General features: G+C 35.0%; 3 protein-coding genes and 2 pseudogenes across 13 annotated transcripts; 1 reads left to right on the top strand and 4 right to left on the bottom strand.

Annotated features, from left to right (window-relative positions):
• Positions 1-1300: 1300 nt before the first annotated feature.
• Positions 1301-6778, bottom strand: LOC145624086 (putative beta-glucosidase 5). Its single transcript, XM_081677045.1, has 13 exons — positions 6561-6778; positions 6355-6418; positions 4343-4398; positions 4133-4208; positions 3969-4040; positions 3770-3857; positions 3430-3685; positions 3044-3159; positions 2412-2626; positions 2266-2297; positions 2081-2174; positions 1909-1999; positions 1301-1726 (listed from the first exon to the last, which is right to left on the bottom strand). Exons 1-13 carry the CDS (start codon positions 6711-6713, stop codon positions 1465-1467), a joined length of 1575 nt encoding a protein of 524 aa, XP_081533171.1. The 5' UTR covers positions 6714-6778; the 3' UTR covers positions 1301-1464.
• Positions 6779-12705: 5927 nt separating this feature from the next.
• LOC145625268 (beta-glucosidase 11-like) lies at positions 12706-15727 on the bottom strand (annotated as a pseudogene). Its single transcript, XR_014110491.1, has 11 exons — positions 15686-15727; positions 15471-15546; positions 15307-15378; positions 15104-15191; positions 14764-15019; positions 14378-14493; positions 13750-13964; positions 13608-13639; positions 13423-13516; positions 13256-13346; positions 12706-12975 (listed from the first exon to the last, which is right to left on the bottom strand). The product of XR_014110491.1 is annotated as a beta-glucosidase 11-like (transcript).
• A 17249-nt stretch (positions 15728-32976) lies between these two features.
• Positions 32977-38409, top strand: LOC145615262 (protein TILLER ANGLE CONTROL 1-like). The gene is made up of 5 exons (XM_081670329.1): positions 32977-33084; positions 33298-33358; positions 33737-34395; positions 35629-35782; positions 38120-38409. Exons 1-5 carry the CDS (start codon positions 33079-33081, stop codon positions 38131-38133), a joined length of 894 nt encoding a protein of 297 aa, XP_081526455.1. The 5' UTR covers positions 32977-33078; the 3' UTR covers positions 38134-38409.
• Positions 38410-48792: 10383 nt separating this feature from the next.
• On the bottom strand, positions 48793-75749 carry LOC145624084 (beta-glucosidase 11-like). Of its 10 annotated transcripts, XM_081677042.1 has the most exons (17): positions 75458-75748; positions 75173-75239; positions 68607-68659; positions 68484-68507; positions 67219-67553; positions 53511-53574; positions 52020-52075; positions 51803-51878; positions 51639-51710; positions 51440-51527; positions 50996-51251; positions 50732-50847; positions 50414-50628; positions 50216-50250; positions 50040-50133; positions 49838-49928; positions 48793-49486 (listed from the first exon to the last, which is right to left on the bottom strand). In XM_081677042.1, the coding sequence occupies exons 8-17, from the start codon at positions 51861-51863 to the stop codon at positions 49222-49224; spliced, it is 1293 nt and encodes a 430-aa protein (XP_081533168.1). In that variant the 5' UTR covers positions 51864-51878; positions 52020-52075; positions 53511-53574; positions 67219-67553; positions 68484-68507; positions 68607-68659; positions 75173-75239; positions 75458-75748; the 3' UTR covers positions 48793-49221. The 10 variants fall into 10 exon arrangements, with proteins under 10 accessions (XP_081533168.1, XP_081533162.1, XP_081533169.1 ...); XM_081677036.1 differs by lacking the exon at positions 52020-52075 and having other exon boundaries at positions 75458-75749; XM_081677043.1 differs by lacking the exon at positions 67219-67553.
• A 5698-nt stretch (positions 75750-81447) lies between these two features.
• On the bottom strand, positions 81448-112354 carry LOC145625267 (uncharacterized; annotated as a pseudogene).
• Between the last annotated feature and the right edge of the window lie 31825 nt (positions 112355-144179).

The following is a 144179-nucleotide window of genomic DNA, read 5'->3' as shown; positions in this document are numbered from 1 at the left end:
CAAAAACCCACCCCCAGGCAACAGCAACCCAAACCAAATTTAACCCAGAAAACATAGAGAAAAGGGAGTGAAGGGAGTGGCGGTGGTGGTGGTGGAGTATGCCGGAGTTTGAGAGTGGAAAGTAAGTGCAACCTAGCTTGAGAGAGGAGTGTATGAACGCGGGAGGTTGAACCTCAAAATTTTGGCCAAAAATTTTGACTCAAGTGGATGATATAATGTCCCGCTTTTTTTTTAATGAAGCGGTTTGAAACGCTTCCCATTTGATTTATGGAAGCGGTTCAACCCAAACCGCTTGCCATTACACATCTCATAAAATTTTTTTGGGTGGGTTTTTATAAGCGGATTTTAAAAACCGCTTACCATTAGGGGCTTCCCATTTAGTTTTTTCTACTAGTGCGGGATGGAGGGCGTCGGCGCTGCAAGATAGCTTCTGGGAGGTTGGCGCTCGGGAGAGTTTCTTGGTGGTAGTCGGTGCTGTAGGATAAGGGAGTTCGGCAGCTGGGCCGGCGGGAACTGCGGCGGGAGGGTGGTTTTGGCTAGTGGGGCTTTTTGAAATAATTAATTAATTTTTTCTATTTATTTCAAATAAAAAAATTAAACTTTTGTTAATTTTTATTTTTTTTACCAATCATAGGCCGACATGTGTCAGGGCGACTTGTTATAACAGGTTAGTTGACCGGTTGGGACCATTGGGAGCGGATTGGCTATGATTATTTAAAAATAATCCAAAGGTGGGATTATTTCGGGCAATTTTTCCTTTTAATTTTTTTAGTTGTAATTAAAATTTTAATTACTTGAATGTATGCATAATTCTAGCCAAAACTAACTCTACAATCTATATATTCTATAAACATATTATATTGCATTGTAATTATTATTATTATTATTAAAGCTTTTGTTTTATTGTAAATTGATGTGATTTTAATATTTTCAAGTTAGTGATAGCTTTTTAGGTAGATTTTTCTGTGATTTTGTCTAATTTGTCAACATTCAGACCCTTATTCCTATATTTATTTTTTCCATCATTTTTGGTTAGGTAGCATCAATACTATTGTTAACCCTTGATGTTGGGCTCTGCAATCATATTTTGTATCTCAATTATTGTCTACTTTAGCAACTGGAGGAAGGGAGCTTCATCATTTGATCAATGTTAATGATGTTACTTTTTGAGTAGTTTATGTTCACAACTAATTTATGTTACTAGACATCCAAGTCTGTTAGCTGTATCCTGTTGTTAATTTGTTATTAGGAATAAGTTTAGTTTTTTCTATCATATCTTGTTTCTTAGGCAGAATAGATATGTTTCAAACATTATAATATACATTGAATAGACTATGTTTCAAACATCAGTATATACTGAAATAATGTATTGGTTTCCTTGATGTGTATCTATGTGCACATGTTAATGAGATAGAAATACATACTAACCAAACATAGGCTATTTATTTATTTATTACAAGAACCTCAACTGGAAAACTTTTCATCATTAGGAGCAGTTCCAATAATGGTGAGCTTATTTTCTGCTTGGCTTTCCTCGTCATCTATGGTAACATTTTCTCCTCTCAGATATCCCGCGTACCATTTCTGAGACAACTTAGGATATCTGGACCGGTTTGGGTCATCGTAATCAACATAGTACAGACCAAAGCCTTTTTCATAGGTAAATAACAGCTCAAACAAGTCCAAAAATGACCAGACAAAGTAGGCTTTAGTATTCGATCCATTTCTGTAAAAAAGACACAAATATTGATCATTGATAACGTTTTGGTTCTCCTTCATTGAAAATATAGAGGATTCATAGGCAGATGAATATCTTCAACACCTTTTGCAAGGACACCTGCTTTTTATATGAAGCAGGATATATCTCAGACAATTGTAACAGTTTAAACTAACTAGTATCAAGTTTACCTCACTGCATCAAGCACAGCGCCGATAAGAATTTGCAAATACTCTCTCCTGGATGGGTCATTTACTGATACATTATGGTATGTCAGTTGACCTATGGCAATAAAAAAAATAATTAGAATGTAGATAAAAATTAGCGCGTAATCTCTATTAAGAGAAGACAAGAAGAAACAACCATTCTCATGAATATACATAGGAGGATTGTCATATACATTCTTGAAGTACTCCAATCCTCCTTTTAGACCCCATGGTACTGTAGGATATTTATCCTAAGACGCGAAGAAAGAAGAGTATAAATTAGAGGAAGAAAAACACAGAATGTAAAAGCAACTGTTGTAAGGCCTGCAACTAAGTCCTCACCACTTTACGTAAATCAGAACTCAGATTATAATCTGCAAAAATAGAAAGAGTATTAGCCTTCCTCACCAGAAAAAGCCGATATTTTGTATGCAGTATAGGTTTTTCATCAAATAATTGGTAGATATGAAATTAAAAATAAGACATACATATCCATTCTGCTGCTATATCAGCGATGTAATCTCTAGGTTCCGGCTTAAGTTTTGTATGTTTGCTTGAAATTACACAGTAGAAATTCACCCCAATAAAGTCGAATGATCCTTTAACCAATTCTGAGTGGTTTTTGGTGAAAGCAGGAAGTCTGTTTCCAGCATTTTTCTTCACTATTTCTGGATAATCTCCATATGTCAGAGGATCCATGAAACTGATAAGCCGAAACAAAACACAAAATAACTCTTCTTGGTGAGCCCCACATAGAACAATGAGAAGAATTGGAATAAGGTTAAAAAAAAAAAAAAAAAAAAGAAGAATTATCTGCGAATTGAAATAGGTATTTCTCTGATTAAATTGATTTTCACTATAAATACTGTTTTTGCTGTTGATGTTACTGATAAAAACTGATTTTTTTTCTTATCACTATAAATACTAATCAATCAATCAACCAAAGCCTTAATCCCATAAGTGGGGTCGGTTACATGATCCAAAAGTGATTATTACTATAGAAACTAAGTTCTACTGAATATGAAGTATTATTTTCACAAGTTGAGAGAACAAACATGGCTTGGCCTAAGCTTTAAGTGTGAACTTAACAATATATCACAAGGTAACATATAAAACTTACAGGCCAATAAAGAAATCATATGATCTCAGTGCCGCCAATGCATCTTCTGTTGTATTACTTGCCGGAATATAATGAAACAGATACAAACTGAACCCAAGTAACCCGTGTTGTTTGGCCTGCACTCAAGGTTTAAAAGAACAATTAAAGCATCTGGTCATTATGTGTGCAAAATAACCACAACTACAAAAATTCTGAAAGCGAATCAGAAATGTACGATTGTCAAATGTCAATATAGGTATATATGTAGGCTAAGCCTGACATAAAATTGTTAACATAGCATGATGTTCTAATGCACAGAAAAACATTAAACTTTCAGACCAAACTCACAAGTGTACATCATACCAAAATACCACAAAAATTGTGTACATTTGAAACCATATGCTTACCTTATACTTCTCCTTGTAGAGCCTAGCAGTTGAAGCATGAGCAAGCAGAATATTATGAGCAACAATATAGGGTTCTGTTGAAGAGTTTCCTTTCATGCAATAACTTCTGATAGTGGGAGAACACCTACCAGGAGGCGAATCCCCAGTATCATAACCACCCAAGACAAATATATTTGCCTCATTGATGGTAGTCCAATATTGAACCCTATCACCAAATTCTCTAAAGCAAACATCAGCATATGCTGTGAAGTCTTCACTGTTTGGGCAGTCAGCAGCATCAATGTCAGAAGCTTCACAACAGAATATGTCGGAGCAAAGATAAGGAAAAGAGAGTACATACACAATACGCTGATCTATGAACCCTCCATATTCATCCTCGAGTGCCAGTGGTGTATCCAAGTGCAGCAATGTAACATGTGGTTGGATTCCTACAATGCAATATTTGTAACAATAACTATGATTAGCAAATTAAATTAAGTTACTTTATTCTTAATTTCTCTTTGCAACTTCAAATGCTGTCGAAAAGATGAGACTTTTACCATGGCTGACAAGTTCATTGATGAGGTTATTGTAATATTCCACACCCTTGGGGTTAACAGGTCCTCTGCCATCTGGAAGAAAAACAAGAAATCAACTTGAAACTTTTTTTAAGCTTCAATAACATTCATAATTTCTGATTACTCATCAGCTGTGATTACTATACCAGGTATTAGTCTTGACCATGAAATGGAGAAACGATAGGCATCTAATCCTGTTTCCACCATCAGTTGAACATCCTCCTGAGTATTTCACATAGGTAAGATAAGGTTATGTATCATTTACTATGTTTTTAGAAAAATAAAAAAAAAAACTTTAGCCATTTATTTCAGTATCTCAACCCAGAGAAAAACTGGGTGATAAAATTTTCCATTACCTTGTATTTGTGATACTGATTAGCTGCTACATCTGCAGTTGCATCCCCAAATCTACCTGATTTGTACGCAATAACATGAGATAACGACAATCTAGGAATGCTGGAATAATTATGCTAGTTCGTAAAGATACATATTACTTGACAAGGTAAAGCCATATTGTATATATATCTAACACAGGATCTTCAGCAAAAATGATGAAGTATTAAAGTATCAATCTTAATAGTAACTTTACCAAAAGGTTTATTGACATAAACTTAATCCCCAGAGGTGGACAAAATCATTCGATTTAATTTCATAGATTTGAAAATATATAGATTGAAATGTGGGCCGAATTTGTTTAATGTATGTATAAAGCTGTGACATGTTTAGAACACTGTCTTAGAAGCAAAATTCTCCCCGACTATGGTGCAATCGTAGATGGTGTTGCCCCCCAAGATTTAACACAGCTATCTCTCTTAATGTTCACTAAAAAAGAGAGGTTGGGAATTCACAATATGCTCAGAACTAATTTAGAGGAAAACTGGAAGAATAGAGGAAGAAGAAGAAATTGATTTTTTGTGTATTTCAAAAGCCACGAAAAGGGAGAAAAATCAGCGATAGCTACAAAATCGAGTCAAACGTTACAGGCTATTGTTCAGTTACGACTTGGCCCAAAAAGGTAGGCACACCGCACCGCGCACGTGCCACGAACCGGCCGGACGGCGGCGCGTGGGGATGCCCCTTTCTAGCCCACAACAATAGGGAAAGGCGGAAAGCACTTCAAACATCAAAGTATAAACACACATATTTAAACCAAGTACAACCTTCCTTATCCCACCAATGTGGGACAAAGAGTTTTCCTCCAAAATAAAGAACTTCCTTAGCATTATTTCCAACAGTATGGTTTGTCACGTTTCCTAAAATAGATTGTTATATACATATATATGACATAACATGTTATGACTTAGGCTCCGTTTGATACAATTAAATTTAACTGAAATTATACATTTTTTTTTAGAGAATTTGCCTGAAATTACATTATCTAAAATTATACGATCTAAATTAATATTTTTAAATAAGATGAAACAAACATACCCTTAACTAATGAGATGCAATAAGAGAAATAATAATATAATAACTCTTACATATTCTCCCAAAAAAAAAAAAGTTTTATTTTATGGGTTTTCCTACTTTTGCACCAAAAAAAAAAATATATTCTCTACAGGTATGTTCCGATTTACTGAAAACAACTGAATAATCTGAATTAAACTGATTAGGGCTGAAATGAACTGAACTCAACTGAATAGTGCTGAAATGAATTATTTATAAGAGAAGGCAATTAGGAACTAAATAGAGCTGAAATGAATCAGTTCAGTTAAGTTGTTTGTAATAAATCGGAGTAGCCCTTAAAAAAAAAAAAAAAAAAAAAAAAAAAAAAAAAAAAAAAAAAAATCAAGGGTCTATTACGTATAGCATAATTTCAGTTCAGCTCCAATCAATTTAGTTCAGCTCTATTCAATTCAGTTTAGTTCCTAATTTCCTACTCTCATAAACAATTCATTTCAGCTCTATTCAGTTCAGTTCACCTTAGCTTCAATTAGTTCAGTTTAGTTCGGACTTAATAAGTTCCAATCAGTTCAGTTCAGTTGTTTTTAGTAAATCGGAACAGGCCCTAACTCTTATAAAATGGTACGGAGTATTCAAGTAAAATCATGCCAATATCTTAATTATGTGATATATTAATGGAAAATTTGGTTTTAATAACTCTAAATTTGTGTCATTTATTTTAAATAATTTCAACTTTTGATTATTTAACTATTTTCTTCCTATTATGAGTGGACTATTGTACCATAAATTCCAGTGCAACGGTAGGTGATATTTCTCATCAATTTAATTATACGGAACTCTCTGGTTACATAAAACAACACATGAGACAAAATTTATGAATTATGACTATCAAAGTACGGCCGTAAAAATTGGAAAAAAAAAAAAAAAAAAAGAAAAGTTAATAATTGAGATTAATAGAAAATACCAGAATGAGCAAAAGTATCAAAGATACTAGCTTTCCTTCCATCTTCAAATGCTGCTCCTTCCACCTTCATATATTTCATTCAACCCAAAAAAAAAATTTAATCATAGAGTCTAAATTAAAATTCTCCCGATCATAAGAAAATTAAAAAGGAAATTGAGAATTACTAAAAAGAATATTGAAAAAAAAAAGGGGGGTAAGAGCGAAACCTGGTAAGAAGATGTGCCAGCGCCAAAGATGAAATGAGGTGGGAAGTCATAGCGGTTATACACTTTTGCAGCAACACCAACTGATTTTCCCGCTATATTTATGAGAAAATAACTGATTAAAAGGAGAGAAAAATATAAGCTTATCCTCTTCATTTTTCAGCTTCCTCTTATTTCTAATCTTTAATTATCAACTCTTTTTTCATCTTGAAATAAGTTTGAGAAAGTTAGCAGTAGTTATGACCTTTATATAGTCAATATTCCACGTGGAAATATTTGTTTTTAAAATTACTTAATTTTTTTGTACTTTTTTTTTTTTTTTTTTTTTTTGGACCAAATTTTTTTGTACTTTATAATCACTTACATTTAAGGAAAATGATTAGAGTTGGTAGTGGATTAATATGTCAACACAAATTCAGACTAAAGCCAACATTTATTACTCGGTAAGTTAATATTAGGGGTGTCCATAATTCGGATAATAACCGAAATCCAATCCAATCCAAATCGAATTATCAATTTAGATCGGATCCGAATTTTAAATCAGATCGGATTGGATTGAGATTTTTTGGAAACTCGGATTTTCGGATTGGATCGGATTGACCCTAATTGGATCCAATCCAAACCGAAAACCGAATTGTAAAATTAAGCTTGTATAAATATGGATTTCAGTATATTTTGAAGTTTAACTCAAATACTTAATACTACATAAAATAAATTAGAGAGACTTTGTATTAATTAATTAATGACTTGACATTGAACTATTTATTTTAATCATGATTTTGAAGACTTTTATTTATAGTAAAGCTTTATTTTTATAATTGTATTAGGCGCTAAAAAAATAATGTATTATAATTCGGATTTTCGGATCGGATCCAAATAACCGAATTTTAATTCGGATTGGATCGGATTGGATCAAGAGAGAAATTCGGATCGGATCGGATTGGAAAATTGAAAACCGAATTATATTTCGGATTGGATCGGATTTGGACTAAATCCAAACTGAAAACCGAACGAACACCCCTAGTTAATATAACCTTTATTTGTATTTGTTAGTCTCATATGGAGTACTCTCTCCGTCCCTAAATTACATTCCTATTTCTAACATTTATTCCTCACATAATAGAGGAAAACAGGAATATAATTTAGGGACGGAGAGAGTACTATTTTGGGTGTTTTTTTAAAAAAATAAAATAAAAAATTCATATTGAATGTATTTCATTTTTAACTTAGTTTTTTTATTTTGTATTATACATATAAAACTTTGATTGGTTAAATTAATTGATTGTATCTAATTAAAAAAAAAAAAAAATCGCACCCTTGAATTATGCAGCTATGGTTGATGTTTTCCAAAAAAAAAAAAATCAAAAAATTTTAAAAAAAGCAAAAGTAATTATGAACTGTTTTTGTACTTTAATGTTAGATTCCAACTATTGTTCTTTTTTTTTTTTTTTCTTTTATAATTTTATGTGATTTATTCCATATGAGACTATCATATGGAAAACGAAGAGAGAAATATACATTAGTTAATGTTACCCTACAAGTATTAAAGATTATCCTTATTTACTGCAAAAGTTACCATTTTCCTTAATTACATAAATCTATTAACTAATACTAAAACAAAACTTTGCTGACATCATGCTTTTCCCAAATTGTACACATATCACTTTGACATAATTTTTTTCCCGCCAATTTGCTTTGATGATGTCATTATTTTTTACATTTTTTTTTTACTTTTGGTTTTTTTTTATTTATAAATTATCTAATATAGTTTTACCTTTCATATGTTTTATCCTTTGTCAACTTTTTTTTTTTTTTGTTTTTTTTTTAAAGTATGTTAATAATCAATGTTCAAAAGTGTTCATTGTGGGTTTTTTTTTTTTTTTTTTATATAAAATAATATGCTACAGTGTACACAAAAAATTAACGAAGTAGAAAATTTTCTTTCTCCCCATTATAAACAAATGTCATAATATGTTTGTTAAAAATCGTGCATCGCACGGGAACTAAACTAGTAAATATATATATTTACTAGATTTTCCCTAGCATTTTAGAAAATTGGTGATTTTATAACAATTGTTATATACTTTGAGTAATGTGTAAAACCTTAATCATGAACTAAAAGTCATTTTTGCAAATAATTACAATTAAATACCATATACTTATTCATAAAGCATTAGGACTAAAAAAGTGAATTGCTATTTACCACAATAAGATTACTCAAACTATAATATTAAATGACCTCCATGCCCCTTTTAATTTTGAAAGTTACATACTCACCATCCAACCACCACTAACTTTGACCCACTACACTAACCTTGACCCTCCAAACTATGACTCCACCTTGACCATCAACTCCACCACATGTACTCCCACTAACCCTTACCATCCACCATGACGGGTCCACCTTGACAACTAGCTTGACCGCCAACATTGTAGGTTCACGACAATTAACCACCATCGTACTTTTTGACTGTTAAAATGAGTCGACGCCGGTCGGCGTTCATATCGAAGGCATTAGGTGGGGATGACGAACCTTCGACACCGTCGAGTCAAGTCGAACCTTTTTATTTCATTTTCCGATGTACATGGTCGCATGTAATATGCAATTGTACCATGGTACAATCGCATATTACATGCGGATGTGTACCGTTTAAATTTCTTAAATAACTTTTTTTTTAGGGAATCTTAAATATTTTTTAATAATAATTAAAAATAACAAAATACATTTAATTAGTAAATTTACGATTTATTTTTTTTTTATTTTTTTTTCACCTGAATTTAAGTTAATGCTCATAGTTAAATTTAATTTTAATTATATTTGAGGAAAAAAAATAATTTTAATTTTTAATATATCATGTAATAGTTTATAAGTAATAAAAAAAAAAGGGGGGGGGGGGAATTTGTTAAAAATAGTATAAACTTTAAACGGTCTGCCAAAAATAAGTCAATCTTTTCATAATTCTAAATGATACAAACTTTGGGGAGGTGTTCGCTTTAAATAAGTTTTAACATGTTGGTGACTTGTTTAACAGGTTATATGCACACATGTCATCATTTAATTGGTTCAAATTTTTATTCATCTTTTTTATTTTATATAATGTTTTTAATATTAAAAGGATTAATTAATTATTATTATAAACAAAACACTCATTATTTTGTGTAAAACAAAAAAAAAAAAAAAAAAAAAAAAAAAAAAAAAAAAAACCATTCCATCAAAAAAAATGAAAAAACCTTTTATAAAAAATAAAAAAAGCCACTCACCACCACATCCAGCCACAACCTCCTCCCCACCGTCGTTGTCTAACCCCCACCTTCACCGTCGTCTTTTCCCCCTTCCCCAAAAAACCTCCTATCCCTCTACGCAACCACCATAGAAACCCCTTCCCCACTCCCATAAACCGCGAATCACTCATTCCCCCACCCTAAAACCCTAGCGGCTAGGGTTTTTGATGGTGGGGGAGGATTGTTTGGGGCTATTCAAGAGTAAGATAAGGGAGGTTTTTTCATGGGAGAGTGGTGTGGTGGTGCCCGAATCATCGGCCTATGCTGGCGATGGTGACTGGGTTTTGGCCTGATGTGTTGGCTTGCTGTCTGGCGTGACTAGACTTGTTGTCTGGCTGCGTCGGCCGGTGCTGCAGTGGCTGCTTAGCTGGGCTTCTGGCCGTGGCGGCAAACTGCAGACGTGGCTGGAGTAGCCCAGTCACTTACCCTGGTTTTTTTTTATTAAGTACTTACCTTACCCTGTGTTTTTTTTTTCAAATAGGAGTTAATTAATATTTTTCTTTTTAACACAACATTAATTCATTATTTAGTTAGAATTTAATTGATCTTTTCTAAAAAAAATAAAAATAAAGACTTTATATAATATTTAATTAAGAGTCAAATGAGAAATTAACCATGCTTAAAATTCTGATTAGAAGTAAATTATATGTTAAATGATTTTTAATTAGTCTTGAATACAACACAATAATCATCAGCACATATTCAATAATACAACACAATAATCATCAACACGACAACAAATATTCCAAATTAATTATTGAATTAATTATTGAGAACATACGATTTATTTTAATTAGGGTCTGTTCACATTTACTGAACTGAACTGAACTGGACTAAATTGATTAGAGCCGAACTAAACTGAACTGAACTATGCTGAAATGAATATTTTATGAGAGAGGAAAATTAAGAGTTGAACTGAACTGAACTGCTGAACTGAACTGAACTGATTGGAGCTAAACTGAACTGAACTGAACTGAGCTGAACTGAGCTGAAATTAATTAAATGTGAACAGGCCCTTAGTCTTCCTTGCATAGTTTTGTGCATAAAATCACACTATTACTACTTTGGTGTATAAAATACACTTATAAACATTCCTGGACTCAATTTCAACTTAAGTGAATGAGTAATAATTAAATAAACTGACTTCTTTGAATCAACTCCAACAATATATGGGTGAAAATAAAATCATTAATTGGGCTCAATAAATATAATCTTAGCTCATTTTAACATAAATAAACCTCATCCTGGCTCAATTGGGCCAATTAAAAGCGAATTACCCCTTTAAATTTGGAAATGAAATATGAATTATTATGTACAAACGGGCAAAAATTTGGATAATTTTTATCAATTTTTCCTTAATATTTTCAAGTTAGTAATAGTTTTTATTTTATTTTATTTTTTGTGATTTTGTCTGATATGTCATTAACTTGTATTCTTGCCATTCATTATGACTTGTGGATTATTAACAAACTAGTTTAGTCATTACCTTGTATTTACCTTGTTACTCAAGATGTTGGATCAAATCCCATTTACATTATTTGTTCTTTTGGTAGCATCGATCTTTCAATGTTGTATGTTTTGTATCTCAACATTGTCTACTTTAGCAACAAGAGCAAGGGAGCTTCATCCTTTGAGTTTTTGAGTAGTAACAAATCATGTTACTATACATTAATATCCTTTTTTGTTAGGAAAGTCTGTTGCTTGTTAGTTGTAACATGTTATTAGGAATAAGTTTAGTTTTTCTATCATATCTTGTTTATTAGTTACAATAGATTATGTTTCCAACATTAATATATACTTATATATTGTAAGTTTGATGTGTATCTATGTCCAAATGGTAGGTATTAGAGAGATTGTATTTTCATTATTTTCTTATTGAGAAAAGAAAATAACATTTCACAACCCTTTACATTGCTAGCTACTCTGAAAATGCATGGTTTAATTTTAGCTAGTCTAAATTTATTCAAATAATTTTGTACAAGCACATCAAATTAGTAGAATGAAAGAGGTTTATTCTCCTTTTATTAATCTTTAAGTGACCATACTTAAACATTTGAAGGAATTTCTAAGCCTACACAACAATTAAATTCAATCTCAACAACTAAACCAACCACCTTTTTTCCTTACTCTTTAATCTTTTTTATATGAAAGTTTTTGTACAACAACTACGTCACTTTCGCGAGTCAACCCTTTCACAAAATCTAAATATAACATCTACAAATTGCTTATCCCACTTCCTACCTTTCACTAGGTGACACCATGTCCAAGAAATTTAAAAATATGAAATTCATGCTATGAAAACATCATGAACAATTTTCCTTAATATTGTTAAAATAGAAATAAATTCTCATTATGCTTCGTTTTAAAAACAAATTCCCAAAGTAGTGTCCATGTAGGATTAGTTTTTGGTTCAACTTAAAACCGCTAACGGTATCAGCGGTTTTGCAATTTTTTTAAAATAAAGTCAAAGAGACCTGTTTTATTGAAAGACGGTCTCTTTGAACTTATAAGTGTAATTGTCAATTGCTGTAGAACCAAGGACGCAAAGAGACCTGTCTTATTGAAAGACGGTCTCTTTGAAATAATCTTAGACTCTTAGTCTTGTGAATTAACCAAGGATGTAAAGAGACCTGTTATTGTTAGAGGCGGTCTCTTTTTTAAAACCGCTAATGATCGACTTTTAAAGTACAATCGCTATTACCATTAGCGGTTTTAAGTTGAACCAAAAGCAAAAAAACGATCCTACGTGGACACTATGTAGGGAATTTATTTTTAAATCAATGTATTATGGGAATTGATTTTATTTCAACAATATTATGGGAAATCGTTCCATTTTTATTTTAATCCTTGATTGATTGATTGAACCTCAACTAGAAAACTTTTCACCCATAATATTAGGAGCAGCTCCAAGAATGGTGAGCTTATTTGCTGCTTGGCTCCCTTCATCATCTATGGTAACGTTTTTTCGCCTCTCAGATATCCCGCGTACCATTCCTGAGACAACTTAGGATATCTGGATCGATTTGGGTCATCGAAATCAACATAGAACAGACCAAAGCCTTTTTTATAGGAATATAACAACTCAAACAAGTCCAAGAATGACCAGATAAAGTAGGCTTTTGTATTCGATCCATTTCTGCAAAATGACACGAATATTGATCATTGATAATGTTTTGCATCATCGAAAATATAAAGAATTCATAGACAGATGAATATGTTTTATTTTGCAATTAAGGACACCTGCTTGTTATATGAAGCAGGATATTTCTCAGACAAATGTACTTATGTACGTAACAGTTTGAACTGCTACCTCCATTTCAAATTAATTGCAACAAAGAGGTATTATTTGTGAAACATAAAATATTCTTTTGTTTCAATTGATATGAAACGGTGGTAGTGACTAGAATCAAGTTTACCTCACTGCATCAAGCACAGCGCCGACAAGAATTTGCAAATACTCTATCCTGGATGGATCATTTACTGATGCATTATGGTCAGTCATTTGACCTATGGCAATAAAAATAAAAATTAGAATTATATAAAAATTAGCGCGTAAATCTTCAGAATGAGAAGCAGAAACAACCATTCTCATGAATATATATCGGAGGATTGTCATATACGTTCTTGAAGTACTCCAATCCTCCTTTTAGACCCCATGGTAGAGTAGGATATTTATCCTAAGACACGAAGGAAGAAAAGCATAAATAAGAGAAATAAAAACACAGAATGTAACAGCAACTGTTGTAAGGGCTGCAACTAAATCCTCACCACATTATGTATATCAGAGCTCTGATTATAAACTGCAAAAATAGAAAGAGTATTAGCCTTGCTCGCCAAAAAAGCCAATGTTTTATGTGCAGTATAAGTTTTTCATCATTTGATAGATATATGAGATTAAAATAAGACATACGAATCCATTCTGCTGCAATATCAGCAATGTAATCTCTAGGTTCCGGCTTAAGGTTTGTATGTTTGCTCGAAATTACATTGTAGAAATTCACCCCAATAAAGTCGAATGATCCTTTAACCAATTCTGACTGGTTTTTGGTGAAAGCAGGAAGTCTGTTTCCAGCATTTTTCTTCACTATTTCTGGATAATCTCCATATGTCAGAGGATCCATGTACCTGATAGGCCGAAACAAAACACAAAATAACTCTTCTTGGTGAGCCCGACATAGAACAATGAGAAGAATTGGAAAACAAGGTTAAAAAAAAAAAAAAATTATTTGCGAATTGAAATAGGTATTTCTCTGATTAAATTGATCTTCACTATAACTACTGTTTTTGCAGCTGATGTAACTGATAAAAACTGATTTTTTTTTTTTTCTTATCACTGTAGAAACTAATCAATCAATCAACCAAAGCCTTAATCCCATAAGTGGGGTCGGATACATGAACCAAAAGTGATTATTACTATAGAAACTAAGTTCTACTGAATATGAAGTATTATTTTCACAAGTTGAGAGAACGAACATGGCTTTGCCTAAGATTTAAGTGTGAACTTAACAATATATCACAAGGTAACATATAAAACTTACAGGCCAATAAAGAAATCATATGATCTCAGTGCCGCCAATGCATCTTCTGTTGTATTACTTGCAGGAATATAATGAAACAGATACAAACTGAACCCAAGTAACCCGTGTTGTTTGGCCTGCACTCAAGGTTTAAAAGAACAATTAAAGCATCTGGTCATTATGTGTGCAAAATAACCACAACTACAAAAATTCTGAAAGCGAATCAGAAATGTACGATTGTCAAATGTCAATATAGGTATATATGTAGGCTAAGCCTGACATAAAATTGTTAACATAGCATGATGTTCTAATGCACAGAAAAACATTAAACTTTCAGACCAAACTCACAAGTGTACATCATACCAAAATACCATAAAAATTGTGTACATTTGAAACCATATGCTTACCTTATACTTCTCCTTGTAGAGCCTAGCAGTTGAAGCATGAGCAAGCAGAATATTATGAGCAACAATATAGGGTTCTGTTGAAGAGTTTCCTTTCATGCAATAACTTCTGATAGTGGGAGAACACCTACCAGGAGGCGAATCCCCAGTATCATAACCACCCAAGACAAATATATTTGCCTCATTGATGGTAGTCCAATATTGAACCCTATCACCAAATTCTCTAAAGCAAACATCAGCATATGCTGTGAAGTCTTCACTGTTTGGGCAGTCAGCAGCATCAATGTCAGAAGCTTCACAACAGAATATGTCGGAGCAAAGATAAGGAAAAGAGAGTACATACACAATATGCTGATCTATGAACCCTCCATATTCATCCTCGAGTGCCAGTGGTGTATCCAAGTGCAGCAATGTAACATGTGGTTGGATTCCTACAATGCAATATTTGAAACAATAACTATGACAAGTAAATTAGATGAATGAAGTCACTTTCTTCATAATTTCTCTTTGCAACTCTAAATGCTGTCGAAAAGATAAGACTTTTACCATGGCTGACAAGTTCATTGATGAGGTTATTGTAATATTCCACACCCTTGGGGTTAACAGGTCCTCTGCCATCTGGAAGAAAAACAAGAAATTAACTTGAAACTTTATTTAAGCTTCAATAACATTCATAATTTCTGATTACTCAACAGCTGTGATTACTATACCAGGTATTAGTCTTGACCAGGAAATGGAGAAACGATAGGCATCTAATCCTGTTTCCACCATCAGTTGAACATCCTCCTGAGTAATTCACATAGGTAAGATAGGTTTATGTATCATATATTATGTTAATTTAACAAGGGGAAAAAAAAAACTTTTAGCCTTTAATTTCAATATTTCAATACAGAGAAAAACTATGGGGTGATAAGATTTTCATTACCTTGTACTTGTGATATTGATCAGCTGCTATATCTCCATTTCCATCCCCAAATCTACCTAATTTGCACGCAATAACATGAGATAACGACCAGTGGCGGATCCAGGATTTTTCGGGTGCTAGGTCACCACCGACTACTAATCAATAATTAATGCAAGAATATTAAAAAAAAAAAAGCTAATATTTAAAAAAAAAAAATACATTCCAAAAGTAATAAATATCCATATTACAACCAAATAAAGGAAATTACAATTGCTCTCTACGAGTTTTCATGTTTTGATATCGATCTATAATATCATTCATGTCAACATTCAAAAACATATTTCGCTCTATATAAGTAACCAAGCAATCATTCAACATTTGATCTCCCACGCTATTACTTGAGGTTGGCAAGGCTTTCTTTGAAGGTATGTCCTCACTAAATCTCTATCATCAGGATGAAAATCACTCATTTTTCTCCTTTGTCCCGGGTCTTGTGGAAGATTAGCAATATCATCTTCACTTAATTTTCCATTATCAACCCGAACTCTAGGACTTGAAGTAACTTCAGGAATAAATTCTTCATCTTCATTGAGAGTAAAGTTATGTGATGGAGAAGAATGTTGTTCACTTTCTTGATGTGGAGAAAGATTTTGAAGAGGTGGAGGAAGAGGATTTTGTGGTGGAGGAGGTGGAGGAAAAGGATTTTGTGGTGGAGGAGGTGGAGGAAAAGGATTTTGTGGTGAAGGAGGTGGATCTTGTAAAGGAGGAGGAGGACTTTGTGGAGGAGGGGGATTTTTCGGACCAAAGAAACTTGTGATATCACACATTTTTTTCCTTTTCATTCTGAAAATTAAGTTACATTAACAATTAGATTAAGAAAACCACAAATGCTTCAATTACAATCCACATATGCAATTATCTAAACTAATCAATTCCAAAAAAAAAAAAAAAAAAATTTAAAAAAAAACACGGGCAGGGTCTCCTGGAAGGGGGGAAAAGAATCTAGGAAGGGTCCGCCACTGATAACGACAATCTAGGAATGCTAGAAAAATTATGCTAGTTCGTAAAAATACATATTACTTGAAGAGTTAAAACCATATTGTACATATATCTAACACAGGATCTTCAGCTCAATTGATAAAGTATTACAGTATTAAGTATCAATCTTATTATTAACTTAATCCCCGGAGATGGATAATATCATTCAAACTAACTTCACATATTTGAACATATGTTTTTTGGTGTAGGCCTGTAGGGCGAGCTGCAGAGGGCAAATGATGTTCTTGGCTACCACCTCAAACACTAACAAACGTTGTTAAGCTAGCCAACATCCACGAACTCATCGGTGTATAATATAGAAGCCCAATTTAAGTTTTACATGTGATTTTTGAAGATTATACCATTGGCATGGAATAATTTTGTCTAATACTCATATTTCGATATCTGTACTAAATACTTTATAATAGGAATCTATGATTTACTTCAATACTTCTTTCCAGTGCACATCTTTCTCTTTATTTCAAAACTCAAGAAACAAACATAAGATTGTCCTTCAATTGGGGTTAAAAGTCCCATACCCACCCCAAACTCCCACATACCAAACACCCCTCGAGTGATTAGCTATAGCTTGTTTATATCAAAATTACTCGTAGAATTCGAGCATTAAAAAATAGGAGCTAATTTGGATAAAATTTACTTGTGTCATACATAGTACATATTTTTGAAGGATATGTGGTTTGTCACGATTCTTAAAATAGATTGTTATTTGCATAGATTTGACATAGGAGTAATTTATATTTACTCCTAAAAATTTGGTTTTAATAATTCCAAATTTGAATCATTTATATATTTACTTTAAATGGAAATGAGCAAAAGTATCAAAGATACTAGCTTTCCTTCCATCTTCAAATGCTGCCCCTTCCACCTTCACATATTTTATTCAACCAAAAATTGAAATTAAATTATAGAATCTAAATTAAAATACCTCCAATAATAAGAAAATTAAAAAGGAATTTGAGAATTACTATAAATGAAAAAAAAAATTAAAAAAAAAAAAAGAAAAAAGAGGGGTAAATGAGAAACCTGGTAAGATGATGTGCCAGAACCAAAGATGAAATAAGGAGGGAAGGTATAGCGGTTATAGACTTTGGCGGCAACGCTAACTGATTTTCCCGCTATATTTATGAGAAAATAACAGATTATGAGGAGAGAGAAATATAAGCTTATCTTCTTCATTTTCCCAGCTTCCTCTCACTTCTAATTTGTTATTACGAAATGTATTTTCGTCTGGTAAATACAAGTAGGGGTGAATGTAATTCGGATTAAAACCGAACCGAACCGAAAACCAAAAACCAAACCGAATTAGTAATTTGGTTTGGATTTTTTTTAAATTCGGATTGGATCGGATTGGAAAAATTAAAGAATATGGATTACGGATTGGATTCGGTTTGGGGTTTAAAAAAACCGAAAACCGAATTTCAACCCAATACTTGTAGCCCATTTTCTTTTTCAAATTATCCAACCACTTTCCCTTTTCATATATAAACTTTTAAAAAAAAAACTAATTCTCAATTCTCCTTTTCTCTATATTTTACTATCTCACAAAGAATGTAGTTAACAAAAAATGATTGTAGGAATTTTCTAGGTGAAGTTCGAGTTTCGGGTTTGAATGTTGCAAAAGAAGGGAACAAATTTCGGTTTGGATTGGATTCTAATTTGAAAAACCGAATTAATTCGGTTTGGATTGGATTGGATCGAATCTTAATTCGGTTTGGATTAGGATTGAGATTTCCGAAACCGAATTAATTCGGATTGGATTCGATTTTGGCTATAATCCAAACCGCAAACCGAACTTTCACCCCTAAATACAAGTTAATCTCTGAGATTCACAAAATTTGTTTATCATATGGCAATTTTGTAAATAAATCAACAACTTTTTCCACAAAAGTGGGTCCTACAATGATGATATAAAGTTGTTGATTTATTTACCAAAATGTCATGTGATAAACAAATTTTGTTTATCCCAGAGATTAACTAAGGCTTACTCTTTTTCGTCTACAATAAATGTTTTATGACCCTTTCTAGTCAATGTTTTTAAAATTACTTACAGTTTTTTTTTGTACTCTTTCTGTCCTTAAAAGAACGACCATTTTCGATTGATTTCACGGGTATTAAGAAAGTTAAATAAAAAGAAGTAAAAGTATAATGAAAAGATCGATAAATTTACATAGGGTTTGTAAAAAAGTAGAGCGAGAAGGAGCATTAACACTTTCTCTATATTTTTAATTGTACCATTTGTCATTTTTACGCTTACCAATGCAAATTTTTGCCTATTAATACCTTTGATTATAATTAAGTAAAAGTTATAAAAGTTTGATATTTGAAATATAGATGATAAGAATACATATAGCTACTAGTCTATTTTTTACACATGTGATAATATTGTGAAGTAAAAATAACAAGTCTATTTTATTTCTCCAACCAACGAGAAAGTACACTTTAAAACTTGTTATATACTCCCTTCGTCCCTTATTGATAGTCTCTTATGGATATTTTTCACGGGAATTAATAAACATAAATAAGAAGTATTAAAGTATATTGGAAAGATAAATTTACATTGGGTATGCAAAAAAATAGAGAGAAAAAGTAATAAAAAGTACATGGAAAAGAAAATTTTACATTAGAAAGCTAAATTTACGCAAATATTGTTGCAAAATGGAGATAATTTTATGTAAAATTCATATTAATGGTACTTGAAAAAAAGTAAATGGAACTATCATTTTGGGACTTAAATTTGGCAATAAGGGAATATCAATAAGGGACGAAGGGGGATTATATGTTAAATTGTTGCAAATAATATGAAATGAAGGTAGTATATTTCTATAATATAAGGGGGGAGGGGGAGTAAAAAGTTTGTGTCCAACTTTTGAGCTACCTAAGTCCTAAATTGCACTAAAAGTTACCCAAAAGAATAAATGAAATTTTACATATTAATGTGAGTTTTCAAATTCTAAATAACTATTCCATATTTCCATTAATAAGAAAGCAAAAAAAAAATATAAAATAAAATAAAATAAAATAAAAATAAAAATAAATACGCCGAGCAATAAATATTTAAAATTATTACATTATAGTTTTTATTTTTATTTTTATTTTTATTTTGTCTTAAATTTGATTTTTTTAAAATCATATGTTATTGTTAAATCGATCATCACTAAATATTCTATCTTTTTCATTCATATACCACAATTTATAAAAACATTTAAAATATAATTTAGATTGTGTATTAGAAAAGCACAATATTCAATATTCAATTTTTTTTTATTTTTAAAAGACATTATATAATTTTTTATGGCTTATTATTTCAAGAAGTTTTAGTAATTTTATTTATTAATAATATATCTAGCATTTATAACATTAATAAAGAGTTTATGAAAAAAATGATTAAATTTATATGTGACGATAATTTTCATATTACTAAATTTATACATAGATCATTTCAATTTGAAAATTTCAACTAATCATTTGTGATTAAAAGCATATAAGAGGCACCTATGGGCAATTCATGTAATCGTTCTACAAGCTTAAATATGAATTTCTTAATGGTAGTTGGTAAATACATACATATTAAAATTAAGTACATATGGCATGTGTTTCGGGTCTTTTTTGGATCTCCTGGGATACTGGTCACGCTCTGCTGGCGATGCGTTGGTCCCACCTACAAAACCACGAATATTCCGTTCAACGGAATATTCGCCTCCGACGATCAAGTCAGTGATCAGAACGGAAAAGGCTAGAGAGAGAAAGTAGAGAGAAGTTGAAGCTTATTTAATGCTCTGTGTTTTTTATTGTCTGAAAAAAAACATCCCCCCCCCCATCATAAATGATTGGGGTATTTATAGGGGTGGGACTCGTGCCCCTCTCTAGGGTTTATACCCTAGATTTGCGTGATGTGATTGGCTGCGCAATCAGCGAATGCCACGTGCCCCTCTAGAGGCGCCGTTTTGCGGCTTTCAGCGTCATCTCTCGGGATTTGGGCCTGACGTTGTTAGGGCTTTTTGGCGTGCTGATTATTAGAAGGATCACTTTGCCTAGACACATGGCATCCTCCCGTGGTGACACGTGTCATCCTATGAATGGGCCACGTGTCACTATGGGATTGGCCTGAGACCTTAAGAACTCTGGATTGCGTGGCATCTTCCCGTGGTGACACGTGTCACCCCATAATTGGGCCACGTGTCACTATGGGATTGGTCCACGTATACGGGGTATTTTTACCCCCAACATTTGCCCCTTAGAGGGGATGGCTCGTACGCTTATAGGCCGGCTCCTCTGACCTTTAATAGCCTTGGCGCGTACAGATGTATTAGAGTTTTGTCAACTTTCTGTCCACCTGACATTTTTAGGGCGAACGCCAGTCTATTCAAGCGGCGCGGACGAAACTGGGCCGTCGATTTTTGCGACCGTCTTGCCATTTCGGAAAGAGCCTTAGTTCTGCCAGCTTTCCCTTGGACGAGCCGTTTATTAGGTTGTCCTTTCCGTCTAGTTTAACGGAGTTACTCCTTGTCCTTCTAAATTCTAGGTCACTTTTTTCAAATTGTAACCGTTTAGCTAAGTTGGGCGGGAAAGTTGAATTTACTATCTTACCCCCACAAATTTTTCCTATATATACAAGGGGTTTGACTTCATTTTGGCACTTTGGAACTTTACATTTTCTAGAGAGAAGTCAGAGCTTCTAGAGAGAGAAAGTGTTTTTCCCTTTGAATCTTCAAGTGCTCCGCCGTGCGTTTGAGTTTTCCGGTGACATTGGTTGAGTTTTCCGATCAATCTTCAAGTTTTTCCAAGTTTTCAACACGTACAGAGGTAGGCCGCCTGTTTTTCTTTTCCTTGTCTTTTTATTTCTTTGTTTATTTAAAAGCTGGCTCAACACTCGGCTTCGTCCGTTTCTCCTCATGAGGCCGGCCGTTCGCCTGGGACTGAGGAGTCTAGAGTGGACGGAGACGAGTTGTCTCCTTCATGGAGTGGGTCCATTTCTAGTGTGTACCAACTCATATCCACCCATTCTTCTCTGTCCCTGCAGTCGAACATGGTACGGACGATGCAAACGCACGACCGTCACGCGGCCAGAAATCCAGACGGAAGTCTGGTAAACCCTAGGCCGCCTTATGACCCAAACAGAGTTAACGCTGAGACCCCTTCTACCACTCCTACGACCGCTTCCACGGGCACTCACTGCTCGGCCGTGGAGGTAACTTCCTCATTTGAGGAGCGTCAAAGAACTCAAGGCGCTCCTTTAGTGGGGGGAACGTCCGGGCAAACTCCGGAGTTGAGGTTCCCCCAATATGCCAGCTCGGTCATGGATGGGGCCGAGTTGCTACTCTGTGAGGGGCCTCCTTCCTCTTCTCGAGCAGACGCTTGTGCGTCCGTCCCCACTCCTTCAGAATTCTATCTCCGATATGGCGGGTCGGACAGACCAAGAACGGGGATTTCTCTTAACGAACCGTCCGACCTGCCCCCTCGCAGAGCCCCTCCTACTGGGATTCAGGCGGCCGGTGCCAAAGATAAGGGCAAACGGCCACTTGAAGACGCAATCTCCCTCCGGGGCGGCCATAGTTCTAGGAGCCGCAGCTCGGCGGAGGCAGCTCACCTCGATAGAGTGCTGTCCTCCGAGTTTGGGAGCGCTCCTCAACGAGAGGAGGGCGAAGCTGAAAATGCGGCCGAGGGTGGAGCGGCGGCCGCAGAGGACGAAGAGGAGGAGGTTGCCAACATTGACAACTTCAAGGATCTGTACGCCTGCATGGTGGGTAGCACGACCTTGGGGTACCTGAACCACAACTTTGAGGAATACAAGGCATTCCTCCTCCTTGGGGAAGGATTTGAGATCCAACCTCCAAGTAAGTCCAGTGCTTTGGCCGCCTGGGAAGAAGAGAGGCCGCGCCAAAGATCCTTCTGCGTCTACAGGGCGGCCTTAGACGTTGGACTGCGCTTCCCACTCCATCCTTTCGTCCGCACGATCTTGGACGAGTATGATATTGCTCTCTTCCAGCTGATGCCGAACAGCTGGTTGAACATTTTTGGGTACCTGGTGACGTGCATCTGCAAAGGCTTCGAGCCAGACTTTGCAATTTTCTGTGAGATGCACTCACTGACTAGGCTGGACGCGGATACGGACGGCTGGATCATCTTGAGCACCATTAGGGATTACATGGTGGTGATGGACCGCGTCTCCAAGTGGCGTGACTGGAAGCACCGATTCTACCGCATCAAAACTAAGGACGTCGAATTTAACTTGCGGATGAATCGGTTCAATGCTGAGCCAATTCAACTTGGACGTGGGGATCTCAAGCCCGATAAGCCACCCGTCCACCCCAGCCAGGAACACCAGCTTGAATATTTCAAAGTCAAGCGGGTGAAAAGGAACGGCAAAACCGAGCGCGTTCCAAGCAACTGGGTTCCTTTATCCAGCTGGCTGCGGGATCCCACCTTCATGTCCGCCTATGGTCTATACAGGAACCTGCCCCAAGGTGGACGCACGGACACATATTCTTACACTTACACATATTATTTGAACTTGAAAAACTTTCTAACTCTTTTTCTTCCTCTTTCAGCTGAGGCGTACGAGATGCTGGACAAGGAGCAAAAAGGGGAGGTCAACATGTCCAAGATTGACCTGGCTCGGTACAAGGCTCGCTAGAGACTGTACGAGCAAACTAAAGGAGTAAGTAGGCTCGCCATCTAGCTTTCTTCCTTACGTCCGTGTATGCATTTCGGAAGAGATCTTCTTCCTAACTAGGCTCGGCCTATTATATTATCTTGCTTTCTTTTTCTAACTTTTGTTTCTACAGCTGGCCACTCCAACCCCCAGATCCAAACGGAAGCAGTCGTCTTCTGCGTCCAAGACGGATCAGGACGGCAAGGCCTCCAAGCAAAGGAAGACGGTCGCATCCAAGACCACTTCCACTTCTGCGGCCAAGACAACGTCGCGGACTGTCTCAAGACAGTCCAAAGGAGAACAACCCCGGCTGAGCGATAGCGGGGCCTCCAAGTCCATAGATCCGGCCGCCATGCCGGATCATGTTAGGTCCGAGAAATCGGAAGATAGGGGTAAGTCGACCCAGGCAAAACCGACCGGGCCAGAAGTGACTCCGCCCGTCCAAAGAGTCAATGAATCTGATTGGCTTGATGCCAATCAGTCGGCCGGCGATCAGCCCGGCCGGACGGGGGAGGAGAGTAATGAGCCTGCGCCGCCCCCGTCATTCACTTTCAACCTCCCAACTCCTCCAAGCTTCTCTAACGGTCAGCTCCAATAACTTTGGATCTCTCTTTTTTTTTTTTTTTTTGGCTTACGTTTAACTCTTTGCGTCCGCCTACAGACATTGTAGAGGAGCTACAAATGAAGCTGCCCGGCCAGTCCCTTACTGGAGCGGACAGGAAGGCGATGCGGGAGGCCATGGCCCGGGCCGTCCCTGCTGAGCAGCGAGATAAGCTGCGGGGAATTCATGAGGGCTTCCTCGGCCCTATGATCAATTGCAGCGCTGAGGTAAATTTTTCCCTCAAATACACTTAGCCAATTTTTCGCTCATTTTGCTAACACATTTACCCTGTACGCAGCTCTTCCTGCGGCTGAATGCCTTCCTGGAATGGAAGGACAAGGAGAACGAGCGGCTGAAGCACGCCTGGGCCCAGATTCAGAAGACCCAGGATGCCGTGACTGGGGAGGTGGCCGTCCAGCGCCGCTATTTTGAGACCCAAATCAACGCGCTGTCCGACAAGGCTGCGCGGCAGACGGAGGATTTGGTGAAGCTGGGAGAGGCCCTAAAGCAAGAGTCCTTGGCCAGGGAGGCCATGAGACAAGAGAGGGACCAAGCCTTGCTGGACGGCGAACGCTGGAGGGCAGGGTTTGAGGCCTCTAAAAAGCTTTAGAGTGATGTGGCCTTGGCCCAAAAACACTTGAAGGAGACCTTGGACGAGTCGGATACTCTGAGGGCCGAGGTGGAGACCTTGAAGAAGTCCGTTGAGGACTTGACTCTCCAGCTGAAGACACCTCGGGCCCCTAGCGCAGACGAGGTCGTCCGCATTGAGCAGAACGCTGAGGATAGGCTGAAGAGTTTCTTCTTTGAAGCGTTCGAGCTCATGGTGGAGGATGGGGAGGCCGCCTATTTTCAAGAGCGCTTCACCAAGCGCCTCAACTTCGTCTGCCTCAGGGAAGAGGCTAAGAAGGCTGGCCAGCCTTCTCCTGAGCTGGACGCCACACCAACAACCTCAGAGGATGAGGAAAATCAAGTGGCGGACGGCAATGATGGTGAAGCGGAGAGCAAAGAGGTGCCAGCTCAAGACGCCTCTCCTGCAGCTCTTCAGGATCCCATCCCAGTCCTTGATTCAGCTTCTGCCCCGGCCGCCCCCTGACTTTCAGCTTTCTCTGCTTTTAAGCTATATTTATGTATAGTTTTCTTGACTTTTCCAACCGCCTTTTTGAGCGGTTTTTATGTAAGATATTTTACCGCCTTTTGAGCGGCCCTTTTATTAATTTGAGTTTGATGATTCTTCTTCACACTTTGCATAGTTCATACTTAACGAGTTTTTTCCATTTTTATATGCGTACTTTTCTGGTTTTTATATCCTCGTACAATTGGGGGGTATGCCCCTTTATTCGGCGTTCGCCTAGTCCATACTTTGGGTGATTTGATTGGCTTGGTAGAATTTATACCTTAGGTGGTATGACTTTTACCAAGTTAATCAAATCATAATAATGATTGCCCTTGGACTAGGTGGTACGCCGAATCAACACATAAATTGGCCGTTCGATTGGCTTTATTTGAGTTTGCCCGTTGAAACTATCGCTCGGACGCACTCAGGAAATTCCAAGTGTGATCTCAACTTAAAATTTTCATGCTCGGCTAGGCTGGAATGCCTTGGTATGCCCTTGCCCCACTATGTGGGTTTCACAGGGTACCTTACCCCTATCGTCTGCATTAATTTAGGGCGGACGCATTCATGTGAATTTTGGGATCAAGCTGCCCATTCTTATTTTACTTAATTTATTTTTGTTCTGCGACCGTGTTGCTATGTTGCAAGCAACCTACTTGCAAATTTCACGCGGCCTATCCGTATAAGTTATGACTGTACAAATAAGCATTAATAAAATGGAAAAATAATTATAACAATGTTTGACTTTTTCATTATTTTGTCAAAATTACATTGTCGTGGCCGTACGGCTTACATTGCTCGGTCGACAGACCTAGCTGTATACACAGCTTTTTGGCTAAGTAATTAAACATAATATTTCTTCAAATTGTCGGTGTTCCATGTGCGCGGGATGGGTTGGTCGTTCATGGCTTCAAGACGGTAAGTCCCATCTCTGACCTCTTCCCTGACTCGATAAGGCCCTTCCCAATTTGGGGTCAGCTTGCCATCCTCATTTGCTCGCCCCACCGCTTCCATCTTCCTTAGGACCAAATCTCCCAATTTTATCGGCCGCTTTGACACTCGGCGATTATATGCCCTGGTCATCCGAAGACGATAGATTTCGTGTCTAAGCGCCGCATTGCCCCTAGCTTCAGGAAGGAAGTCTAGGGCGGTCTTCATGGCTTCCCAATTGGCCGCTTCATCATATAGCATCACCCTAAGAGTGGGCTCGTACATTTCAATTGGAAGGACCGCCTCAGCACCATAGACTAGGAAGAAGGGAGTTTCTCCTGTGGAACTTTTGGCCGTGGTTCGTATGGACCACAGCACATTAATCAATTCGTCAGCCCACAAGCCACCTGCTTTTTCTAGCTTGCGCTTAATTCCATTGGAGATCAATTTGTTGTACGCCTCTACCTGGCCATTGGCTTGTGGGCGGCCGACCGAAGCAAAGCAATGAGCTGTGCCTTGGTCTTCCAACCATTTTTTTAGTTGAGGCGTTTCGAACTGAGGTCCGTTGTCAAACACCATAGACTGAGGAACGCCAAAGTGTGTAATGATACTCTTCCATATGAAAGCTGTAACATCTGTCCACTTGATGCCTCGGACGGCCTCGGCCTCTACCCATTTTGTGAAGTAGTCTACTGCTACAAACACATACCGCCTCTGGCCGGACGCTGGTGTGTATGGTCCTAAGATGTCCATCCCCCATTTGGCAAAGGGGAGCGGACTACTGATGGCCGAAAGGCTGTTGGCGGGTCGGTGAATTAATGTTGCGAACCTCTGGCACTTGTCACACTTCTTCACCATTTCCATTGCGTCTGACTTTAATCTCAGCCAGTAGTAACCCAGGCGGGCAGCCTTTTCAGCCAAAGCTCGTCCTCCAATGTGAGAACCACACTACCCCTGGTGAATATCATCCAAGACATCATACCCTCTCTCAGGAGTAATACATTTCAGGTATGGCTTTACAAATGCCTTTTTGAACAACTCCCCTTGCTTAACTTCAAACCAAGCCGCTCTCTTTTTCATCAACCAACTCTCTTTAGGATCGGCCGGGAGTAATCCGTCCTTGAGGTAAGATATGATCCCGTCCATCCAAGTGGAGCTTCTATCAATTGCATGCACTGGCTCAACATCAATGCTCCTCTTCTCTTTTACTTCCCAAAACACTAACCTGGGAGTATCACATGATGCTGAGGATGCTAACTTAGAGAAGGCGTCCGCCTGATGATTGGACGAACGTGGGACCTGCTGTAGGGTAAAATGATCTAGGCTTTCTGCCTCCTCTTTTACAATCTTCAAGTATTTTACCATGGCCGGCTCCCTCGCCTCAAAGTCTCCATTCACCTGGCCGACTACAAGTAGGGAGTCCGAGCACACGTCAATTTTTGTCGCTCCTGCCGCCTTACACATTCTGAGGCCGGCCAAGAGGGCTTCGTACTTAGCCTCGTTATTAGAGGCTTGAAACTGGAATCTCAGGGCGTACTCAAACTTATCTCCTTCAGGTGACTGGCATATAACACCTGCACCGCAACCAGTGGCTGTCGCACTGCCATCCACGAATACTTTCCAGATTTGATCTCCGGCCGTCTGAAGATCCGACCGAGTCATTTCAGCTAAAAAATCAGCAAAGGCTTTCCCCTTGATTGCTTTTCTTGGCTCAAATGTAATATCCAAACCTCTCATTTCCAAGGCCCATTTGAGCATACGGCCGCTTGCCTCTAGCGTTGTAAATGGTTTCTTCAAGGGTTGGTCTGTGTAGACCACAATTGAATGTGCCAAGAAATATGGTCGCAGCTTTTTTGATGTCATGTACAATGCCAAGCCAAATTTTTCAATGGGGGGATACCTTAGCTCAGCGTTATGTAGGACGTGGCTAGCAAAGTAGACAGGGATCTGGCGGCCGTCCCGCTCAGCAAGTAGGACGGCACTTAAGGAGTGCTCTGAGATAGCAAGATAGATGAACAACTTCTCACTCTTAAGTGGACTGACAAGCCGAGGCAATGTATGTAAGTGGCCCTTTAGCTGTACGAATGCTTCCTCGGGTTCCTCTGTCCACTCAAACATGGCTTTCTTTTTTATGGTTTGAAAGAAATAGCGGCACTTATCCCCTGATCTTGACAGAAATCTACCAAGTGCGGCCAAACAGCCGGTCAATCTTTGGACTTCTTTAATTGTCCTTGGTGACTTCATGTCCAAGACAGCTTGGATTTTTTCAGGGTTGGCCTCGATTCCACGTTGATCAATTAAAAATCCGAGAAATTTACCGGACTCAACACCAAAGACACATTTCTTTGGATTTAACATCATCTTATGCCGCCTGAGTTCGGTAAAAGTTTCTCTCAGACCCTTCAAATGGTCGGCCGGCTCTTTTGACTTGACAATCATGTCATCAATGTACGCCTCCATATTCCGGCCGAGCTGATCTATGAAGACTGTGTTTACAAGTCGCTAAAAGGTAGCTGGGGCATTCTTAAGGCCGAATGGCATGACTCTGTAACAGTACAACCCCTGCTCAGTCACGAACGCCGTTTTCTCCTGGTCTTCTTCCCATAACGGAATTTGATGGAATCCGGAGTATGCGTCCATAAAGCTCATTAGGGCATGCCCGGCCGTCGAATCAACCAGCCGGTCGATTTTGGGCAGGGGAAAGCTATCTTTAGGGCATGCCTTGTTTAGATCTGTGTAATCCACGCACATTCTCCAATTTCCATTCGGCTATTTGACAAGGACCACATTAGCCACCCATTCTGGGTAAAAGCATTGCCGAATGAAACCGGCGTCCAGAAGCTTCTTAACTTCTGCTGCGGCCGCCTGATTCCTTTCCTCTCCATGATTTCTTTTTTTCTGGCGGACAGGTTTAACGGCCGGATTTACCGCTAATTTGTGCACAGCCAGTTCTGGACTTATACCTGGCATCTCGCCGATCTCAAACGCAAATACATCCTTGAACTCTCTCAATAATTGAATTAACTCATCCCCAAGCACACCCAAAGCTATAGTGCCCACATTGACTGTCCGATTTGGTTGATTGGGGTCGAGCACTATATCCTGGTGACTGCCGGCCGGCTGGGGTCGTAACTCTTCTGGCCGACCGACAGTCATTAGCTGCTATGCTTGCTCTATCTTGGCCGCCTTACGCTTCTGGCCGACCTGGTGTGTTGGGAGTGAGGTTCCTTCTTCTTTTGGCTCGGACGATTTTGGTCCGCGCGCTGTAGGCTTAACCGCCAACTGATTACATTCCTTTGCCATCTTCTGACTTCCTTGGATTGTACCTATTTTCCCGTCCGTCCTCTCAAACTTTAGCAGCATTAAATGAGGCACAATGACTGCTTTTGCTGCATTCAGCGTAGGACGGCCGAGTATGACATTATATCCAGTAAGCTCTTTCACAACCAAGAAGCGGACGACCATATCTCTTCCTTCCCCTTTTTGCCCAAATCGGACGGGTAAATCTATCCGGCTCACCGGGTGGATGACATTCCCCCCAAATCCGACCAACGGGTGAGTGATGTCTTGGAGAGCATCCTCTGGGAAGCTTAGATTTTTCAAGGCGGCCAGGCTGATGATATCAGCCGCGCTACCCGTGTCAATCAATATTCGTCCGACCTTCAAATTGGCTATCTTCATAATGAATACCATTGGATCATTGTGCAAGGCTTTAACCTCCCCCCGATCGGCCTCACTGATGATTACTTCGGGGAAGGGTTCAGCCTTCACTAAATCCATCTGCATCACCTTTCCCAGGTTCCGAGCATCCTGCTTGATCCCTCTCATAGTGGGACCGCCTGAGGCAAATCCTCCTGATATCACGGCCACAAAGCCCAAATCAGTGTTGTTGCCATCATCCTCTTTATCTTTGTTCTTATCATTCTTCTGTCTTTGCTCGGACGTGTTGTTTGTCCACGTGTAAGTGAATTTGGACTTCATCACATATGAATTCAGCATGCCCTTCTCGGCCAATTTGTCCAGCAGTCTCTTCAAGTTGATACAATCATTTGTGTCATGTCCCACGTCCTTGTGGTAATGACAATACTTGTTCTTGTTCCTATACTGAGCCGGGCCTCTCAGCGGCTGTGGCTTCTCAAACTCAAACTTATCCTTGATTTCCATCAAGATAGAATAACAGTCCTTGTTGAATTCAAACTGGGGCTCGTACGCCTTGACCTTCTTGGTTTTCTGCGGCTGGCCATCAGCCACCCAGACTTCCTTTCTCTTTTTTCCTTCTTTCTTTTGGCCGACCGAGTCTTGCTGAGGAGATTTCTTCTCAGCCCCCTTGGCCGGCGCTTCTGCTTTTGTGAGCGAACAAAAGTCCACCGCCTCAATATAAGCTTCGGCTTCCCGCAGAACACCTGCGTATGTCCGAATTTTTTTCCTTGCCAAGTCAAATTTAAAACCATTGTGCCTTAATCCCCAGAGAAATTCAGAGTAAGCCATTTCGTCCGGTAGATTATGAATTTGGGCTTTTTCTTGGTTAAATCGCTGGACGTACGAGCGTAAGCCCTCATTTTTTTCTTGGACGATTGTCGCCAAGTTAAGGCTAGTCTTTCGAGGTGGTATGTTGTATGAAAAATTTCCCACGAACAGCAAACTAAGAGTGGTAAAACAATTGATACAACCGGCCGGCAAACTGTTGAACCAATCCTGTGCCACACCTTTCAGAGCGGCCGGGAAACATTTGCACCACGTAGCATCATCTACACTTTGCAAGTACATCAGGTTCCTGTACGAGGTGATGTGCTCTTCTGGGTTGCCCGTGCCATAATAGGCTCCCACAAGTACACTATTCACTTTTGGTGGCTGAGGGGCATTTAGGATATCTTGCGAAAACGGGGGCGGCTTATCTCCCAGAGTAAGTAGGCGCATCTGCCAATCAATGGGTTGCGGTTGCACGGACGGTCCAGTCAGATAGGGAGCTTGTCCGTACACCTGCCCATATGGCCCATATTGGCCGTATGCCTGGGGGTTTGGCTGCATCAAGCCATTGAACCCCTGAGGTTGATATTGCAGTGATTGAGCCGGAACAGGAGTTGGAGCATGAAAGACTAGAATAGGAGTTGGGGTGCGAACTACCTGACTTCCACTGGAGATGGCCGTGTTGGTATGCTGAGAAAGAGAATGATGCGAAAAATCATCCGGCATTGTCGGGGTTGAGGCCGTGTCAGAGTAGGCGGCGCGCTCCCGCTGCTTATGCCGAAGGTAATCCCTTGCGTCCTTCCATCGTCTGGACGGCTCAGGCTCCTCTCTTCGAGGCTGCCTACCTCTCCCCCCAGCCGACTGCGTTTTCGCCAGCAAGTCAGAGAAATTAGTCCGCGGTACTCTTGGGGACCTTCCAGTCGGCCTTCGGAATGGAGTATTTCCAGCGTCCGTTGCATGGATTGTTTTGCTGTGTGTCTTTCTTGGAGCCCTCTGTTCCTCTCTCCTGGGCGGTTGCCTAGAGGTAGAGGCTCCGTTTTCAATCTCTTTTCTGAGTTTGTTAAGCGCGACCTTAAGAGAGGCTGCAGTAACAGGAGGATCATCAGCTTCTTCAAATGTGGCTATTAGAGGATCGCTAGTACGGATCGTAGGGATTATATCCTCTACATGCCCATCCTCGCCTGGATTAGGTGTCTGACCGTCTATCGCCATAACGTACGAGTATCCCCACAGACGGCGCCAAATGTTTCGGGTCTTTTTTGGATCTCCTGGGATACTGGTCACGCTCTGCTGGCGATGCGTTGGTCCCACCTGCAAAACCACGAATATTCCGTTCAACGGAATATTCGCCTCCGGCGATCAAGTCAGTGATCAGAACGGAAAAGGCTAGAGAGAGAAAGTAGAGAGAAGTTGGAGCTTATTTAATGCTCTGTGTTTTTGATTGTCTGAAAAAAAAAATCCCCCCCCCCATCATAAATGATTGGGGTATTTATAGGGGTGGGACTCGTGCCCCTCTCTAGGGTTTATACCCTAGATTTGCGTGATGTGATTGGCTGCGCAATCAGCGAATGCCACGTGCCCCTCTAGAGGCGCCGTTTTGCGGCTTTCAGCGTCATCTCTCGAGATTTGGGCCTGACGTTGTTAGGGCTTTTTGGCGTGCTGATTATTAGAAGGATCACTTTGCCTAGACACATGGCATCCTCCCGTGGTGACACGTGTCATCCTATGAATGGGCCACGTGTCACTATGGGATTGGCCTGAGACCTTAAGAACTCTGGATTGTGTGGCATCTTCCCGTGGTGACACGTGTCACCCCATAATTGGGCCACGTGTCACTGTGGGATTGGTCCACGTATACGGGGTATTTTTACCCTCAACAGCATGCTTTATATTCTAGTATATAATATAAAGAGACTCATTGATTAAAATAACTAGTCATTTTCAACAACTACGTTTTCTCAATATTATACTAAAGGATCAAAGCTAGCTCATATCCACCCCAAACAAATTGAAAGTATAGTACATTATCTTTATCATGAAACACATTTAAACAAACTAGTACTTGACTCAATAATTAAGCTAAAATACAAACATTATCTCCCTTCTTTGAAAAAGATACATCTATAATCTTTTAAAAATGGCAAAATTCATAGAACTTTCATTTTACATTGAAATGCAAAGAACATAAGTTAGTCAAGTGTATGTGACAGTATGACCCATATATATAGATGAATAATAAACCCAAATTATATTTGGGCTAAAATTGGGCCTAATAAATAGACAGTTGTTAACTAGAACTCTAGAAGTAGAAAATTAGTGTAATAGAAGAGAGGGTGTCAGTCACGTGCTTAGAGTCGCATCAAGAATCTTGACATATACATCATTCCATCAAATAGCCAACACAAACTCTTCTAAAACATACCATGCGCCCATGGGCCCATGGATGGGCCCAATTCTCCTTTAACCTCTTCTTTCTCTCACATCAAATTTCTTTTATTTAGCCCAATTTTTTTTGACCCAAAATATTTTTTAGCTACACTTAAATTTACCTTACTCTGCAACCATCTAAAGCAAAAGTGGCAACAAACAAAATGAAGGTTAGTTCACTAGTCTTTACTCTCCATGCAACAATTCATGAACCATTTTCATTGATGTTTTTCTAATTTCTATACAACAATTGGATATCGTGTGTCTAGTTTTCCATGAGTGTTTTTAAATAATATAAGTATTGCGGAAATAGTTATAACTGATTGTGTTTTAAACATTCTTACCTAATAAGTCAACTAATTGCTGACATTTCTTTTATTCAGGTCTTTAATTGGGTTCATCGGCGGTTTCTGAATGTTAATTCATGCACGGCTTTTCTCCAAGGTACTCTAATTTTCATTTTTCCACCAACATGATAGCTTGATTTTAAATGATATACGGAGTAACATAGTTATTGATAGCTTCCATGCATTGCATGAAGGGTTTAGACAATTATAGGATCATATATATAAATTTGATTGTTATCATGCAAAGGGACTAAATTCTTTATTTTAATTTGTCAATGCTACATATTTTATTTTCTAAATGCTACAAATTCTATTATGTCATGCCATGTTTTACACTATATTTCTTAGCTATAAAGGCATGTAGAAAGTTAAAAACTTCAACAATTTAATTTCTTTAATAATGGCCACTTAAATGTATGAAGTATGTAGTATGCTAATATACAAAAATACACATACATGAATATGAATGGCGCAGAAGATGAAGTAGAGAAAGGTGCAAGCTCAAAGATACAAAATGATAAGCATGTTTTGCTTGGGAATGATGCTCATATGGTAGTCGACATGCTCGACCATTGGAATGATGGAATTCTATCCATTGGAACTATTGCTATTAGTCCCTTGGAGGCTTGTAAGTATGGAATGCTCGAGGAAGAAGACGATGTTCGTGACCACGAAATGGCTAACATTGTCAATGAACATGATGTTGATATCGACAACTATGAAATTGAATGTGATAATGAAGCAAGTCCTTTGATGAATGTCGAGTTTTTTAGCCATGAATTGGAGAAGGTTATTGGTGCTAACCATGAGATCATTGAGGAAGAAGTTGTTGAAAATGTTGTGGAATTGAAAGATACTAATAATAATTGTGATGTTAATGAGAATGAAGGCCAAACTAAGAGGAGAGTTACCCTTGCTGACCTTTTCTTAGAAGACTCTGATTATCACCCTGTCAAAGTGTTGAAAGAGGTAGAGGATGTTTATGATAATGATGCTTTTGTTAAGGATGATACTAGCAATGGAAAACTAAGCTTTGAGATGACTTTGAAGCCGACTTCTCGTGCTAAAAATGGCATCTCTAAAGCCAAAAAGCTCATCAAGGAGGATTTGCACCCACTCAAGAAGTTCAACAAGGTAACGAACTTTTCTTATTCCATATTATCTGTCGCTTAAATTCACTAGAAACTACATATGTAATAATAAAAAATAGAGATCATTGTGTTTCATGATGTTTGGTAACAACTTTTTTAATTCCATATTAACTGTCGTTTAAATTGATAACTTAAATAGTTGGCACCCGGAAGTAATTGATTGCCGTATTAATGTACCATTAGAATAATACTAATCATGTTTAGAATATATTGATACATAATAGTAAAAAGGTTTGAAATAACTGGATGATCGACAAGAATAGTTGAAATTGATAAGTTATTGGACGAAATTGATACCTGAAAATTGATAAGATACTTGTTAGCTATAAAGGTAGCAGAACGTTAGGATTGGTAGTAGAAAAGTTTGGCAAAGCCTAATGAAAAGGATTAGCTAGCTAATTGAATAGAAAGGTCTCCTTTGGTTGACTGAAAATTGCGTTTTATGAGAGTTTTTTTTTTTTTTTTTACTGGAAATCCTTCTTAAGTTGAAAATCAAAAGTTTAGGGTTCGTTTGACATTACTGTAGTTTTTTTTTTTTTTTTTTGGTTTTTTGTTGTATAAAAGTATATGATATATGTCACATAATGAATCAAAAATTATATAAACTGAAAACCGAAAATAATAATTTTGAAAACTGGCAACAAAAAAGTAGAAACATTTTTTTCTTGTTTCATGTTTTTGGATTTTAGTTTTAAAAAATTGAAAACCGAAAATAATGCCAAACTTACAACTAACTAATTTTACTCACTAAGTGGTTCTTAAATTTATGAGTAGACGACAAAAACATCTCAAAAGTATGTTAAATAAAAATAAATTAGATGAACTAATTATTTTGATTTATAACAGTAAAATAGCATTTTGAATTAGATGTCAAATTGTCAATTAAAAACATTAAGTATTTTACTATCCATTTAATGAATAGACATAAATGATGGCAATAGTATGTAATGAATTGAGGGAGTTTTAATTAAATCATTACTATTACCTCTACTATTACCATCAAAACGAGTTGGTAAAATACAAAAGCAGTAACAGTATAATTGTCAAAAATCGAATTAGATTACTTTAGACAAGGACACTTATAATTTGACAATAACCAAAAATAAAAGTGGATGTGCATAATGTCTTTGGATGCCATTTAAGTCATCATAATTCATAAAATTTTTAATTATAATAATAATAATAATTAATCAAAAATTGCTATAAATATTTTTAGCTTATGAAAAGGATGATGAAAAAGAAGATTCACCCGGACTTCGAAGGAAAGACTCAAAAAGACATGCATATGAATCCAAGCTATGGTCTTAGGGACCCCACAAATGATCAAGATGCAGCCAATAACGAGTTAGCTTCATTGCTTCTCATTCAAGGTATGTCTAATCTTCTAGCTGTATTATACATGTTAATGCATGTTTATTTTATCAATCATAATATATAAGTATATGTTGTCAAATTAACTTATTTCATAATCAAGTAGTCATGTCATAATCATTTTTATATATTTGATTTGTTTGGATAATTGAATTGAGACATTAATTATTGCTAAAAGACACATAACATTCTTAAGATTAACTATTATAATTATTTAGATTAATCATTAATAAGAATTAGCATTGATCTTAAGTAATCTAGATTATAATATCTAGTCGTAGCTAGTAATCCAATCAGAATAATCAAATACTCGTACTTTTGTCTTTATCTCTGCCACTTGTCATCTTAAGAGGGATCGATCCTGCCTCATCTCATAATCGGTAGTAAAATATTATTGGTGTTTATATGTCATGGTATTATTTGAAGCCAATAATAAAGTATCTTATGGTTACATTTAAATCCAAATCTTATGATGTATTATTAAATATGTTCCACATTTTTTGCAAGATTGACTGAACCATTCATATTTTGGAGGGTGAAATCTAATTGATCCATTTTATATTTTTAGGTAAAAAAGAAAGAAATGAATTGAATCTAAGCCATGTACATGCTTTTCTATAAAATTATCTATTGTAGATTTATCCCCAAGATTGACTATTCTTCTTGATCTAATCTTTGCTAACTTGGTCACTAATTATTGAAACTACATTTGATCAATACCCCACAATTGAGTTGATAGCTTACTACCTTCGTTTTCAAAAATCTTGACATCTATTTTTTTGCACATAAATTAAGGTAACTGTTTGATATTGTACGGTCTTAAATTAGACATACATGCACTTGCAGATAGGATTCCCATTTTAATGTTGTTTGTATCAAGGCAATTTAAGAGTCTTTTGACCAAAGGATGAGGGACACCCTACCCCTCCAAAACATATTGATTGCATAATAATATAGTGTGAAATTTAATTAGTAGTATAGTGTGAAATTTACGTGATCCACATAAAATGTATATGAGGGACACCCCGCCCCTCCTAAAAATATATGATCCAGTAATGTAGTGTGAAATTTATTTGCTCCACATAAATTGTATGATCCATAATAGCTATGAAGCTAGATGATGAAGCTATTTACTATTGTCTTCTACCCTTTGAATGTGTTTAGGTTGTGGGAGCTCATTTAGAATCATTATTGCAAATTGCAAATGTATTCATATGTTTGGATTAGATGATTTTTTCTATATCTGTTTACTTAGAAGAAATCTATAGTAGGACCAATTTGTGTTTAGCGTGTGGTATGAAATAAAGGAACACGCATCAATTTCATGCATGCAATGTCCAACATACTTACAACAACTCAAGTAAAACTATACAAATTAAAGTACATTGTCTACAAAAAAGAAAGTACAATTTTATTAATGTAACTTTCAATTCCTATCTTATTATCCCTTATCAATAATTTAATATCCAAGCTAGGAATTGTCAAATTCGTATACATTTTCTAATTTAGTCTCTTTCACATGCAAAATCATTTATATACTCATTTACATAATAACAACTACTTTAATTTATCATCATATATCAGTATAATAAATATGATCAAAGCTTATACTTGCATATGATTTGAATTGCGTATAGTTAAAATAAACTGAGGAAACATATAGTTTACAGTAAGAAAATTTTATTTTTACCACCACAAAAAGCTCGAATTTGTTTTTTAACACTAAGCTACAAAATAAAATTTACTCTAACACTACAAAAAAGTTTAAAAATTGGATTTTGTGGTGTTAAAAAACATTGTAAAGATTGATGTTTACATCTCACTTTTTTCTATTTAGAGTGTTAAATATCTATGATATGAAATTTAAAATTTAAATTGTCGGCAAAATAAAAGTATATGCACAAGACAAGAAAAATATGGATGTAGCTTAGAAATCTTTTTTGAAATTTGGAGCATTAATATATAATTGAAAATATTTCATGCATATATAGTTAGATACTTTTATCTAACCCTATTTATTGGATTTCATGCCTCCTTGAACATGGTATCAAATCTCACCTTTTGTAGTTATCACTTTATATTAAACATGATTTGTATAAAGATTTGATCTGGTGATGAACTTACACTTACATTATTATTTGATCTTATTCTCAAAATCATATAATACCAATATTAAATGTTATCTTTTGTATATAGTTAACCATATATACTTCGTATTAGTGAACATATATTGATCTAGTATATTGGATGTGTCATAAAACTAGTTTATTGCATTATATAATATTTTCAGATATAAATGAACATTCACCTCAACAAATGTCCCCATCTTTATACAGATGCTATGATTTGAGCTGCACAGAAGATGATACAGCAACGGCTCCAAGAAAGTGTAACGATTACTTGTCAATCAAGTCTTGTATCATATGCAATGTATGAATTAGGCATATGTTTTTATTTTATTTTTTTCCTTTTTTTTAAAACAAAACTTATGTTAAGGTTATGCTATTTGTTGTTTATGGATGATTTTAGAGTTTCATAAGAGGGTTAAAATTTGTTTATGTTTTGAATGATTAATTAACTGCTTATGTTTAATTATGGTTGAAATTTGAAAATAACTATTGCAAGAAAATGACTCCCCACGTTATTGACCAAGGGCAATGATAGTGTCTTATGAGTATTTCATGACAATATTTGAAAGATTTAATTATGTCCTACTACCATAATCAAGATACATTTATGAAAATATTAGAAAATTGATAGTTAAAAATATAAGGTAAGAATATATGAAATGAAATGAAAATTTGTTAGAAATAACTTAATAAATAAATTAATATATATTATCCCACTCATTCTACCCATTCCACTCAATCCCATAAGCTCCCAAAGTCCCAATGAAGAAAGAGGTTGATAACTCCTTCCAAGAAAGCTAAGATGAAAGAAATGAAGGGAAAAGCAAAGATACATCTTAAGGTAGATGATGTTAATGAGTTAGTAGTTTCTCTTCTTAGTACTTCTAAAACTTTTGGGAAAATTTTTGAGGGCATAAATGCAACTTTTGGCACTATGGCAAATTCATGGTCCAAAGCCGAAGAAAGGTATCAAAAAATGGATGATGATGTGAATAAGGTGTTGGAAGAAGTTATGAAATTAGATGGTGTTTCTCCTTCGAAATCCTTAGAGGTTGCAACGACTCTCATGGCTGAAAAACATAAGCTTTGAATATTTTTTTCAAGCTCCAACTAACTTGAAGAAGCAAATATGTTAATGTTGGTGCAGTGGTGATTAGGACTATACTTGGTAAGGAATACCTGTGTTCAATCCCCCGCAACAACAATTAGGAGGGGAATGAAACCTAACCACCAAAAACTGATCCTCGAATCCGAATTAGCCTAAAGGGTGAATCAGGTGGAACACCAAAAAAAAAAAAAAAAAAAAAAAAGTAGATGGGAGTATTGTAGATAACTAAAATGTATGACCTTTGGAACTAAATTAAGGCTTATGGGTGCTTGAAACACCATATTTTGTGCCCCTTGATAGTTGGAGTATTGTTGGTAAATGTTATGTTTTGGTACTAATTTTAGGCTCCTTGATAGTGATTCCTTTCTTTTAGGTAAACCAAACAAGAACAAAGGGGTATAGTTTAACCAATTTCTTTCCATTTCAAACCAAATAAATGAAAAGGAAATAGTGATTGATTCCTTTCCCCCCTTTTATTTGTTTCTTTTTCACTCCGTTCCATTATCTGAACCAAACGACCCTTATAATAATGTACGAAGTATGAGATTAGTCATATTAGCCTTCATACGATAGTATATATGTATCAATTAAAATTACACATTAATTAAAATACGATTAAAATCATTACAAATTATAAGTTACCCTTAAAGGAATTAAGGTAATCATAAAATTAGTTAAATTAATTACCATCAAATTGACTATTTTATAATAAAATTAATATAAACATGCCTTATACAATATCATCAATTATGAACAACAAAATCCCTAATTTCTAGGCAACAAGATCCAACACAAATCTGTGATAATTGGTCATATTTATTCCATGTAGCTAGTGTTTGTAATAGCTTCGAAATTTTACTTTCATATAGCTAGTGTTTGTACTAATTGACACCTTTGTTAGCACCTCATTGTTAGGGGTGAGCGTAGCAGGGTACCCTGTAAAAATATTAGGACCTGGAACCGGAACCTGTTGCAACAGATTCCTAAAAATAGGAACCGGAACCGGAACCTGTTGCAACAGGTTCCTAAGAATTGAGAACCGGAACCGGAACCGGAACCTGCAGGTTCCGGTTCCTAAACAGGGTACCCTCTCTGTCAAAGTAAGTTTAATAGTTACTTGATAAATTGTGACAAATTTATTTTTTTTAAAATAGATGATCACAATAAAAGCTTACAACTTTAGTATAGTACTTCAAATATAACAAACCAACACTAATTGTCTAGAATTTTTAATACCATATAGGTTCCGGTTTCATGTACCCTATAGGGAACTTGTACTAACAGGGTACCCTACAGGTTCTAGATCCAAAATTTTATTACCCGGAACCGGAACCTGTTGCAACAGGTTCCTAATTTTATTACCCGGAACCGGAACCTGATCAACAGGTTCCGGGATTGGAACCTGCGGTTCCGAACAGGTTCCGGTTCCATATCAGGGTACCCTGAATTTTTGCTCACCCCTACTCATTGTACCAAAAATGCACTAGAACTTATCATATCACACGGGTTGAATTAGATTCAAAATAAATGCTCATAGTCCATATAGGGCCTGTTCACATTTACTTAATTTCAATTCAGTTCAGCTCCAATCAGCTCAGTTTAGTTCAGTTCAGCTCCAATCAGTTCAATTCAGTTCAACTCTTAATTTCTCTCTCTCATAAAATATTCATTTCAGCTCAATTCAGTTCAGTTCAACTCCAATCAGTTTAGTTCAGTTCAGCTCCAATCAGTTCAGTTGAGTTCAATTTAGCTCGGTTCAGTAAATGTGAACATGCCCATAGTTATATTTATATTAACTTAACTTTCATATTAGCTAGGTTTACAATTTTGTATGAATAAGTTACTATCCTAAATTAAGCTTCAACATAATAGGGTTTTCTGGACTATGAACATTTCCATTATCTAACCAAACACCCCCATAGTGTTAAATGACCATGGCAAGGAACGAATGAATCATTTAATATAATAGGAATCCTAAAGTTAGTTAGATAAGTGTTGTATTAATAGAAAGGAATCGTTTACTATCCTAAATTAAGCTTCAAAAGTAATATTAAGCTTCAAAATTAATACTTAAATGATTCCTTATCCCTTCTGAATTATATTCTCTCGATTTCATCTCCATTATCTAACAACACTCCCATAGTCTCGATGTATGTTGTTGTAATTGTTTGTCCCCTTGTTTGCATGTTAAGTTTATTAAAAAGTCTCTTATGTTTTGCATGTAAATAAGTTAATTGGCCTTGTTAAGATTTGTGTGGGATCCCAATAACTATCAAATAACTTTTCAAATATGTTCAAATGAATTAACTGGATGAAATTTATCCATCTCCATTGTTGTAACAAATTGTTAGATCATTATATAATTGCGTGAAATGTATGTATATTCTAGCAATACGTGCGAAAGATTTTTATTTGATTCAATAAATATATGTGCGTGAGATATATATTCCAACTGACACGATGTACCACAATTCATTGCAAGCCTATTCATTGATCATTTTATTTTAAAATATGATTCAATTTTCTGTGTTTGTTGAAGTTAGATTTTCTTTGCAGATATTTCTTATATCACTTTATTAAAATATATAAATGATTTTTTGTTAAAAGAAAAACCCCTACTAAATATTATGTACATTCATTGAATCAAGTGGAAAATAATATAATATGTTGTAGTTGAGGGGGTATATAAATTAATCAGTTGGTAACAAGAGACATAAATTCTTCAACAAAATAAAACATACATCAAATCGTTTATCTTTTGTTTAAAGAAAACAAGCATCCGAGGCATCACATTAGACTTTGAAAGGCTAACAATTAACAACGTAACTACCTCTGTAGGCTGGCTTGGATCACCTTCCTCACATGCATGGCTTATTAGGGTATTACAAGACACAGTACTAACTGTCAAATTTACAACACATCTTTCTTTATCTATCTCTCATCTAGTATCACCATCTTTTCATACTTTATCTTTACCTCTCTATTATGGTGTACGTTTCGAGTTTTGGATAATGAGGAAATGAGGATGATATTAGTTTTTTCGATAAATTAATATCCTATTATTTGTTTAACATTGTTGCTCCTTTTTTATTGGACATGACTATTAACGCGTAAAGTTGACAAGTATTATCTTTAAGCATATATATCTCAATAAAAAAAAAAAAAAATGTTGATAACTATGAATATATATATATATATATATATATATATATATATATATATATATATATATATATATATATATATTAGTCAAATCCAACATAATGTGAAATCTTAACAATTGATTTATAACAAAAAATATCTAAATAAAGTATATTTATAGAATAAGGCAAGATTGGCTTCAACACCTTAAATTATAGCTTGAGTGTATCCAACACCTTAAAATTTGACTAGTAGAACACCATCAACTATTGATTGGGGTGCAATGCGTGCTAGTAAATCAGTAATGGGTAATTTAGGCACTCAAATTGAGACAATTCTGGTAACCAAAGGGTAATTGATGGCACATGTTTCACCCGTACCTCAATCAATAATTGGCAGTATTCTAGCTACTACTCAAAGTTCAGTGTGTTGGTTATACCCAAGCTATAATTCAGGGTGTTGAGACCAATTTTTCCTCAAAAATTCAAAATAAAGCATGTGAATAGATTAAAATGTCAAAGTATAGCACAAATGTTAAAAAAATGAACTACTAGATGAACATGTACATTTCTTTATTCATTCCTATGCAACTGTATATGTCGAAGGATGGAGAGTCTAATCACATACAAACTCCTTTTCTCTCAATTCAAAGCTTTTAGCTACTAAAAGAGAGTTTTATGCTAATATAGCACTTTTAGATGTTTGGTTGGTATGTTATTTGTCCTTAATCACACAAGACATAACATATCATTGTTGTTTAATCTCTTAATTAGCCAATTAGACAACAAAAACCAAATCTAGCCTTTCTTTTTTTTAAAAAAAAAAAATAGTATATTATATAATATAATTATGTCTTTTTTTTTTTATCAAACATGTTATCACCAAAATTTAGAGAAGATAGGGAGTTCAAAAGGTTAAATAGTAATCACTACTTCAAAGTATGGTTTTTGACAAGGCTAACACACCGACATTAAAATGATTTTATCACTACAATAATGGTATGAACTTTTATCATAAAACAAATAATGCTCAAACCTTTCAAAAGTAAATTTACATGTACCATAGCATAGGTGATTTATTTAGAATCCAAAGGAATTCCACAAAAATTAGACACCTTATCCTCGAGTTTGGAAATCAAGAACCCTTTAAGTTACATCACTTAAAATGCATGTGCTTAATGTTGGTAAAAATATCCTAAAATCCAAGATATAATACTTCCTCCGTTCTGTTAATATTGCAACAATGGACTTTTAACACTATTCATCACTCTTGTTTGACCATATAATATGATTTATACGTTAAGCAAAATATAGTCATGTGGGATCTTGTTGAATTCGTTTCATAAAATACTTTCACAATATCAACTTTTTATAATTTTTACCCTTACACAATTATAGTTATTTAGCATATAAAATGTGCATAGAAATGCGTAATTTCCTCTTTATTTCAATATTAATAGAACGGAGGAAGTATTTAATTGGGGAGATGTTAAAGATTTCGTTGTACTAGTTGCACAGTGGTACGGAGACATAATCAACCTTAGATGCACAATATCCTGGTAACAAATGCCGTCCGCAATTAACACAACTACTTTCAAATCCGTGTGCCCAAACTCGAAAGGTGAGTAATGAATAGGACTATAGGAGGCCAAAGAATTATATTTTTGTGAGAGTGAGGGATAGTTCAAGTGGTTAAATCTCTCCCTTCTCTACCGATTTTAGGTGATTTTAGGATCGATTCTTATCACTCGCCCTTGTGGCTCTGTAAACACTAAAAAAAAAATTATATTTTTGTGAACAAAGAAAACAAAAACAAATGAATAAAAAAAAAAAACACTGGCGTTTTGATGTTAGAGGGTGAGGGTTTGACAAAGTAGTGGTTAGGATAGTTTTTATGAAAAGTTAGAAAAATTAGCTTTTAAAATTAGAGGTAACTTTTTAGGTAACTGTTGAAAATTTATTTTATAGTTTTAAAAATAAAATATTGATTTATATATGTAACAGCTAGTCGACCGCTACTTTATCGAACACTCATATCTAAATTATTTATCCTCACGGCTAATAGCTTGTTGACAGCTAACCGTTACCTACACAACTAATAGTTAACTCCACGGCTACAACTACCTTCACAGCTATATTTTGCCGAACACGCCCTAACTTTACCAGCCAAAATTTCTGAAGCGGGTGTGAATCAAGAATAAATTTATTTGAACCCTCAAAATTATTGGGATCTTTTACCAAAACGGCTAGTTTGACAAAAGTATTTACCAAAAAGGCTAATTATCAAATTTAATTCCCAAACTAGCTAATTTATTAAGTCTTTTTTATGAAAGATCCCTGAATTTATTAACTTGGAAGGAATTTATCTATTTCTTATTTCCATTGAACCGGTTTTGTTCACTTTTTTTTTTTGGTTTTATTTCTATTTCCTTAGAGATTTTTTTAAGTTGGAAAATTTAAGCAATCTATATTATAATTGTAGAGTCATTTAACGGGAGCCCTCCAAATCCCCAATCCTCAACTCTCATGCATTTGAGATTTTTTTTTCTTTTTTTTTTAATAAAGGAAAAAATAACTATCAATCCCACTACTTTATTTTAATTTTTTTTTTTATCATTTTTTTTAAAAAAAAAAAACAAAAACTACTCATTCACCCTTTCTTTTTTTGTTTTTGTTTTTGTTTTTGTTTATTTTATTTTTTTTTATTTTTTTTTTATGGGACTACTACTAACATGTCACTTTATGTGTGTGTGTGTTTTTTTTGGTACGTAGTATAACATATAAAAAAAATGTACTCTAAATCCCCGACCCTTCAATTACAGTACTCTAAATCCCCAACCCTTCAATTATATGCATTTTTTTAGGGACTACCCTCCAAACATTTTCCATTTCTTTAATCATCAAAACCAAAAGGAAAATGTACAACACGTTTTTGTGCAACTGGCCTCAGCGAATAACTACTTGCAACAGAACAAAGTATGTAACTCCTACAGCAAGACGCTAACCCATATGACACTAACTGAGTAACACGAGTAACCCCTATAACACTGAATGGGTAACCTTTATAACTTTGAAAAAGTAAACCCCATAATAGCATTGTGTGGCCACCGACATAAAAGAGTAAGACCCTGTTTTTTGAGCTTCTAAGCTTTGCTTAGAATATCATATTTCAGTATAGCACATCAGGTGTTAGCACATTATTAATACGGTTATTATTAATACTCAGTACAACAGAACTAATTAGGGTTCAACAGAACCGACCAATCCAAAACCAACCATTATAGCTCAAGTCTAAATTACAACATCAAAATCAACTTTCTACATTTTATATATATTTTTTCTTTAATAATATTTTTTTCTTATATATCCCGTGCATTTTGCACGGGTACACTCTAGTATACAAAACTATGAAGAACGTAAACCGTTGTAGACTCGCAGAACCCTAATTTCAATAAAATAAATAAATAAATAAAAGCCCTAATTTTTCATCTTGATCATATCAATCACAAAAAATTGGAATTTCAAGTAGTATTGTTCTATCAAGACTACTGCAAATTTATACGACGATAAGGGATTTTAAAGTATTGTTCATTTTTTTCATGTCTATTAATTGTATACACTTTGTTAATGTCGGCTAATATGGATATTTTAAGTGGTTGTTTATTTTGTGTAACTTTTTTAAAAATTGAGAATTGCAACATGTATATTAGGTTGATTGTTATTGTTCAAATTAATGAGATATTTTAAACTATGACATTAGAATTTAAGTAAAACCAAAATTTAAATAAAAAAATTAATTCTTTTTAAATAAAACAAATTAAAACATAAAGTGAACCGAATCGGTTCAAAGGAATATAAAAAATAATAATATCCTTTCAAATCAATAAATTTAGCTAGTTTGGAAATTAAATTTTAGAATTAGCCGTTTTGATAAATATTTTTGTCAAATTAGCCATCTTGGTAAAAGATCCATATTATTGAAAATTGTATAGTACACCAGGGTGTACCATGCTCATGGTACACCTAGTGTTAAATGATGTGTTTTTAACATTTCATTTGCAAGCTATCAGTTTGTTATTTAAAAAAAAAAAGAAAATCAATGTCTTCCACAATTCATGAGATTCAACATGATATTCTCCATTTTTACATAACTTTCAAAATTAAATTTCACCATATTTCAATTTCCAATTAAGAGACAATAAAGTTTATAAAGAATTTTGTAGATAGAAAAATACAGAGTAAATATGATAACATTGTAATTGATGGATCGAAGAAGGTAATTTGATTTTATTTGTTAATATTTTAATTTCAGGATTTTGCTTATTAGGTTGATTATTATATTTCGTTATTATTTTGCACAATTATTGTAAAATATCGCTGTTTTTTTTTTTCAATTTTGATATTTATGAATTTGAGATCCATATGACAAAGGTTGAAGACGATGTTCTTTTATTTTGTCAAAGGTTGAAGATGGTGTTTTTTATATTTTGTCAAATGTTGAAGATGGTGTTCTTTATAAATTGTACATATGTTCGTCATTATAGTTATTGAACAATTATATGAATGTTCTTTATTTTTATCCTTTATGTTTTTTGCTTTGATGTTCTTTGATTTATTCTGTATTTTTAAATAATATATCACTTATTAATTCTATACATATATTTTTTAATATTAATAATCACTAACTACGTATATATATTTTTAAAATCAGGATCGTGAAGGTTGATGACGATATTCTTTTGAGATCTCCTCTATTGATGATTGTTTTTCATATCTAAAGAATATCCGTAATATTATTAAAGAACATGATAATATTATGTAATGAACATAACTTATATATATACCTACCATGATCCAAAGACAAAATTCAAAGAACATTTCACAATAAGCAATGAACATTATGTGACGATAAAAGTACATTGTAATTACAATAAAAAAAACATGGACAAGGACAATTAAAATAAACTGTCAAAAAATCTAATAAAAATCATTATATGATATAATTATGGACATATGGAAAAAGATATAGTTTTAAAAAATAATTGTACATTACAAACAACTATAAAGTACATCATGTTTTCTAATAGAGAACATTATTAAATCATCTATAGAACATCACAATAATTTTATATATACCATCCCTAAAATGAAAATTGTAACTATATATAGTAAAGGTGAAAAATATGAACGAAATAAAAAAATTAAAACAAAAAAGGATTTTTTGACTTTAACCACAAAAAAAATCACGAAATTGTATTTTACTACCAAAAATTTTAAAAGTTGTATTTTACCATCAAAAAAATTTCTAAAAATTGTTTTTTACCACCTACCGTCAAGATAACCGTTAAATTTAACGGTTTAAAGAAAAACTCTTTGATTTTCGTGCGCAGAACATGCTGTTCATAGGTTTAGAGAGGCATTTCGGTCCTACGGGTTCAATTTGAAGTTAGAATTGACAAAAAACTGATCGAAAATGCCTCGTTTTGTGTGTTTCACGCAAACCGAGGTATTTTTAAACGCACAAAAAGAAGCATTTTCGATCATTTTTTTGTCGATTCCTACCTTAAATAGGACCCATAGGGCCAAAATGCCCCCAAAACCCCTAATATGATGTGTTTGACACAAAAATCGAAAATTTTAAAATATTCCGTTAAGTTTTTGACGACAGTTGGTAAAAAACAATTTTTAATTTTTTTTTGGTGGTAAAATAAAACTTTCAAAATTTTTGGTAGTAAAAAACAATTTCGCACTTTTTTTTGGTGGTAAAAGTAAAAAAAATCCTAAATTATTGAAAACTAAAATTTTGAAAACGAAATTTTATAAATTTAAAATTTGAAATTTAAAAACGAAATCTTAAGTTATTTTTAGGTGAAATAATTTTAGAGAATAAAAATTATTTTTTTATATAAAGAGCATTATATAGTTATATAAAGAGCCTAAAAGTACACAGAACAATCATTAAAATAAATATTATAATTAAATTTTTTTTTGAAAGATTGGTGAAAAATATGAAATATATATATATATATATATATATATATATATATATATATATATATATATATATATATATATATATATATATATATATATATATTTTAAAGAAAGGAAACTAAATATAGTATTTTGGATAATAACATTTTGAAATGAAATTAAAATTTTAAAATTTGAAATTCAAAATTCAGATGGTACACCTGTGTGTAGGAACCACGCATTGTAAATTATTGGGTGCGTGGATGTTTGCCTGTTTAGCTAGCGGCTCACCCTCCCCATCGGGTAAAGAGGAGGGCAAAGGTAAACACTAAGGTGCTAAGTATTCTCATATAATGCACAAAATGTATGTATGTACATGTTACGTAACATGGTACAATATAATGCACTTGAAAGCTATTATTCTAATCTGGAGACTCGATCAACTCCGTGGATATTAATGCAAGGCTATGCTCAATAGAGGTAAAGATTAAGAGAGCATGATAAACTACATCTATCTATACTATATACTAAAGTAATCACCAGAGTTATCCCTTAAGTACACATGTCACATTCACAACAAAAATTTTCCCGCCCAAATATTTTTTAGCTTTTTTTTTAAATTTCTTTTTTTCCCTTAAAAAATAACATGATAAAAAAAATTTAATGAAAAAAAACTTACAATAATTTATAAAATATTTTAAATAATGTATCTAACAAGAGAATTTTAAGGATAGACATGATATGAATTCAAATTCAAAAATAAAAAATGTTACATATAAGCCATTTCATTTAAACTAACTCCATTTTAATTGAATTTTATTCATTTATTTATTTATTTTTATTTTCAAGTCTTATTATTATAAATCCGTGCATTTGCACGGGGATAAAACTAGTGTGGAATAAGGCTAAATGTAATCGATCGAGTTAGTTCTCTAGTGAGCTAGAGAGGAGAGAATGGAATGGAGGTTGCTCAATTAAACGGAATTACCAATTCGCCCTCTCATAGTTCACCACGAGCTAGTTCTCTACTTAGGGTGATTGAAATTAAAAATACAAAGGAAACTTAAGTAGTCCAAAGTATAGAGACCTTAACTCCAAAACCCATCATCCAAATCCGGAGTAGTCCTAAGGATGGTCGACCTTTTTCGTGGTTGGTTGCCTTCATCATTTACAGTTACATTTTTCCCGTTTAAGAATGCTGAGTACCATCTCTGAGACAGCTTAGCATACCTGGTCCGTTTTGGATCATGAAAATCAACATAGTACAGACCAAAGCTGTATTTGTAGCCGTATAACACCTCGAATAGATCCACAAATGACCAAACAAAGTACCCTTTTGTATTCGATCCATTTCTGCAAACAAATTGAGGAACACCAAGAATTCAGAAAGTTGTATGTGGATTTCGATAGACTGATGCATTGATCGATATAATTGTTGAAACCCATTGTAGTCTACTTGTGAGTGTCCCACATTGGAGAAAGAGGAGAGGTGGTTCCACTTGATAAGGTAGAGGAGTTACTCCTACTACTGTTAATTGGTTTTAGTGTGGAAGCTCGCCTATTTTAATAGGTATATGTAGTAAATCAGTAATCATTTGATTACTGAGGTTTAGCAGAACTGTCATCTGCATTCATACTCTACTTCCTTCGCCTTCATTTTCACATTTTGATTCAGAAAATTGATGCCTAGTATATAAATCTTACCTCACAGCGCCGAGCACACCTCCAATATGAGCTTGCAAATACTCTACTCTCGATAAATCATATACTGTGGTACGATGCTCTGTCACTTGACCTGCAGGAAGTTTCATAACAAAACTCAGTTAATAAATATAGTTATGAACATATGATCAAGTAATTTGTATGAATGTCTTTAATTTTTGTAGAAAGAGAACAAATATCGAACCATTTTCATATATATAAATCTTAGGATTATTGTAAACATCTTTGAAATATTCCAAAAGTCCTTGCAGAGCCCATGGTATATTTGGGAACGTAGTCTGGGAGAAAAAGGTAAAATGTATTATACGATCAATGAAAATAGCGAAATCATAACACAACTGGGTAAATATAGTTCCCTACCACTTCAGTTGGTGAATCACTTGTATAATTATAATCTGCAAAAGATGAAATTAAGATCAGCTTATACATATAATTCGATATGTAATATAGGAATTTCAGCCTATTCATCAGTCCAACAATCTCTGTTGTGACATTTTATTCAGTAAGATCACTATGTATAACTGATGAAATGAAATTAGTCGGTCTTATAAGACATACAGACACTTTTTATTGCCGTGTCAGCTAGATAATCCCTTGGCTCCGGGGTAAGGTTTGTGTGTGAGATCAACATAGCAGTGTAGTAATTTACTGCAATAAAGTCGAATGATCCTTTCACCAAATCCGATTGTTTTTTGGTGAAAACAGGAATCCGGAAGCCAGCATTTTCCTTCATTATTCTCGGGTAATCTCCATACATTAAGGGATGCATGAACCTGGCAATGAAACATACATCACTTAACACGCCCCGTTTAATTTGAGTCTAAACACAAAGTATTAAGCTCCATGGCATTTAACATCAGCTAAATATGAAATTACCAGCCAATAGAAAATTCACGAGCTCTCTGTGTTGCAATCACATCTTCAGTCGAATCTGTTGAAGGAATATGATGGTAGGTATAGAGACTGAACCCTATTTGGCCGAGTTGTTTAGCCTGCATAAATAAACAGTGTGATTGTTTTGACTTACAAATCAAAGCACAATGAAAATGTGCCTAATAATATAGCATAAAGGAAGCGAAAATGATCAAGAAAAAACCATGTGTGTCTAGATTATAAAATAAATGTTTCTTTTAGTCAAACCTGATACTTCTCCTTGTAAAGTGAAGCAGCTGATGCATGAGCAAGCAACATGTTATGAGCAGCAAGATATGGCTCAGTTGTTGAGTCTCCTTTCGTGCAATTAACTCCGAAAGGGTTAGAACATCTACCAGGAGGTGAATTACCAATATCATAACCCCCTAAAACAAATATATTGGCCTCATTGATAGTTGTCCAATAAAGAACTCTGTCCCCGAATTCTCTAAAGCAAACATCAGCATATGCAGTGAAATCTTCTCTGTTTCAACATTTCAATATCAGAAACTCATGCCAACCACTACCCTTCCTATAGTAATAAACGTCGATCATCCAGGTAGCATTGATTGGCTACATGGAGGAAAAGGTGTAGCATCTTTAAACATGAAGTGAACACATGTTTACTAAAAGAAAACAGTTTGTAACCGAGGTAATTAAAGAAACACATACATAATCCTCGCATTGATAAATCCTCCATATTCATCCTCCAACGCCTGTGGTGTATCTAAGTGCATTAATGTAACATGCGGTTGGATCCCTGCAGAATGAATCGAAACCATAACTATGCTATCCAATTCAAGTTAAAGATACATACAACAGCCAATGTAATGCTCTATATTAATATGAACTTAAATATATAAGATTTTACCGTGATTGATGAGCTCATTGATTAGATTGTTGTAGTATTCCAAACCCTTGGGATTAACACGTCCTCTGCCATCTGAAAGTAATATGATAATATCAAGAAATCAACTTCAAATTAGCAGATTGATTTAATTCATCATTAACACCTTAAGGATTTGACTTTTTTACCCGGTATTAGCCTTGACCATGAGATAGAGAATCTATATGCCTCTAATCCTGTTTCTGCCATGAGTTCGACATCTTTCTGAATAGAAAGATCAATCATCCAACACAAAAAGTTTGTCAATTATAATGCAGACACTTAAAATTAGTGTGACAATGATATTATACTCCGTAGTGACTAATAACACAGAAGACATGTAATATGGAGTAGAACTTTTGACACCTTGTAATTGTGATATGCATCAGATGTAACATCTCCAGTGCCTTGCAAATGTTTCCCTGAAATTTTCTTATTCTAGTTAAGTGATAAATTATTGCTTGCGATGTTGGAAAAAATAATTTTCAATTCAAATAAGGGCATATTCTCATTGACTGAACTCAGCTGAACTGAGCCGAGCTGAAATGAATATTTTATAAGAGAAGGAAATTAGGAGCTGAGTTGAACTGAATTTCAACGTATGAGAACAGGCCCTAAGCGTACGTTTATAATTAAATTTCTTATTCTTGTGTTTTTATAGGCTTAAATTTACTTATGAGAGCTATCTATCTTAGATTCTTTCTAGAGTAATTAAATACCAAATTATAAACTCTTTTAATCATTTACACTATAGTTTTAGCATGTAATGAAGAAACTCACTAGTCAACAATTAACTGCCTTGACAACAAATTTCAATATTTTTGATTAAAAATTACTCTAGATTAGTTTTTGTGAATTTTATGGTGTAAAAGCAAAGGAAAACCCTATGAACGTAAAATCAAAAACAATGAAATTGAGTAAAAAGTAATGGAACTGGAACTAGCTTGTAAAGATGCAATATTACGAAAATGTTATTAATGACACCATAAGCATATTTATCTTCCAATTTTGGTGATTCAAGGGTGATTTAATTAGGGCATATTCACTTCAGCTTAATTTCAATTCAGTTCAGCTCAGCCCTTAATTTCCTTCTCTCATAAAATTCAGTTCAGTTTAGCTCTTAATTTTCTTCTCTCATAAAATATTTAGCTCGGTAAATATGAACATGCCCTTAATAGGTTGATTTTTTGTTCTCATTTTAGGCCATGACTCTCGCCAAATCTTAATTCAATTTGTAGTTTTACTACCAAAATTAATTTTGGCCAACATATACACTTGTTGTTTTTACTACTCCCTCCATCCCTAAATTACATTCCTTTTTCTAGCATTTATTCCTCACATAATAGAGAGAAAGAGGAATGTAATTTAGGGACGGAGGGAGTACAAAAATGTCATGCTCACTAGTTTCGTTTACAAAATTGACACTTGATTTGCATTTTTTATTTGGCAAAAGCTAACAACAGTCCCTTAAGAGTTTGGTAACATTGGAAATATTAAAGTAAAATAAATATTAATTCTATAAATTGACATGTGATTTTGACATACATTTAAACTTAAAATTAATATTTTAGGTATTATTACTTCGATAATTGGTTTTTTAACGCCCCGAACTCTCTGTAGCAAGATCTTTTTGTATAGCGTCTTGTTCTTTTGAGCTTCTCATGCAGAACAAGTGTCAACAGATTATAATACTTAGCAGAACAAAGAGGGCTTAGCGCAACAGAACAGGGCTAAGTTGTTGGTAAATTTGTGCTCACTCTATAATAATTAATGACAAGCCACAAACATGCATGTATATGAAGTAATTGTAAAGTTAATTGCTAAGATAATAAGTAAATAAAGGTTAAAGAAAAATACAAGAATGAGCAAAGGTATCAAAGACGCTAGCTTTCCTTCCATCTTCAAATGCTGCTCCCTCAACCTTTATAGTATCAATATATCAAATTAATTATTCAAAATTTAAAATTTAAAATAACCCACAAAATTAAAGCTAATTAATTCACTAAAAATAAATTTAATTTGCTCATAACAAAATGAAAAAATAAAGTAACCTGATAAGAAGAGGTACCAGAACCAAAGATAAAATCAGTTGGGAAATCGTAACGGTTATACAATTTAGTACCAACAATAATTAATTTTGTCGCCCAAATTAAAAATAAGATAAAGTAAAGAGGAAGATGAAAGGAGTTTAACATTTTTTTTTCCTTTCTTGCTCACTCACATAGTATCCTCCGCTTTCTCGCTCCTATCATGGCTATCTATCATAAGTATTCTTGGGAATGCAACAATTTTATTAATTTAATTGGATACTGTCTCGGTTTTTTAAACACTCTCTCTTGGATACTACTCCTTCTATATTACTCCCTCCGTTTTTAATTACTTGCTTCACTTTTCTTTTTCGGCCGTTTTTAAATACTTACTACATTTCCTTAATTGGAAAGCTTTTACAATATTTAACTCATTTCTCTCACCTAGTGGACCCAACAAATATCATATTTTATTAATTTCATCTTCTCTCTCCTCCAATTTCTTCACTACTTTTGCCTTTTACAATTCTTTATTCTTCCACCAACCCCACTACCTCCATATTTTATAATTTTATCTAATTTCTCCTAAAACTCCGCGCATGGAGAAATGGAGCAAGTATTTAAAAACGGAGGGAGTATAAAATAAGGGGAAAGGGAGAATAAGAGAGAGATGTAAAGAGGTAATTGTGTTGTTGATATTCATCCATTTCATGAGTCACCTATATGAGGAACTAGAAATGGAGGAAAGTTATGCATTTACTAATGCATAACATTGATTAAATTATTATAAAAACACATGGTAGAGAGAGAAAAGAGGAGAGAGATAGGAAGAGAGAGGCATGTAGGTGGACCACACCTATTTTTTGATCGGATTGTATCACGTGATGGGGGACCACATGCTGATTGTTCCACTGAAAGTTTATATAGTACCATTGAATCCCCAGTGGTACTATTTACGCATAAATTTAGTACAACTGAATGCATATATAATACCATTATGTGCACATATAGTATCACTGTATATTCAATGGTACCATTTGATCATCCAATGATATCAGAATATTTATTCGTTTGTACATATGCATAATTACATGAATACCCTTTGTTATGCATTTCTAAATACCTAACATTCCTCCCTTTAAAGTTCCTCACCTATATATATATATACATGATAGAACATTATAACTTATATGGACAATGAAGAGTCCATTCAAGAGAGGGTTAATGAGACCTAATGACATATGGAGGGTTACCAGGATGTTATTACTACCATACTTAAGGTAGTCATAAAAGAGATATTTACAAGCTATAATGGCCATCCATAATTAACATATTTTATAACACTCCCCTTTGGATGGACATTATCTAAAATAGATTTAATGCACATATATGCTACCTTATTAAAAACCTTTCCATGAAAAACCCTGTGTGAAAAAACCATGGATAAGGGAAAAAGAGTGCAGCGTGCAATTACTCTCCCTCATTATTATATCACTAAAGATCTTTGAGATGACGCAATCCAATATGATAAACTAACTTTTTAAATGTTGCTGTCGGAAGAGCCTTAATGAATAAGTCTGCTAAATTCTCACTTGAACGAATCTGCAATACATTTATATCTCCATTCTTCTGAAGATCATGAGTGAAGAAAAATTTGGGTTAGATGTGCTTTGTTCTGTCGCCTTTGATGTATCCTTCCTTAAGTTGAGCAATAGAAGATGTCTTATCCTCATATAATAAACAACAAACTTCTTTTATATGTTGAACTACCGACCTTAACCATACACATTCACGACTAGCCTCGTGAATTGCTAAAATCTCATAATGATTAAAAGAAGTAGGTGCAATGGTTTGTTTCATGGAACGCCAAGAAATGGAAGTACCACCATATGTGAACACATATCCAGTTTGTGACCGACCATTATGAGGATCAGATAAATAACCTGCATCTGCAAAACCAATCATATTTTCTTTGGACAACTTTGAGAAAAATAAACCCATATCCTTCGTACCTTGAAGGTAACGAAGTAAATGTTTAAACCCATTCCAATGTCTTCGGGTTGGACATGAACTAAACCTTGCTAATAAATTAACTGAAAATAATATGTCGGGTCGTGTATGACTTGCAAGGTACATTAGTGCTCCAATTGCACTAAGATATGGTACTTCAGGACCAAGAATTTCTTCATCATTTTCCCGAGGTCGGAATGGATCTTTCTCTACTTCAAGTGATCTTACAACCATAGGGCTGCTCAATGGATGTGTTGTATCCATAAAAAATCTTTTAAGAATCTTTTCTATGTATGTTGATTGATGCACAAGGATTTCATTCTCTAGGTGCTCGATTTGTAACCCCAAGCAGAATTTTGTCTTTCCTAGATCTTTCATTTCAAACTCTTTCTTTAAATAATTGACAGTCACCTAAATCTCTTAAGGGATTCCAATGATATTCAAATCATCAACATACACCGCAATTATAAAAAATCTTGATCCAAATTTCTTTATAAAAATACATGGGCTGATAGGATCATTCTTATAACCTTCTTTCAACAAATACTCAATTAGACGGTTATACCACATACGCCCAGATTGTTTCAATTCATAAAGAGATTTGTTCAATTTAATACATAAATGTTCTCGAGAACTAGATTTTGCTGCTTCTGGCAGTTTGAATCCTTCTGGGAGCTTCAAGTATATGTCATTATCCAGTGGGCCATATAAATAAGCTATGACTACATCCATCAAATGTAAGTCAAGTCCTTCTCTTATTGCCAGACTAATAAAAATCTAAAAGTAGTTGCATCCACCACATGAGAGTATCCTTGTCTTTGTGAGAATCCTTGTGCAACTAAGCGTGCCTTATATCTTACAACTTCACTCTTTTCATTTCTCTTTCGCACAAAGACCCATTTATATCCCACTGGCTTTACACCTTCAGGTGTACGGACTACAGGTCCGAATACTTCTCTTTTTCCAAGAGATTTTAATTCTGCTTCAATTGCTTCTTTCCATTTTGGCCAATCATTTCTTTGTCAACATTCTTCAATGGATTTTGGTTCATGATCCTCATTATTATCCATAACATCTAATGCTACATTACATGCAAAAACATCATCGACGCCGATTTGATTTCGGTTCCATGTAATTCCAGACATGATATAATTTGTTGAAATTTCTTCATTATCAGGTACCTGAATTTCTTCCTGTATCATGTCTAAATTCTCTTTTGGAGATCCTTCGGAAATTGTTTCTTCAATTTGACCATCATCAATCAATGCTCCTTTTCTTTTCCGATGATTCTTATCTTTGGAACCTATTGGTCTTCCACGTTTCTGACGTGGTTTAGACTCATTAGAATTTTTTTTTCCTTTCGGGACATCTATTTTAAATGGAGCATTTACAGCTGGAATATGTGACTTGGTCACTCTTTTTGGGTCAGCAAACGAGTCAAGCAATTAATTCGCTAAACTTTGTAAATGAATTATCTTTTGAACTTCTAGTTCACATTGTTTAGTTCGAGGATCAAGATATGATAATGATAATTCATTCCATTTAATTTCCTTTTCCATCTCTCTTTTTTTTCCCCCTAATGTTGGGAAAAATGACTCGTTAAAATGACAATTTGCAAAACGAGCCGTAAATAAATCCCCTGTTGTAGGCTCAAGGTATTCAATTATTGACGGGGATTCAAACCCAACATATATTCCCAACCTCCTTTGAGGATCCATCTTAGAGCGTTGTGGTGGAGATATTGGAACATAAACCGCACATCCAAAAATTCTTAGATGGGAAATATTTAGTTCTTCATTAGCGAATTAGTGCTACCGTATGTAATATAGCATGTCCCCAAGCAGAAATTGGGAGATTGGATTTCATAAGAAATGGTCTAGAAATTAACTAAATACGTTTAATTAATGACTCTGCTAGACCGTTTTGTGTATGAACATAAGCTACAGGATGTTTAACATTTATCCCAATGGACATGCAATAATCATTGAAAGTTTGAGATGTAAATTCACCAGCATTATCAAGCCGAATAGTCTTAATGGGAGTATCTGGAAAATGTGCCCGTAACTTAATCAATTAGGCAAGTAATCTCGCAAACGCCAGGTTACGAGTTGATAACAAAGACACATGTGACCATCTAGTTGATGCATCAATTAAAACCATAATATATCTAAATGGTCCACATGGGGGATGTATGGGCCAACAAATATCTCCTTGTATACGTTCCAGAAAACTAATTGATTCAAAATTAATTTTAGCTGGTGATGGACGAATTATTAACTTGCGTTCTGAGCAAGCAGCACATGAAAAGTTATTATGAAGAATCTGCTGGCTCTTTAAAGAATGTCCACATGAATTCGTTATTATTTTTCGCATCATTATTGAACCAGGATGGCCTAACCGGTCATGCCAAACAACAAAATTATCAGTAAACTTCTGGTTTACTATAGCAGTATTGATTTTTATGTAGTACAAACCACTGGAGAATATAAGGAATTTCTCCAAAACATATTTTGTGCCTTGAGTTATATTTCTGATTTGAAGGAATTCGTTATTTTCATCATTGATTGTCTCAATATGATAACCATTGTTGCGAATATCTTTAAAACTTAATAAATTTCTTTGAGACAATGGGGAGTATAAAGCATCAATTATTTTAATTTCAGTTCCCCAAGGCAATTTTATAGTGGCTCTTCCGGAGCCCTCAATGATATTTGTACTTGTAATACCCCGTATTTTTAAGTCATTTAATAACTATTAAATATGGATTTTTCAAAATATTTTATCATACAAAATATTTATATGATAATTTTATAATTATATTTTATAAAGATTTTAATTATATGAGTTAAGTCAAAGTTTGTCATATATACTTTGTACCCGATTTAGACAACAAAGTACCAAATTCGCTTTTTATATACAAGTTCATTCAATTCATATATGTAGTACACTAGTACTACACAAAAACAATACATCAATTTGCCTAGCATTCTACTTCTATATATATATATATATATATATATATATATATATATATATATATATATATATATATATATATATACATATTTAAAAAACTAAATAAATAAATAAATTTGAGCATGTCGGCAAATAAAGGGGGGAAAACCCATCCACTTGCCTACTTGCCTTCTTCATTGAATACCATGGTTGATGACCTTGAAGTAGTACCAAACTTCCCTATAAATAGCCATGGAACATGAGCTATTTTCATCACATCTCCTACTTCTCTTCTTACTTTCCTTCTCCTTTCTCCTTCGTCCTCCACACTCACCTCCTTTTAGCTTTCATTTGTGGTGTTGAGCTCCTCACGAGCACCTCCTCGCTGCCACCATACCGCCGCCATTCGACCACGACCTTGTTGCCATCTCCTTCCTTGCGTTGCTCACCGTAAGTAAGCCATATATTTCTCATTTTAGTACTACTAATAAGTACTACTAATACTACTACTACTACTCTTCTCAACTACTACTACTACTACTACTACTACTACTACTACTACTACTACTACTACTACACCTATATATTATTATTATTATTATTATTATTATTATTATTATTATTATTATTATTATTATTATTATTATTATTATTATTATTATTATGACTACTACTCCTATTTACATACTACTATACCTTCTAGACTACTACTACTCACATATACAACTACTTACGAAAGTATTACTACTACCTTATTATTATTATTATTATTATTATTATTATTATTATTATTATTATTATTATTATTATTATTATTATTATTATTATTATTATTATTATTATTATTATTATTATTATTATTATTATTATTATTATGGATCATTAAAGATTATTTCATAAATACAAGTGTTAATTTTATAAAAAGGGTTATGATAATAAATTGTTCATGCACAACTAGTAAAGTCAATAGTTGTAGACACCCGTTTGTGTCTCCCCAAAACCAAACCCAGTGATGAGTACCTTTCACGTCGAATCATAATCGAATGAAATAAAAGTGTGGAAAGTTTAGTGTTGCAGATAGTTTTAATTTCTTTTCTCTTCTCTCTGTTTTTGAAAACCTATTTTAAGAAAACAGCCAATACAGTTTGTTTGGTCTATGATATGGGTTTAATAGTAGTGTAGTTGGATAGGGCTTGAAAAAAGCTTTCCAACGATATATTATAAGCCCAATTCTGATGAATATTGAGGAAGTTATGGCCAAATTACTGAACTGGGCCCGGTTTGAGCCTCATATGCGGCCCAATGATCTAGCGGAGGGCCTAATATGGATTTATCATTCCTAATGCAATTAGGAATGGTTTTAGTCTTCTAGATTCTTCTAGAATGTCCTTTTCATTCCTAATTCAATTAGCATTGATAAATTGACTTTTGTTGACTTTTTAGAGTTTTAATCAGAATAAAAGAATGTTTTTGAGGAAAATACGATTTTATCCTCCTGTACGGCAATTTCTATCTGATTTTAGAAAACGCGTCAATATTTTAGTCAGCGCCAAACACCAGCATTAGCGCCTGACGCTAAGCTTGGCGCCTGGCGCTAGCGTTAGCGTCTGGCGCCAAACCTCGTTTTACGCGTCTGAACTCTGTTTTGATTTTTTATATTTTTGGCTTATTTTCTCTATAAATAGCCTCCTAAAAACTCCGTTTTGATTCACCAACTTTCATCAAGAATCTCTTGATTACTCTTTCTCTCTCTTTTCTAAACTAGTCTTTTCTCAAAATACAAAATTCCGCATTCGCAAGACTTAGATACACTTAGCCATATTCGAAGTTGTCTTCGCCCTAGACGTGAAAGGTTTTAATTTCCGAGGGTTTGGTCCCAAATCTCTATTTCAATTATTTAATTTAATTGTTTTGATTATTATTTTCCTTGAAGTTACTAACGCGTGTATTTTGTTATTAGAAAGAGGTACGAGGCATCCAAGTAAGTATTTTAATGGTTTTTAATGATGTTATTATATAGAAATCATGCTTAGGTTGTTATTATGATTCCTAGTATCATGTTAGAATGTTTTCCTTAATTTGATGTTTAGGGTGACAACAATAAATTCCTAGTATCATGTCTAGGGTAACTTTAATATCAAGTATGATTAAAAGTATGATGCCTCTTATTTTCTTCCTAATATTTATGATTGTTAGTATCAAGTTAGGGTTGAAGATTTGATTTTTTATGTTTAGTTTCATGCTAGGGTTTGTTATTAATCTTGTTAGTATCATGCCTAGGATCTTGCTATTATTATGCTTTAACATGATCATGATTATTTATAATTGTTATAATTATAATTTTTATTATTATTTTTATGATGATTATTTATTATGTTGCTTGATTTTTATTGTTATTGCTTGATCACACCTTTTATGCATGTTTAAAAGGAATTTGTACTTGTAATCACGCTTAATAAGATAATTAATAATCTTGTTTAGGGTTAATTTGATTATAATTCAAGTGATCGCCAATAATAGATTTATTTGTGCATTAATATTCAACCAACATAGATAAACAGGTTTAGGGTAAACCTATTGATTGCATGTTAGTCAGAAAGCGCACATGAATACGATCAGAATAAAGTAGAGGCCTATTATTAGGGCAGGTTCAATCTCTTTTAGGTTGGATTTGTACCTTCATCCCCAAACTACCAGTCATGGTTCCAGACCTATTGGAGTTGACGATCTCCTGGATCGTTAAGGGGTGTAACCTTCACCTCGTGAACGGTTTACAAGTTCCTAAAACTTGTTGGCGACTCTTTTGCTCTAGCTTCCTTCCCTTTGGACGCCACCGTACTTTAGTGTATGCTCACAGTGGGGTTCAAGCTAGGGATTAATGCTTGAAATATTCCCTACAGTTTTTTGGCGACTCCACTGGGGAGGAAATCTATTTTAATTCCTGAAATTTATTTCGGCAATGATTTAGAATGAGTGGATGAGACTCGAAACGTTCTAAGTATTTCATGTGCGTAATTTTGATTAACATTATTGTCATATGCATAAAAAAGTTCTCATTGGAAAGACCATCCGTAATGAGTTAAAACATAGGATTTTTACACGTAGGAAATTTGAGGAATATCTTTCACAACTAGGACCGAAATAACACTGCGCGAAACTGGAAAATTTTATCGAACACAGAAAACTGCTGAGGCATGTAGGAATTAGCGTCAGCGAACAGAATTTAGCGCCAGCACTTTGACTTTAGCGCCGGACGACAGCTCTGTCGCTAGGCGCTAAAGCCAAAAGTTGGCGCTAATCTCTGTATGCTGGCGCCAAATTCTTCTAATACCGAGCCAGAAATATGCGTTCTAGGAAGATACCCCTTTGGTTTTCATTCCGATTTATTGTTGTTATTATTGTAAATGTTGTTGTTGTGGCTCATGCTGATGCTGTTAAATATTGTAATTAACGCCAATCCCATTATTGAACAACATAGATACTTTCTTTTGGAACGAAATTGTATTGTTACAATAGTTGTTAAAATATAAATCATCTTTTGCAATGAATTTTATCGTGGCTAAAACGTATTTTGTTTTGCAACAACAAATATCGTTGCAAAACAAAGCTTTGACAACGACAATGGACGTTGTACAAAATATATCTCATATAGGTAATATTGCAATTTATGGCCACGACAAAGTTATAGCAAGGACCTCTGTCAAAGTGAAAAACTTTCTTTGGCAACGACAAAAAGTTGTCGTTCTGATTTTTTGTGACGCCAACACTCGCAACGACCTTGTAACAACAATCTTTATTTAGCATTAACTTTTACCGTTGCCAAAAACCAGTTTTTGTGCAGTAAATTTAATTCAATTGTGTTTCTAATGAGGTGTTGAGGGAGGTAGTAAAGGAAACAACAGCGGCGAGGTTATGGTTGAAGCTTGAGTCGCTCTACATGACAAAATCGGTGACCAATCAACTTTTGTTTAAGAGAAAAGTACATGACCTCAAACTTGAAGAAGGTAAATCCTTGAAATCTCATCTTGATGAGTTTTATTCTATAGTTGTTAACTTGCATAATATAGATGTTACTTTAGATAATGAGGATTTAGGCATTTAGCTATAAGTTTGTTGTGCTCATTGCCTCCCGATTATAAGGACTTTAGAAAGACGGTTTTGTATGGTAGAGACGAATTATCACTTGAGCGTATTAGGAGTGCGTTGTTGCATAAAGAGTTAATTGAAAACCAATTAACAAGAAATGATGACCTTGTTCATGGTGGTGAAGGTTTTATTGTGAAAGGTAAACCAAAGGAGAGGAACAATTTCAGTGCTAAATATGGTATTTCTAAGTCTAGATCAAAATCTATGTTTAAAAAATGTTGTTTGTCATGCTTGCCATGAGAAAGGCCACATTCGGAAGTTTTGCTTGGAGAAGGGGAAAAAGGATAAGGTAAGAATGTTGCTAGTAAATCTTACTATGACGATTCGGCGGCAGTGGCTCATAATGATAGTGATGATTCAATTCTTCTTTCGATTGAATCGAATTCAAGGTCCAATGACAAATGGATACTTGATTCGAGGTGTTCTTATCGTATCATTCCCAACTGACATTGGTTCTCTAGTAATGATAGTTTTTAAGGTGGAGTGGTACTAATGGGCAATAGTGTGGCTTGCAAGGCTGCGAGGATTAGGGCGATTAGGATCAAGATGTTTGATGGAATGGTCCTCTACCTATAAAATGTGCATCATGTCTAGATATGACTAAGAACTTGATCTCATTGAGCACTTTGAATAGCAATGGTTGTCGGTGCACTCTTAAAAAAGGTGAACCTAAGGTTACTTTGGGGGCTCAAGTTGTGATGAAAGGAAAGAAGATTGGCTCACTCTATGAGTTCATTGGGTTAATGGTTGAAGGTTCAGCATTGGCAGTGTCTTCGTCAATGTCTAAGTCTGATAATACGAAGTTGTGGCATATGAGGCTTGGGCACATGAGTGAAAGAGGTTTTTCGAAATTGACCAAGAGGGGTCTATTAGATAATTAAGCTATAGTATGTATGGAATTTTATGTTGGGGAAACAAAGAAGGGTTAACTTTAAGGCGGCCACACACAGAACCAAGGGTACACTTGATTATATTTACTTGGATTTTTGGGGTCCTTATAGAACGCTATCCTTGGGTGGTCACCGCTATAGGCGCTATTTTCTCACCTTTATTGTTGATTATTCACGGAAGGTGTGGGTTTTTTCTTGAAAAGCAAAGATCAAGTCTTTGAGGAGTTCCAAGATTGAAAAACCTTAATTGATAAGCAAATCAAAAGTCAAATAAAAAGGTTAAGAACGATTATGGGTTTGAGTTTGTGGGCAAAGAATTCACCAAGTATTGTATAAACTTGGTATTGCTCGTCATCGCACTTGTACCGGTAGACCACAACAATATGGAGTGCGTGGAGGAAAACACGAATAGGACTTTACTTGAAAAGGATCGGTGGATGTTGTTCCAAGCGGGGCTAAGCAAGGGATTTTGGGTCAAAGCGGTGAAAATGGCGGCTCATTTGGCTAATTGTTCACCTCACACCGCTTTTGGGTTGAAGACGGCAGATGAGATGTGGTCGGGTTTGCCGGGAGATTATTCCGAATTGAGAGTCTTTTACTGCCTGGCTTATGCCTATGTGAATGAAGGGAAGTTGGAGCCTAGATCAAACAAGTGTATCTTCTTAGGATACATGAATGGGCTCAAGGGCTATAGACTTTGGGACCCTAACACATCAAGAATCTTCACTAGTCGAGATTTTACCTTTAATGAGTTTGTATTTATTCAAAAGGGTGATACGTCTTCTTTTGAGCTTGCCGAGAAGGAAGTGGAGAATGTTGACGGTGTTGAAACTCATGAGAAGGTTGATGAAGTTCCTGATGATCATGGTGGTGTAGAGACACCACAAAAAGGTGGAAATGTTCCTTCCACTTCCTCCCCTAGGATGGCCACGACCCTTAGAAAGGAACATTTTTCCACTAAGTGCAAAAACCAAGTCTTGTAAATGGAAGGGTTAAGAGGCCTATATAGCCTCCGGTTCAATTCCGTTTTAAGGAGATGGCGGCATTTCTGACGTAGTCGATCTTGAGCCATCTTCATAAACCAAAGTAATGGATTGTGTTGACTCAAAATATGGCAATTGGTCATGGAAGAAAAGATGGAATCTCTTCACAAGAGTTAAACTTGGAAGCTTCTAGAGAAACCACAAGGCAAGAAAATTGTTGATTGCAAATGGGCCTATAAGTATAAAGAAGGAATTTTGGGGATTGAGGATCCAAGGTGCAAAGAAAGAGTTGTAGCACGTGGTTTTAGCCAAGTTTCGGAAATTAACTACAATGAAATTTTCTTACCGGTGGTAAGTCACACTTTTATTCGTTCACTACTTGCTCTTGTTGCCATGTATGATTTGGAGTTGGAGCAATTAGATGTGAAAACCGCATTCTTGCATGGATAGCTTGAGAAGGAAATCTACATACGACAACAGGATGGTCTTGTTGTTGAGGGTAATGAAGAGCATGTATGCTTGTTAAAGAAGTCCTTGTATGGTTTGAATCAATCACCTCGGTAATGGTACAAATTGTTTCACCAATATGGTTTCTTCGATGGAAGTGACTATGATACATGAAGGTGAATGATGACTTTTTGTTGTATCTTTTGCTATATGTTGATGACATGATTGTAGTGGAAAAAGACATGCTTGAGGTCAAGAAGATGTAAGAAATTTTAAAGGGGAAATTTGAAATGAAGCATTTGGGGCCGACAAAGAAAATTCTCGACATGAAGATCATAAGAAATCGTAAAAGATAGAGTTTGTACTTATCCCAGTAAAAGTACATTGAAAAGGTTGTGGAGAGATTTCATATGATGGATGCTAAGCCCCTTTCCTTTCCTTTAGCATATCATTTTAAATTATTATCTTTGAATTCTCCAAATGCCAAGGAGGACAAGGAGTTCATATCATCCATTCCTTATGCCAATGCGGTTGGGAGCATTATGTATGCAATGGTTTGTACTCGACCGAACATTGATCAAGCCGTAAGTGTGGTGACTGGTGAGTAGGTACGTGGAAAATCTCGGAAAGGCACATTGGCAAGTCGTCAAGTGGATCCTTCGGTATTTGCGGGGTAATTATAACACTTGTATTGAGTATGGGCGTAATGGAGATGGCTTGATTTGTTATGTGGATTCCGATTATGGTGGTGACCTTGATGATTAGAAGTCCACTTCAAAGTATCTGTTTTACCTCGGTGGTTCGGCTATTAGTTGGAGGTCGGCATTGCTAGGTGACCGCCTTGTCAACAACGGAAGCCGAATACATGGCTTTGACGAAGGGGTTCAAAGAAGTTCATTGGCTTGGTGCCTTTCTTGGAGAGTTGAGTTTGGAGAGATGTGTTCCTATGATGTAAAATGATAGCCAAAGCGCCTTTCACTTGGCTAGAAATCAAAATTCTTTCCAGAGGAAAACAAAACACATCGACATGATCAAGTATCACTATATTCGAGATACTATTGCTAGTGGCAAGGTAGCATTAGGGAAGGTGCATACTTTGGAGAATTCGGCGGATATGTTAACTAAGACTTTGCCGGTTGCAAAGTTTGAGCATTGGTTGGTTGTTATTAGCTATGTTATTTTTGACACCCTTGTAAGGGTGGTTACACCTCTTGTAGGCGGTTTCATCTTTGTTGAAAATGTTAATTACACCCGTTGTTTTTGGATGGTTGTTGTGGTTACTTGACATGAATTATTATCTTGTGATGGTGGAGAATTTTTGGAGTATGACTCGAAGATTAATCGAGGTTTGGCATATAAGCTAAGGTGATGAATTACTTGTGTTAAGCAAGAAAGCATTGGATGGGTTAACTTCAACTGGGCATATTACTCAAACTTCTTGGATTTTTGAGGTGATTCAAGTTGGAGGTAAAAGCTTATTTCAAGAGCTTTCTAACGATAAGTCATAAGCTTAATTTTGATGACCAGTTATAGATGTTTTATTAAGAGATATTTGTGCTGACCCGAATAGGGGCTAAACGTCCGTACCAACTTTAGCACATCCGTGCAGATGTAGTTCCAGACAACCTGTAGCTTTTGATCCGATTTATCTAGGCTAGCACGTCCATGCCATATTTGGCATGTTCGTGCCTACCTGATGCTCTGTCCAAATTTAATAGGGGTATTAATACCAATTAAGGGTTAATCTATTCATTATCACCAAATTGAGTGAAACACAATTAGAGCTAGGCTTCTTGTTCTTGAAACTCTTGTGCTTTAGAGTGGAAATTAGTGAGAGATTACTCTTGTAAACACTAATTAAAATCAATATAAACATTCTCCTTGTTCTTGGATGGGTTTTATAGTTTTCAAGTAATTGGTTGAATGATTTTCCCAGCTTTCAATTTCTTGTCTCTTTTATTATCAAATTTCTTAGTTGTTCTTTGCTAATTAATTCATTTATCAACCATTTGCTCTGACAATAACATTAAGAGATAAATAAAAACAATAATTATTTATAATAGTAGGAAACCCAAATTGAATATTGATCGAATTGACAAGAACATACATGATCCTATGATTAAGGAAGCCGCCATACTCATTCTCAAGAGCCTGTGGTAAATCTGAGTGCACCAGTGTGACATGTGGTTCAATCCCGGCAAAAATTAAACATGGGGCTCGAACTTATGGCCTCAAAATCCCAAGGTGAATTCCCCACTAACTCCACCAAGTTTTATTGATGTTTAAATATGTTAGTCATTGAATTTGTATATGTACCAACATAATAAAAGAAACACATCAACTAAAAATGAATGGAGAAGTATTACACACCGTGACTTAGGAGCTCATTGATGAGATTGTTGTAGTATCTTAAACCCTTAAGGTTAATAGTTCCTCTGCCTTCTAAAAGACATAAGTTTAATCATATTTTAAAAAATTGTAGTGGCTTAATTCATATGATGTACCATATAAAAATGAAAAATATATCAAATTAATTTACGAATGTAGTATGGAGGAATATGGTGTATCATATGTTGCAACTTGCAAGTGATATGGTGTTTTGACATATTTATTAATTTATTATGTTTGGACGAAAAAAGTAAAGTGTAGTAAAAAAAATTAAAAATTAATAATAGGATTTTTTTTAAAACAATAATCGTCGATAATTGTTGGTGTTTTATCAATGGCTTTTTTATTATTATTTTAAATTTACCACCTATATTTTATGAAAATGATAAAACTTCCCAGAAGTGGTGGGAAGTCTCAGTGGGAAGTTTTACTCTTTTGGAAAAAAGTTTAGGATATATTTCAAACAAAAAAAAATGTTGGTGGTTATTACTAAAAAATACCAGGTGGATATTGTAAAAAAAAATTAAAAAAAAACCGTAAAATTATGGTATAGAGGGCGTATTTATTAGTTTTTTCTTGGACGAAAAAAGTGATGTATTAATATATATTTCCTCCATTCTTTTTTACTTGACTTGTTTTTTTAATTACGACTGTCGATGCACAACTTTAACCATCAATAACTCTAACTTTTTTATAAGTCAATATTATAAAAGTTATATATTGTAGTAATACTTATTGAAATGATTCCAACAAGATCTCACATGAATATGTTTTTTTTTTTAATTACTTATACTTCACAAAAGATGGTTAAAAGAGGGATAGATTGTGAATAGTGTAAAAGTCAAAGCGGGTGTAAAAAAAAATTGAAGATGTATTAATTAAGTAAAATATGGTAATAAAAATGAAAAATCAAAAATCCCTCCTCTTGGTTCACGAGGAGAGTTTTTAATGCGGTAAGGTAAGTAAGTAAATTGGTAATCGTACCTGGTATTAATCTTGAACATCTTCCTGATGAATAATGAATGTTAACAAATACTGTAATAATTTTAATTAAAACAATTATAAAATTAATTGAAATACAAAAGTATTAAATTATTAATCAATCACCTTGTATTTATGATATTGATCACAAGCTACATCTGGATTACGTGTGTCATGCTCTGACAATTAACGATGTTGAAAGGCAATAAAAATTATGAGAAGTTGAAATAAGTAACATTTTATGGGCTCATTGGTCAAATAATTAAGGGTGAGGAAGAATCGAATATTCGATCCGAAACTCAGTTTCAGTTCAGATATTCGTATCCAAAAATTTCTATATTTGATATTTGGATCCAATACAAAAACTTTCGGATATCCGAAATCCGAATATCTGAAAATTTCAGATCGGATAGCTCAAATATCCAAAATCCGACCCCTTTAATAATATTTTTTATAAAAAAAATCTTTTTTATAATATTATATTATATAAATAATAATTTAATTGTAAATTTTTATGAAAAGAGGTAAATTAAATTAATTTTGCAACAATTCTCTAAAATAAATACAGTAATACATTACAAGTTTGCAACTATTCTAAAGAAAATAAATAAATAAGTAATCGTTATTGGACAACTACTTTGAACAACAAGAACAACTCTTTAAATAGACTAGAAATTTTTGTACAAAAAATAAAACAAATAAATTTTACAAATTACAAAATAAAGAGGGTTGTCGTCGGTGTTGCGGGGTGGTTGTTGCGGTCGTTAATGACTGTCATTGGAGGAGGGTGTTGCGTAGGCCACTAGTAAAGCAGCCGTGATTACGGCTGTTGATGACGATTGTTGGAGCGGTTGTTGTGGTTGTTGATGACAATCGAAGGAGAGAAGGGAAGCGGGTGGTGCGGTGGGTTGTAGAGATTGAAGTAGGAGACGCGGATGAAAGAGAAGAGATAGAGAGGGGTGGTGGGGTGTAGTTCTAAGAAGAGAAAGAGAGAGAGAGATAGAGGAGGATGAATGAGAAGATAGTGATTTTTGAGGAGAGAGAGAGAGAGATAGAGGAGGATGAATGAGAAGATAGTGATTTTTGAGGAGAGAGAGAGAGAGAAAGAGGGGTGGTGGTTTTGATGTAGGGTTTCTTAGTTTGGGTATTTGGGCCTCTAGGGATTGTACTTGGGCCTTTGAGAGTATTTGGGGTTTGCTGATATAGGTTTTTTTTTTATCCGACTTTTTTTCGGATATTCGGGTATCCGAAATCCAAAATTTCAATATCCGATATCCGAAATTTTCGAATCGGATGTGGATCAGATTTTTGGATTGTCTGATTATCAAATAGTTTTGCTCAGCCTTAATGTAGTTGCCTATAGTTGGTTATAATTTTTGAGTATTCAACGCAATAGTTTAAAAGTAAGATAAAAACTTGTTTATATTATTGTCCTATCTTGCTTTCATTAGTTTTTAAAAAAATTGTTTTGTGGCACAAAGTGTTTAGGACTATTATGTAACATTTATGATTATATATAATATGTTGAATCTAATCAACATCAATTTAGAAATATGTAATAAAATCACGCAACAATGTATTTGGGGTATTTCTTCTTTTTTTTTTTGGGGGATATTTCTTCATTTTACGTGGCCCAACTTACTTCTTTTCTTATTGCGACTTACAAGCTGTTAACTTACCATTCACCAGTTACCATCCAAAAATAAATGGGTAAGTCTTGTATGTGGCTAGCCACACGATATGACCACATTAATTTATAAGAGTAATCTTTATTTATATGTGTGAATAACTTCATTTTTTTCATAAGAGTAACCTCATTTGTTCATTCCAGTAACCCCTATTCTTTCGTTTTAAAAGAATAAAAAAAAAATAATTCCACCTATTTAACAAACTAACCCTTTTTTTCATTATTTAAGCAACCTACATACGTTAGGTAACTCTATTTGCTCATTATCGTAACCCCATATTACTTAATTAATTGTCTTATATGTGTATATATGAAGTGGCCACACCATGTGGCTAGCCACATATAAGAGTTTATGAAAATGGAAATATACCTCTGATTTTTATTATTTGTAAATTTAGAATATTTTATATCTCATAAACAATACCCCTAAAGTTACAAATAATTAAAATCAGAGGTAGTATGAGAATTATTTTTTTTTTAATTTTTTCTTTGGACTTGTGGCTTGGGCTAGGAAGATGGGCTTATGGCGCATTTGGGTCGAAGGTGATGTATTGAATGTTGCTAACATGTTAACGTCTTTCTCAAGGTTTCGTCTAATTTTTCATTCCCTCCTTCCTCCCTCTTATTTAAGCCCTACTTTCCCCTGGTTTCATCCCCCTTTCATTTTTTTTTTATCAAACGTGAAAGAGAATGAAATAGAGAGTAGAGAATTAGGGAGGGATTAATGTTAAGGAGAGAGAAAGGTACATTTAAAGGTGAAGTTAGGTGACGGAGTAAATCGTTCGTCATAAATAATGCTAACGTGGGGTACCATATAGTTACTTAGGGCCTGTTTTTATTGACTGAACTCAGCTGAAGTGAACTGAACTGAATATTTTATAAGAGAAGGAACTTAGGAGATGAACTGAACTGAAGTGAGCTAAGCTGAGCTGAACTGAACTGAAAATAAACAGATGAGAATAGGCCCTTATTGTACCCCTGGGGTTACATTATGGAACTTCTCAAGAGGGTGGACACACCTTAAAAAAGTAGAAACTACAGGGTTACTATGTAGAAAGGTGATGAGAATCGATTCCATGATCTCATGAAAGCGGGAGGAAAGCTCTTACCACTTTAGCTATTCCTCAATCTCTCTTTTTATGGCTTATTTTATATGCTAAAATATGCTCTTTAGTTATATCTTTTGATTTTTAATAACTTCTCATGTTCGTAAATCAGGTAATACATTAGCAAATCTAATGGCAAGATAGGATACACTCGTTGTTTTGTAGAGTTTGTATGAGTTTTTAATTATCTTAGCAAAATTTGATGTAGAATAATATTATCTGCTAGCTTTTTCCCTAAAAAAAATCTAGAAAGTAACACATTAACTACTTTTGCTTTAGAATTATCTTTCAATGACAATCTTTTTAAATCTCTTTGTATGGTATAATTAAAATTTCCTTTTTTTATTGTCCCATTCATATGTTGTCAAATTTAAATACTTTGACATGAGTAAACCTATTAGAGAAATTTATTATTTTTGATATAAATAAGGAAATTATGTTATCTACCTAACTATTTTTGTCCTTTTAATATTATTTTTGTAGTATATAAAATTTGGTTGAAAAAAGGACTAAAGATTGATAAGAATCATGTAGGTTGAGTGTTGAGCAAATGAGGAAATTCACATGTGAGTGAAAGTGTTGTTCCACATTAAATGAGTATGAAAGTGTTATGAAGTGTATCCCACATTGAAAAAACAAGAAAGTTGTGTCTACTTTATAAGGCTACGGGGCTACTCCCCTCATTATCATATACTTCCTCCGTTTTCTTTTAGATGCAACACACACTTTTTTACGGTATTTAATAAATGTGGGGTTCACATGATATAATACACTTTAAAATGGGATGAGTGGTTGTTAGGAGTGTAATTTAGTGGGTCATGTGCTTTAAATAAGGGAAATAGTATAGTTTTTCCCTAAAGTAATTTTCCTTTTATAGTGTGTTGCAAGTATTGTGACATTTCCTTTTTAGGGAAGTGTTGCAAGTAAAAGAAAACGGAGAAAGTAGTTTTGAGGTGGAACTTCCTTAGTCGTGTAAAGTGGACAGTTGTGACGGGTGCGACTCAGACCTGTTTATCACTAAGCTTCCTAGTAAATAATGTAATCATTTATCCCTATACTCTAGTGTATGTAGCTCTACCTACACTCCCTCTTAAACGATGCGTTTAGCCTCCTACTAACCCCAGTATCTAAACCCATCAAAATGACACGCTACATAAAACCATCAAGATTGCTCGGCGACGATATTTCTAGCAAGTCATGATCTAACAATTGAACACTCCCCAACTACCTCCATGGTTCCGCATTTTCGAACCTCCAACGCTAGAATACTTCAAAGTCGTCGTCGCGACGATGGCGGTGATGAATAACTGTGTGTGTGACTTAGAAGTGTGTAATTTGTTCTTTTACTAGTCATTTCCATGGAAAATTTAATCATCAAAAATCCGTTGCTTTAATTTCCCATCAATTTTTGTCCCTCTTAAATTTTTAGTCTCTAATTCACTTTCTCTTTCTAATTGACAGTTATCATAAACATAGTTGCTTTATTTCTTTTTCTTTCCTAAATCAGGAAAGAAGATTTATGAAAGTAGGGGTTTTTTTTTTTAATATATTTTTTTTATTATTAACGTTCATTTTCATATTGATAAATGTTCATTTTCATATTGATACATGATCATTTCATTTAATATATATTTAGTGCGATATTGATATATACATGGTGTATGTTCATTTTCATGTTAATAAATGTTCATTTTTGTATTGATAAATATTCATTTTTATTTAGATAAGTTTGTTATTTCAATTTTAATAGTTATTTATTCACGTTTTGTAAATAATGTTTATAGATGGTTACAAATACCTTTTTTATGTATAGTATGGAGCAAGTAGTAAGTAATTAGATATATGTAGCACATACTACATACTAAGCTTGTTTGTATGTCACACCTAGCACAAAAGTATATTTTATGCAAGCAGTAAAAGACTAAAAACGGTTAGTACAGATTTAAATGTTTAACCACATATATATTTTTTTAATACTCATTAATTTTTATGCCATGTTCGTTATCATTTCAATATATGCTCATTTATATATGACTAGATGCTCATTCACATATTATGTTGATCATGTCAGTTTCTATACTCTTTCAAGTTTATTTATTTGTATATATTGTTATTTTGCATATCATATCATATATTGTTATTTTGCATATCATATATATATATATATATATATATATATATATATATATATATATATATATAGAGAGAGAGAGAGAGAGAGAGAGAGAGAGAGAGAGAGAGAGAGAGAGAGAGAGAGAGAGAGAGAGAGAGAGAGAGAGAGAGAGAGAGAGAGAGAGAGAGAGAGAGAATCAAATGTTCAAATTTACTACATTTAAACTATAATAAGTTTGATGTTCTTATCAAAGTCTTGTGCTCATTCTCATGTAGAATTTACTACATTTAAACTATAATAAGTTTGATGTTCTTATCAAAGTCTTGTGCTCATTCTCATGTAGATATACATAGCAAGCAAATGTAATGTTCAATCCCATAATTTAAACAGATATAAAGTAGATGTTTATACAAATAATAATATATTGCAATTGTTCAATCCAATAGTTTAAATGCATGGTCAAGATATTTGTTAAATTTTTGTTTGAATTTCATACTGATATTTTAATAAATGTTCATTCTTGTATTGAAATATGTTCATCGAGAAATGGATGAATGTTCATTGTCATATAAATCCATGTACATCAAGTTATTGAGTTATAGAAATGGATGAAAGCAATAGCTATAGGAGAAACTCATATTGCACACCTATATATAGTGTTTACTTGATGAATTACGAAAAATTCTTTTTGTTGAATGTTCATTTTTCATTTAATAAATGTTCATTTATATATTAGTATATGATCATTATTCACATATTAATAGATGCTCATTAGATTTCTGATAAATGTCCATACTTTTTCTATCTTTGATCTTTATATATTTTCTATAGTTTTACATGGAAATGAAAAAAAAAAAAAAAAAAAAAAAACCAATGTTCATTTATATATTATATATTATTGATGTTCATTATCATATGTATAAATATTCATATACTTTATATATACTCCACTAATTTTTAATATGTTTATTTTTCACATGAGCCTCTATCATTATCCTCAAATTCCTTTAATAATACAAAAAATATAACTTTTATAAAAAAATTTATCAGCTATAAAAATAAGTAAATGTTCTATCAAACAATAATTAAATGTTCAATTACAAAATATTACTCCGTATATGTTCATTTATATGTTTGCCTTTCATTCATGAACTGTTCATTTATATGTTTGCCTTTCATTCATGAACAAATTCATTATACACTACAGTGTTTCTACTATATTTTCTTGAGCTTCAATCTTTATAATTTTCTCTGTCCTTCTTAATACTCTGCAACCCTCTAAGCATCATTCTTCATGTTTTTCTTTTTCCTTCTCTAAAACTTTCATATTTGACATCAACCCCAAAGTAAATTAAAAATTGGAACACACAAGTATTCGAAAACTGTAGTTGCCTCGACAACGCCACCACCACAATAGTAAACCAGCATAATTCCAAATCTTCATCCCAAAAAAAATTAGGAAATTTTGGATCAAATAATTTTTGTGTCACAAAAATCTCTGCAATTCATAAATATATTTAAAGCATGAAAATGCAATGATCAATTCTACCGAGAAATATTTTATGATCGACGGAGAAGTAGAAAATGGCAGTGAGATCAATAGAGATGTAATTCACTAGATTTGATTAAGATGGAGATCAAGTTACCTGTAGTTTGGAGGTGAAAGAAATTAAAACAATAGTGATGCGGCGTCGTTTGAAGGGGGTGCAGGCATTTCATCCTAGACTAGAGTCTAAGTAAAAATTTGTACTTCGTATAAATAATGAGCTCAATTTAGTTAACTTACTAGAACGATGGGCAAAAGTATCATATATACTGGTCTTTCTTCCATCTTGTAATGCTGCTCCCTCAACCTTCACATACAAATAATACATGACATTTTTCAATTTGGAAATATAACAATGGGGCATTTTTATCATATATTAATGACTCTATTCATACAAGCCAAGTTTGAGTTTTATCCTAAACTTTATATTTCCTCTGTTTCATATAAATTACGTGCAACATTAGTTTTATCCTAAACGTGATTACATATATAAAAGTCAAGAGTAAGAAGAAATGAAATACAAACCTGATAAGCTGAGGTACTAGCACCAAATATGAAATCCGTAGGAAAGTCGTAACGATTATACTCTTTGCCTTCACTTCCAGCAACCCTTCTCAACAATGCTAAGCATAGATGCAACAAAAACAACCTTGCACTAAACCTCATTGACATAATCTCTCTCTATTAACTCTCTCAATTACGTACCAACTTTAGTGCTATTGACTAGATTGCAAATACAATACATAATAGTACTAAAGTCTAATAATATGATAAATATGTATTTCAACTTTATGTTATTTTTCATTCTATTGTTCTAGCACATTACACGTATGTTTGTTTCTATATTGCGTGAAGGTGAACCTTGTATTTTTTTTTTTTTTTTTTCATAAAATAAATTTCAAAAAGGTGTAATTGCAAAATTCCAAAATTAACATGTTCTATAGTCTAACACAAGTGTCCTTTCTGTCATTTACAATAAAACTTAATGTGATGAAGACTTTTGAAGGATCCTTGATCACCTATTGTTGTTGACCACTATATTTTTTTTTTTTTTTTTTTTTGATTTGTGAGTCTTGTTATATTATTTGTCTTTCCACTTTATTTTTGATGAATTTGTACATGTGTCATTGTTTCATGAAGGACTATTTGGTGAGGGATTATATTAGATGTTTATTATTATTATTTTTTTAATAATTTATCTATACAATATATTAAAAGGCGTTTCTAAAGAAGTTTGGGTTCACGTGGCACTCTCCTCAAGTTCATGTCTAAAAATATGGTTCTTACAAGATTTGAACTCACGAGCTCAAGTTTAAATTCCAACATGTTAGCCACTAAGCTATTAACATATTACATGTCATTCACTAAAAATTAAATATAATTAAGATTTTTTTCCATGGTAATTATGTACCCGGGACATCGCTCGGGCCTTATACTAGTTACTATTTATAAGCAGTGAAAATTCTTTTGATGTTTTTTATAATAAAAAAAATTAGATTATAAACATGTGTACGATATTTGCACTACATTAGAAGAAAAAGAGTGCTATATAATAGAATGAGTTGTGCCCAACAGTTAATTCTCTAGATATATTTTGTTTATCTGGGGTATAATCATCTTTTCAAGTATCATTAGGGGTACATGCGTCTTTTCATGTACTAATTAAAGGGTACATGTGTAATTTCCTCACCATACAGTAAATGCAAGTTGCAAATAGTTTTTGAACAGCTCACCAAAAATACTGAATACATGACCATACTTTTTCAACACATTTGCATAAATGCCACAAGATTAACAAAATTCGTTTATTTGGCAGATAAACTTGTATTTGCCGTAAAAGAATATGATATTATAATATAAAAACGAAGACTGATTTTAGCACACCTCTATGTGAGAAGAATAGAAAAATTGTAATCTTACAATGGGTGTACCTAAATTATTTTTTGGTCTATAAAAAACATTAATACGTGTGTTAATAGTCATAGACTCATAGTTAAAATCAATTATGTTAATCAACGCGACGCGTAGATTATATAATCAATTATATCTATGATTTTTTCAATTGCATGTCACATATAAAAATAGAATCTCTCAATATGCAATATTTGTCATCATGATACAAAACTATACTTTCTGAATTGAAGATCGAGTACTAATAGTTGTATCGTTTGCTTGATTCATTTGTATATCTGCAGTTCCGTTTCTTCTCTTCAAAAATTGTGAGTACCATTGTTGAGAAAGCTTAGGATGTCTTGTCAAATTTGGATCATTGTAATCGACATAGTATATACCAAAAGTATAATGGAAGCCAAATAATAATTCATACACGTCCAAAAGTGACCATACAAAGTATCCTTTAGTATTGGATCCATTTCTGCAATATAGAGAAAATAATAAAAGTTCTTGTCAAAATAAAAAAACAAAATAAATAATAAAAGTTAAAATTTAGGGAAAATTGAGTTTATAAATCCCAACTTTGGGAGATTTACTATGAAAAATTCCAACTATGCATTATCCCTCAAAATCCTAGCTTTGATACCCATTTGCTTTTAAAGATCCCAACAGGTCACCAAACCTATTACTTTAGGTTACAATCCACATGTCAACAAGGGATTGATAAAAAAATAATTAAAAAAAAAACTAAAAAAAATTAAAAAAAAAACAAAAAAAAAAATTAAAACAGCAGCCCCCACCACGTCCCGGAAAACACCCTACCCACACCCTACCCGCCGGATTATCGCCCTCCCCACCCCCGATAACCCCTCCCCGTCGCCGGTTTCTGACGACCATTCCTATCCCACCCCTTTCCCTCCTCCCACTCTCGCGAAACCCACCCACTAACCCCCCTAACCCGGAAAACACCCCTCCCCTAACCCCCACCTTCGAAAACGCCCCCTTCCCCTTCCCCAACCGTGGGTCAATTTCATGAGTGGGGGAAAAGAGGGGGCGATTTCGAGGGTGGGGGTTTTGGGAGAGGGTTTTACGGTTTAGGGTGGGAGGGTTTCGCGAGGGTGGGGGAGGGTTTTTCGTCGGATTCCGGCGACAGGGAGGGATTATCGGGGCTAGGGGAAGGGTGGGCGCCGTTTTCCGGCGGCGGGGAGGGGTTTTCGGGGATGGAGAGCGATTTCTGGCGGGGTGGGGTGGGGGTGAGGTGCTTTCCGGGATGGGGGTGGGGGCTGGGTTGTTTATTTTATTTTATTTATATTTTTGAATAAATCAAATTTTTTTAAAAAAAACAATTAATTTAATTTTTTGGACCACTAAAATTCTAACAAGTGGCAATTTTTTTTTAGAAAAAATGAGTTAACCTTCTCTTTAGGTAACCGGTCATCTGGGATCTTTAAAAAAGTTGGGAATTAAAGTTGGGATTTGTAAGGGATAATGTATAGTTGGGATTTTTCATAGTAAACCGCCCAAAGTTGGGATTTATAAACTCAAATTTTCCAAGAATTTATTATTTAATCAATTTTCAATCTATTCCACTGAAATTCAACCGGTGTGAAATAAATTCTTTGATATTTTGTTGTGATCACAATTAACTAAACAATGAAAGGGCTTATATAAGGACTAGTACGTACCCCGGGCGATGCCCCGAGTTCCCTCCGCAATATATATCTTTATGTTTTAAAAATCCTTACATTAATTCGCTACTTATAAAGACGGGTTAAAGTTGTGTTAAAAGTATTTAAAAGTTATGATTAATTATCTTATGCGTGTCACACTAATTCATATTTGTTGTTTACCTGACGTGACACTTGGCAAAAAATCAAAATGCCAAGTTTTGTTTTGGTTGATTAAATTGTATCATAAATAAGTCATGTTTTGTACATGTACAACTTTATAAGTTTTATGATATAAATTTAATTTAACATATTTATAAGATATATTTTTAAAGTTACAATCTACTTATCCATATGGAAAATTAGAAGTCCTATCAGAAATAAAACTATAAATAACTTTTTTATCAGAAATAAAACTCTAAATAACTTTTTTATCTTAAAAAAATCTATCTTAAATTCTCTTATCTAGCGTTAGAGATGTCATACTAAATCTTATATGTCGCCTATGTGGCACAACACTTGGTGAAAAAATAACTTTTTTATCATAAATAAAACTCTAAATAACTTTTTTATCTTAAATTAATCTATCTTAAATTCTCTTATCTAGCATTAGAGGTGTCATACTAAATCTTATATGTCGCCTATGTGGCACGACACTTGGCGAAAAGTTAAAGCGTCAAGTGTCGTTGTCTCGTGACCTGACTAAAAGTTTAGCTTTATATATTAGTTATATGATTTTCTAGAGGCAAATTTATAATTCCTTCCAAAGTTAATTTATTGTATAATTAACATCAATAATTAAGTTAAGCTCGTGATTAATAAGAGTTAGTGTAACCAAAGCTAGTGTAATATAAGATGAAGAGTTGAAAACATATGTCGTTATATATGATATATGCATGACCATGTACACTTTGATGCAAAGTGATTGATCTTCCACATTTTGGCGTTTGATTTAATTGTAGTGTCCTTATTCTGTTTTGTTCAAGATACTTAGGGTTTTTTTTTGGGCGGGGGGGGGGGGGGGGGGTAAGGAGAAGGGCTCTACCAGACCAAAACCTCTCACCGATCCTCCTGGTCTGGGTTAGCGGGATAGACACTATAGAAGTGGGGGGAGGGGGGAAGGTAGTTTGTACTTGTTAGACTTGTATATACCAATATACATTTCAAAATCAACTTTTTATAACTTTTAGTTATAGATATATTAATTAATATAACACAAACTATTGGGTGCGGACGTCCACACCCAATAGTTTTTGCGGCGACGTTAAATTTTTTTCTCTATTTTACGCTATTTTCACTTTTCTCTTCTTTGAAAATCAAAAGGTTGCGAAACCTTTCCTTCTCCTCTTTTTTCTTTCCTCCATATTAAAAACTCCATATTCTTTGTGATTTGAAATTGGTGTGTGATTTGTGATTGAATCTAAGGCTACTATTTGGTGAAGTTCAAAGTTTTATGTTCGATTGGTGGTGCGATTTCGTGATGCGTTCTGGTGGTGGCGATTTTGGTGCGATTTTGTGGCTATTTGGTGCGCGCTGGTGGGGAAATTTTGTGGGCGTTGGTATAGTGATTTAGTGGTGGCTGTTTGGGTGCGATTTGTGCGAGTTCGGCTAATGATGCGGGTGGTTGGTGGGTGTGGTGGGTTCGGGTGGTTGATGACATTCACGAAGAATCCTTCAAAGTTAGGTCATAATTGTAGTAACTGTGTACCTCTTTGGATCGTTATGTATCACCATTAAGGGTGTACATAAACAGAACCGGGCCTGAAAACCGACCGAAACCGAACTTGTTGGGACTAGACCTGTAGATTCAGGTCTGGTTCTGGTTCTTAAAATTCAAGGATTCCGGTTCTGTCCGGATTAGGTCTAAAATTAGGGTTTTCAGGTCCATACCTGAAGCCCAGTAAAATTGTGTTTTAATCCTTCACTTTAATTTTCTGGAAAAAAAAAATGTTCTGAATAAAATTAAGAAATTAGGGTTTCTCTATTAAATATGAGCTATAGAAGTGATAAGATTAAGAGAGATGATGATGACAACAAAAGAGAAATAATATCAATTGAAAGAGCTGGACCGACCTTACCATTATGGTCGAGTTGTTTCGAAGATGGAAGTTACCCAGATTTGCAAAGGGGTTGGATTTGAAGCCATCAAACAATCTGCTTTGGAAGCAATTTATGATATTGCGGTTCGATTAATTAGTGACTTAGGCAAATCAACTTCTTTTTATGATAATGTAGCTAGCAGATCAGAATCCAACCTTTTCGACATTGTTGAGGGTTTGCAAGATTTTTCTGGGTTTTCTGAGAACAATATTGTTAATCAGATGTCTGATTATGTTCGTACAGTTGAAGATATTGAAATCCCTTTTGCACACCCAATTCTAAGGTTTCTTGTTTCTGTCATGAAAAGTTCAAGGAAATTGCAAACTCCAAATAGAGGTCTGTTTGAGGTCCAAACCCGGACCAAACCTGTTTTTCAAGTCTGACCCGGAACCGGACCTGATTCATCAAGTCCGGTCTCCGGTCCTCAAAATTCCCTGATTAGGTCCCGGTCCCAACAAGTCCGGTCCAGGTCCGGCCCGATTTTGAATCGGTGTACAGCCCTAATCACCATAATTATAGATAAGTGTTGGTGGTGAGTAGGATTAGAAGACTTGGAAAAAAAAAAAAGGGAGCTGTGACGGAAGAGTACGGAAGCCGAAATGCATGCTAATTTTTGTACATCACATTGGGCTTTGATGATGGCAAGATATTAAATCATCAATATCTTAGTTGTGATTTTGCCATTTTGTGATAGTTGGCTGATATCTTTAAAAACTGGGCTGATATGATTTTGCCCATGATTTTGTGAAGAAGAGTGAGAAGTGGAGAAAAAGTGAGATGGGAAATAAATATATATTGTATGTCTTAATCATATTAGCCAATAAAAGATACATATCAGCCATTAAAATGAATATATCAGCCAATTGATGTCTGATAGCGGTCAACATTAGTGACATATATATCAGACATTAATAAAAACGTATCAGCCAATAAAACGAATATATCATCCAACAAAAGATACATATGAGCTAACAAGAGGAATATATCAGTCAACAAAAGGTATTTATCAGCCAATCGAAGAAATATATCAGCCAACAATTGAAGCATATCAGCCAACAAAAGGATGAAATCAACAAACAAAAGCAACAGGTAACCAACAGAATAAACATATTGGCCAACAAAACGAAACATATAAGTTAACTATTAAAATATACATATTAGCCAACAAATTAAGTATATCAGCCAACAAATTAAGTATATCAGTCAACTAAAGAAACATATCAGCCGACAAATGAAATATATCAGCCAAGCCAGCCGCACGAAATGAAATTTATGTGCGGGCATCCGCACGCAATAACTTCTCTAAATATAATTATGGTTGAATTTATGCATCGATAAATATAACATTCAAAACTTTTGTTTGCGGTTGGGCTTGTAAAAGAACATACTACCCCCTATAACATAGACTGACTAAACCCTATAATACTAATGAAATAACCCTTGTAACACTAACCAAATAACCCTTTATACATTAACGAAGTAAAACCTAACAACATGTGAAATTTGGTGAAACTTTAAAATAAAACAAAAACAAAGGAAGTGTAACTTTGAGTCAATAAATTACTAGGTTCTAGTAGCCTTACCTCATAGCATTATGCAAACGCCCAACATGGTCGCGTAAATATTCAACCCTAAATGAATCGTCGGCTGAAGTATCATAACTTGCAGCTTGACCTACAACCAATTTCCATTTTAACTATAATTAATTTATAATCAAAACATATTACAGTAATGATAAATTTCAAAATGAAAGGAAAGGAAAAAGAATACCATTTTCATGGATATATATGATAGGATTTTCATAAACATCCTTGTAATACTCCAAAACTCGCTCTAAACCCGATGGTTCATTTGGAAAGAAAGTCTAGGAAAAATAGCATAATTAAGGTGCGATCCATTAATAGATGATGAATATACAAATACAACCAAATCATGAACAAGAAGCTTAATTGACTTTAAACCTTACCTTTTCAGATTGTGCACTCGTATTAAAAACTGTTAAAAAAAATTAATTATTAATAAAATAAAACAAGTTTATTACTATTGGACATACTTCAAGTGGACGAAAAAAAATGTATTATAAAAAATGAAGTTTATTGAATGTTTTAAAAGAAAAGAAATTAAGTAAGGGTCTGTTCTCATACGATTATTTTCAATTCAGTTCAGCTCAATTCAATTCAGCTCCTAATTTCCTTCTCTTATAAAATATTCATTTCAGTTCAGTTTAGTTCAGTTCAGTTGAGTTCTGTCAATGAGAACAGGCCATAAATATAGGCCCTAACACCCCCCCTCAAGTTGGAGCATGCAAGTCACAAATGCCCAACTTGCCAAGTAAATACATGAATTGACTTTTACTCAAAGGCTTGGTAAATATATCCGCTAATTGATCTGTTGTCTTCACATAAGATGGACTAATAATACCATCCTGAATCGCATCACGAAGATAATAACAATCCACCTCAATGTGCTTTGTACGCTCATGGAAAACCGGATTCTTCGCAATATACAAAGCAGATTGATTATCACAAAACAAACTCATAGCACGGGGATGCGAAATACCCAAACTTAGAAGTAGAGCCTTCAACCATTTCAACTCATCAGTAGTTTTAGACATTGAGCGGAATTCGGCCTCTGAAGAAGACTTGGCCACAGTGTCATGTTTCTTAGTCTTCCAGGATACGGGAGAAGCACCAAGAAATACCAATCAGCCAGTGATGGAACGACGCGACAAGGGACAACCCGCCCAATCTGAATCGCACCAACCTATAATATGTAAATCAGAATCGGAACTCAAAAGAATTCCATGACCCGGACATCCCTTCAAGTACCGGACTATACGAAGAGCCGCTTCCCAATGGTCCTGTCGCGGTTGTTGCATAAATTGAGATAAAATATGCACCGCGTATGCCAAATCCGGTCTAGTAAAAGACAAATAAATTAGACGACCCACAAGTCGCCGATACTGCTCTGGATCAGAAAGCAAACAGGATTCTGATTTCGCCAGAGTATGATTCTGCTCAATAGGGGTACCTGCCGGACGAGCACCTAACAGACCAGACTCTGCAATAATGTCAAGTGTATATTTCCGTTGACACCAAAATATGCCCTCCGGACTACGAGTAACTTCAACACCAAGAAAATACTTCAAAACACCCAAATCTTTCATATGAAAACAGTCACTCAAATATGACTTGAATGTTGAAATCGCAGAAGAATCATTACCAGAAATTATCAAATCATCAACATACACCAGAACACTAAGCTGAATAGACCCAGATTGCAGAGTAAAAAGAGAATAATCAGAGTACGACTGCACAAAATCGTACCTTTTCAAAGAGGCGGCCAATTTAGAATACTAACAACGAGGTGCTTGTCGAAGACCATACAACGACTTCAGAAGACGACACACCATATCAGGCTGAGAACCATGAAACCCATGTGGAAGCTTCATATAAACTTCCTCATCAAGATCACCATGCAGAAATTCATTGTGGACATCCATCTGGTGCAATTCCCAATTTTTTGCAGCAGCGACAGCAAGGAAAGCACGAACGGTGACCATTTTAGCAAAAGGGGCAAAAGTCTCATTGTAATAAATACCCTCAACCTGATGATTACCAAAGATAACAAGACGAGCTTTCAATCGCTCTAGTGTGCCATCAGAATTAAGTTTGACTTTGTACACCCATCGACACCCAAGAGCTTTCTTACCCGGAGGCAATTTTTCCATTACCCATGTGCCATTCTTTTCTAATGCATCAATTTCAGTTTGCATAGCCGCCTTCCACCCTTCATGTTGCATAGCCTCCTTGAAATTACGAGGCTCAACCATCGTGTGAATAGCTGCAATAAACACACGGTGGCGCACATAAAATTTATCACAATTCACAAAATGAGCTAAAGGATAGGGAGTACCTGAGGAGCTTGGAGTTGCCGATGAACAGTGAGAGATAGATGGACTAGGTAGAGAAATAGTGTGTGCCGCATAATCCCGGTGCCACCCCGGGGCTTGCCTTGGACGTTGACCACGGTCCAAGACAAGAGAAGAAGAGGAAGAGGAGTCCGGAGCAGCCGTGACAGGGCTGATCGAATCTGCCGACGAAGAAGAGGCCTCGGAGGAGCTGGTAACCGGCTGGGCAGCAAGGTCCTCGGCCAGGTCTGTGTGCATCCCAGACGGCTGCCTGGCAGTCTTGTCCACAGCCAGGTCGTGGCTGACAGGCGTTGCCTGCGGCCTGGTCGCGACAGACTCTGTGTGGGGTGTGGTATGGTGGGTTTCGTGCTCATTAACCACCCCATGACCCCCTGCAGTTTCAGGTACAAGAGAGCTCTCACTCGCCTCCAACACATACTCCAAATCCTCTACATTAGCATATTCGGTTGCCACAACATCACTCCCCACATTAGCATCACTCGATTCCCCATCACGTGTAAAAGGAAAAACAGTCTCGTGAAACTTGATATCACGAGATACAAAAATGTCACCGGTTTCCAAATCAAACAATTTCCAACCTTTCTTCCCATGAGGGTAACCCACAAACACACACTTCCGACTCCTAGGAACAAATTTGTCACCTTTTGCCTTTTGGTTATGGGCAAAACATAAACACCCAAAAACCCGCAACTCATCAAAATTTGGTGGTTTACCGAAAAGAAGCTCAAATGGAATTTTATTGGCTAGCAAAGAGGAAGGAGTACGATTGATTAAATAAACCGCCCCAAGAACACACTCACCCCAAAAAAAATTGGCAAATTTCCTTGAAACATCAATGCACGACTCACATTTAATATGTGTTGGTGTTTACGCTCAACCCGACCATTTTGTTGTGGTGTACCAACACAAGAGGTTTGAAACAAGATGCCATTGTCATTAAAATAGGGAATCATGTGTTTAAATTCGGTGCCATTGTCACTCCGCACACATTTAATATTGACATCAAATTGACATTTAACCATAGCAAAGAAAGAGAAAAAAAAAGAATAAACTTCAGTTTTGTCATTCAATAAATAAACCCAAACACCACGTGAAAAATCATCAACAATCGTTAAAAAATAATGAGCACCACAAGTAGAAGGTGTCTTATAAGACCCCCACAAATCACAGTGTATCATCTCAAAAATACGACTAGCCCTACTATCACTATTGGGAAAACTATCCTGAGATTGTTTAGCTTGTGGACAAATTTCACATGGTTTATTTAAAAAATTGCTACCAGAACTAGCACTAATAGCAGGAACTAACTTGACAATCTTGTCTGACGGATGCCCCATACGACGATGCCATAGCTCGAATGTTGAAGCCTTCGGATCAGTCACCGCACACACTTTAGGAACCCGTCGAAAATAGTAAAGTCCATCTATCCGTTCACCGGCTCCAATCAGGCTCCCCGAGTATTGGTCCTGTATAGCACATAAAGAATCAGTGAATTGGACAAAACAATGAGAATCATCGATAATTTTTGACACAGAAATTAGATTGCAAGTTAATTGAGGAACAAATAAAACATGATCAAGAATAATGTTCTCAGCCAAATACACACGCCCCTCCTTCGTAGCAAGGGCCTTAGCACCATCAGGAAGTCCAACCGGGCAAGGTTGAATAGAGTGGACATCGAATAAGCAAGAATCATCACCGGTAACATGATGAGATGCGCCGGTGTCGATAATTCAAGACAAAGAAATAGACTCACCACTCATCTTATCTTGGTTGTGATTATTCACCATAGTCACTAAAGCACGAACATGTTCAGGTTGTAAAGCAGACAAAGAAGATAGAGTATCATTAGAGAGCAAAGGAAGAGTGTCACCAATAGAGGGGCCCACGGCATTAGCCCGAGAAGGGGGTCTGCCGTGAGTAGAAGATGCAGCAGCGACATCAGGGGAAGCAGGGGACCTGCTGCTGTGCGTGGAGGCTGGTTGTCCCGAAGTGGCTGACCCCCCCTTCTTCCCGTACTTCTCTAGCCACCAATCCGGGTAACCATGGAGCATAAAGCAGCCCGTGGTTTCATGTCCTTTGCGCCGACAGTGGGAACAAAACAACTTCGATTTATCGACCGTCGGAGTCGATTGAATAGGCCTCCGATCAGAAGACACAACAAACACATGAGCATCCTCTTTTTCCTTCCCTTTAGCAATACCACATGAGTGTTTCTCTTGAAGAAACACCTGATAAGCACGATCGAGGGTCGGAGGAGGCTGTTGAGACAACAAATTGGTCCTCACCGCAGCATATTTATCGTCATCAACACCAATTAAAAATTGGTGCAATTTTTCTTCCTCCTTATCAAGCTCATATTTTTTGGCCACATTACAAGTACAGTTGCCGCACTCGCAACCATGGGGAGGTTTAAGGCGATTCAAATCATCAAAAAGACCCATAAGCACCACGTAATAATCCTCGATGGTCATGGATTTGGTCTGCTTGCAACCGGTAATAGCAGCCCTAATTTGTTGTAGCCGAGGGCCGTTTGCCTCACAAAACCTTTTCTCCATGTATTCCCATAATTTCCTTGCTTCTTCAAAATAGGGAAACGTTGCTGCAAGCTTGGAGTCGACAGCCTGCAATATCCAGGAGACCAACATGGAGTTGATCGTCTCCCAATCAAGCATTTTCTTCTTTTCAGTAGGTTTAGAGATTGTTCCATCAATGAAGCCATATTTTCTCCTTGATTTCAATGATAAGGTTATAGCACGAGACCACGCAAGGTAATTATCGCCTTTCAAGACGATATGAGTAATTAGGTTCCCTGGTTGATCACCAGAGCCAAGGTAAAAGGGAGAAGAAGGATCGATCTTGGATTAATCCACCATGATCGAATATTCAACAGAGAAGTATAGAGAATAGAAAATAGAGAATAGAGATTAGAGTGTAGAGAATAGAGAAAAATTTAGAGAGTTAGGGTTTAGAGTGAAATTAGCTCCGATACCATGTCACGAAAATAATTCCGTAGTTTTCATTAGAGTGTAGAGTAGTGTATTTATACAAGTAATTAGGGAACATGAAATAGGCCCGTTAGCTATATGATATGTACACTAAATATAGGCCCTAATAGAGCCCTTCAATAATTTTGACTCATTTTTTGAGAAAACAGGAATTCTGGTGCCAGCATTTTTCTTCATTATTGTAGGGTAATCACCATAAGTTAAGGGGTGCATAAACCTATTACCATACAAGATAAGGTCAAAGTTAGAATTCCAATTAAGATTCATGAATTAACACAAATATAAAGTTATTCTACCGATCAAATTATGGGTAATGCTGTATAGGACTAATACAAGCTTATAACCTTGATAAACAATTCATGTTTATTAAGCGTATTTATGTAATTGATATCTAACTACTGTTAATTCTAATTAGCTCTTCTTTCATTCCTTTTGTTCAAATGCTTTCCCTTTCCCCTGCTTTTCTCTCTTCTCTTTCAACCTTCAAATCTAAATGGCGGAAAATATGCACTTCACTATGACATTGAACTAGATGAAATCAATGGAGATGCTGGTATTAGTTTACGAATGAATGACAAAAATTTCACGCAAATCAATGTAATTAATGAATATATTTCACTAATGTATAGCATTACCTTTCAATTTGTTCATTAAAAATATAATTCAAAAAAATTAATTCTAGTTATCCGGCTATCCCTACATTTTAAAAAGTATGAAAAAAAACTTATAAATAGTGTGAAGATTATTATATCCTTAGAGTGTTTTTGACCTATATGCCCCTATTAATATGATGTTAATTGCCTCTAAGGTTTTCATTGTATGATTTAATAATTTAACTCTTATGAATAGTATTTGCACAATTATATTCTCTAAAATGTTTATTTAGTTTGCTTTAAAAAAATGTTTACTTATTTTATTTGCCCTCATTAATATTAGTTCTCTTTTTTAAACTGTTAAGAATAGTGTAAGAATGTTTATACCTTAAAAATATTTGTTTACATAATTTCCCTCATTATGTTGTCATCTGAAATATAACTTTTTTGTAAACGGCATGTTGTATCGTGCGGCAAGGGTTACTCGAGTTTCTTGGTCAGGGGTTACTCGAGTTTCTCGGTCGGGGTTTACTCGAGTTTCTCGATCAGGGGTACTCAAGTTGCTGGGGTTACTCGAGTTTCTCATTCAGGGATTACTCGAGTTTCTCAGTGCTTACTCGGTCAAGAGTTACTCAAGTTACCGGGGTTACTCGAGTTGTCGGGATTACTCGATATTCTCGGTCAGGGGTTACCCGAGTGCCGGAATTGAAGTTACTCGGTCAAGGCTTAAGTTATTCCTCACTGAGTAACCCCTTGAGTAATCCATGATCTAACCCCTCAAGTAACCCCTGATTGAGTAATCGCTCAAGTAACCCCTGATTGAGTAACCCCTGACTAAGTAATCGCTCAAGTAACCCCTGATTGAGTAACCCCTGATCGAATTACTTGAGTAACCCCTGGTTGAACTCCTTGGATAACCCCTGACCGATACACTCGAGTAACCCCTAACCGAGTAACCCCTCAAGTTACCCCTAACCGAGTAACTCGAGTAACCCTTGACCGAGTAACTCGAGTAACCCCTAATCGAGTAACCCTTGACCGAGTAACCCCCGCCCAAACCCATCAAGTAACCCCTAACTGAATAACTCGGGTAACGCCTAACAAAAAACTCGAGTAACTCTAGAAACTTGGGTAACCCTAACAAAAAAAATCGGGTAACCCATGCTGCATGGTGTTGCCTGCTTCGCCAAAAAGTTGCTGCATCTAAAAAAGTTCCCCATATATGGTTAATTATGGCACACACATTAGTTGCTCTAGTACATGCAAATGTACAATTTATAGTCAGACAACTATAACAATTACAACTTTACAATTTTAATTTATTTTTGAAAATTTTGTCTTTTACCACCTCCAAAAACCCATTTATTGGCTTTTACCACTGCTTTAAAAAATGAAAGTTGGCTTTTATCACCAATCACCTCCAATTAACGAATTTCGTCCATAAATCCGTTATTTGGGCCTACCATGTACACGTTTCACTATATTATTGGGTAAAAATTTTCATAAAAAAAAAAAAAAAAAAAAAAATCAGCCACCAACCGGCTCCCAGCCACCGCGCTCTGGTATCGACTCCCCACCCATCAACATTACCGGCAGCCCAACCCTACACCCATACAACCCCATCGTTTCCACAACCCACCGCACCGTTGCACCACAATGGCAATAACCCAACATTAAGCCGGCGCCAATTTACCAACAGCGGCCACAACTACTACTCACCTTTAACCCCAAACGCACCAGCCACAACCATGGATTCTAACCCCTCCCACTGGATTGCGACCTTCTTTCCACCAATTTCCGACCTCAAAACCTTAGCCATTGTATTTTGACCACCCATAAAGCCCCCTCCTACCGAATTCTGACCACTCTTAAAACCCTAACCACCACCAAATTCGCACTCCTAAAACCTTAGTCATCATCTAATCCAACCCTCTCCTTAGCCAACACCAAATTCAAACCCCTCCCTAGCCCCACATGAAATTACGACCAATTGAGGTGAGTTGATTTCGTTGCCAGCTAGTTAACATGGAAGATCGGGGAAGATGAAGAGGAAACATAAAAAAAGGTGGGCCCTACTAACAGATTCATGGACGAATTTGTTACTTAGTGGTGAAATCCAATTTTTAGAAATGTTGTTGGTGGTAAAATAAAACTTTTTTTATATAGTTGGTAAAAACCAATAAGTGGTTTTTTGAAGGTGATAAAAGTAATAATTTCCTTAATATTATATTTTCAGTGAAACTGTATTATAAGATTATACCGAGTTCTCCTCAGAATTACTATAATTTTATTTATTTTCAATTTTCCATGGTGACTATGTGGAAAAATAATCGGAAAGAGTGAAAAAAAGAAACAACGCTAGAATATAGTAATTCTAGAGGTCCCTATCTAGAAATTCCCTTTCAAATGTTCTTTAATCGAAGTCAAATATTTTTAAATTTCAATTTTCTTTTATAATTTAGAGTATAGTCTTGAGAGAACACAAACTTTAATGGTTTTCAAGGGTCTATTCTCTTTAGCTTAATTTCAGTTCAGTTCAGTTTACCTCCAATCATTTCAGTTCAGTTTAGTTCACCTCCAATCAGTTCATTTCAGTTCCTAATTTCCTTCTCTCATAAACAATTCATTTCAAATCTATTTAGTTTAGTTCAGCTCCAATCAGTTCATTTCACTTCAGCTTAGTAATTAAACCAAAACATTCCCTAGTACCTTTGCACCATAAATAAACGAATAAATAAATAAAACCTAACCATGTTAACCATTTAAGTTTGAGTTCAATTACCAGCCCAATAGAAAATCATAGGATCTTTGACCTGCAAGTATATCTTCCTTTGTGTCCGCGTTAAAGGTGCTAAATGGTAGGAAACTAGGAAAGGAGATTGAACCCAATGAGTCCCCGTTGTTTGGCCTATTGTTGTTTTAATGAATACTACAAGAAGGGGGGGTTGAATTGTAGTATGAGAATTTAGCCAAACTTTTTGCGGAATTAAAATTAAGTTAGCTAAAGGAACTGAAAGATTAACTAAAGGAACTAAAGAATGCAAGAGAGTTTACGTGGAAAACTCCTTGGCCCTAACAAGGAGAAAAACCACGACCACTTGGGATTTTGGGAAAAGAATCTTCACTATAATAGGGAAAATTATCCTATTACAAGCTAAAGACTCAAACTCAAGTTCCTCTACGAACTTGAGACCCTGAGGAACAAGTCACCCAACTTGTTACTCTTCTCTTCTCTTTCTCTCTTCTCACTTCTCTGTTCTCTCTTCTCTTTCTCTTCTCTTTCTCACTTCTCTTCCTCATACACAAACATTCACTCGAACTTCCCCATTCCCCAAATTACAACTCGAAAGATAAACAAACTCTAGTATAAGAACATTAAGAACACTCTAATGAACTTGTGTGGAATTGACACTTGACTCAATTTGAAGCTTGAAAACTTATGTGAGCAAGGGTGAGTTTTTCAAACAGAAGTCAATGGCTATTTATAGATCAACAAACGCTTTGGAAAATTCTCTTTGTGCAGCAATACCATTACGCCACTACTCATACCCACTAAGAAGATCATGTTCCTAAAATTAAGGAAACATGAACTCCTCAATGTGCAAGACCATGACTTGAAGAAAATCATGGAGGAGTAGGCCGCAAGGTTTTAGAAAACGTGGGAGATTTTATTTGCAAAAGATATTTTTAGAAAATCAGAATAAAAATAAAATCCTCTTTTTGTTTGAAAAGATAATCGTTTAGAAAATAACAACTTCCTTAAAATTTAGCTAGCACAAAATTATCTTTTTAGACCAATTCCACACAGATTTTTCGAGTGCAAATTAATATCTTATACTTACATAAATCCTAAAATATAAAAATATATTTAGTCTTCATGTTCTCTGCTGAAGCTTCTACTCCGAGGCTTCTGTTCCTTGGGAGGAACTTCTCTTCTCCAGTCTTCATTTCTGAAGCGCCAGTTCCTGTGAGGGAACTCTTCTTTATGGCTAGCTCCGCTTCTGACCTTCTTGTTCCTCATGGTATTTTTACAAGACACTTCATTCTCCTAGTCTTTGTAACTGAGTACACACTTAAACAATCAAGCACTTATTAGTTTGTAAGTAAGTGAGGTTGTGTCATCATCAAAATCATTAAGTCTAACTATATTCCCCCTTTTTGATGATGACAAACAAACCAAACTTACTTACAAGGAAACAGAGATAATCCATTTTATTCCTAAAGAAAAGAAAATGCAAAAACAAAATTCAATGCATAATGGAACTAATGTTTAAGGAAATAAAAACAATGCATAAATAAATAACTTAAGGAAAAAACTTGTATATACAATATACCTGCTTGTAGAGATTAGGCAGCTTGTGAAGATTTCGAACAGAGACCATAGAATGATTAAATTTCCTTGATAGTTTGCATCCTTTTCCCCCTTTTGGCATTATCAAAAACTAACACACACAAGTATATAGTATACCATAACACAGCACCAACTAGTGGTTTAGTGTTAAGACAAGAAGCATGCATAGAGAGAAAACATTCACAAAGCATATAGGCAAAAGAAACATAGACATTCATCATCCAAAACCGATTAAAAACATCGGCCAAATGTACCAAATTCGCAAGTTTGCCAAAGGAAATTAAAAAGTGCCCAAAATATTACAGACCAAATTAAAAATTGTTCCCAAAAGCAGAGAGAATAAAAGTTTTCATCAACATAAAAGGATTGCAGAGAAAGGTAGGTTATGAAGCAGTGCTCTGGTCATCATCAACAGCAAGATCCTCCAGCTTCTTGCTGATTTGAGACACTATGTCCTTGACAGTGGACTGTCTCCCCTGTTCTGAGCTCTTGACCAGTTCCTTCACAGCAGCATCTAGAGTGAGCACAATCTTCTTCAGTTCCTCCATCTTCACCTTTGACTGCTCTTGCTCCTTCAGCAATTTCTGGAGCATCTCCTTCATCTCCTTGACATCCTCGCTGGGAACCTTAGGTGGGGAACTAAAAGCTGCAAAACCTATTCCTGCAGATGCATGCTTGCCCAGAATAGGAGAGCTTGAGACTTTCTGCAGTTCCTCTTGCACCCCTGAGATATCAATGCAAATGGGGGCAGAGGTCTCCTTTTTCTTCATCAGCCTCAAGCTCTTCCTTTTCTTCCTTCCCCCTGTCTCAATGACCTCTTCCACCTGCTTTTCCTCTTCCTCCTATTGCTCCTGAATTTCCTGAACAACTCCCTCAACCATGCCAGCGACCCTTTCATCTTCCTCCTCAGATGGTGCACTCACTTCCCTAGGTCTAGTCTCCTTTTCTTCCTATACTGCTTCAAAACACCCATCTACAACCCTCAACTTATGGTTTTCAAGGAATATAGGCTGTATGTACTCAGTGTTTTTGAGAGGCAGGGGTTCAACATTAGTTAAGGAGATACCAAAGCTTTCAAATACATAGGTGATTAGGTTTCCATATCCCACCTTCCATCCCTTAGGAACACAGTGGGAAAGGTGTTGAATCATGATGGAGGGAAAGTTGATTTGGATCTTTTTGGCTAGGCAATAGATTAGGATAGAATCAAGCTTTTTGGCACTGTCTCTCTTTTGAGAACGAGGGATTATATCATTGAACACAAATTTTAACAGGATTTTATCAAGAGGGGTTAGGTCATTGTGGTTTATGTAGGTTTCCTCAGGGTCACCACCTAAATACTCCACTATTTCATCAATATTGGCATCAGGAAGAGGGTTCCTTATCACATTATTTTTGAAATAAATATCATAACCAGTATTAGGCACATCAAACAACTCAGCCAAATACATAGCATCAAACTCAATATCCTTCTTAAGCACACAACAACGAATTACACCTTTAGAATACTTAAAGCTTTTACAAAAATCCTTCATAGCATCAACATACATACTCCGATTAAAGCATTAACTCAACAAATTCACCCAATTCTGAGCCTCAAACAAATCTAGCAATTCATAAAGCTTAACAGATCTACACCAAGGTAAATTAAGTGCCAAACCTGTCACAAAGTGGTCACTGATCTTTTCCAGCCTCTTCATGGAAGCAGGCTTGTCGCGATAGTGGACACCCATATCCGGAATGTTCTCGATTTCTTCTTGCATGTCTTCAGCTTTCCTTTTGCGAGAAGTGCTTGAATTAGTGGGAGATTCATGCTTGGAGGCTTCAGGATTTTGTGTTTCCGGGATGATTTCCATGGTGATTTCTTGGGTAGGGTTTGTATTTGTTTCGGCTTCAATTTGGGTTTTTGGAGAGGTAGACATTGGAGAGTAATTTTGATCGGAAAGATGAGAGAGAAGGTAATTTTTGTGTGGTGTAAATTTTGGTGAGTCTGACATCTTATATGGTGGAGGTAAATTGGTGAAGTGAGGTGTCGTTTGGGAGGTAAAGTGAATTTAGTTGATTTGACACTCATATTTATTGCTTAGGGAAACGCAAACCGTGTTTCAAGAGAGTAGTGTAAGTGGGCTACTTTTTGAACAAAAGATAATGATGAAATTAGATGCATTCATCCGATTTATTTGTGTTTAGATAAAAAGAATTTGGAATTTTGAAAGATAGATAAACACAACAATTTTATCTTTTGAATATTATCAGTAAAGAACACTTGCAAATACAACTTGATACACGGAACAAATCAACAAGGCTCATGCAACCAATTTTGGACTTTTCATATTCTATGTCTTTCAAATTTACATGCCCTTAGTAAATATTACTCCTGCTTACAACCTGTCTTAACTATGTAATTAAACATATAACACTTGTGCACAGTATACAACAGATTAAGCATGTCAGTTTGAGCTTCATACTTGAGGGAACTTGATGCATTTTTCTCAGTATAACTTAATCATCCCAAGTTCCATTCTCATCTTCTCATGCCTTTCTCTATTCAAGGGTTTTGTTAATATATCTGCAATTTGATTGTCAGTTTGGCAGAAATCTAATTTAATCAAACCCTTTTCAACATTATCCTTAAGGAAATGATGCCTTATATGAATATGCTTAACTCTTGAATGATGGACTGGATCTTTAGATATGCAAATTGCACTAGTGTTATCACGTACAGTAGATAGTAATGCAATTAAATTTAATACCAAAGTCACGTAACTGTTGCTTTATCCAGAGGACTTGAGAGCAACAAGCAGCTGCTACTACATACTCAGCCTCTGCAGTAGACAATGCAACAGTATTTTGTTTCTTGGAACCCCAAGAAACTAGACAAGAGCCAAGGAACTGAACCATACCTGAGGTGCTTTTCCTATTGACTAGGTCACCTGCATAGTCAGCATCTGTGAATCCTTTAAGCATAAAGTCATCACTTCTAGGATAGAACAGACACAGTTCATCTGTTCCTTTGAGGTATCTCAAAATTCTCTTAACAGCCGTTAAATGTGATTCTTTAGGATTAGACTGAAATCTAGCACACAATCCAACACTAAAAGAAATGTCAGGCCTACTGGCTGTTAGATATAGCAATGAACCAATCATACCTCTGTAAGTGGTTTGATCCACACTTGTTCCTTGTGGATCCTCATCAAGTCTTGTTGCTGTTCCCATAGGTGTATGATTTGTCTTGGCATTCTCCATGTTGTACTTCTTCAGAAGTTCCTTGACATACTTCTGTTGGTGAATCATTATTCCTTCAGCTGTTTGCTTTATTTGAAGTCCAAGGAATAAATTTAATTCACCCATCATGCTCATCTCAAATTCACCACCCATTAGCTCAACAAAGTACTTGCACAAACCATTGTTAGTAGCACCAAATATAATATCATCTACATAGATCTGCACAACTAACAAATCAGTTCCTCGAGATTTAAGAAAAAGAGTTTTGTCTACTTTTCCTCTTTTGAAATCATTTTTCAGTAGGAACTTTGAAAGCCTTTCACACCAGGCTCTTGGAGCTTGTTTAAGCCCGTAGAGAGCTTTATCAAGCTTAAAAACATGATTTGGAAATTTTGAATTTTCGAAACCTGGAGGTTGTTCAATAAACACCTCCTCATTTAAGAAACCATTTAGAAAAGCACATTTCACATCCATTTGATAGAGTTTGAAACCCATAGAAGAAGCAAAAGCCACTAGGATTCTAATAGCTTCTAATCTAGCTACAGGAGCAAAGGTTTCATCGAAATCAATACCTTCCTGTTGGTTGTAGCCCTTCACAACCAATCTAGCCTTGTTCCTTACTATGGTGCCATGTTCATCAAGCTTGTTCCTGAACACCCATTTGAGCCCAATTAATTTCTTTCCCTTAGGCTTTGGCTCAAGGTGCCAGACCTTGTTCCTTTCGAACTCATTGAGTTCCTCTTGCATGGCCACTATCCAATCTGCATCTCCCAAGGCTTCTTGATGATTTCTTGGTTCTAGAATGGACAGAAATGCATGGAATGCGCAGTAGTTCCTCATTTGTGATCTTGTTTGCGTTCCTTTTCCTATATCACTTATTATGAGATCAGTTGGATGGGAACCTTGATACTTGAATGGCCTGGGTTGAAATTCCCTTGCTGGAACTCCAATTTGAGGAGCTTCTGGTTCTGTTCCTTCTGCTTCTTCTGCTTGTTCCTCATTCACCTGTTCATCTGGTTGAGGAACCTCTCCATTTTCTTGATGTTCCTCTTTTGGAGCAGGCTGCTTTTCTTTGGTTTGCTTTTGGGTCTCTTCTTCATCCCTGTCTCTTATCAATCCAATTTCAAAATCATTATCATCTTCTTGTTCCTGTACACTCACAAACTGGTTAACTTCATCAAAGATTATATGAATGCTTTCCTCAACACACATTGAGCTTTTATTGTAAACTCTATAAGCTTTGCTATCAGAGGCATATCCTAGAAATATGGCCTCTTCACTTCTTTCATCAAATTTCCACCATTGTTATGTACAAAGCACTTATAACCAAAGGATCTAAGATGAGATATGTTTGGCTTTCTTCCCCTGAATAGTTCATAGGGAGTCTTGTTGATGATACTTCTGATTGTTACCTTGTTAAGGATGTAACATGTTGTATTCACGGCTTCAGCCCAGAAGTTCCTTGGCAATCCACTTGCAATCAGCATCGTTCTAGCCATTTCCTCAAGGGTTCAATTCTTCCTTTCTACAACTCCATTCTGTTGGGGAGACCTTGGAGCTGAGAAGTTATGATTCATGCCATTTTCCCTGCAAAACTCATTGAATCTTGAGTTCTCAAATTCAGTTCCGTGATCTTATCTGAGATGGACTATGGAGTGACCACTGATTTTTTGTATTTTCTTGGAAAAAGCAACAAACTCGTTAAAAGTTTCATCTTTACTAGCAAGAAAAATAACCCAAGTGAATCTAGAATAATCATCAACAATAACCCAAACATATTTCTTGCCACTCCTGCTTTGAATTCTCATGGGACCACACAAATCCATATGGATTAATTCCAAAGGCTTTGTAGTGCTCACCATTTTCTTCAATTTAAAATATGAGCGAACATGCTTGCCTTTCACACATGCATCACAAACTTTGTTCTGTAGGAACTTGATAATAGGAAGTCCCACAACCAAGTTCCTTGACCTTAGCTTGTCCAGTAATGAAAAGCTAGCATGTCCAAAACGTTTATGCCATAGCAGGGGATCATCTTCAACAACACTCAGACATGTAAGGTTGTTCCTTGGGATTAAGTTGAGGTCAACTGTATAAGTGTTCCCTCTTCTAGTTCCTTCTAAAACAACCTTTCCTGACTTGTTGTTGATGATGTTGCAAGAGTCAGAAGTAAAACTTACAGAATTTCCTATATCACAGAATTGTGATATACTGAGCAAATTGTGCATTAAGCCCTCGACCAGGAACACATTATCAATGGAATGAGATTTTGATCTACCAATTTTGCCCTTTCCAATGATCTCGCCCTTCTTATTATCCCCAAAGGTTACTGTTCCTCCAGGGCAGTCTTCTAGTGAGAGGAATTTTGATTTATCACCTGTCATATGCTTTAAACAACCGCTGTCGAGATACCACGAGTTGTTCCCCCTCACTAGGACCTGCAAGAAAACTAAGCATTAGGATTAGGAACCCAGGTTTCCTTGGGTTCCTTAGACGTGGATGCAATATCAGTTTTCTTTACCCACACTTGTTTTACATTTCTTTTATCAGCTTTTTCTCTTATCCTACACTGTCCATAGAGATGTCCAGTCTTACCACAAAAAGTGCATACCTTCATGCTAGGAAGCTCAACATATTTCTTTTGCTTACCTTTCTTGGTCATATAACCAAGGCCTTCAGTTCTTTTTCCTTGAGCTTCAGCTATCCACTTAGGTATGACTTTTGGGTCAATACTTCTATCCTTTCTAGCTTTCAGTTCCGATTCAAGTTGATCCTTTTGGGTTTTTAAAGTAGAAAGCTCATTTTTCAAGTTTTCAAAATCAACATTGAATTTAAGCAGCTGATCGCTTGAGGAACTGCTAGAACTGATATCAGAATTCATGAGCTTATACCGAGTTAGTTCAACATTCAGAAGAATACTTTCATTCTTAATTCTATCAGCTATCTCAGTTATGTGTTTGTATTTAAAATCAAGTTCTCTTAGTTTGCTTTGAGACTTGGCATAGGCTGTTTCCAACCAAGCACCATGTTCTTTGCAAACCTTAAGAGCTTTTTCACATTTATTCAATTTCACACATGTATCTCTAAAGAATTCTTCTTCCTCTAGACATATATCAATTAAGACATCTTTAGAGAGAGTTTTAAGCTATTTAGGATCAAAAAATACCTCTTTCTGGAGTTCCTCAAGGTAAGCCTTTTCATCATCTGATTTGGCCATTAAACAGAGATTGGCTGTCTCCTCTTCTGGTTGGTCATCATCTTCTTCTTCACTTTCTGAGTCTCCCCAAGCTGCTATCATGGCCTTCCTCATGTTTGACTTTAGATAGTTTGCTTTGCTGAATTTTTCTCTTCCCTGTTCCTTAGCCTTTCCTTTCCCTTTATCATTTTCCCAAAGGGGAAAGTCTCTGATAAAGTGATCTGGAGATCCACACTTGTGGCAGTTGTAGTCAGGCTTTGGATTTGAGGTCTTTTTCCTGAAGTTCCTTGAGGTTCGACCTTTCTTGAACATCTTTTTAAATCTTCGCACGATTAGGGCAGCCTCATCCTCGTCCACTTCTGAGTCTTCCTCCTCATCAGCCTTAAGAGCCAATCCCTTGTTCCTCATGGGTTCATTGTTGACTCCAAGGTGTAGCTCATGAGTCATGAGAGAAACTGCTAGTTGTTCAATATTGAACTTGGTAAAGTCCTTCGTTTCCTGAAGGGTTGTCACCTTAGCTCTCCACCTCTCATCTTGTGGAAGACTTCTAAGAACCTTCCTAACCTGCTCATCTGTAAGAATCTGTCTACCAAGGGAAACCAACTCATTTATGATGTTAGTAAAACGGGTTAGCATCTCTTGAATGGTTTCCTTAGGCTGCATTTCAAATCTTTCATACTTAGACATAAGTAGATCGATTTTTGAACGTTTAACCTCATTAGTTCCTTCATGAGTAATCTGCAGCAAATCCCAGATTTCCTTAGCGTTCTTGCACCCCATAACACGATTGTGTTCGTGAGGTCCAAGTCCACAGTGGAGCAATTTCACAGCCATAGCATTTATTTCCATTTTATCAAAGTCCTCTTTTTCATATTCAGACATAGGCTTAGGGATTACCTCGTTCTGAGCATTTGTTTTGGTGACTTCGAAATCACCAACCTCGATGACCCTCCAGACTTGGTAGTTCTCTGCCTTGATAAAGATCTCCATGCGGTTCTTCCAGTAGGTATAGAACTTGTCGTTGAACATAGGAGGCCTCTGTGTTGAGTATCCTTCCTCGAGCTTCTCATGAGTATTCATTTTCTCCAAGACCTTTCTTCTTCAGGGTTGCCTGATTTTCCTAGAAGTTAGGCTCTGATACCAATTGTTGTTTTAATGAATACTACAAGAAGGGGGGGTTGAATTTTAGTATGAGAATTTAGCCAAAATTTTTGCGGAATTAAAATTAAGTTAGCTAAAGGAACTGAAAGATCAACTAAAGGAACTAAAGAATGCAAGAGAGATTTTACGTGGAAAACTCCTTGGCCCTAACAAGGAGAAAAACCACGACCATTTGGGATTTTGGGAAAAGAATCTTCACTATAATATGGCAAATTATCCTATTACAAGCTAAAGACTCAAACTCAAGTTCCTCTACGAACTTGAGATCCTGAGGAACAAGTCACCCAACTTGTTACTCTTCTCTTCTCTTTCTCTCTTCTCACTTCTCTGTTCTCTCTTCTCTTTCTCTTCTCTTTCTCACTTCTCTTCCTCATACACAAACATTCACTCGAACTTCCCCATTCCCCAAATTACAACTCGAAAGATAAACAAACTCTAGTATAAGAACATTAAGAACACTCTAATGAACTTGTGTGGAATTGACACTTGACTCAATTTGAAGCTTGAAAACTTATGTGAGCAAGGGTGAGTTTTTCAAACAGAAGTCAATGGCTATTTATAGATCAACAAACGCTTTGGAAAATTCTCTTTATGCAGCAATACCATTACGCCACTACTCATACCCACTAAGAAGATCATGTTCCTAAAATTAAGGAAACATGAACTCCTCAATGTGGAAGACCATGACTTGAAGAAAATCATGGAGGAGTAGGCCGCAAGGTTTTAGAAAACGTGGGAGATTTTATTTGCAAAAGATATTTTTAGAAAATCAGAATAAAAATAAAATCCTCTTTTTGTTTGAAAAGATAATCGTTTAGAAAATAACAACTTCCCTAAAATTTAGCTAGCACAAAATTATCTTTTTAGACCAATTCCACACAGATTTTTCGAGTGCAAATTAATATCTTATACTTACATAAATCTTAAAATATAAAAATATATTTAGTCTTCATGTTCTCTGCTGAAGCTTCTACTCCGAGGCTTCTGTTCATTGGGAGGAACTTCTCTTCTCCAGTCTTCATTTCTGAAGCGTCAGTTCCTGTGAGGGAACTCTTCTTTATGGCTAGCTCCGCTTCTGGCCTTCTTGTTCCTCATGGTATTTTTACAAGACACTTCATTCTTCTAGTCTTTGTAACTGAGTACACACTTAAACAATCAAGCACTTATTAGTTTGTAAGTAAGTGAGGTTGTGTCATCATCAAAATCATTAAGTCTAACACCTATATATAAGATTAAAATAAAATCAGATTAGACAAATAGAACTTATAAAAATGTAAATCTAATTAATTAGCAATAGCATGCCAATGAATTTTATGAGGTTCATAATAGTATATGAGAATAAGGGTGTGTTCTATCACTTGTTTTTTGTTTATCTGATCTTATCAGAACTTATTAAAACTAATTTTAGTTGTAATTTGAACTTAGGTAATCCTTATCAGAACTTATTTTTCCTAAACTGAAATTATCTGAACTTATTAAACCTTAAATAAGTAAAATAATGTGAACATAACAAACCCTAACACTTTATTTTTACGAGCAATGGAAAATGTGGAAGAATTATATTATGTAGCATACCTTGTACTTATCCTTATAGAGCTTAACAGTATATCCATGAGCTAGCAATATATGGTGAGCAGCAATATATGGCTCCGTAGTCGAGTTTCCTTTAGTACAATTGATAAATCCAAAGGGGGAAGAGCATCTACTTGGAGGTCTATTACCAACATCATAACCACCAAAGACGAAGATATTCGCTTCATTGAAAGTTGTCCAATGCCAAACCCTATCACCAAATTCTCTAAAACAAACATCTGCGTATGACGTAAAGTCTTCTCTGCATAAGTAGATAAATTGATTACCAACAGTTTTAGATAAATTTGATCATCGTTATTATGCACTTTTTTTTATATGCAAACTTTAAATAAGGTGGGTTAAAATAAATAGTCAGAACATATAAAATCAGTCTAAAAGAATCAAAAGTTACATAGATATACAGTAAAGTTACCTTTTTTTAAAGAATAAATTAATAAATTGCACAATATTTAAAATAGAGGAAAGATATTTAAGGAATAAAAACGTTGTTGGGGTGGTTGAAAAAAGAGAAAGTGAGTGAAAATTTGTAAGAGATAGAAATGTAACGTACTATATGAAATTATTCAAAATGAAAAAAAAAATGAAAATATTAATAAAAAATAATACTACTTCGTATGAAACAGGAATTTTTTTGAAATCTTATTCACAAGTACATACATGATCCTAGGGTTGAGAAAACCTTCATACTCATCCTCAAGAACTTGTGGCAAATCGGTGTGCAAAAGTGTAACATGTGGTTCAATTCCTGCAAATTGAATTTGAAACCTTACTCAACAAAGTTACCAACAAGACTATTTATACAATTATACTACCTTTGTTTTTTATTATGTGCAACAAAAAGGTATTATTTATGAGATAAAAAATATTTCTTTGTTGCACATAATAAGAAACGGAGGTAATAGTTATTTTTACTAAATATCTACAATATAACTTGTAACATATTATGTACCGTGACTGATGAGTTCATTGATGAGATTGTTGTAGAATCTTAAACCTTTGGGATTAATAGCTCCTCTGCCATCTATAAAATAAAAAATAAAATCAACATTTTGAAACATTTGAAATGGAATACACATACTGGCAAAGTCGCAATATTTAACGATGGAGGGATTACTTTACTACATATGTGATTGTATTATGTTATAGAGAATTTTTTTAATTTCAGTTAAGTGCTAGAATATGTAATCTAATTAATCAAGGTTTTTAAAAAAAATTAGAATAATTAAACAACATTATCTCATAAACATAAAACAATAAGATTAAAAAGAAAAACAATACTCCCTCCGTTTTTTAATTGCATCACTTAGGAATGCATAAAGTTTTAGAAAAGTAATATAATATTGTGAGTGGGTTAAAGAGCATCCACAAAGGCTAGCTACAAGTACTTGTAGCTAAGGGTTGCTACATCATTATTTTTCAAGCTACATAATTCAAGCTATCGCTACAATGGCAAGCTATTTCTTTTATAATTTTATTCTGTCTAACATGATAACACAAAATAAATAAATATATTAACAAATATATTATATATATTAATCAAATAAATATAATAGTATTGAGTGGAGTGAAACTATATAGCTCTATGTAGTTTAGCTTAGATACAAGAGGTTATAGCTCCACAATGATTAGCATATATCTAATAATTATTTGTAACTGCTATAAGTTCCTTATGCACAACCATTGTGGATGCTCTTATAAATTATTATAGTAAAAGTAAGATGGAGATCATAAAAGAGAGAGTATATGAGACATAATATATATTTTTATTGTTTAATTGAGGACTATGAAAGAGAGAAATAATAAAATAATTTGAATATGGTTTAAAAGTAAGAGATAGAAATGATAAAATATTGTACAAAGTAAAATATAAAAGTCATGCATTAAAAAAAAAAAAAAAAAAAAAAAAAAAAAAAAAAAAAAAAAGGAGGTAACCAGGGAGTATATAGCAACGATCGTAAAAAAAAAAACACTTAATAAAAATACTTCGTATATAAAAACAACCCGTTTCTTGGAGTAGTTGTTTTGTTAGTTAGTTACCCACTTAGCCATTCTACTCAATATGGATTGTTTGGGTATCCCTATGACTAGGGATGTCAAGGAGCGGGTCAAGTAGGAGACCCGCCCCATTGATGGGTCTCGGTTTGGCGGGTGGTGGGGCGGGGATGGGGATTAAAACCATACCCGCCATGGGTGATGGGGCGCGGGGGTGGATTTTAAGTTGTACCCGCCCCATCCCCGCCCCGCCCCACCCGCCCCCACTTCATACCCGCCCCATCCCCACATCTATATATCTTTTAAAGCAAAATTACATACTTTTATTTTATTTATAAAATAATTACATGAAACACAATATTAATTATAATACTTTGTATGACACTTATATTATAACACAAAAATGTGTATAGAATGTTTTATTTTAAAATTCGTATTAATTATGTAAGATTGTGTATTTCAGATACGGATATTAGGTGGATCTTTGGTGGGGATTAGGCGGGTCTTTGGTGGGGATGGATATCCAAGTGGGGGTGGGGCGGGGATGGTTTTAGAGTTGTACCCGGTGGGGCAAGGATGGGGATGAAAATTGGACCCGCCGCGGGGATGGGGATGAAAATATAAGGTGGGGATGGGGATGGGAAGGCCAACATCCGCCCCGCCCCATTGACATCCCTACCTATGACCCTATCCATTTAGAGTACCCACAGTACAGTGTGATGGTCTTATTTAGTTCAACTTATTTTAAAAAATAATAAGTTTAAATCATATTATATTATATTAAAAAAAAAATTCAAATTAGTTTAGTAAATATTAGTTCAGTTTTTTATTGCTAAATATCTTTAATTTTATAATGAAAAAAATTATAAAAATTACATAATAAAAAATACAGATTATTACGAATCCAACAAGACCCCACATGATACATTTTTTCCTTATAAATTATTGTACATTTAAGGTTAAGTTAAGTTGATTAAAGATCAGATCAGATCAGATCATACCAGATCAGATAATATAAGTTTAGATTTGATCAGACCAGACTAGATCAGAATAGATAAGTTCAGATCTAATCAGACCAGACCAGATTAGATTAGATTAGTTCAGATCTGATCATACTAGAACACAAAAGTTCAAATAAGCAAAAATAAGATGAACTAAATATTTCCTAAATTTTAGAGATAACAATCAAGATTACAATATGATGATTTAAACTTTTGAGTTATAATTTATTTACAAGTATTTGGGCCTAGGCGATGCCCCAAATCATTATACGTATTACATTTTTTCTTTTAATTAAATTTGTTATACATATTTTGTATCAAAAAGATAACATAAAATATCAAATACTCCTTCCATTTTTTTTACTTGCATCACTTGGGATTGCACGGTGTTTTAGGAGAGTAATATAATACCTCCGTTACATATTATGTAAACCTGTTCAACGGGCCGAGCCGGGCCGGACAGGGCTTTATCTTAAATGGGCCGGGCCGGGCCAAGCCTAATCCAAAATGGGCCAATATTGTCCATGGGCCATTAAGCCCGGCCCGGCCCATTTAAAATGTATAAACAATCCAAAACAACCATCTGCCATTATTATTAACATGAAAACTAAAATCGTATAACATTAATCAATTACCACAACTAACAGTAAAATCGATCAAATGCGAGGCACGATTCCCAGTCATAACCTGATTAACCCATTTACAATATATATCTCTTTCATAATCAAATGATGGTCTGGGAAAAGGGCAGCGGATCAAATGAAAATCAGGGTGTTCGAAATCAAGATGAACTAAATTAGTCCAAACATATCTCCACCTTTTGGAAACAAGGCTAGTTCAAAAGTTTTCATAGTAGGCATTTAAATATTATTATACATCAAAAGTTTTCAAAAGTTTTCATACATCATCAGGCAAATCACTAATTCTATCCACATTACTATTATTATACGATTTTGAAGACTAAATATAATCACAAGTTTTCATAGTAAAATCGATCAATGGTTTATCAAAATCGATTAGGCATGCTTGTCCTGTTAATATGTCTAGCTAATCTATGTGATGCATACATATATTATGTAGGAAGAAGCATATGGCGAGCTAATCAAAATAATTGAAGAATCGAAATTCCAGATGAAACAAATCAAAATAATTGAAGAATTGAGCGAAATTCCAGATGAAACAAATCAAAATAATTGAAGAATTGAGCGAAATCGAACAACATACCTTAAATGTTGTAATCTAATTTAGGATAAAAAAAGCCTCATAAGTGTAATCTAATTTCAGCCCTTTTTAACTTAGATCCAACCCTTAAAAGCCCAATATTTAATAACCCTTTAAAAGCCCGCCCCATTTAAATGTTGGATGGGTAAAATCCTTTTATAAAAAGGCTGGACTAGGGCTTTAAATGGGCCTCTAACCCATTGAACAGGTCTAATATTATTATGTGCAACTTTTGGGGTATTATTTGTAAGATAAAAAAATTCAAAGTTGCACATAATATGTAACAGAGGTAGTAATATTGTGAGTGGGTGAATAAATTATTGTAATAAATGTAAGATGGGGAAAATAAAAGGGAAAGTATGGGATAGAGCATAGATATTTTTATTTTAAGTGGGGACTATGAAAGAGAGAGAAGTGACAAAATAATTTGATTGGGGTTTAAGTAAGAGAGAAAAATGATAAAATATAGTATTACCTCCGTTTCATATTATTTGTAACGATTTGACATGAAGTGGAGAAAAAAAAATTTAATCGTTACAAATAATATGAAATGGATGTAGTATAAAGTTACAAAAAATAGAAGTAATGCATTTAAAAAAAAAAAAAAAACAGCTATAAAAGGAAAGTGATGCAAATAAGAAAAAACGGAGGGAGTAGGTTGGTGGTAAGACGCTTAATTCTAGAATTAAAGGTTACATGTTCAAATTTTGTGGAGAATCCTTTTTTTTTTTTTTTTTAAATATATAATAAGTGCATGAAATGCAATGACAAACATATGGAAGGCAAAACCACGTGGCGTTGAGTTGGCGGCATGGCGTAATAAGAAGTTAAGTGGATGATGTGGCGTAATGAAGGAATCTACGTGACACATAGACTTTCTTACTTTCTTAGATTTGTTAGTTTTTTTTAATAGATTACTAGTGTGTAGCTCAAACATTGCAACGGATTGATACTTTAATTAAATATTGTTATTATATGTATTTAATATTTAAGATGCTTTTTTTAAAAAAAAAAAATAGACCTTCTCATTTGCAAATAATAACCATTTTTCTTATAAGAGGTTGTGTGCTTCAATATCTTTATCCTCATTTTTTTAATATGGTGTAATGTTGGTTGGTTGAGTGACGTGACATAATAATAAACGTTGATTTTCTTTAGAATGTCTTTTAATAGATACTTCCTCCGTTTTCTTTTAGATGCAACAGACCCTTTAACGCGGTAATTAAGAAATGTGGGGTTTACATGATATAATAAACTTTTAAAATAGGATGAGTGGTTGTTAGGAGTGTAATTTAGTGGGCCATGTGCTTTAAATAAGGGAAATAGTATAGTTTTTCCCTAAAGTAATTTTCCTTTTATAGTGTATTGCAAGTATTGTGACATTTCCTTTTTAGGGAAGTGTTGTAAGTAAAAGAAAACGAAGGAAGTAGATTAGTATAGATAGAGATTTGTCTAGATTGACATATCATAAACCCTAAAATAATAATAAATGTCATATACTTATTTGTTTCTGGACGCAGAAAATAATGAATTAATTTTAAAAATATGCTATTCATAAGGTACTATTTAGATTGTAATTGTACCTGGAATTAATCTTGACCACGATATAGAAAATCGATAGGCATCCAATCATGTTTCCACCCTTAGTTGAACATCTTCCTGGTGCATTAGATGACATTCATAATTATTGAATATTTTGAATCATAACAATCTAGCTAGTTTAGAAAGAAAAAAATCCTCCTAAAATAATATTTTTTTTCTGTTTTTTTAGTTGACACCTTTCTATTATTACGCTCTGTCAACGCTTGTTTTTAACGATTAATATCTCTAATTATCAACATTGTAAAATTATTAAAAGTGGATATTAATAAAATATACGATTTTTTTACCATATACCCATGATTTTTCACCATATATCCAACTTTTGTAAATTCATCGTTTACTCCCAATTTTTCACAAAAATTCACTGTATACCCTTAATGATTAACGATTGTTAACTTCGTTAGTCATTAGGGGTTAACTATGACCCGAAACCACCCTAAATACATTCCCTTATTTCCAAAACCACTCACATTCATTTTTCCCACCCCCAAAACCACCTCAAATTTTTTATTTTTTTTTTATCCTCATATGAATCATACAAATATGATTATGGAGATTTGGAGTGGTATCAGAGGTTGAAGAAAGGAGAAGTGTGGTTTCGAAGACTGGGAGAGAAATCTAAGGTAATTTCGATGCATAATTAATCAAATTTCACTTATCTTGTTGTTATTAAGGGTATATGGTGAATTTTTGTAGCAACTCAGGGGTATATGGTGAATTAAAAAAAAAATGGGTATATGGTGAATAAACAAAAAACTCATGGGTATGTGGTAAAAAATCCGTAAAATATACGACCTTTGTTTTATATAATTCGCAACGATTTAAAATTAAGTAAAGGAAAAAAAGTCTAATTGTCACAAAAAATTTGAAACGGAGGTAGTACATTGAAAAATGATTCAAATAACATCCCACATGAATATGTTTTATCATATCTATAAACCATAAAAGCGAGTCAAAGCATGTTGTGTGAATAGTGTAAAAATCAAACGGTGTCAACTAAAAAAACAAAGGAAGTATAATGAAATATTGATTGATCACCTTGTATTTATGATATTGATCACATGCTACATCTGGATTACCCGTGTCATACTCTAAAAATTACAATTTACTTAATTAATGAAACAGAGCAAGTTAGTCGTAGATGGAAAATTGTTAATTTCAAGAGGAATATGTATATGGAGGCATTTGCCTATATTATTTACTTAGGATGTGTTCAATTCACCTGATTTCACTTATTTGAATTTTATTGACCTTATCTGAATTAATTGAACTTATTAAGACTTTGTTCTGTTCACCTTAATCCCACATATTTCAGGGTTAATAAGTTCAAATAAGGGTTAATAAGTTCAAATAAAATAAATTTTGGAAAAATAAATTCAGATAAGTTAAAATAAGTTGTGATAAGGGTTATTCAAGGCTACCCAAGTTTAATTTTATAACTAAAATAAGTTCTAATTAGGGCTAATAAATTCAGATTAGATTAGATAAGTTCAGATAAGTTAAGATAAGTATAAATCAGGTGAATCAAACGCACCTTAAAACTTATTTTAGTTGTAGTTTAAATTTGAATAGCCCTTATTAGAACTTAATTTTTATGGACTTAGCTCATTTTAACTTAACAGAACTAATCTGAACTTATTAGACCTGGTATAAGTGAAAATAAGGTGAACAAATTAGGCCGCCTTTATTATCTTCTCCTGATCTCTCAAATTCAAAAGAAAAAACCTGAATTTATGGCACAAAGTATTTAGGACCATAAACGTAGGGCTTGTTCTGATTTACTAATTAAGCTGAGCTGAACTGAACTGGTTGGAGTTGAGCTGAACTAAACTGAACTGAAATTAAATAAATTGTTTATAAGATAAGGAAATTAGGAATTGAATTGAACTGATTGGAGCTGAGTTGAACTGAATTAAAATTAAGCTGAATAGAAGAAACCATTATAGAATTATACTCCATCCGTTTTCAAATATTTGCTCTACTTTCCTTTTCCGGCCGTTTTTAAATACTTGCTTCATTTCCTTATTTGAAAAGCTTTTATAATATTTAATTAATTTCTCTCACCAAGTGGACCCAACAATATTAATTCCATATTCTCTCTCCTTTAATTCTCTCCACTACTTATAGTTTTTTTAAAATTTTTATTTTTCTACCAAACCCACTACTTTCATATTTTATTACTTTATCCAATTTCTCCTAAAACTCCGCACATGGAGAATTGGAGCTAGTATTTAAAAACGGAAGGAGTAGTATATACATATCCAACATTTTAACATTGTAAATAAGCGTATACTCGTAATGTATTCTATAGTTCTGAAATTGGCTTCAATTTTAAAATGCGTAATTGACAAAAATAAATTCTTCTTTTCACTCATGCACTAGACAAAGGCATAGTTTTATATGGCTTAGCTTAATTTACTTTATCTCATTGGGACTTTTTTTTATTTTTTTTATTTTGAAAGAATCTCATTGGGACTTTAGTTGGGGATGTTTTTAACTTTCCACTCACTCGGTCACTCCCCCACCTTCCCCACTACCACCAAAAAAAAAAAAAAAAAAAAAAAAAAACCTTTTTTCTTTAGGTTTGTAATTGCTTTTTATTATATAAAAAATGAAGTATGCTTTTCCCTTTAGCTTTATTATCTTTCATTGATAATCATAATCTTTTAAATATCTTTGAATGTTATAGTTTTAACTCTATTATTTTATACTTCCTCCGTTCTGTTAATATTACAACAAGGAGGAAATTACGCATCCCAAAACACATTTTATATGCTAAATATCTATAATTGTGTACGAGTTAAAATTATAAAAAGTTGATATTGTGAAAGTATTAAATGAGACGAATCCAACAAGATCCCACTTGACTATATTTTGGTTAATGTATAACTCATATTATATAGTCAAACAAGAGCGATGAATAGTGCAAAAAGTCCATTGTTGCAATATTAATAGAACGGAGGAAGTATTTTCTTAATTCTCAATCTATTCAAACTTAAAAACTTTAACCTCTATCAATCAATCAATCAAAGCCTTAATCCTAAAAGTGGGGTCGGCTAACATAAACCAAATTTGATTATTCCGTGTAATTATCAGCATAAATCTTTCTCCTCCATCCCATACGATCAAAGCTTCATCCTCATATAAATCCATACACTTTATATCCTTCCTAACTCCTTCCAACCAAGTCATTTTTGGTCTCCCTCTCCTTTGTTTAATCCCTCCATGGTCCCACTCTTCCACTCTTCACACCGGTGCACCCTCGGGTCTCCGTCTTACATGTCCAAACCAACGCAGACGATTTTCCCTTAGTTTGTCTGCAATGCTTGCCACACCTACTTTCTTGCGAGTAACCTCATTTCTAAGTCTATCTCTTACAGTGTTTCCACACATCCACCTTAACATGCGCATTTCCTTAACCTCCATCTTTTTAATATACTCTTTCTTAGAAGCCCAACATTCTGTACCATAGAGCAACACAGGTCTTATGACAGTCCTGTAGAATTCTCCCTTCAATTGTAAGGGAATGCTTCGGTCACATAACATTCCTGTGGCCGCTCTCCATTTAAGCCACCCTGACTTAATCCCGTATAGTCCAATATAGTCTAGTCTAATTAAGTTCATTTAAATGTGTATAGTCATAATTTTAGTTTCTATTTTTATATATTTTTCATTTACACGTGTCTAATATATACTTCCTCCGTTTTCTTTTACTTGCAACACTTCCCTAAAAAGGAAATATCACAATACTTACAACACACTATAAAAGGAAAGTTATTTTAGGGAAAAACTGTACTATATCCCTTATTTAAAGCATATGACTCATTAAATTACACTCCTAACAACCACTCATCTTATTTTAAAATTTATTATATCATGTAAACCCCACCTTTCTTAATTACCGCGCTAAAGGGTGAAAACGGAGGAAGTATATTGTTAGTCACAAATACACATTAAAGACCGAGCAAAAAGTAATTAGGACAAATATACAATTAGATCAAATCGGTGGTTATATATATAGTGTAATACACTATACCATGGGTTGAGAAGAGAAAGAATACTAAAAAATGAAGGGAGAAAAAAAAATAGATAAAAAGTGTGAAAAAAAAAATAGATAAAAAGTGGAAAAAAAAATAGATAAAAAGTGGAAAAAAAAAATAGCACTAATTATGTGTTTCATGAAGAAATTTGTTCATCTTTTAATTTTTTATACTAAAATATCTATCACATCATTCATGTAAGCTGAGCTTTAGTAAATAAAAGTTATGAAACAAGGTTTACTTACCCAAACGATGGGCAAAAGTATCATATATGCTAGGCTTCCTTCCATTCTCTAATGCTGATCCTTCCACCTTCAAATAAAAATTAATATTTAAATTTACATTAGATTTTTCGATTTTTTTATCATCAACCGGATCGAAGCTTGCATTGATTTATACAAACCAAGTCGAGTTTTATCATTTGTTACCATACGATTTACAACATCCTAAGTATATTTTACTCTATTATTTATTTACCTATACGTTTTTACGTGGTTGTTGAATTATATGAAAATGGAGAATTAAAAGAAGTGAAAATACATACTCCCTCTGTCCCTAATTGTTTGCTCCACTTTTCTTTTTAAGGTATTCCTAAAAGATTGCCCCATACTACTTTTGGCATGTTTTCCCACTTGCACTCTCTCTATCTCTCTCCTCATTGATATTTGTGTCAACTCATTTTGCACCATTTTTTGCCCAAAACCTTAATAAAGTAGATTTATAGTTTGGGGCAAACAATTGGGGACAGAGGGAGTACCTGATAAGCAGAGGTGCTCACCAAATATGAAATCCTTCGGAAAGTCGTAACGATTATACTCTTTGCCTTCACTTCTAGCAATCCCTCTCATCAATGCTAAGCATAAATGCAACAAGCACAACCCAACTCCAACCCTCACTGTGAAACTCTATCTCTCTCAATTACTTACCAAGTACCAACTATGAGTTTAATATAATTGAATATGTTACGAATATATTAAATGGTACTATAGTCTGAAAACATGATAGTTACGTCATCCAACTTCGCTTTCTTTTTAAATTAATCGTTTAAGCGCATTACACGTATTTTGTTTCTAAATTGCGGCAAAACTTTTTATAACTATTTCTTATTTCTTTTTCAAAAAGGTAACCCCAATATTCCACAAATGATTATTGAAAATTTGAAATACTCCGATTTTTTATGACTTTCAATATTTAAGATTTTAAGGTGATCAAGACATGTGAATGATCATTAACCACCGATTGTTGACCACTGTAATAAATTAATAATATACTCCGTACTTTTTTTTTATGCAAAATGGAAATAGCATATTAACTCCGTTTTTTTTTTTATTAATTAACACGTTTTGATTTTAGCACTATTCATAATTCATACACCTCCCTTTAACCATATTTTGTGATTTGTATGTGAAAAAAAAAATATAGTCAAGTGAGATTTTGTTAGATTCGTCACAATGTATATTTTCAAAATATCAACTTTTTTAAAAAAAAATTATCGAGAATAAAGATATTAATTATTGAATTTGTGTATTGGCAAACGTGATTAAAACAACGTGTCAACTAAAAAGAAACGGAGGAAATACATAACATTACGGGTGACTTAAACCCAAAAAGTTAACAAACATAAAGATAGAGTTGGTAATCAAATGCTTGTGGCATCCAACAAAAGATAGAGTTAATTATACAGAACCAGATAAAATGATACATAAAACAAAATAGAAGAGGATAGCTAATAAACCAGCAGCAAGTCCTAAGGAGAGTTATCTTCAGGAATGTTATTAGCATAGACATCAAATATTTCATTTGGAGCAAAGTGGTGTAGCTCTAGGGGAACCAGCCAATATACTCATCTTGAGAAGTGATATTTTTTTTTTTTTTTTTTTTTTTTTTTTTTTTTTTTTTTTTTTTTTTTAAATCTTGATTCTTGAACTTGTACATAGATCACAATTTCATGGTAGTGAATAGTAGACCCGACAATCTTGACCTAGACTCGATAACCCGATCCGAATGACCTGACCAATATGACTCGAAATTGACTCAAAAACATCGACCCGAAAATGACTAGAAACTCAAAATTGATCCGATCCGACTTATACTCGACCTGAAAATAGAGTTGACCCGATCCTGACCCGACACTCGAATTGACTTGATCCGAAGTTGATCCGACCTGCAATTGACTCAAAATGTTTGAGCCGAACAAACCCAATGCCCGAAATTGATTAGAACAGACCCAATATCCAAAATGTCCTGAACTAAAAATAACTCAAATTGTTCATCTTCAACCGTAGCTAAGCTCATAAACTGATTTGATTGTTCTTATTATAACAATAATAAAATATAAATTATTGATTTGAGCTTGATCCACAAATAATAGAACAACCCAAACATGACCTGACCTGATTTTGACCCGACACTTATATGACTTGAACATACTTGACTCGAAAATGGTCTGATCCGAAATTGACCCGACCCGAACTCGACTTGAAACCTCACCCGAATCATACCCGAAATGACCCGACCTGACTACCCGAATGTTAACTGACCTGATATGAACCGAACCGAACGACCCATTTTCCAGGTCCAGTGTATAGTGAAAATTTAAAGCTAATGGTGTTAGTCGATTTTGATTGAGTAATTGTATTGTGTCACGCTAGCAATTCGCTCGTGCTGACATTTATTATTAAAAATAAAAAAAAATTGGCACGGTTTGCATGGCCTGCGGCCCGGCACGACACGACCCTCTAGGCACGTGGGTCGTGCCGTGCTGTGGGCTGGGGTGTGCCAAATTTAGGCACGGCACGCCCACCACCGCGGCACGGCCAGGAACGGCCCGCGGCGGCACTTCACGACCCGTTGCCCATCTTTAACCTCAACCATAAGCTTAAGCTTTTGGTTGAAATTAGGGATGGCAACGGGTCGGATCTGGACCAGGTCCAGATGGACCCGGATTCAGATTCATTTTTGTATCAAGGATCCAGATCCGATCCGGATCTGTCGGGTCTAAAAAATGGAGACCCGGATCCAAATCTGACGGGTCCACGAATTATGGTCTGGATATGTAATCCCCCATATTTTTCTAATATAATTATTTATTATTTATACAATATTTTAATTTTAGTTTTATAAGTATAGATTATTTAATGTAAAAACAATACAATTTTCTTTATTAATAAGTTAAAACTACTAAGTTTTTATTAAAAACATATGCCTTTCCTTAAGTTAGTGGCCCAAATACTTAATTCCTACCTGTAGAGAATAATTTCAAGCTTTAATCCCACTAGCTTGAACCCCACTGTGATCATACACTAAAGTACGGTGGCGTCCAAAAGGGAAGAAGATAGAGCAAAAGAGTCGCCAACAAGTTTTTTAGGAACTTGTAAACCGTTCACAGGGTGAAGGTTACACCCCTTAACGATCCAAGAGATCGTCAACTCCATAAGGTCTAGAACCAAATAAGGGTTCGGGGATGAAGGTACAAATCCAACCTAAAAGTGATTGAACCTGCCCTAATAATAGGCCTCTACTTTATTCTGATCGTATTCATGTGCGCTTTCTGAGTAACATGCAATCAATAGGATTAACCCTAAACCTGTTTATCTATGTTGGTTGAATATTAATGCACAAATAAATCTATTATTGGCGATCACTTGAAATTATAATCAAGATCAACCCTAAACAAGATTATTAATATCTTATTAAGCGTGATTACAAGTACAAAATTCCCTTTAAACATGCATAAAAAGGCGTGATCAAGCAATAACAATAAATATCAAGCAACATAATAAATAAATATCATGAATAAAATTACAATCATCATCAGGATAATAATAATCATAAAAATAATACTCATAATAATAATCATCATAATAATAATAATTAAAATAATCATGTTCATGTTAATATTAAAGCATAATAATGGCAAGATCCTAGGCATGATACTAACAAGATTAATAACAACCCCTAGCATGTCGCTAAGCAATCAAAATCAAATCTTTAGCCCTAACATGATACTAACATGAATAAATATTAGGAAGAACATAGGAAGCATCGCAACAATCATATTTAATATTAAAATTACCCTAGACATGATACTAGGAATATCATAATAACTATGTAAACATGATCTCTACATCATAATATCAATTAAAACCATTAAAGCACTTACTTTGATGTCTCGTACCTCTTTCTAATAACAAAATACACGCGTTAGTAACTTCAAGGAAAATAATAATAAAAACAATTAAATCAAATAATTGAAAGAGAGATTTGGGACCAAACCCTCAGAAATTAAACCTTTCACGTCTAGGGCGAAGGCAACTTCGAATATGGCTAGGTGTGTCTAGATCTTGTGAATGCGGAATTTTGTATGTGAAAACAAAGTAAGAGAAAGAAAGAAAGAATTAAAAGATTAAAAAAAACTGATTATAGATGAATGTAGATGAGAATTGGTGAATATTGATGAATGAAAACGAAGTTTTTAATACGATATTTATAGAGAAAATCAGCCAAAAAGATAAATTAAACAAAACAAAGTCTGACGCACAAAAAGCAGAGCTGGCGCCAACCCTGGCTAGCTGGCGCCAGGCACCAACACTAGCGCCTGGCGCCAAGGCCTGGGGTTAGGCGCCAAGCCTAATTTTAACGCGTTTTCGAAAATCAGATAAGTTTGCCGTACTGGAGGATAAAATCATATAGTTTCCTCGAAAATGCTATTTGATTTTGATTAAAACTCTAAAAAGTCAACAAAAGTCAATTTATCAATGCTAATTGAATTAGGAATGAAAAGAACCTTCTAGAAGATTCTAGAAGACTAAAACCATTCCTAATTGCATTAGGAATGATAAATCATATTAGGTCCTCCCCAAGATCATTGGGCCATATATAAAGCTCAAACCGGGCCCAGTTTAGTAAATTGGCCATAACTTCCTCAATATTCATCGGAATTGGGCTTATAATATATCGTTGGAAAGGTCTTTGCAGGCTCCATCCAACTACACTACTATTGGACCCATATAATGGACAAACCAAACTGGATTGGCAGTTTTCTTAAAATAAGTTTTCAAAAACAGAGAGGAGAGAAATGAAATTAAAACTATCCGCAACACTAGACTCTCCACACTTTCACTTCATTCGATTATAATTCGACGTGAAAGGAACTCATCACTGGGTTTGGTTTTTGGGGAGACTGCGTTTCTCCAAGCTCAGTCAAAGTATCGATAGAGACGGAGAATGATTCAGAACGTTCTGCGATCCTAAATCATTCTTGTAACGCCGATACCTGCAAACTATCGTTAGTTAAACAGATAAAAGAGTTAAGAAACGCGTATCTTGCACCTTCGAGCACACGTCTCTGAAAGTAACCAATTGTTGCTGTATCTTTGTTTTGATGACCTCCTGCAAGCTAGAGAATGTCATCCCGCTTGAAAACCGCTACGCCTGTAACTGCTTCCAAATTAGAAGATTGCTTCGCCTGAAACGATCCTCCTCCGCTTTGATAATATCCCACGTCCAAGGGAATACTACCGAAGATTGCTTCTCTTGAAACAATCCTCATCCGCATTGATAATATTCCACGTCCAAGGGAATACTATCGAAGATTGCTTCTCTTGAAACAAATCTCCATCTGCATTGATAATATTCCACGTCCAAGGGAATACTATCGAAGATTGCTTCTCTTGAAACAATCCTCAGTTGCTTTTTGACAACTTCCCACCATCTATGGAACGCCATCTTGTTGTTTGTTTTGACGATCTTCCACAATCTAGGGAACGCCGTCGATCAATGTTGCTACATCTTGAGCCTTTTCTTGAGTCATAGTGACAACCTTTCAAATCATAGCAAAAGTCATCGAAGACCGCCTCATCATGAACTGCTCTTCTCATATCTTGGTGACAACCTCCACAATCTTAGCGAACGCCGTCGAAGACCGCCCATCTCGTGCTATCTTCTCAAATCTCGGGTGACAACCTCCACAATCTTAGCGAATGCCGTCGAAGACCGCCCATCTTGTGCTATCTTCTCAAATCTTTGGTGACAACCTCCACAATCTTAGCGAATGCCGTCGAAGACCGCCCATCTCGTGCTATTTTCTTAAATCTTTAGTGACAACTTCCACAATCATAGCGAACGCTATCGAAGACCGCCCATCTCGTGCTATCTTCTCAAATATTTAGTGAAAACTTCCACAATCATAGTGAACGCTGTCGAAGATAACTTTACTTGAAGTCATTCTCAGTTGTTGCGATAATATTCCGAAGAAAATTACCGAAGACCAACACTTGTCGATCTTTAAAGCTCGCTCGAACTTTGCTTCCGCTATGCTTGTACGTCGGCGCTTTCGTTGCTTTGAACCTATACGTCGATGCCTTTTCTGCTTTTGAGCCAATGCTTAGGCGCTTTAAGCTAAGTGAGACGATCTTTCATCAGGTCGATCACCTATTTGCGGTTGTAATCAAATTAAATCGACTACTCAATCATGTCAAATTGCTTATAGGGGCTAACTGGCGTACCAAGGAACCCAAAATCGCTGTTCTGTCGCTGCTGAGATATCTCTGGCGCTAGGAATTGGAGTAGGGTCTTCCCTATTCTACTGCACCTGTATTTATTTTTGACTATAGAACTTTGCCAATCTTTTTAATCATCTTAGGGTTGACCTAAGGCTTAACGTCGCTTGACTCATCGACTTGACACGACTCAAGGTATAAACTTGACTCGATGTGATCGACTCGAGGTTGACTCGACTCGAAGTAAAATGACACATGTGACTCGTGACCCGTGTGTGCATTGTAATGTGATCGTGCGACTCGAAAATGCAAAAAGCAAAAATTTTCCGTCATTTTTGTGGAGGTACCGACTTTCTCTCGAAAAAGAAAGACGTGAAAAAGAAGAAGCGAAGTTTGAAGATGCATGTTGAACGAGCTTAGTCAAATGTTGTGCAAGGATTAATTCATCCTAGGCTTTCTCAATTGTTGACTCCACGATGAAAGTATTTGGGTAACTTAGGCACGGAGGCTAAGCACTTCGTACTTTGTGATGCAACGATGATTGACAAGTGATGTTGATATGACAAGGCATGCTTCAGCATTATGTTAAGATTTCATGACAAAGGGTTCCTAAAGGGAAATTATATTTGGTCATGTATCTGTGACGTGTGTGAAAGTGACACTAAAGTTAGGCCGCAAGGGCTAAGTGTGTGGAAAGATATTATTTCAAGAAGAGTCAAATGGTGGTGACTCTTAGACTAGGTAAGCTAATGATATAAAGATATTATTTTTGCTTTTGCTTATTTTACTATTTTAATCTTTTGAATTTACTCAAGCCTTCTTTAGAATTGCATAAGTTACACACCATCCCATCCCAAGGTTAGGTAGATGTAGGTTGAAAAAAATGAAGGGTCTATCGTTAGACGAGGCTCAAAGTGGTTTATGAAGAAAGGATTGTATATTTGAAAGGTGAAAGGAGATATGATGTGGCTACAAGGGGTGCCTTAAATCATTGATATACCTTGTGTTTAATTCGACATGGTTTTTTTTATTTATTTTTTATTTTTTATTTTTTATATGCAATGTAATGAAATGAAATGATCATATATAAGGAAATAAATGCTCATTTTATTAAAAGAAAATAAAGAATCTACAAAATTAATCTAAGAGAAAAAGAAAAGGTGTCTATGCTAGACTTATTGGGGAAGGAGTAAATAAAGAAGAAATAGAAAAAAGAGGTCACGAAATCTTGTCGTTGAAGCTCGCCTCTTGTCTTGTGTTGTTTCCTTTATCATCACTCGCTCTTCTTGTTAACTGGAGGCATGGGAAGCTTGTTAAATTATTATCAATCAAATGTTGGATAGCCTCCTTTAGCTTCCAACAGCTCTCAGTAGTATGACCCCTACCTTGATGGTACTTGTAGTGTTCGTCTGGATTCCAACTAGGCAATCTCTTTTCAAGTATGGGATCTTGAATAGGTTCAATGGGAGTAATGAGTCCTTTGGCATGGAGTCGATCGAAGGCAGTATCGTAGCTCATCCCAATGGGGGTGAAGTCTTTCCTTATTTCCTTCTTAGATCCTTGGTTATCTATGGCTAAAACTTCACTGAGATCAAAGGTACTAACATTGTTACTAGAGTGGGCGTTTTCGGAAGAAGAAGGATTGTCGTTCTTCTTTCCTTTCCAGCCACCGTGGTTACTATTGTTAGTAGCTTTTTGCTTTGCGAGGTCATCTTCGATTTCAATTCCGATGTCATAAACGGCCTTGAAAGTATTCAAATTGTGTTGATATTTTAAATGCTTCGAATACTTCTCTTGAAGATTCTTAATAAACATCCTCACAGACTCCTTTTCGGTGGGGACCTCAATCATCTTAGCGGAAGTTTCCCTCCATTTATTAAAGAAAGAAGTAAAACCTTCATTCTCTTTTTGTCTTAGCATCTCAAGTTGTCTATGGTCGGTTTCAACTTGGATATTGCACTTGTACCTATCAACGAAAGCGTTTACTATCGATTCCCAGGTAGAGGTTTTCTCTTTGTCAATGGAGAAGTACCATTGTTGGCAAACGATTTCAAGAGATAGTGAGAACAGAGAGGGGAAAACCTTCTTATCGATACCCTTTATGTTCATTATAGTTTCGAAAGCTCTTAGATGAAAATAAGGGTTATCTGTTGCCTTGAATTTTGGGATGTTAGTGGTGTTGAACTTATGCGGAAGAAGTTCCTTGTCCAGCGAGACCCCTTGTGAACTCATGCCCTGAAATTTATAGTCACTAGATAGCTTGCTTAGACTCTCTTGCATGAGGTTCATCTGTTGTTGCTTCACGGGATCATCGATCTTGAGTGTGAGTAGCTTCAGTGTCTCAGTCACGGTAACCAATTGATTCCTAAGCTCATTGACTTCTTCTTGAGTTGCCATTATCTTCTTAGCCTTCCTCTTTTGACGAATCGGTTTATCAAAAAGTGAGACTTGAATAAAGAGGTTGTCCTTGATTAATCACCCTTCTCTCCTCGACCAAGTACTGTGGAAAAGGAATTTGGGGATATTCATTGTTAATTATTTAACTCAAGCTTTATTCAACATGCAATGGATGGAGGAAGTGAAGAAAGATTGGAATGGAATGTGAAGGAAAATGATGTAGATGGAGGGATATGAAGAATTAGGAATAGAATGTACCCCCCAACTCAAATGATGGAAAAGACCAACTCATGCATCAACCTAAGACATAGTCATGGTGTGAAAAGAGTATGTACAAAGTGTGTGGTAAGACTAGTGAGTGTAGGTGACATGTTAAGACTCGTGTCATGACCATGTGGCTAGACTATGTGACTAGACTCAAGCAAAGACTAAGTTAAGACTTCACGTATATGCATTAAACTTGACAGACTGTGGTATTTTAGTCATAACCTTTTATTTATGACTCTGATTTGGATGAAACTAAATCCAAATTAAAGATAAAACTCGGGGCTACAGATCCATAGGTTGTACGACTCGTAGTTCTTCCTAGAATCCGGCTATGACCAAAACAAGTTGACGTTTGTGCAGTATACGGGAATAAAAATCCGGGTTGACTTAAAGGAACTATGACTCGATTTTATATTTATTTATTAGCTCAAATTAATTAATTAAACAAAGTCCTTTAGTCATTAATCAATTTATTTAGTCTTAACACAAGTCAAACAAACGGTTAAGAGAAGCATAGAATATATATGCACAACAAATAATGCACAATTAGTCAAGTAGGCACAATATGATGCAATGAGTTTGCAACCTAACCATGGCTCTAGTTCTCTAAAGTTCGGGATATGGTTTAGTCAATAGAAGGTCCATGGTTAATTGTCCGGATGCACCGCGCGGAAGCCTAACCGTGAAGGGTTGGCGCGAGTGGATGGGACACCGCGAGCTTTAGAAAAAACTCGCTTCCATGGTTTGGTGAATTCAACAATCTCGGATGTACCCTTTGTTGCACAGAGCGTTCAATCGGGTAGATGGAGCATTGTAGACACCCATTTGTGTCTCCCCAAAACCAAACCCAGTGATGAGTACCTTTCACGTCAAATCATAATCGAATGAAGCGAAAGTGTGGAAAGTCTAGTGTTGCGGAAAGTTTTGATTTATTTTCTCTTATCTCTGTTTTTGAAAACTTATTTTAAGAAAACAGCCAATCCAGTTTGGTTGGTCCATGATATGGGTCCAATAGTTGTGTATTTGGATGGGGCTTGCAAAGACCTTTCCAACGATATATTATAAGCCCAATTCCGATGAATATTGAGGAAGTTATGGCCAATTTACCAAACTGGGCCCGGTTTGAGATTTATGTACGGCCCAATGATCTCGGGGAGGGCCTAATATGATTTATCATTCCTAATGCAATTAGGAATGGTTTTAGTCTTCTAGATTCTTCTAGAAGGTTCTTTTCATTCCTAATTCAATTAGCATTGATAAATTGACTTTTGTTGACTTTTCAGAGTTTTAATCAAAATCAAATAGCATTTTCGAAGAAATTATATTATTTTATCCTCCAGTACGGTAAACTTATCGGATTTTCGAAAACGCGTTGGTATCAGGCTTGGCGCCTGGCGCTAGCCATTGGCACCTGGCGCTAGTGCTGGTGCCTGGCGCCAGCTAGCCAAGGTTGGCGCCAGCTCTGTTTTCTGAGCGTCAGACTCTGTTTTGTCTAATTTTATCTTTTTGGCTGATTTTCTTTATAAATATCGTATTAAAAACTCCGTTTTCATTCACCGATCATCTTCATTCATTCATCATCTTCATTCATTCACCAATTGTTTTCATTCACTAATTGTTTTCATTCATCATCAGCAATCATTAATTCTTTAGCATTCTCTAAATCATTCATCTCTCTTAAAACATTCAATTCTTTCTTACTTTGTTTTTTCACACAAAATTCCGCATTCACAAGATCTAGAAACACCTAGCCATATTCGAAGTTGCCTTCGCCCTAGACGTGAAAGGTTTTAATTTTTGAGGGTTTGGTCCCAAATCTCTCTTTCAATTATTTAATTTAATTTGTTTTGTTTATTATTTTCCTTGAAGTTACTAACGTGTGTATTTTGTAATTAGAAAGAGGTACGAGGCATCAAAGTAAGTACTTTAATTGATTTATTGATATTATGTTGTAGAAATCATGTTTATATTGTTATTATGATATTCCTAGTATCATGTCTAGGGTAACTTTAATATTAAATATGATTGTTACGATGCTTCCTATGTTCTTCCTAATATTTATTCATGTTAGTATCATGCTAGGGCTAAAGATTTGATTTTTATTGCTTAGTGACATGCTAGGGTTTGTTATTAATCTTGTTAGTATCATGCCTAGGATCTTGCTATTATTATGCTTTAATATTAACATGAGCATGATTATTATTATAATTTATGATTATGATAATTTATGAATATTATTATTATTATTATTTTGATGATGATTATTTTTATTCATGATTATGATATTTATTATGTTGCTTGTTTATTATTTATTGCTTGATCACACCTTTATGCATGTTAAAGGGAATTTGTACTTGTCATCACGCTTAATAAGATATTTAATAATCTTGTTAGGGTTAATTATTGTAATTATAATTCAAGTGATCGCCAATAATAGATTTATTTGTGCATTAAATTCAACCAACATAGATAAACAGGTTTAGGGTTAATCCTATTGATTGCATGTTAATTAGAAAGCGCACATGAATACGATCAGAATAAAGTAGAGGCCTATTATTAGGGCAGGTTCAATCTCTTTTAGGTTGGATTTGTACCTTCATCCCCGAACCCTTATTTGGTTCATGACCTTATGGAGTTGACGATCTCTTGGATCGTTAAGGGGTGTAACCTTCACCTCGTGAACGGTTTACAAGTTCCTAAAAAAACTTGTTGGCGACTCTTTTGCTCTATCTTCTTCCCTTTTGGACGCCACCGTAATTTAGTGTATGATCACAGTGGGGTTCAAGCTAGTGGGATTTAAAGGCTGGAAACTATTCCCTACAAGAATGAATTCCCAGAGGGTTATGTCCATATGTAGAACACATATGGGTTTCAGAAAAGTGAGAAAAAATTCAATCAGGAAGTAGGATCGAGCAAACAATATGAAAAACCGGTCGAAATTAGAACGCATATTTCTGGCTCGGTATTGGGGGAAATTGGCGCCAGCAAACAGAGACTGGCGCCAGATTTTAACTGTAGCGCCTGGCGCCAATACTGGCGTCTGGCGCTACGACTAAAATTCTGGCGCCAAGCTCTGGCCCCTGACGCTACTTCTGACATGCCTCAGCAGCTTTCTGTGCTCGATAAAATTTTCCAGTTTTGCGCGGTGTTATTTCGGTCCTAGTTGTGAAAGACATTTCTCAAATTTCCTACTTGTAAAATCCTATGTTTTTAACTCATTATGGATGGTCTTTCCAATGAGATCTTTTTTATGCATATGACAATAATGTTAATCAAAATTACGCACATGAAATACTTAGAACGTTTCGAGTCTCATCCACTCATTCTAAATAATTGCCGAAACAAATTCAGGAATTAAAATAGAAATCCTCCCCAGTGGAGTCGCCAAAAACTGTAGGGAATAATTTCAAGCTTTAATCCCACTAGCTTGAACCCCACTGTGATCATACACTAAAGTACGGTGGCATCCAAAAGGGAAGAAGATAGAGCAAAAGAGTCGCCAACAAGTTTTTTAGGAACTTGTAAACCGTTCACAGGGTGAAGGTTACACCCCTTAACGATCCAAGAGATCGTTAACTCAATAAGGTCTAGAACCAAATAAGGGTTCGGGGATGAAGGTACAAATCCAACCTAAAAGAGATTGAACCTGCCCCAATAATAGGCCTCTACTTTATTCTGATCGTATTCATGTGCACTTTCTGATTAACATGCAATCAATAGGATTAACCCTAAACCTGTTTATCTATGTTGGTTGAATATTAATGCACAAATAAATCTATTATTGGCGATCACTTGAAATTATAATCAAGATTAACCCTAAACAAGATTATTAATATCTTATTAAGCGTGATTACAAGTACAAACCCGTTAAACATGCATAAAAAGGCGTGATCAAGCAATAACAATAAATATCAAGCAACATAATAAATATATATCATGAATAAAATTACAATCATCATCAGGATAATAATAATCATAAAAATAATAATCATAATAATAATCATCATAATAATAATAATTAAAATAATCATGTTCATGTTAATATTAAAGCATAATAATGGCAAGATCCTAGGCATGATACTAACAAGATTAATAACAACCCCTATCATGTCGCTAAGCAATCAAAATCAAATCTTTAGCCCTAACATGAATAAATATTAGGAAGAATATAGGAAGCATCGCAACAATCATATTTAATATTAAAATTACCCTAGACATGATACTAGGAATATCATAATAACTATGTAAACATGATCTCTACATCATAATATCAATTAAAACCATTACATCACTTACTTTGATGCCTCGTACCTCTTTCTAATAACAAAATACACGCGTTAGTAACTTCAAGGAAAATAATAATCAAAACAATTAAATCAAATAATTGAAAGAGAGATTTGGGACCAAACCCTCAGAAATTAAACCTTTCACGTCTAGGGCGAAGGCAACTTCGAATATGGATAGTTGTGTCTATATCTTGTGAATGCGGAATTTTGTATGTGAAAACAAAGTAAGAGAAAGAAAGAAAGAATTGAAAGATTAAAGAAAACTGATTATAGATGAATGTAGATGAGAATTGGTGAATATTGATAAATGAAAACGGAGTTTTTAATACGATATTTATAGAGAAAATCAGCCAAAAAGATAAATTAAACAAAACAGAGTCTGACGTGCAAAAAGCAGAGCTGGCGCCAACCCTGGCTAGCTGGCGCCAGGCACCAGGCGCCAATGGCTATCGCCAGGCGCCAAGGCCTGGGGTTAGGCGCCAAGCCTAATTTTAACGCGTTTTCAAAAATCAGATAAGTTTGCCGTACTGGAGGATAAAATCATATAATTTCCTCGAAAATGCTATTTGATTTTTATTAAAACTCTAAAAAGTCAACAAAAGTCAATTTATCAATGCTAATTGAATTAGGAATGAAAAGAACCTTCTAGAAGATTCTAGAAGACTAAAACCATTCCTAATTGAATTAGGAATGATAAATCATATTAAGCCCTCCCCAAGATCATTGGGCCGTATATAAAGCTCAAACCGGGCCCAGTTTAGTAAATTGGCCATAACTTCCTCAATATTCATCGGAATTGGGATTATAATATATCGTTGGAAAGGTCTTTGCAGGCTCCATCCAACTACACTACTATTGGACCCATATCATGGACCAACCAAACTGGATTGGTTGTTTTCTTAAAATAAGTTTTCAAAAACAGAGAGGAGAGAAAAGAAATTAAAACTATCCGCAACACTAGACTTTCCACACTTTCACTTTATTCGATTATGATTCGACGTGAAAGGTACTCATCACTGGGTTTGGTTTTTGGGGAGACACAAATGGGTGTCTACACTACCCAAACCCAAATTACCCAAAACCCACTCCTAATAAAACTAGGAGAATAGAACCTAAATAATGTTGTGAAACATTGTGTGGATGCCCATTATACTCATTGTATCATTCTAGATAGAACTAGGGTTTATATTTTTATCTAAGAATTCCTAATTATATTGTGTATATATATATACCTGTAGACACCCATTTGGCTTGAAATATTCCCTACAGTACCCCATTATATGGAATAGAAATACACTGATATATTCTCTATCAATCTCTCTTATATTTCTCCCTATTTTATAACACGTTATCAACACCAAAGCTCTAATCCATATGTAAATTTTATTGTTGATTTCTTAGGTTAATGATTAATTCGCTGTATACTGAATGTGCTAAATTATACACATTATTATCTTGTTGTGTCGCATCTTGGGAAGAAATTAGAAGGAGATTAATTTTGATCATGGGTTTCGATCTTTTAATAATGAAATCAGACGTTTCAAGAATGTCATATCATTCCCAATCCTCATTAATTAATTTAGGACTAGTACAAGGAGTCTCACGGTATTAATAATTTGGAATGTTAATGGTAGTACCGCTTTATTTAATTACAAAGAACTCTCGTATTATTTTTCGGTTGCATTGGTTTGTTTATCTTGAATCATTGTTATACTTTATTTTCTTTTCATTGACGTTTTCATGAGTTACAGGCTAGCAGATGACGTTGACAACATGAACTTGATGATAAGGCTGGTTTTTATAGTGGGAAAGGTTCTGATATCAGGAAAGTTCATTCTCAACTATCATGTTATTATTAATTTTAAACCTTTACATAATATGTTTATATTGTTTCCCAAATTTTCGTATTTTTATTATTCCTGGATATTAATTTTATTACCGGTGTTTTATTGTTCGAATCCTTTAGTTTTATTTCAGGTTATGCTAATTTAATCACAAATTAATTTGTTTATTTTGTAATGCAATGTTGAATTTTAGCATTAAGTTGATTGATATTGTATCTGACAATGGTTTGGCTTTAGAGCCCACTTGGTCACTTGGCTTTAGTGAGCCTAGTATGCAGTAGGCACTCTGTTACAATCGTGAAAGCAATTTTATATTTTGTTGATCAATTACCCTTCGTATAAATCATATTTGGTTTTATGATTAAGGTTGTTTATGTTTTATTGATTAGCCAAGGGCAATTTTGTTTCAAGTACATAACATATATTGCTTTAAAGTGCTAAACGGTACGACTCTCAATTCATTGTACCTTATTGTATTAATGCATTATTTTGTATTGTATATGGTATGCATACATACATTATTTTTATTGTGTCAAATCTCGATTAACTTGACATTGAAAGCGAATTTAGAATTATGAATCAATGTTAATTTTGTTTACTTATGTTTCCAAAGATTAATTTTAATTTAGCTAGTATAGTTGAGTGGATCGAATAAGGTATGTTTTGATTAAAGCTCGAACTGATTATGTCATGTCTTATTTTTACCTTCTCTTTCTGAAAAATGTAAATGGATTGGTATATATTCTTGTACATATGGACTTGAAGTTCCATAATTAATTAAATGTATATCAAAAAGTGTGTTATGAGTTCAAGTAATTAAACATGACATTGTGAGAAACTATACATAATCAACGTTTTATTATGCCCATAAATATAAGAGGTTTTTTTTTTAAAGATGAATATAATTGGGCATAAGGAACATGATAAGTGTTCTATAAGTATAATTTTATATAAGCATGTTTTTGCTAAAAGGAACACGTTACTTGATACATGACATTGCCAAAAGAATTATGGCTTAAAAGTTGCAAGGATTTTAAAGGTTGTTGGATTGATTCATTCCATACCCCATATGCAAGGATTAGGGGGAGATTGTATGTAATCCTTGCATATAAATAATAAGATATATTGATGGTCAGTTTGATTCATACAATAACGAACTTAAATATCAACGATTTATTTAATAGAAGTGGCCACATGTTAATTAAATATTTTAAAATGATACCATCCTGAAGATGGATATAAACAAATGACATTTATCATATACTAGTTGTAAATTCTCTAATTTAAAATTGATGTCCTAAGAGTACAACATCAATTGTTGATGAACCTATAGCATGCCTGAAGCGTGATAAATCAATAGGTTCTAAAGATAATTAAGTATCTTTGAAAAGGAAAGGAGTCACTATTGACAATGACAAATTTGAGGAAGTGGTAAATATCATTACATTTCTAGAAGAAATCACTTTTAGTAAAGTTAATATGTTTCATGATTATATAAAAGACTCTAGAAGAGTATAAAATATCCAACAAGATTAAAATGTATCAAGTTTATAGTTTAAACTCCAGTAGAGTATGAGTAATTATTGGATAAAATATTAATTGATTGTATTGCCAATTGTATAAAGAAACACATGTTGGTGTTCTAATATCACATCACATTCATGACCATGCATATAGTAAGTTTAATAAAGTGATCACTAGTGTTGAAAACTAACCAGAGTTCAAATTTAGAGAAGTGCTTGGATGTGATAATTAAATTAGGCCATCCGGGTTTAATAATAATTACCCGTAATGGAAACCTGAAGTTTCATTTGATAATGTGCTGACGCTTTCTCAATGTTAAATATATAAAATGAATTGAATGGTGTAGGGAATAATTTCAAGCCTTTAAAATCCCACTAGCTTGAACCCCACTGTGATCATACACTAAAGTACGGTGGCGTCCAAAAGGGAAGAAGATAGAGCAAAAGAGTCGCCAACAAGTTTTTTTTAGGAACTTGTAAACCATTCACGAGGTGAAGGTTACACCCCTTAACGATCCAAGAGATCGTCAACTCCATAAGGTCATGAACCAAATAAGGGTTCGGGGATGATGGTACAAATCCAACCTAAAAGAGATTGAACCTGCCCTAATAATATGCCTCTACTTTATTCTGCTCGTATTCATGTGCGCTTTCTGACTAACATGCAATCAATAGGATTAACCCTAAACCTGTTTAATCTATGTTGGTTGAATATTAATGCACAAATAAACTATTATTGGCGATCACTTGAATTATAATCACAATTAACCTAACAAGATTATTAATTATCTTATTAAGCGTGGTTGCAAGTACAAATTCCCTTTAAATATGCATCAAAGGTGATCAAGCAATAACAGTAAAATAATCAAGCAACATAATAATAAATAATCATGAAGAATAATAATAATCATATCATAAAATTATACTCATAATCAAAACAATAATAATCATAAATAAAATAATCGTTAGCAAAATAACAATAATAACCATGATAATCATAAATTATAATTATAATCATAATCATGTTCATGTTAATATTAAAGCATAATAAAAATAGCAAGATCCTAGGCATGATACTAACAAGATTAATAACAAACCCTAGCATGTCACTAAGCAATAAAAAATCAAATCTTTAACCCTAACATGATACTAACAATCATAAATATTAGGAAGAGAATAAAAGGCATCATAGCAATCATATTTAATATTAAAGTTACCCTAGACATGATACTAGGAATATCATAATAACAATATAAACATGATTACTACATCATAATCAATAAATCAATTAAAGTACTTACTTGGATGCCTCGTACCTCTTTATAATAACAAAATACACACGTTAGTAACTTCAAGGAAAATAATAATCAAAACAATTAAATTAAATAATTGAAAGAGAGATTTGGGACCAAACCCTCAGAAATTAAAACTTTTCACGCCTAGGGCGAAGACAACTTCGAATATAGCTAGGTGTTTCTAGATCTAATGAATGCGGAATTTTGTATTTGAGAAAAGGCTAGTTTAGAAAAAGAGAGAGACAGTAATCAAGAAAATCTTGATGAGAGTTGGTTATTGAAAAAGGGGAGATATGACCTCTATTTATAGGAAAAAAGAGGGTCGAAGAATTAAGAAAAGAATCCAAATTCGAATCGAAATAAAACTCGTAGACAGCAGTTTTTGCGGATTTTGTTTTTATCATATCTTTTGATCCAGGAATCGGAATAAGATGAATAAGATGTCGTTGGAAAGATCTTGAAGTCTACTTTCTAACCCAATTGGAATCAGATTAAAATATGTTGTAGAATAAAAAAATATGAACGAAATAGTGAGACGGTGTCAGTTTTGGATAGAGTTTGATATCTTATTCATATCTTTTCCGTTATAGCTCAGAATTATTATTATAATATATCATTGGAAAGATAATTTCAAGATATATCCAACCATATAAAATTTGGATAAAAATATGAGACACGAAAATAATATATGACTGTCTTTGAACATGTTTAAATCCGAATAGAATTAGGACTTTAAAAAAGGAAAGTTTTATAAAAAAAAGGAAAGTTTATATTTAAATCAAATTCCTTAATCTTATCTTTTCAAAAAAGGATAATTAAGATATTTTAGAAACTTATAGAATATTCTAATCAATCCTAATTAGTTTATGAATAGGATTAAACCTTTGGACCCTCCTCATGATCATTGGGTCGTAGGTAAAATCCGGTTTGGGCCCAGTTTAGTATTTTGGTCATAAATTCCTCATTATCCATCGGAATTGGGCTTATAAAATATCGTTGGAAAGGTCTTTTCAAGCCCAATCCAACTACACCATTATTGGACCCTTATCATGGACCAAACTAAACTGGAATGGACGTTTTCATAAAATAGAGTGGGTTTTCGAAAACAGAAAGAAAGAATTTTAACAAAAACTAACCGCAACACTAGACTTTTCACACTTTCACCTCATTCGATTATGGTTCGACGTGAAAGGTATTCATCACTGGGTTTGGTTTTGGGGAGACACAAATGGGTGTCTACAAATGGCAAGACGTAACATTGAGTTATATTTGGATTGTGAGTTATAATAATTTGTATGGATGAAAATTTCAAGATTTAATATGTTTTGATATTTTTATATAAAGGAGTAATGGCTTATAAAGGAGTAATGGCTGATCAGAAGTTCACCAAAATAACTTATATATTATTGTCAACTATCAAGTGATCAGAAGCTCACCAAATACACTATTTAAGTCTTTAAAGATTAAGAAGATCATCACCTACTAGAATTACGAGCAAGTGATTTATGCTTGTATAACAATTCTTTTGATTGGGGCTATTATATGTCAGCACATATGAAATAGGAGAAGAAAGAAAAACGTACAACTGCATAACATATGTCTCCCCATTGACATTGATCTCCAGAAGAGAAAATATTATTGAAAATTTAATAATAAATACACATGAAATATAAAGTTAATGAATAAATGATTCTTCATCGAAATTGTTCTCCAGAAGAGATAAATTTTGATTGTGATCCTCCTAATGAAATGAATTTTAATGCAAATTTATATACTAAGTTGGTATAGAATTAGACGCCCCTATAAAAGAAATATTTTACCAACTTAGGGGGAGAAGAAATAGCAAAAGTTGGGAAAATTGAAAAAAAATTAAATAAATAAAGAATATTTATGATCCCTATAATGGTAGTTTGAAAATTTATATATATGCCAACTTTTGTATATATATTATCAAGATATGTTGCACATTTATGAATTGATTTGTATTCAGTTATGACTCATGTTGCATAGCGTTGAAGATACATTTTGGTCATATTAATTATGTGTATACATTGAGATGAAATCTTGCCAATTGTACTTGAATCACTACACCTGAAGTGTAGGTTGTATATGATCGGTTTCAAAATAAAGATATGTTTAATAAATATAATATTTGACAAGATAGTGCAGTTGACACTAATAGTGTAATAGTATATAAATACCATAGTGTATGAAATACCCTAAAAGTGGTATAGATATCTGAATTATTATAATAGATGGCCTAAGTAAGAAAAGTTATGATGGTACCAATGAGAAATGTATTAAGATATCATAGTAAAATAGCATGCGGAATGTAAGTTAAAGGAATTTTATGATACCGGTACATAATGGAACCGATGAATAATATGCATATGCATAATGGAATGGAATAATGAGTAAGGGATCTGAAATATATGTACATTTTGATGTCGACATAGTGATAATGATCATAAGTTTATCATGGACCTGAAGTCCAATGAAATATGGATTTTTAAATCCACACTGTACAGTGTCTTGCATCATTTTGAATCTTATATTCATGTGCATGTAAGTCATAGGTTAATGGTTTATTGCATATGTAGGAAGTTAGATGCATTACTCATTGTATAATTTGTTTAATATGTTATCATGTTTTATATATCTCATATTGCATGGATTAATTTCTTACAATGGCTGTGGTGTATGTGAATGTTCATTCAAAGTATAGTAAGACATATTTACAACTTTGATGAAAAATTAGAAAGAGATATTTATATTCAAATGGGCTTATAATTGTAATGAAATTATTGATGACACTTATTTAATAATATGTTATGAATCATGTAAAAGGAGTTCCTGAAGAACTTATATACGACGTATTAAATGCCCAACCCTACAAATTTTTATGTCTTGAATATTGCAATTATTATCAAACTCTTGAAAAGTCTATGTGACTACATTATATATTGACATCTCAACCTGAAGTTTGAGCATATGAGAGTTAGTAAGATTTACTATTTGTATTTACAAGAGACTAAGAGAGTTATCTTGTCAATCATGAAACATCTAAATAGTATCAATGGAATACTTATGCGCGAGAATGTTTTCTCATGGTCCATAAGAACCATGATTAGCGTACATAGTTACATATGTTATATTATAATTCATATGAGATTGAAGAATGACATTAATAATATCAAGTTTTGTCATCAAATTATTATTAATGAATGTTAATTCAAATAATGATCACCAATATTTATTATTAACGACTTCCAGAAGAAGTCATAACCGCATGAGTTTAACCTTTTTAATCAACTATAAATAAAGATTTGGAATGGTGATATTAGAGATAAACACATATATGATGAAATGAAGACACTTTACATGTCCACATGAAGACTTGAAGATGCAATTTCAATTTAGGAGGATCGATGATCAATAAGTGATATTTTACCAACTTATTAGAAGATGTCCAACATATTGGATTCATTGCTGCGACACTAGAAGATCTCAAGTTATGTATTCATCAGGGGGAGAAAATACGCGCTGCACTATTTTTCCCTTGACCATGGTTTTGTCCCACATTGGGTTTTCCTGGTAATGTTTTTAATGAGGCAGCATCTCGAGCGTATTACGAAGAATGTTGTACTCTTTTTCCTTCATTAGGTTTTTATCCCACAGGGTTTTTCCTAATAAGGTTTTAACGAGACACAGTCTTCGATAATGGACATCTAAGGGGGAGTGTTATGAAATATCGTGTGGATGCCCATTATACTCCTTGTATCATTCTAGAATATTCTAGATATTACTAGGGTTTATATTTTTATCTAAGAAAACCCTAATTATATTGTATATATATATACCCAATTATATGGAATAGAAATACACTGATATATTCTCTATCAATATCTCTTATATTTCTCCCTATTTTATAACAAATAAAACACAAAAAAAACCCCCCACCTCTCTTTTTCTCTTTCACGTGAAACAGAAGAAAAAAAAACCCTTATACTCCTTCTCCTCCCTCAATTCTCACGACAAAGCAAAAAAAAAAGAAAAGAGAAGCTTGAAGTTCCTACCGCTGCCCAGACGCACAACCACCGCTGCCCAGCCGCACCTCCGGCCACCACGACGGACCACCATACCCCCTGCAGTCCGCCCTTCTTCCTCCCTTTTTCCTCACTTCTCTTATTTTGTTATTTTTGATTTAAAGCTTTAATTTTTATTTGATTTCAATTCTAAACTATTGTTATTATGGTTTGATAGTATGTTTAAATTATAAAAGATTATAAATTTATAAGTTTTAGCATGTTTAATTTATTATATAAAATTTCAGATTATATATGTTGTATAATTTAGGGTTTAAGCCTTGATTTTTCATGTTTTAGGGTTTGATAACGTACTAATCAAGTTATCTAATTATTCTATGTTTAAAGTTTTAAACTACATCAAAGTATGATTATTTTGATTATATATTAATTTTCAGATTATATATTTTGTGAAATTTGAGTTTTATGTTGTTTATTTGAAGGGTTTTAAGGTTTTAATGTGCAATATACTATTCTAACTATTGAATTATGAATGTAGATCTTTAAAAGTTTGAAACTTCTAATTTAAATTATTTTCCAAATTTTATAAAAGCTGATTTTTATTAGTTTTGAGCCAAAAATAAAGTTTTAGAATGCTTATGTATGTTTTAAACAACTATTTATACAATATAATAAGTATAGATTATTTGAATTGCAAAAACTATTAATAAAACAAATTTTCAACATATGTTAGTAAGTTAAACTTGCTGTAATTTTATATTATACGCTATATTTTCATGATTTTAACATATAAATTATAGTTGGGATGTTATACTATTATTAATAACTAAAAGGAACAATTTAAAAGCTTTATTTTTATGATTTAAGAGGTTTAAAGTAGTTTAGTATCGCTGTAAATTTAATTGCTTGGGTATTGATTTATTTCTCATTGTTTGGTTTAGGAGATGACTTTGTAGAAGGCGACTTCTAGATTTAAAGTGGCCAACCGGATTGTTTACTCAAGGTACGTACAAGTTACGAAACCTTGCTTGTAGGTGCATGTTTAAGGACGGATCGAGAACTTAGTATCATGTATAGGGTTGACTGGGTTAAATTGTTTGGTTATACATTGTGAATTTCATATGATGTGCACTATATTATTGCAAGTATTATTTGTGCTCTAATTATGCAAGGTGCGCTTAGAGACAAAGGTATGTGATTGGTGTAAAGATTAATTTATTACTCATTCATGATTATGCAAACAAGATGAGTAAAGGAAGAATTCAAGTCTTATAAGACGAGGTTAAGGTTTTGGGGTGCCTTATGCACCCAAGGTGTTTATACACCGAGGTAGTAAAGGAATAAATAATAAATCAAGAATTTATATTGGAAATTTGCCTTGTTTGATTGAATTGTGTTTGGAATGTTTGTATTGTTATGCATATGATGTTGGGGTTTGGTGAGTCCGACTCACCGCGGAAACAACCCCGACCCAAGGAACCACTCGTAATTAATAAAACCATAAAGCATAAATAAACAAACACAAGAAAAGGAAGAACGAATCATACCCTTGAAGCGAGCTTCACCCTCTCAAAACGGGCTCTTACTTGAAAGCCTTGAGCACCGCAAATGCCGTGCCTCCAACGGTATCCACCCACAAAGGACGAACACGACTTTTTAGGTCCGCTACCTTGGAGTTAGCAAGGTCCGACCAAAACCCAAGTGTTAATGGAGTTTAAGAGTTTTTCCAAAATATGGAATGCTCTTTCTAACTCCCACTCAAGCACTTTACTCCAAATCCCAAGGTTAGTATTTATAGAGGAAAGTATGAGTGGGAATTTCTATCCCATCAATGTGGGATCATGAAATTCCACAAATTAATTTAAAGCTAAATTAAATTAAAATTGCAAACTAATAATAAATCAACAAGTGGCATTACCATGTGAAATGGGTTGGTGAGGACCACATGGAGAGTAGGGGACCATACTTGCTCCCCACTCAATACTCTCCTTGTGCCACATGTCCTTACCCACTTGCTCCCATATTCCTCAAGCTTCCCCATAGTGACCGGCCCTATGGCCCATCCACGAGCCCAGCCCGAGCCCAGCCCCGCACCAAGATGCGGGCTGCTGCTGTGCGCGCAAGCCACGCACTTGGTGCGGGCTTGCTGCTGTGCGTGGCTGCTAGTGCGTGCGCTGCTAGCACGCCTAGCTTGCGGCAGCTAGCTGCTCCACGCACCACGTGCACGCGGCTGCTAGTTGTTGCTGTGCGTGGCTGCTAGCACGGTGCGTTAGCACGCACCTAGCCAGCCATGCTAGGCTCGGCTTGGTGCGCTTGCTAGCCACCTATGCTTGGACATTTTTGCCCCTAGCATTCGGATTCTCGGGGCATTCCGATGCTAGGGGTATTTTGGGAATATGGTCAATTTATTATTATTTTGCGCGTCTAGTCTTTTTATTATTTTTGACTCGACTTCCGACGATCGGTTTCGACGCTCCAAGCTCGAATTACCGACGTCTAAATATTTAACACTCGGGCGACGAATTAATTTCTTCCGAATTAATTCGTCGAGTCGGTTCGTATATTTTGCTTGGGTGTGACCCGAAGGGTTCAGTCAAGATTAAGCTGTAATATTAATTATATTAATATTACTGATCGGAAGCGGCCTCCACCCAGGCATTTCGATCACTTGACCTTACTGAATATATTAGCTTTCTAATAATTCTGAACCCGCTATCAGAATAATATACTTGTTCGAAGGACACCATTCCTTTCAATCTCCCACTTGTCCTTCCAGACTAGTGTGTATTTAGTGTATAGCCCCTTTCCTATGTCTCTTCATGTCTCTTCATGAACTACAGAGTAAGATTACTCGTCATCTCTGTTACGTCCAGAAGTGTTTCTCGAAATCCGAGTTTGACTGTCAATAAGCAGATGATTTCTAAAATCCATCTGAGCACGACCATGCATTTTCACAGTCTCGCTCTTCGAGAGGCCTTTTAAACAACTAGACATGTTCCCTATTGTTAGTAGGGGGACATTTCCAGTCTTGTAATGTAGCTTCTCTTACTAAGAGGACCTAGCCGCCCGATATCTGTCGTTATAATCCCCAGTTACGACAGAAGTTTGGCGGATACCAAAGCGGGCTAGTACTCAAACAAGAGACCTCCCACTACTCATGGTCAAGGAAAAGAGTTCCGATAGTAATAATGAGAAAAATACTTATGACGATTTTAAATCTCTTAAAGTATTCTAATAGGTCGATCTAGTATGGTTCTAAACCAATACCTGTGCAAATGATTTATATCCTCATAGCACAAGAAACGGTGTTATAAATCATACTACACACTAATCTCTAATGGTCATTAATCGTCCACAAAAAATATGACCTTGATTAGGGATAATTTTCGATTAAAATATTCAATGGTCACTTAATAGGTGTTTCTTTATCCAAGTCATTGACTTGATACCCTATTTTGAATATTTATTAAAATCGAATGGACTCATTATTTAATTCTAAACCACAATTAAATAGAGACGGAGTGAATTAAATTGCATGAAAAATTTTAATTACTCCAAAAACTGAATGGTTCTTCATAGTGCTTTACATTAACATTGTCCAAAATTTAATTAAAACACTATAATATGGAAATCAAAGCCAGTTCGCGACATGCTTGATTCCCATTGCCTCAATGTGTTTGTTGTGCTTCACTTGAGACAAGGGTTTAGTAAGTGGATCGGCTACATTGTCATCCGTTCCCACTTTGCAAATTATGATTTCACCCTCTGTCTTCCATTCTCGAATCATATGAAATCGCCTCTTGACATGTTTGACCTTCTGATTTTCTCGTGGCTCTTTAGCCTGAGCAATAGCTCCATTGTTGTCACAATGGAGGTCTATTGGACCCTTGATGGAGGGTACAACACCAAGTTCATCAATGAACTTGCGAATCCAAATTGCCTCCTTGGCTGCCTCAAACGCTGCCAAGTACTCGGCTTCAGTTGTAGAATCAGCGGTTGTGCTTTGCTTTGCACTCTTCCAACTAAACGCTCCTCCATTGAGACAGAATATGTATCCAGATTGTGACTTGGAGTCGCCTCTGTCTGTCTGGAAGCTTGCGTCGGTATATCCCTCAACAACCAATTCATCTTTACCCTCATAGACCAGGAATTTATCCTTGTTCCTTTTCAGGTACTTCAAAATATTCTTGGCCGCAGTCCAATGCGCCTCTCCTGAGTCTGATTGGTATCGGCTCGTAGCACTCAAGGCATACGATACATCCGGCCAAGTACATATCATGGCATACATGATCGATCCAATAAGCGAAGCATATGGAATACGACTCATCCTTTCTCGCTCATCAGGTGTCTTTGGACACTGCTTCTTGCTTAAGGTTATGCCATGTGACATGGGTAGGTGCCCTCTCTTGGCTCCTTCCATTTGGTATCGAGCTAGTACCTTATCGATGTAAGTACTTTGACTCATTCATATCATCCTCTTTGATCTATCCCTATAGATCTTGATGCCTAGTATGTACTGAGCCTCTCCCAAGTCTTTCATTGAAAAAATTTCCCGAGCCAAGCCTTTACAGACTCTAACAACGGAATGCTATTTCCAATGAGCAAAATGTCATCGACATATAAGACTAGGAAGGCGATGTCACTACCACTGACCTTCTTGTAAACACAAGACTCATCTGGATTCTTGATAAAACCAAACTTACTGATGGCTTCATCAAATCGCAGATTCCAACTTCTGCTTGCTTGCTTTAATCCATAAATGGACTTCTTAAGCTTGCATACCTTCTTAGGATTGTTCTGGTCGACAAAACCTTCAGGTTGTGTCATGTACACAGTTTCTTCCATTGAGGAAGGCGGTTTTAACGTCCATCTGCCATATTTCATAATTGTAATATGCAGCAATCGCTAGAAGAATTCAAACGGACTTAAGCATAGCTACTGGAGAAAAGGTTTCATCATAATCAACGCCGTGAATTTGCCTGTAACCTTTTGCTACCAGCCTTGCTTTGTAAATGAATACATTTCCATCTTTGTCGGTTTTCATCTTGAAAATCCATTTACATCCGATAGGTGTGTAACCTACGGGTAAATCAACCAAGTCCCACACTTGATTTTCAAACATGGAGTCCATTTCGGATTTCATGGCCTCTTGCCATTTTGCAGATTCGGGGCTCGTCATAGCTTGCTTGTAGGTTGTCGGCTCATCTCCATCCACTACTAGGATGTCCTGATATTCGGTTAATACAACACCGAGATATCTGTCAGGTTGAGATCTTTGCCGAGTTGACCTACGTAGGGTAATGGACTGAGCATTTGCATTGTCGGTTTGACTTTGCATATTTTGACTTTGACCAATGTCAACAGATGCTTCGTGAGCACTTTGATTGTCAACTTGTCCTTGTTGCTCGTCCTCTTGAACTTCGTCGAGTTCGATTTTCCTCCCACTTGTCATTTTGGAGAGATGCTCCTTCTCCAAAAAGACACCATCACGAGCAACAAACACTTTGTTCTCGGATTTGTTGTAGAACTAATACCCTTTGGTTTCTTTTGGATAACCCACAAAGTAAACCTTGTTAGATTTCGGATGAAGTTTGTCAGAAATGAGTTTCTTGACATATGCTTCGCATCCCCAAATCTTGAGAAAAGACAACCTTGGAGGTTTATTTGTCCATAATTCATATGGAGTCTTTTCCACTGCCTTTGACGGATCACGATTCAGTGTAAGTGCCGCAGTTAAAAGTGCATGTCCCCAGAAAGAGATTGGAAGTTCACTAAGACCCATAGTCGATCGGACCATGTCTAACAGGGTTCGATTCCTCCTTTCAGATACTCCATTCCATTGAGGAGTTCCCGGAGGTGTCAACTCCAAAAGTATTCCATGTTCTTTCAGATGGTCATCGAATTCTTGGCTCAAATATTCGCCACCTCGATCCGATCGAAGCGCTTTGATTTTCTTGCCGAGTTGGTTTTCAACTTCGTTCTGAAATTCCTTGAATTTATCAAACGATTCAGATTTGTGCGACATTAGATAGACATAACCATATCTACTATAGTCGTCCGTGAAGGTTATGAAATACCGATAACCACTCCTTGCGGGTGTACTCATTGGCCCACATACATCGGTGTGTATTAGTCCCAACAAGTCACCGACCCTTTCTCCCAACTTGGAGAATGGTTGCTTTATCATCTTGCCTAATAAACATCCTTCACAATTCTCAAAGGATTCTAAATCAAATGAGTCAAGAATACCTTCTTAAAGAAGCTTCTTGATGCGTTTGATGTTAATGTGGCCAAGACGACAGTGCCACAAGTAAGTTTGACTAGACGGTGTAGTCTTAGCTTTCTTTGCATTGGTATCAAACATTTTGTCTAAAAACACGTGAAAGTGTCATTCCATAAATATATTCAAGACATCAAAACAAAAGTCTTGGTTGATGAAAACGACGTCCAACGTCGGAAATACATCAAAAGTATGGTGCATAAAACTAAATAAGTTCTACTTCTTTAGACAAAACATGAGATTACAAGTTTTCTTGGATAGATAACCTTCATCCTACTTGTGTACTCATTTCCACATGAAAAAGCACCGCTCACTTGGTTCCTGAAAAAGGAGTGTATTGTGAGTCAATTTTCCGGTATCTAATACCTTTTAAAATTGCTTATATTCAAGTGTTTAAGATGATGCCTGAGGTTGAGGTTACTTTTCCTTTCGCCTCATCATCCAGATACTTGCTGCATTCTCTTTTGTAGTGTCGGGGTTACCACAATAGAAGCAGCGCATCTTCCTCTTGTCTTTGAACTCCTTCTTCCTTGGTCTAAGGGCAAAGTTAGCCTTCTTGCAAGAATAGGTCTTTTGGAGCTTTTAGATGACTTCCCTTAAGGACAGTGTATCCCTATTGGCGGTAAGACGCATTTTAAGCCCCACATATCCCGAGTGAAGAGAGCTAAGAAGCATGTGAGCCGCTTGCTCGTCTTCCACTAGTTTGCCAATTAGCTCCAGATGGTTGAATAGCCTTGTCATGTTAATTACATGAGCTTGAAGTGGCATTCCGGGCCTAAGTCTCGCATAGTAGACTTTTCCCCACACCTCTTGTCTTTCTATCGAGAGACAACCATCTTGCGGTGGCTTGATCCTCATTTTGGAGAGTGACCTAGTCACATCTTCCACGTGACCATCATAATTGCCCCTAGCACTTTTGGTGACCCTCAAATTGACTACATCCTCAAGAGCTTTGAGCATCATGTCCGGAAAATAGCCGGAGAAAATCTCCTTCCATTGAACCGGGATGGAGTTTGCCATGAGTTTCAAAACTCTCTTGCAATCCATGCTCCATTCTTCATGAGCTTCATCACTCATGATCCCTTTTGAGTAGAAACTGGGGATCGGAGTGTCCAAGATATGCTCTAGGTAGCAATTTCTGAGTGTCTTTCGGAGTTCATCTTCCCATTCCTTAAAGTTCACTGTAGACACCCATTTGTGTCTCCCCAAAACGAAACCCGGTGATGAGTGCCTTTCACGTCGAATCATAATCGAATGAAACGAAGTGTGGAAAGGTCTAGTGTTGCGGAAAGTTTTATTTCTTTTCTCTTCTTCCTATTTTTGAAAACTTTATTTTAAGAAAACAGCCAATCTAGTTTGGTTGGTCCATGATATGGGTCCAATAGTGGTGTAGTTGGATGGGGCTTGCAAAGACCTTTCCAACGATATATTATAAGCCCAATTCCGATGAATATTGAGGAAATTATGGCCAATTTACTAAACTGGGCCCGGTTTGAGCTTTAAGTACGGCCTAATGATCTAGGGGAGGGCCTAATATAATTTATCTTTCCTAATGCAATTAGGAATGGTTTTAGTCTTCTAGAAAATTCTAGAAGGTTCTTTTCATTCCTAATTTAATTAGGACTCTTCAGAGTTTTAATCAAGATCCAATAGCATTTTCGATTGGAATTATATTATTTTATCTTCCAGTACGGGAAATTTATCAGATTTTCGAAAACGCGTTAAAAGTCAGTTTGGCGTCCAACCCCAGGCCTTGGCGCCTGGAACCAGGATTGGCGCCAGGCGCTAGCCATTGGCGCCTGGCGCTAGCCACTGGTCCTGGCGCCAACTAGCCAGGGCTGGCGCCAAGGTTGTTTTTCGATCTTCAAACTCTGTTTTGTTAAATTATCTTTTTTGGATGATTTTCTCTATAAATATCGTATCAAAAACTCCGTATTCATTGACCAATTCTCTTTATTCTTAAGTTTTAATCAATTCTTTTCATTCACGAACTATCTTCATCATTCATCAATTCTTTTCATTCATCAACTTTCATTAACATTCATTCTTTCTTTTCTTCAATTCTTTCTTTGTTTTTTTTAACACAAAATTCCGCATTCACAAGATCTAGAAACACCTAGCCATATTCGAAGTTGCCTTCGCCCTGGACGTGAAAGGTTTTAATTTCTGAGGGTTTGGTCCCAAATCTCTATTTTAATTATTTAATTTAATTGTTTGATTATTATTTTTCCTTGAAGTTACTAACGTGTGTATTTTGTTATTAGAAAGAGGTACGAGGCACCCAAGTAAGTACTTTAATGGTTTAATTGATATTATGATGTAGATATCATGTTTATATTGTTATTATGATATTCCTAGTATCATGTCTAGGGTATTTTTAATATTAAATATGATTGTTGTGATGCCTTTTATTCTCTTCCTAATATTAATTCATTGTTAGTATCATGTTAGGGCTAAAGATTTGATTTTTATTGTTTAGTGACATGCTAGGGTTTGTTATTAATCTTGTTAGTATCATGCCTAGGATCTTGCTATGTTTATTATGCTTTAACATGATTATAATTACAATTTATGATTATCATGGTGATTGTTATTATTTTCATGATGATTATTTTTATTCATGATTATTATTTATTATGTTGCTTGATATATATTATTTTATTGTTATTGCTTGATCACCTTTATTGCATGTTTAAAGGGAATTGGTACTTGCAACCATGCTTAATAAGATAATTAATAATCTTGTTAGGTTAATTGTGATTATAAATTCAAGTGATCGCCGATAATAGTTTATTTGTGCATTAATATTCAACCAACATAGATTAAACAGGTTTAGGGTTAATCCTATTGATTGCATGTTAGTCAGAAAGCGCACATGAATACGAGCAGAATAAAGTAGAGGCCTATTATTAGGGCAGGTTCAATCTCTTTTAGGTTGGATTTGTACCATCATCCCCGAACCCTTATTTGGTTCATGACCTTATGGAGTTGACGATCTCTTGGATCGTTAAGGGGTGTAACCTTCACCTCGTGAACGGTTTACAAGTTCCTTAAAAACTTGTTGGCGACTCTTTTGCTCTATCTTCTTCCCTTTTGGACGCCACCGTACTTTAGTGTATGATCACAGTGGGGTTTAAGCTAATGGGATTGTAAAGGCTTGAAATTATTCCCTACAGTTTTTGGCGACTCCACTGGGGAGGATTTCTATTTTAATTCCCGAATTTGTTTCGGCAATGATTTAGAATGAGTGGATGAGACTCGAAAAGTTCTAAGTATTTCATGTGCGTAATTTTGATTAACATTATTGTCATATGCATAAAAAGGTTCTCATTGGAAAGACCATCCGTAATGAGTCAAAAACATAAGATTTTACACGTAAATTTGAGAAATGTCTTTCACAACTAGGACTCAAATAACACCGCGCGAAACTGGATGATTTTATTGAGCACAGAAAGCTGTTGAGGCATGTGGGAAGTAACGTCAGGGGCCAGAGCTTGGGGCCAAACTTTTAGCCGTAGCGCCAGACGCCAGTATTGGCGCCAGGCGCTACAGTTAAAAGTTGGCGCCAGTCTCTGTTTGCTGGCGCCAATTTCCCCCAATACCGAGCCAGAAATATGCGTTCTAATTTCGACTGGTTTTTCGTATTGTTTGCTCGATCCTGCTTCCTGATTGAATTTTTTCTCACTTTTCTGAAACCCATATGTGTTCTACATATGGACATAACCCTCTGGGAATTCATGCTCTATCTACCCGATTGAACGCTCCTGGAAACAAAGGGTACATCTGAGAGGTTGAATTCACCAAACCATGGAAGTGAGTTTTTTTCTAAAAACTCGCGGTGTCCTATCCACACGCGTTAACCCTTCACGGTTAGGCTTCTATGCGGTGCATCTGGACAATTAACCATGGACCCTATTTGACTAAACCATATCCCGAACTTTAGAGAACTAGAACCATGGTTAGGTTGCGAACTCATTGCATCATATTTGTGCCTACTTGACTAATTGTGCATTATTTGTTGTGCATATTATTCTATGTTTCTCTTAACCGTTTGTTGATTTGTGTTGAGATTAAAATTAATGACTTAAAGAACTTTGCCTAATTAATTAATTAATTAATTAATTTGAGTCAATAAAGTTTCTTTTAAATCGGAATTGACCTAGTACGACTTTAGGCATACCCCAGTTGACTAATAATACCGAAAACAGTCCCAGACCAAAGCTCTAATGTTGGCG

This window comes from Chenopodium album, chromosome 3 (genome assembly GCF_948465745.1).
Source record: "Chenopodium album chromosome 3, dcCheAlbu1.1, whole genome shotgun sequence".
Lineage (NCBI taxonomy): Eukaryota > Viridiplantae > Streptophyta > Magnoliopsida > Caryophyllales > Amaranthaceae > Chenopodium > Chenopodium album.
Note: the sequence above shows the minus strand (reverse complement) of the source record. Positions and strands in the feature narration are given on the sequence as shown.

Coding starts and splice junctions, on each gene's coding strand:
- LOC145624086 (XM_081677045.1), bottom strand. CDS start 6,713: ATGAAGAGGATAAGCTTATATTTTTCTCTCCTTTTAATCAGTTATTTT. Junction 4,209..4,342: donor ATCAGTATCACAAATACAAG/GTAATGGAAAAT, acceptor TGAAATACTCAG/GAGGATGTTCAACTGATGGT. Junction 3,858..3,968: donor CAATGAACTTGTCAGCCATG/GTAAAAGTCTCA, acceptor ATTGCATTGTAG/GAATCCAACCACATGTTACA.
- LOC145615262 (XM_081670329.1), top strand. Junction 33,359..33,736: donor ATGCACGGCTTTTCTCCAAG/GTACTCTAATTT, acceptor TGAATGGCGCAG/AAGATGAAGTAGAGAAAGGT. Junction 34,396..35,628: donor CACTCAAGAAGTTCAACAAG/GTAACGAACTTT, acceptor AAATATTTTTAG/CTTATGAAAAGGATGATGAA.
- LOC145624084 (XM_081677034.1), bottom strand. CDS start 75,217: ATGGAAGAAAGACCAGTATATATGATACTTTTGCCCATCGTTCTA. Junction 52,076..53,510: donor TGATACCTTTGCTCATTCTT/GTATTTTTCTTT, acceptor AGAAAATTTCAG/GGAAACATTTGCAAGGCACT. Junction 49,487..49,837: donor GGTGTGCTCGGCGCTGTGAG/GTAAGATTTATA, acceptor ATTTGTTTGCAG/AAATGGATCGAATACAAAAG.